Raw genomic sequence first — 144,179 nt, 5'->3', positions numbered from 1 at the left:
TATGCTGTCTAGGTTGGTCATAGTCACAGCCAAAATGATCTGAAGTAGTTCACTATCTTCAAACCCTTTTTAAAACTAACAGGAAAACGAGGGATAGTACCACCTATTGTAATGTGCTATTTTACTCAATATCAGAATGTATCTGTGCTGTTTCTGGATGTGAAGAGGAAAAAACTCCAAAAGAAAAAAAAAAAAGTAAAAATCAAAGAATTTAGATGGGAAGGGAGAAGGGGTTTTCCAACAGATTTTATGGAAAACATTAAATTTTGAAAAAAAATTTAGTATTTTGTAATTCTATTGCTTCATGTAAAAAAAAAAAAAAAGCTGCCTCTTGAGCCCATCTGTATGGCTGGAGCACTGAGGACATCACACAGACAAACGCAGGACCTGCAGGTATTCCCAGTGATTCAGTCTAGAAGGACAAGAAACAGCTCGCAGCGTGCATCCACCTCTCTTCACTGGTTGTTGTTATTGTTGTTCAGTCACTCAGTTGTATCCGACTCTTTGGGATCCCATGGACTGCAGTAAGCCAGGCTTCTCTGTCCCTAACCATCTCCTGGAGTTTGCCCAAAGAGAAGCTAAAATTTGGGAGAAGGAGCTCCACACAAGAAAGGTATTAAAGAGACCATCAAAACACGATTTCCAAAAACTGAACATGCTCTAGATTATAAAGCGATGTATTTCATTCCTAGAACCTATTGATGTCTCTATTGTGGGTAGGTAGTGGTGGTTTAGTCACTAACTTATGCCCGACTCTTGCGACCTCATGGACTGTAGCCTACTAGGCTTGTCTGTCCATGGAATTCTCCAGGCAAGAATACTGGAGTGGGTTGCCACTTCCTTCTCCAGGGGATTTTACTGACCCAGGGATAGATCCCAAGTCTCCTCCATTGCAGGCGGATTCTTTACTGACTGAGCCACCAGGAAAGCCTGTTGTGGGTAGACAGGATGCTTTTGTAAAAATTATTAAATGATTGTGCTTCTGAAGTTGCAGGGTCACATTCCACCCTCTAGAAAGCAGAGCAATTTTCACAAGGCTTGGAATCCTCTTGGATACATCCTAGAGACCAGAACAAATTCCACGGCACATTCCTGTCCCTCTTCTTAAGTAAAGTAACTCAGCCACTCTCAGCTTACCCAATATTCCTCTCCAAAACCAGCTGAGCAAGAAAGGATACATCCTCTTGGTGTGGATGGGAGTAAATATGAGAATTTCAGAGAAATTCTCTTATGATCTGTCTCCTAGAATAACTTTTAATGCATCTTTTATTTTTATTAACTTTTATTGGTATATAGTTACTTTACAATGTTGTGTTAGTTCTGCTGTACAGTAAAGTGAATTAGCTATTTATATGGCAACCCACTCCAGTATTCTTGCCTGGAATATTCTATGGACAGAGGAGCCTGGTGGGCTATAGTCCATGGGGTTGCAAAGAGATGGACACGACTGAAGCAGCTTAGTATACACATATACATATATCCCCTCTTTTTTGGATTTCCTTCCCATTTAGGTCACTATAGAGCACTAAGTAGAGTTCCCTTATACAGTAAATTCTCTGTTAATTACCTATTTTATACATAGTATCAATAGTGTGTTTATATGTAAATCTCAATCTCTCAATTCATCCTGCCCACCTCTCCTTCCCCCTTGGCATCCTAACATTTGTTCTCTATAGCTGTGTCTCTATTTCTAACGCATCTTTTAAATTTTCCTTAGAGCTGGCCAGACACAATACTGGGCACATATAGGTAATCAATAAATATGTGTTTGTTGATTTCTTAAGTGCACATTTCAAAAATTTTAATTATAGGCCTCTCAGAAGCATTGTCGGAGAAGGCAATGGCACCCCACTCCAGTACTCTTGCCTGGAAAATCCTATGAACAAAGGAGCCTGGTGGGCTGCAGTCCAGGGGGTCGCTAAGAGTCGGATATGACCAAGTGACTTCCCTCTCATTTTTCACTTTCATGCATTGGAGAAGGAAATGGCAACCCACTCCAGTGTTCTTGCCTGGAGAATCCCAGAGATGGGGGAGCCTGGTGGGCTGCCGTCTATGGGGTCACACAGAGTCAGACACGACTGAAGTGACTTAGCAGTAGTAGAAGGATTGTACAGCATTGGTTTAACAGTCATTGGACACCTACTATGTGAGGCACTGTATGAATGTCCAGGGAACTGAGGATGGAGCATGCCAGAATCTCAGAAGAAATTCCTACCGCATCAGCCTGTTTGTCCCACTAACCAAATAAAACTCAGAAGCTGACCTGAAGAGGTGATCTAAAAGTCTCTTTAGACTGATCATTTTCAAGGCTCATTACACAATTTCTCATTAGAGTTTTCAGCTCTTTAGACCAAAAAGTCATATACACAGAACAAGCTAAGCACAGAAGCAATATTTGGACCCCTGCAGGAAGGCTTCTGCTCTGTCAGCTCACTGACTGAACCAGACAGCCTAATGCCCATTCCCACCCCATTGCTCTGGAAGGCATCCACTGTGCATTAGGGCAACCTGGTGGTAACCAGCATTGTCCATTAAACCTAGATCATGTTCACTAGCAAGGAAATCATTTTTAATGGAAAGAATTCCATGTTAACATTCTATAATGGGCCATTTAGTAGTATACAAGAGGGTCAGAAGGGCTAATTAGGGACTATTTGAGCAAGTGTAAGTAAAGTGGTTTTCCCAGGTTGTCAGTTGGGAACTCCAAATCCCTGAGCAGAATACTTACATGCAGATATAGTATCTGATTTTATATACCCGTGGGATTATTTCGGTATCCCATAGCTCAGTTGAAATGTCAGGTTGTGAAAATTTGCTTTAGTAAAGCAAGTTTAAGTCACATCTGTCCTTTTGATTTTTATAGGATCTGAGCAGCTAAAAGCCTGCTTCGTTTTGTTTTGTTTTGGTTTTTTTTTTAAATTAGCTCCATGAAATTTTTTTTTTCACTCTATGTACTTCATTATAAACACTGAAAAGCAGAATCTCTTCTTTTCTACACAAGCCATCATTCAGGACAGTAATTATCTGAATTGTTTAATTCTTCCTCCCTTCCTGTTTGCATATAACACACTTTACCGAAATTTCCTCAACGTGAGACCTTTCTAGTAGTTTCTTTTTTTTCAGCAGTTGTGAAGGAAGCTGTCTGAGGAGAGGGAGTAATTTTGGAATTTGATAGCAAGGCCCCTGAGGATATGAAAACTCTCTCAAAATGCATTGTACAACCGCCTGAGGCAAGGAAGGTATACTAGTTCTGAACATCTGGCTCGAAACTATTATTTACATAATGAACTCATTCTTTCCCACCCTCAATATTTACCTCTGGATCCTCTGCTGTCTCCCTCAGGGAATGCTCCAGAAAGCAGCTGAGCCATCCTAAGCCAGCCTGGGCCAGCTGGTAGCGAGCCTGGCCTCCACTTCCCCTGCTTCATTCTTCAAGTTCAGGTACAAGGTTTGTTCTCATGCTTAGACTTTATGACTTTCATTTTCATTGTTTCCATCTAAGGTATATTTTTTTTTCTGAATGTATGTACTTTTCCTTTGAGCCACAACAAAAACTCTTTCTTTTTTAAACAATTGTTTACCGAGGACCTCTTTTCTTTCCTTGTTTAATTTTGAACCAGAAGGGCAACTCTAGATAGAAAACAAGAAAGCTTAAAAGTTAAGCTTATGGGAGACTTACATAAAAAAGATGCTTAAGTCAACTGAAAAACAAATAAAGAACTAAAGCCAAAATTCTCTCCTAGATTAATTGATAAAAAGAGAATGCACAAACACAATGGAAAAACATGACATTTTTCTGAAGTTAAGATCTATCAACCAAAAAAATAGGACTCCCCAAGATAATCTTGGATAAAAAGAGCAAGGAGGAGTGCAATACTTGTCTAACATTTTTATTAAAGTTCTAATAAGACAATGTGGCATGTGAATTGGACTAGGTAAGCAATATAATGAAAAAGAGCAAACAGCCCTAAAATAGTCCCATACAAATAATACTGAGCAGAAATTTGAGGTCAGTAAGCTGAGTAATGCAGGTCAGGAAGCAACAGTTAGAACTGGACATGGAACAACAGACTGGTTCCAAATAGGAAAAGGAGAACCTCAAGGCTATATATTGTCACCCTGCTTATTTAACTTCTATGCAGAGTACATCATGAGAAACGCTGGGCTGGAGGAAGCACAAGCTGGAATCAAGATTGCTGGAAGAAATATTAATAACCTCAGATATGCAGATGACATCACCCTTTTGGCAGAAAGTGAAGAGGAACTAAAAAGCCTCTTGATGAAAGTGAAAGTGGAGAGTGAAAAAGTTGGCTTAAAGCTCAACATTCAGAAAATGAAGATCATGGCAACCAGTCCCATCACTTCATGGGAAATAGATGGGGAAACAGTGGAAACAGTGTCAGACTTTATTTTGGGGGGCTCCAAAATCACTGCAGATGGTGACTGCATCCATGAAATTAAAAGACACTTACTCCTTAGAAGGAAAGTTATGACCAACCTAGATAGCATATTGAAAAGCAGAGACATTACTTTGCCAACCAAGCTCCGTCTAGTCAAGGCTATGGTTTTTCCAGTGGTCATGTATGGCTGTGAGAGTTTGACTGTGAAGAAAGCTGAGAGCTAAAGAATTGATGCTTTTGAACTGTGGTGTTGGAGAAGACTGTTGAGAGTCCCTTGGACTGCAAGGAGATCCAACCAGTCCATCCTACAGGAGATCAGTCCTGGGCGTTCATTGAAAGGACTGATGTTGAAGCTGAAACTCCAATACTTTGGCCACCTCATGCGAAGAGTTGACTCATTGGAAAAGACCCTGATGCTAGGAGGGATTGGGGGCAGAAGGAGAAGGGGATGACAGAGGGTGAGATGGCTGGATGGCATCACTGACTTGATGGATATGAGTTTGAGAAGACTCCAGGAGTTGGTGATGGACAGGGAGGCCTGGCATGCTATGATTCATGGGGTCGCAAAGAACCGGACACGACTGAGCGACTGAACTGAACTGAAGCTGAGTAATAATTATTCAATCAATGGGTCTAGAAAAATTGGTTATCTACAAGAAAATTGAATGTTTGCTTTTTAACCTAGATCATATCCAGAAATCAGTTACTAGTTGTAGAATTTTTAAATATGAAAAGTGAAAACTATAGATATTATGGAATAATGTATATAATATCTTTACAGTCTGAGAGCAGAGAATTTCTTAAACTAGAATAAAACTGGCACACCGTACAATTAAAAATAGGTACATCACTACATTGAAACTAAAAACTTCTATTCATTGAAAGGCCACAAAGTGGGAGACTTTTGCTATATTCTTAACAAAGGATTTGTATGTAGAATCAGTAAGAAAAAGATAACACAACAGAGAAATGAGCAAAAATGTAAATGGGCATTTTTCAGGCAAGGCAACACAAATAGCCCTAAGCATATGAGAAGAAGCCTGTTTTTATTGGTAATCAAGAAAATACAAATTAAAGTCACAGTGAGAAATGATTAATTAATATTGCAAAAATTAGAACAATGATATTTTGATTTTTTAATTAAAATTCAGTCAAAATAAGGTGAAACTCTAACATATTGCAGGTTTAACTTGTTACAGCCATTTGGAAAGAAGTTTATCCAGATTGTACTAAGGAAAATAGAACATAGAGATATCCTCTGATTCACCAATTTCATTCCTATGCTGTGGACTGAATGTTTTTGTCCCCCCTCTCAAAATGTATGTGATGAAAGCCCAATCTCTAAGATTAGGAGTTGGGGGTCTTTGAGAGGTGATTGGTCATGAGGGTGGAGCCCTCTGGGATTCAGTTCAGTTCAGTTCAGTCGCTCAGTCATGTTTGACTCTTTGTGACCCCATGGACTGTAGCACACCATGCTTCCCTGTCCATCACCAACTCCCAAAGCTTGTTCAAACTCATGTCCATCGAGTCCGTGATGCCATCCAACCTTCTCATCCTCTGTTGGCCCCTTCTCCTCCTACCTTCAATCTTTCCCAGCATCAGGGTCTTTTCAAATGAGTCAGTTCTTTGCATCAGGTAGCCAAAGTATTGGAGTTTCAGCTTCCGCATCAGTCCTTCCAATGAATATTCAGGACTGATTTCCTTTAGGATGGACTGGTTGGATCTCCTTGCAGTCCAAGGGACTCTTGAGAGTCTTCTCCAACACCACAGTTCAAAAGCATCAATTCTTAGGCACTCAGCTCTCTTTATAGTCCAACTCTCACATCCATACATGACTACTGGAAAAACCATAGCTTTGACTAGACGGACCGTTGTTGGTAAAGTAATGTCTCTGCTTTTTAATATGCTGTCTAGGTTTGTCATAGCTTTTCTTCCAAGGAGCAAGTGTCTTTTAATTTCATGGCTGCAGTCACCATCTACAGTGATTTTGAAGTCCCCCAAAATAAAATCGCTCACTGTTTCCATTGTTTACCCATCTATTTGCCTTGAAGTGATGGGACTAGATGCTATGATCTTAGTTTTCTGAATGTCGAGTTTTAAACCAGCTTTTTCACTCTCTTCTTTCACTTTCATCAAGAGGCTCTTTCGTTCTTCGCTTTCTGCCATAAAGGTGGTGTCATCTGCACATTTGAGGGTATTGATATTTCTCCCAACAATCTTGATTCCAGCTTGTGCTTCATCCAGCCCAGCATTTTGCATTATGTACTCTTCATATAAGTTAAATAAGCAGGGTGACAATATACAGCCTTGGCATACTTCTTTTCCTTATCCCGTCTGCCATGTAAGAACATAGAGAAAGCATGGCCATCTAGGAGTGGGTCTTCATATGCCACTTCATTAGTCATCTGTTGCTGCCTTGATCTTGGGCCTCAGAACAGTGAGAAATAAATGTTTATTTACAAGCCAGTCGGTTTATTGTACTTTTGTCATTGTTGTTATTGTGGCCCAAACAGACTAAGACAGAAAATACCATAGAGAAACTGTAACCTGTAAGGTAAGAAAAATTGTATAATAATATTCTTTCAGTTCAGTTCAGTTCAATTCAGTTGCTCGGTCATGTCCGACTCTGTTACAGCCCCCCAAAAGAAGTGATCTTAATGTCCATCAGTAAGGCCATGAATGAACCACTGGGTGTTTGCACGGTAAGACATAGGAGTGAAATTTATGAATTACTATTATATACATCACACGAGGCCCTTGGCCCAAGGCCCATGACATCTGCCCCCAGAGTACCATACATGTCCTCCAGTTTAGACCGGATTAGCCAGACACAACTGAAGCGACTTAGCAGCAGCAGCAGCAGCAGCAGCAAGTATTGCACCATATTCCAGCATGCCGAAAAGGAGAAGAGGAAAAAACAAGCAGTTTGCTTTAAGAAAGTGGCAAAATAACACACATCAATTCTAGTCACACTACCTTGGTAAGAATTTAGTCACATGACTATACAACTGCTACAAGACTGGAAAACATAATCTCTAGCTAGACAACCATGTGCCCTTTTAAACTCAGGTGAAAGTTCTATTCCGACAGTAAAGAAAGGGAGTAATGTAATATTGTAGATAGAGGTGTAGCCCCCCATATCAACCTAATTCCATTCTCTTCACTCTCTCCCTAGAGATAACCTCTGTTGTGAATTCACTCTTTATCATCCCCATTCCTATGTGTGTATCCACAGCAATTACTAATTTTTTAGTTTTTAACCCTTAGAGGCATGCTGTCATCCTGGATGTACGGTTTTGAATGTTTTCTCATGCATCTGTATATTTCTGAGATTTTCCTTTGTTAATAAGTGTAGCCCTGGTTCACTCAGTTTACCTACCCTTCAGTGGTCATATGTGAACGTAATACAAGCTATTTATTTATTCTCCTGTTGGTGAAAATTAGGTGGCTTTCGATTTTTCTTTAAAGTCCAAAGCTCAAAGACTTCTTCAAAGTCCAAAGGTGTTAATGTTAGTCCAAGATGGAGTTACCCATGCCTAAGCTATGTGCTGTGTCTATACTATAAAAATTAAGAAGACAGAGAAGATTTAGATTTTTTATCTCCTCTAAGCATGAATCTGCACTGATTGGTTTAAATATATGTTGTGTGTTTCAGTTACTTCCTGCTTTGAATTTGCTCTTGAATATGGTTGGTAAAGGTAACACTAATGAATTAATGTTATTTGATTTTGCATACCTGGAGTAAGGTCTCTGATATTAATGTAGATTTGTGTAAAAATAACTGGTGCTCAGTTGTAAAGAATCCACATGCAATGCAGGAGAGGCAGGAGACATCAGTTTGATCAAATGGCAGCCTGCCCCACTATTCTTGTCTGGGACATTCCATGGATAGCAGAGCCTGGCAGGTTATAGTTCATGGGATTGCAAAGAATCGGACACAGCTGAGCAACTGAACACACACACAACCAAATCAACACTGCTCTGGCACTTCTTTTAATGGGACCAGAGCCTAGCTTTGGATACAAATAAGTTAAACATCTGCCTTTCAGAACTATTTTTTTCAACTAGGTTTGATTTTGATCTGTCTCATAAAGAGTTGTTTTTAAAAGTTAGAAAATCTCTCAAAATATAATATACAACTTAAATGCTAAGATGACAAAGAATTTTTTAAAAAATCAGAGAGCAAAAAATAGATTACTTTTACTGAATTATATCATAGCTTGAAACACAATCTAGAAACACTTTTCAATGCCAACCTTTTTACAGCTAATCTGCTCAAGACTGCAAGTCATGCAGCACCCAGTCTTCCCCCATGTTTCCTACAGGTTTAACCAGGACTAGCAGGAAATGACAACCCACTCCAGTGTTTTTGCCTAGAGAATCCTTGGGACGGGGGAGCCTGGTGGGCTGCCATCTATGGGGTCGCACAGAGTTGGACACGACTGAAGCGACTTAGCAGCAGCAGCAGCAGCAAGAAATCCACCTGGTGGTGTGAGGCAGGCACTCTCCTTCTCAACCCTCATATCACATCTACATCCAAAGACTCTACGGCCTTTGTTATTGATACATAGGCAACAAAGGAGGATGTGCAGTAATACAAGACAAATGATAAAGGTTTGGGACCTCAAAAGTTATCCTGGAAGAAGATGGAAGCTTGGGAGCCTGAATCTACTCAAATGACATAAAGCTTCTTCCCGTTTTTGCTCAACACTCCTGCCCATCCCCAACATACACACATCATACTTTGCTTGCTCTAAGAAGTTCATTAATATTATTAATCAATTGATAGCTAACAAGAGGGAGAAAAAAGTTTCCAGAATATGAATAAATTTGGGGATTTACCTAGTGGTCCCAGTGGTTAAGAATCCATCTGCCAATGGAGGGGACCCGGGTTTGATCCCTGGTCTGGAAATATCCCACATACTGTGGAACAAATAAGCCCACATATCACAACTACTGAGCCTGCCTGCCTAGAACCTGTGCCTTAGCAGAAGAAGAAACCACAATGAGAAGCCCACACATCACAACTAGAGAGTAGTCCCCACTTGTCGCAACTAGAGAAAGCCTATATAGAGCAATGAAAACCCAGCACAGCCCAAAGGAAAGAAATAAATGTCTAAAAAAAAGAAAGAACTGCTTAGTATGATACATTTACTTAATATTGACACAAATAGGCAAGACTGAGGTGTCCCAATAATATTTGAGGATATAGAAAGATGCTTTGGAGAAAAAAAGTTTAAAATGTTTTATAGGTCAAGAAAGAGCTATTAAGGGATGTGACCTATCGCTAAGTGGATAAAAATATTAGCAGTGGCAGTAGTATCTTGAACTTATTTTATTCAAAGTCTTTGTGGCACTTTATTAATAACTAAACATAAAGTACATCTTGATTTCCTATCTCCACAAAAGGCACATGAAAGTCATACCAGATATTTACCTACATTTTCCAACACACCCTCATTGATTTATGTAGTAGAATAGTCTTCTTAAAAAAAAAGAAGGGGAATTTCACTGAGTGTCTACCATATGCCAACATATATTACATACATTATTTCATTTCATCCCCACAGCAATTATATGAGTATCATATTCTTACTCTTAATTTATAAATGAGAATTCAGAGATTTAGAAAGGCAAACAACTTTTTAAACATTTCACAGCTAGAAGGTAGAAGAATCAGCATTTGAATGGAAGTCCATCTGGCTGCAGATCCCAGCAAGCTCTCTTCCCCTATTAAAATCCTTCCTAATGAATCCAGTATGTATTTGTGAAGAGGTAGAATGAGAGAAATTTCCCCTATGTCCACTCACTGTAGGGGAGCAAAATTTGCCACCCCAAATTGCCTAGCTCTGGCATCAGGAATAATTTTAATTTGATTATTTTTAAGACCCAAAAGACTCAAGAAGAACTGTTGACCTTCCCCTTAAGTGCCTAAAAGAATGCAGAGGACACGTTCCGGGAAGGGAGTATCTGCTTAGATCACTAAAATATGAACTCGGTGTGGAGACAGGGAGGAACCTAGCAAAGTCTGTTAAAATTCCTCTCTGTGTCCCACAGTCTCTGAGTGGCCCATGGAACATTTGTTTATCAAATGCTTACTTTTCCATATCTATGTCAATTGCCTTCCTCCCCTTTGAAATCCCACTACTTCCAACATCTTCTTTTGTCTTTAACTGAAGATAGTATTTAAGTTTGCCCCAAAACTGAAGTTTGGGGGTAAAGAATCTGCTTGCTGTGCAAGAGACATGGGTTTGATTCCTGGGTCAGGAAGACCCCCTGGAAGAGGAAAATGGCCACCTACTCCAGCATTCTTTTCTGAAAAATCCCAATGACAGAGAGGAACCTACAGGCTGCAGGCCAAAGGGTCACAAAGAGTTGGATAGGACTGAGTGACTAAGCACTTCTGCCTCTTTGGTGAGTTACTCAGTTTTCTTGAGTCTTTCTCAGGTATTGTTGCTGTTTGTAGCTGTCTAGTCGCTAAGACGTGTCCGTTAGCAACACTTTCGACTGCCAGGCTCCTCTATCCATGGGATTTTTCAGACAAGAATACTGGAGTGGTTTGCCATTTCCTTCTCCAGGGGATCTTCCCAACCCACAGATCAAACCTGCATCTCCAGTTTGACAGAAAGATTGTTTACCACTGAGCCACCTGGGAAGTTCCTCTTAGGTATAAATGTTATTAAACTTTTGTCAGATTTTCTCCTGTCAATCTGTCTCACGTCAGTTTAATTCTTAGACCAATTAGAAGAACAGAGAAGGGTGGAGGAAATTTTCTTCCTCTCTCATACCATAATCTAATAAAAAGGATGCATTTAATGGAGAAACTGACATCACATCTCATAGTAAAGCCTATCAGTAGTGGAAGCCTTTGGGAAATCTTGTTGGAATACCAGTCCCTAGGGTAGTTAGACAACGTGGCTTTGCCTCCTCCTACTAAGTCATTCACAGTCTAAGCTTTTCACTAAAATGCTACTGATTGCAAGTGACTTCCAAATCCAAACAAGCATTTTAGGTCTATTTAATAGATCAATACAGTAATTCGCTCCTGGGCCCCTGACATCATTTGTTTAGACCTGAAGTCTATGTAGTCAGATTGAGATGTATACATTAGCATGGGCAGGAAATTACACAAATAACTTGCACTGAAAGATGTTAAACCAATTTAGATTGTGTGAAGGAGGTAGTATTTAACTCATTTCCAAGTGACTGGGATTAAATGGGTCATTATAAAGGCAATGCCTTCAACTAGCATCACAGAAGAAAATAAACCTTTCAGCCAAAAGGATACACTCCATCAGGTATAGATGCTTCGGAATTCCACTGAGCAAAGGCTAGAAAGAAAACAGTCAAGAAAACCTAATATAAGTTGAAGAGGTTTTTTCCTTCTTTTTTCCCCTTCTTTTTTTTTTAATCACTTCTATTTGACAGTGAAAGAATCTCCCAAGGGAAATAGCAGAAAACCTGTTGCTTGATTCACTTAAACTCAGTGGACAAAACACCAGAGGGGAGCAATTTTGCCTTAACTCCCCAGAGGATCAGAGTCTATGTGGAACTAATAATAATTTTCCATCTCTAATTTCGGCAACACGAAAACCAGAGTTATGTGCTTATTTGATCCAGTGTTGGGTTGAATTCCAGCAGCAACATTTCATACCAACTGAAGTCTGTTAATTATAAGTGCTGGGACACCAGCCAAAAGACCATTACAATAGTCTGAAGGGAATAAAATAAAAAGTTTTAACATGGATCCTTCCATCAGGAACAGTGAACTGGCAGTGGAAGGAAAATTTCATTACAGTTGAGGTGTGACTCATTTGTTAGGTGTCGAAGGAAGAGAAGATTCTCCATGAGAGAAACAAAAGAGATACCTTGAAAAAAGAGTTTAAAGGAAATCCTTCGCCGACCAATAAATGCCTTGAGTATGAACATCAATTCAGTGCTGGTAACAGTGAAGCCATATAAGCATTCATTCATTTATTTATTCACCCTTTCAACAAGCAGTTGTTTCATCACCAAGTACTTTGCTGATGCTGTCAATCTGAAAAGGAATAAGACTTCATCCATATCTGTGAGATGGAAGGACAAAATGGGGAAAAGAGATAAAAATAGATAATGGTAATGTGATATCTTGAAGCACAGTGTTGGAACAGCACAGAGACAGGACATGTCACCTTCCATGAGCTGAAACGTGTGTACAACTTCTGACGGGACAGGAAATTTGACATAAATCTTGAAATACGAATAAAACTTAGCCAACTTGAGAGGATGGTATTCATGAAAGAGGAGACAGCATGGGCCAAAAGAAACTAAGGCCAGAGTTGTGGTGGGAAATATTGATGGGTTTCCCAGGTGGTACTAGTGGTAAAGAACCTGCCTGCCTATGCAAGAGACTTGAGAGAGGGTTCGAGGGTTTGATTCCCAAATTGGGAAGATTCCCCTGGAGGAGGGCATGGCAACCCACTCCAATATTCTTGCCTGGAGATCCCATGGACAGAGGAGCCAGGTGGGCTACAGTCCACGGGGCTGCAGAGTCAGACATGACTGAAGCAACTGAGCATACACACATAGGTAGTTTGATGTTGACAAAGCAGAAAGAGTTGCTGAAGAATGAAAAGCAGAGGTCAGAGGATGGTGAGCACCGCGTCTTCCCAAGGAGCGAGTGCTTTATTGGGGAGAGTGACACAGTACAAAGAGGATCATGGAAGCTGGATAGCGAAGGAATTGTAATATCACTAAAGTGGAGAGAGTCTTTTATAATAATTAATGCAAGGGATCAGGAGGGAACACCAAATAAGGGACACTAAGGGTAGAAAAGAGGAGACAAGCTGAAAAGTATCTGAAAATAAAACAAGTGCAGTCATTTGATTGGATGTAAAGTCTAGGAAAGAGGAGAAAAATCTCCAAAAACTCAGAAGCTTAAATGAGAAAGGAGAAGAAGGGATAATGGAAGGTAACAAGATTTAGCCATCAGTCAGGGCATAGGCTGAAAGAAACCATTATAAAGACTTGTAGGGACTCATCCTGAGTACCTGAATGATTCTGGTGAACAGTGCCATTTTCCTGGGCTAATATCCTCATTTCTACTTGAGATATTGGTTTAATGTCATTTAATAATACATACAGGTCTATTATGGGCTTCCCTAGTGGCTCAGCTGGTAAAGAATCCACCTGCAATGCAGGAGACCCCAGTTCCATTCCTGAGTGGGGAAAATCCCCTGGAGAAGGGATAGGCTACCCATTCCAGGATTCTTGGGCTTCCCTGGTGGCTCAAATGGTAAAGAATCTGCCTGCAGTGTGGGAGTCTTAAGTTCGATCCCTGGGTTGGGAAGATACCTTGGAGAAGGAAATGGCAACACACTCCAGTATTCTTGCCTGGAGAATCCCATGGACGGAGGAGCCTGGTGGGTCACAATCCATGGGGGCACAAAGAGTTGGACATGACTGAGTGACTAAGCACAGCACCAGGTCTGTTATATTTGGCTTTTGGTTTGGGATTTTTTTTTCCATTAGATACATATATCTATATACAACATGTTAAAGCATCCACGCACATTTTGGTAGACTGAATTTGAATCTAAATATGCTTGTACCCTTGCCTTCTTTCAAAAAAAGATGCCAAGTTAGTTCTAGAATGCTCTTTCAGGCCCACCATTGCCTCCTCTTTATTTTCTACCAATGTCTCTAACAGACTGAAGCACGGCTGAAAGTTACTATCCAATCTTATCATCCAGCAGCACAATTCTGATATGAATAAACATTTTCATTACTTAAATCTCTATTTCCCATTCAAATGACCAGTATAGAAGGCATTATCTTTCCTGCCATTTGCAATCTCTGAGTCATACAGCATTTACTTGTATGAGCGAGAAAGGAGAAGGAAATGGCAACCCACTCCAGTATTCTTGCCTGGAGAATCCCAGGGACAGAAGAGCCTGGTGGGCTGCCATCTATGGGGTCACACAGAGTCAGACATGATTGAAGTGAGTTAGCAGCAGCAGCAGCAGCAGTGAGAAAAATGAAAAAAATCAAAACACCAATTTGATAGGTGTGACATCAGCATGGCCTTTCTATTCTAATTTTTACTAATCTGCCTTGACATATAAGTTTTTTTCATTCATTTAATGAGTATTTAGTGAGCACTGCTTTGAGGCCTTTGGATGTTTCTTTGGATGTTTGGGGATGGGGAGCGGACAGTGAAAAGTCCTGCTGTTGTAAAACAATTCTTCTGTAGGGAAACATTCAACTAAGTGTGTGTATGTACATGTGTGTGTGTGGTGTATATGAAGATGGATGGATATATACATACATACGTACATACATACATACATACATATACACATAAATTAACAACTTGGACAGAGTAAGGGGTACTAGAGGAGGTTTGGGGGATGTGGGACTTGCAGTGTTAAAACAAGGAAAGTTCCAGGCAAAGCAGGACAAGCTGGTTCCCGGAGTGTAGAGTGTATGCTAGTCATGTCCAGCTCTTTGAGACCCCATGGACTGTAGTCTGCCAGGCTCCTCTGTCCATGGAATTCTCCAGGCAAGAATACTGGAGTGCGTTGCCATGTCCTCCTCCAGGGCATCTTCCCAACCCAGGGATCCAACCTGCTGCATCTTCGGCATTAGCAGGCAGACTCTTTGCCCCTGAGCCACCAGGGAAGCCAGTCCAGCGGGGAGTCAGTGAGCAACTGTAAAGAGGAAGCTCAGTGTAGCCCTAATTGAGAAAATGGTAACTGAGCAAAATCTTGATAGAGGTGAGGAAAACGGATATGTGGTTATCTGGGAGAAAAGCCTTCTATTTAGACAGAGGAAAAGGCTGAGGAAAAGGCCCTTCCATGAGGATATGTTTGGTGTACATGGACATAGTAAAAATATGTATTGCAGACAGCAAAATTTTTAAAGTGAAGTTTAATTCCAACAAACAGTACTCAAATGCAGTACCTTCTACTTCTTAACACTCTGATAGTGGACCTCTCCAAACTCTCTAGGAAAATATTTCACATTATTAGAAATATAAACAAAGTAATTTTAAATAGTTACTGAATAAATTAAACTATATTTGTACTGAATCAACAAGCCAGAAGAACTTGAACCTCCAATTCATTATAGCTGTTCTTTAATATCCTTACAGTCATTTAGTGTTTGTCAATATAAATAAACCCAACATGAAAATAATCAACATAATAATTTTTCTTCTGCATATTTCAGCTTTGCCTTAGTAGTGAAATGTGGTTGTGGGAATCCTCAAACATTCAATAAATGTCTGGTTGTCGTCATTGTTTAGTTGCAAAGTTGTGTCTGACTCTTTGTGACCCCATGGACTGCAGTGCGTCAGGCTTCCCCGTCCTCCACTATCTCCTGAAGTTTGCTCAACTTCATATCCATTGAGTTGGTGATGCTATCTAACTATCTCATCCTCTGCCGCTCCCTTCTCCTTTTGGTATAACCATAATAATCCCAGATTTAATCCATACCAAGACTAAATCTGCATTTCACAAGAAAAATAGGAATTTGCATGTTCTCCTTATTTTCATTCTTATTGACAGTGTATCTGAATAATCACACTGAAGAACATTTTTGCTCAGAAGGACTTTATATGGATTCATTAAAACTACTGTTTCAGTAAACCATGCAATTGCATCCAATATCATGTTCATTTTGCATGCTGTGGGCAGAATTTACTTGTTCAGGCAAAGTGAACCCTTCAAATAAAACTGAATTTACAGAGAGAGCCCAAATCCTTCCCCCTAGGTCATTTTCTACTCAAGGATACATTTTGGTCTAACACCACATCACAACAAATTCCCTTTTTTTTCCTTTTTTTTTTTTTTTTTTTTGACCACATCCTAAGCAATTTCTCCAAGGACTTCCTCAGAGTTATCTGCAGATGGGAAAGGCAATTCACAATGCAATAAAATTTATAGCTCATAAAATTATGAATAAGCCAAACGTTAAAAAAGAAAAAGTTAAACTAGGTTTAAAATGATTTTTATAATATCAACCACATGAATTGACACAGAGTATGAATTGCAAATGTAAGGGAAGGCAACAGCTAAATGTTCTGTGCTCTCTGGGTGTTAAATGAAGACCATCAGCACCGCACAAAGAGATTCAGGAAATAGTTGCTGATTTCTCCCAGTAGAGGTGGACAGAGTAAGGCACAAAGTAGACTTAAAAAAAAAAAAAAAAAGGCAGATTAACTGGGTATGGCTATAAGTAAAATCTCAAAAAGAAGGAATCTGAAAATTAAAAGATAAAATGAAATGAGTCAACCAAAATCACCAGTGTGTGGTTTTTTTTTTTTTATGGTGTTATTAAAAAGAGTAAAAATGCAGGCAAATAAAGACTGAAACAACCCAGACTCTTTATTCCTTTGAGTGGTAGATGTTCTTTTGAAAAGAAATATTGAAATACTTACCAATATTTAGAATAAACTCAATTTTCCATTTTACTTACCTACTTACCATAGATACCTTTGGAGAAAATCACATCAGAATCTAGGAGGATGAGTGAAAAAAAAAACAAATATTATCAAATCTAATCCAGAGTTGTCAAGTCATCACAGGACTGAGTCCTTGGTGGTCTTCTCATCTTGCTCTACACCCCTTATGCACTCATCTGTTTTATTGGCTCCAATGATTATCTATACATTGATGATTCCCAGGTCAGCTTCATTATGGCTCACGTTCTGGTGTCCCAGCTCCAAATTTCTATATCTGAATATCCTTACGTTTCTTGGGAACTTCAACCATACACCTAGATTCAAGCTAAGTGAGCTTTTTCTTCTGTATCTTCCACTCCAGTTAAATGTCATTCATTCACACAAATGTGTATGGGGACCCGGGTGGGGCGGGGATGCAGTCGACTTCCATAATCTCTCTGGGACCAGTATCCCTGACCCATTCCATACAATGAGTACAGTTAGGCATCAGTGTATGCTCATTTGTGTCTGACTCTGCAACCCCATGGACTGTAGCCCTCTGGGCTTCTCTCTCCACAGGATTTTTCAGGCAAGAATACTGGAGAGGGTTGCCATTCCTCCTCCAGGGTGTCTTCCCGCCCCAGGGACTGAACATGTGTCTCCTGCATTGCAAGGCAGATTCTTTACCTGCTGAGTCACTGGGGAAGCACATAGGCACATAAATACCTAAGACTTCTTTATTCCCTTTACCTCTTCCTGTCCATTTCCAGTATTATTTTTTCTCAGGTTCATTCTGGGCCTTTTGCTTAGTTTATTCTATATCACTGGAGATTAACCTCTGAAAACTGTTTCTGAAGCTCTCTTACCAATTGGATTCTATGTCAGTTTGATCAATAGATGGGGGGTGTGCACAAGTGGAAACTTGGAGGCCTGGAGAAGGGGGACCGTCAGGAACACCCAGTCACATAGGGACTCAAATATTCTATGTTTACCAGGCTGCAGAATTTTGTTCATACTGTTGCCCTAAATAGAATTCACTTTTTCACCTTTTCCATAAGGCAGATTCCCATTTTCTTCATGGTCATTTCAAATATTATCTGATGGTCTCCTCAACTCAGGGGAATTAATCCCACCTTTTACACAGGCATTTTACATAAAAATCCAGGAACATGCTCTGAGCGCTTTGAAAACATGTTCATTACAGCATTTAGCGTGGCAATGAAATTGGCCCCTCATCAAAGATATCAATGTGCATCTGTGTGCTCAGATGCTTAGTCATGTCTGACTCTTTGAGACCACATGGACTATAGCCCTCCAGACTCCTCTGTCCATGGAATTTTCCAGGCTAGAACACTGGGGTGGGTTGCCATTTCCTCTTTCAAGGGATCTTACTGATCAAGGGATTGAAACTGCTTCTCCTGCATTGGCAGGTGGATTCTTTACCACTGAGCCACCTGGGAAGCCTAAAGATATCAATACTTTATTTATTATTAAATTATTTAGATACATTTTATTTGACTATTCAGTTCTTCTAAAATCTCCCAGGCAATCCTGCCTCGGCCACCACTCCCTTTTCCATCCTGCATTCCCACATACACACCTCTTTTTCTGACTTAAATATTGAAATCCCCCACCAGGCCTTGTTTGCCTTTGTTTTACTCTCCCCACCCTCTTTGAATGGCTTCAGCCACTCTTACGGTTCTATTGAGCATCAGTAAGCAGGTGACTCAATTTGTATTTCTGGTCCAGGTTGTCTCCTCAGCTTCAGATACGGATATTCTGGACATCTATTTCAGTATGTTCCTCAGGCTTCTCAAAAGCAATATATCAACACTGAGTCCATGATGTTCCTCATCCCCACATACACTCCTACTTCAAAACCCTTCCACGCATCTGTGTCTCAGCAAATAGTGCTATGAAATCTCTACAGTCAGAAACCTGGGAGTCAGGATTGATTTCCCCTTCCCTATCATCTATATTTAAATCAGTCAGAAATTTTTGTCATGTTTTCCTCCTTCATGACTCACTAATTCCTGCCTTCCATGCTCATTGCTGCTGCTACTAAGTTGCTTCAGTTGTGTCCGACTCTGTGCTACCCCAGAGACAGCAGCCCACCAGGCTCCCCCGTCCCTGGGATTCTCCAGGCAAGAACACTGGAGTGGGTTGCCATTTCCTTCTCCAATGCATGAAAGTGAAAAGTCAAAGTGAAGTCGCTCAGCTGTGTCCGACTCCTAGCAAACCCATGGACTGCAGCCTACCAAGCTCCACCGTCCATAGGATTTTCCAGGCAAGAGTACTGGAATGGAGTACCGTTGCCTTCTCCATTAAAACACCCACAAATAGGCTGTGATCACTTATCTCCCAGGTTATGTCTTTGCTAGCCAGTTTCTATGGCCTCCTACCATTCTTCCCATTGATGCTGGAAGGATACTCCTTCTGGCTCTTTAGATTATAGTTCTGACTCCATCAACCCACAATTAGAAAACTTCATGGCTTTCTCATGAGTTCAGCATAAAACCTAAGCTCTGTATCATGAAACAAGACCCTCCACAATCTTGCCCCATCTTGCTTGTCTCTCATCACTCCTTCTTTTCATACTGTGCTCTAGAATTATCAAAATGAGGTTTCCCAAGTGGCACTAGCGGCAAAGAACCCGCCTGCCAATGCAGGAGACTTAAGAGAAGTGGGTTCGATTCCAGATCTGGAAGATCCACTGGATGAGGGCATGGCAACTCACTCCAGTATTCTTGTCTGGAGAATGCCATGGACAGAGGAGCCTGGGAGGCTACAGTCCATGGGGTTGCAAAGAGTCAGACACAACTGAGCACGCACACACACACACACACACACACACACACACACAGCACACACTTTGGGCAGAGCACTGTGAAAACTTAAAAGGTTTGATTTTTGTTCTCTTGGAATTTTTACAATCTAAACATATAGGTAGATACATATATAAGTTTAATATCAGAGTCTATCACGTGAACAAGATAGGCAGGATCTTACCAGCCTTATAAAACAGCTCACCACTGCCCCTGGATTCCATGGGTTCAGAAATAACATTGTTCTCATTTGTTTATGTAGCTTCACAATACAACTTTCTAAAATCCACGTCAAGAGCTAGGAAATGAGTCAGAAAAAGACATCTCACTCTATGAGATAACTCGCTCTAATTTCCTCATTAGTGAAAACGACATCATCATAAAGAATATCTGCCAACAATCTGATATAAAAATGTACATGCATCATGAAAAATAATTGCTGTTCAATTACTACTGAATTATAAAGCTGTCGTACAGGTGCAATAACGCAAGAGCTTTGAAAGTATGAAAAACTGCTTAGCTTAGGTAATTACATGTGTTTGAATAAAGGCCCGAGAATAAAATTTGCAGAGTTTGAAGAAACAATGAAATCAGTATCAAAGTGCTATTTATAACTATATATTTTTAAATTTTCTGTTTTTTCTCCTGTATAAATTTTGAAAGGACAGGGACGCTTTTCTAACTCTGGGGTCCAGGAAGTGAGAGAGAGATGAGGAGCTCTTCCTTTGCTTTTTACCTTCTCACCTCTCAAATTGGATCCACAGGGACAGTACTACAAAGATAGAAATCTAGCTATAACCATGGTAATTGCATCTTTTAAAATAGTTAAATCTTACTTATGCCTTGTTCAGAGTTTACATATATGAAAAGTAAGATTTATAGGAAGACAGCTCTATTACTACTGTGAAAGGATATATTTCTTGTAAATTTCCAGGATCTTTAGCTAGGGAAATTAGAATCTAAAACTAGAAAGGGCTTTAAATATCAATAATCCAAGGGCATTAGTCACCATGAAAGGAAACCGAGGTCCTGAGAAGTTAAGTTTATTGTTCAAATGTGTGTAGATAACAAGAGAACTGGGTCTAAAAGCATTTCTACAATGTTATGAACTTGATTAACTATAAACTTTATTGGTCTGGGTCAATTTCTAGTTTTCAAGATACTCAACCTTCAGAGCTCTAAGACAGATTATTTTACCCAACTACAATGCTATAGAAATAAAATTAGATTGGCAACAAAGTGGCATGAATTTTATCACAGGACAAGCTATCAATTAGTTAAGTAAGCTTAGACAAATCACTTCACCTCTCAGCCCTTCAGTTGTAAAACATTGTAAAACAAGGTGAGGGTGGTGGTTTAGCCACTAAGTCGTGTCTGACGCTTGCTTCCCCATGGACTGTAACCCACCAGGCACAAACACCCTCTTGCAGATTTAAGACTGTATAATTTTGATGTTAGGTGCCAGTCTATCTAAAATTATAAATTTTAAAAACCAGATGCCACCGGTCCTACTCCTGTATCTATATTTCCAATCCTTCCTCCCTCTATGGTAAGATGCTTTCCTTAAGCAAGGCATCATCCTTTCAAAACGTGTCTATTAACGACCAAACCCATATTCTAAGCAAATGATTAGATTAAAACTGGGGGCTGGGACTTCCCTGGCAGTTCAATGGTTAAGACTCTGCACTTTCAATGTAGGAGGCATAAATTCGATCTCAGGTTGGGAAACTAAGATTCCACATGACTTGCGGCATGGCCAAAGAAAATTTGTTTTAATGTTTTTAAAGTGGAGGCCTTAACATTCATCAGCATTTTAAGTTTGCAAGGTCCGTACCATAGAGAGTAATAATTTCCTCCTACAGATCTTCTCTAAAATTGGCAAAACCCAAATCTGAGGTGAATGACAAGAAGTTAGTTTTTTACCTTCACACTGATTAACATAATACATGATTCAACTGCTTCCTTTTTTCTTTTAGTGAAGATATAATTTACTATTAAAAATAACAAATTGTTTGGTAGACTTGGCAAAATTTTAAAAATAGTGACTCAAAAAATTAAAATTTTAAAATAGATTACATCTTGTGATGAATTTTGAAACAACTAAAATCCATTTTGTTTCTTGAATAAAAATCTTAACTTTTTCTTAAGGTTATCATCCTGGCATATGTTTAGCAGAGGCTATAGTCTCCTATAATCTTCTCTAGATGCTTTACAAAGGTATGACATGGTGGTCCATAAATTCCCATGAAATACACATATTATTCAGTAGAGGTGATTAAACAGCAATGTTCTGAAATACTTTTGCTTTGGAATATTTAATATCATTACAGAAAATGTCATTGGGGTTATGTTTCACTTCCACTCAAGTAAAAAGTAAAGTAAAAACTCGTTCAGTTGTGTCTGACTCTTTGCGACCCTGTGGACTGTAGCCTACCAGGCTCCTCCGTCCATGGGATTCTCCAGGCAAAGATACTGGAGTGGGTTGCCATTTCCTTCTTCTACTCAAAGCAGGAAGTAACTCTTCCCACATATACAGAAAGGGAACTCCATTTCCCTGTTTCATCATTGATTGGATATTCTGCAGGTGCCCCAATATGTCAAATGGTAGAGATAGTTTGACTCCAGCTCTGTTCCTTAGTGGGCTTCCCTGATAGCTCAGTTGGTAAAGAATTTGTCTGCAGTGCAGGAGACCCTGGTTCGATTCCTGGCTCAGGAAGATCCACTGAAGAAGGAAGGGTTAGGATACCGTCTCCAGCATTCTTGAGCTTCCCTTGTGGTTCAGCTAGTAAAGAATCTGCCTGCAATGCGGGAGACCTAGGTCCCATCCTTGGATTGAGAAGATCCCCTGAAGAAGGGAAATGCTACCCACACCAGTATTCTGGCCTGGAGTGCAAAGAGTTGGACACGACTGGGCCACTTTCTATTTCACTTCACTTTTTTCTGTTCCTTAGTGTTGAATAGTACCACTATCCACAGCAATGTCTGCTATGTAACATACTCATCATCCTTGACACTCTTACTTCATCATGACACATATCCAATTAGTACTAAAGACTCTACCTTCAATTTTCTAGCAAATCCTTGCATTTCTTTTTTTCATTCATTTTCCCCTAGATTACTATGCTAGTGTTCTAGGTAGTGGTGGTCGTAAAAGAAGTAGTTAGGAATTACTGAGTTTTGTCAATAACTCTTAACTGGGGTCCATACTTCTGATCATGAGTGGAAAAAAAAATGATTTGGTATGAAAGATTTTAGTCTTTTGTATCCTGCTTTATTCTGGAAATGTGTTCTATTCAATGGGTGCAACATATAAAAGAGGGATAACTTCAGGACTCAGTCCAAATTCAATATCATAAAGCCATTTATGATCTAGTTTTTTTTCTTATCTCTTAGCTTCCTGACTCTTTTATCCCCGACCTTGTAGCTCCCCAATCTAAGCCTTTTGAATCCTTAAAAAACTAAAAACAGAGCTATCCTATGATCCAGCAATCCTACTCCTGGGCATATACCTTGAGAAAACCATAATTCAAAAAGATACATGCACCCCAATGTTCACTGCAGCACTATTTACAATAGCCAAGACATGGAAGCAATCTAAATGTCCATCAATGGATGAATGGATAAAGAAGATGTGGTATATATATATACAATGGAATATTCCTCAGTCATAAAATAAGAATGAAACAATGCCATTTGCAGTGACAAAGACGGACCTAGAGATTGTCATACTGCGTGAGGTAAGTCAGACAGGGAAAGATAAATATCGTGGAAAAGAATGGAAAAAAGTCCCTTCTCCCTTTTTCCCCTTGGTAACAATAAGTTTGCTTTCTACATCTGTGACTCTATTTTTTTGTTGTTTTTTAAATAAGTTTATTTGTACTATTTTGTTAGATTCCACATAGGTGATATATGATATTACTAACTAGGACCTATTGTATAGCACAAGAAACTCTATTCAATACTTTGTAATGACCTGTATGGGAAAAGAATCTAAAGAAGAGTGGAGATATATATGTGTATATATATATATACAAATGATTCACTTTGCTGAACAGCAAAAAGTAACACAACCTTGTAAATCAACTATACTGCAGTAAAAATTAATTTAAAAAAAGTAAAGTGATCTGTATTATGGAAAGTATGCCCTCTGTTAGGAACAAGCCTCATCTTATACATTTCCCAAGGGTGGATTGTATCCTTCTAAGGGATTCAAGGACTTCCCAGATAGTGCTAGTGGTAAGAGTCCACCTGCAATGCAGGAGACACGGGTTGGATCCCTGAATCGGGACGATCCCCTGGAGGAGGAAATGGCAATCCACTCCAGTATTCTTGCCTGGAGAATCCCATGGACAGAGGAGCCTGGCAGGCTACAGTACAAAGAGTCATAAAGAATTGGACCCAACTCAAGTGACTGAGCATGCACACAGGGGATTCAAGCATAGGTATCACGTGATTCCATGAAAATTTTTCTGTGGACTTTATTTTTATTGGAGTATAATTGCTTTACAATGTTGTTAGTTTCTGCTCTACAGAAAAGTGAATCAACCATATGCATACATATACTGTCCCCCTGCTCCCTGACAGCTAGTGCTGCTATAAGCTTTGCTGCACTCTCTTCTTCCTCGACGACAGCACATAACTCTCTGGAGTGTAGTTCTTGCTTAATTGTTGATATTCCTCACTGTATGGTTACCCCTATCCAGCCAAGTTTGCTGTTTTGTCATCATGGGCTCCCCAGGGCCTGGTAGCTACCCGGTGCTCAGTAAATATTGCTAGTGGTCAGATAGGGTTCATTAGGTGCATAACAATGCCTTTGTTTCCTTCAGAACGTCCTAAGAATATCTCATCTTAAACTGTTTTTTCATTTATTCACTCAGGAAGTCAACTAGTCATGTATTCATATGTAGACATCAGGTGGATTAAAAACAAATAAGCAGCACTTCTTGTAGAACTCTGCATGAGTAAATGTTATTTCTGTCTGGTATGTCACACTCACTTTTAGCCACTAGACACAGAGTGAAATAACATTCCATGCACTGTTCTAGGCAGTGAGGTATAAAGATAAACACGAAATTGCCCCTATTCTCAACACATGGTCAGTGAAGAAAATGCAAACTAGTTAAAAACTATTTTTTAAGAAAGATGTACACAGTGTCTTAAGAACACAGAGAAAACTATCTTTCAGAATCAAAGGAGTATTTTTTATTGAAGCATAGTTGATTCCTAATGATTTATCCGTTTCTGATGTACAGCAAAGTGATGCAGTTATACCTTTATATATATACTCTTTTCCATATTCTTTTCTATTATGCTTTATTATAGGATATTAAATATAGTTCCTTGTGCTATGCAGTAGGACTTTGTTGTTTATCTATTTTATATATAGTAATCTGTAAATTCTGAAAGAGATGTGAATACCAGACTACCTGACCTGCCTCTTGAGAAACCTAGAACTGGACATGGAACAACAGACTAGTTTCAAATAGGAAAAGGAGTACATCAAGGCTATATATTGTCACCCTGCTTATTTAACTTATATGCAGAGTACATCATGAGAAACACTGGACTGGAAGAAACACAAGCTGGAATCAAGATTGCCAGGAGAAATATCAATAAGCTCAGATATGCAGATGACACCACCCTTATGCAGAAAGTGAAGAGGAACTAAAAAGCCTCTTGATGAAGGTGAAAGTGGAGAGTGAAAAAGTTGGCTTAAAGCTTACCATTCAGAAAACGAAGATCATGGCATCCGGTCCCATCACTTCATGGGAAATAGATGGGGAAACAGTGGAAACAGTGTCAGACTTTATTTTGGGGGGCTCCCAAATCACTGCAGATGGTGATTTCAGCCATGAAATTAAAAGATGCTTACTCCTTGGAAGAAAAGTTATGATCAACCTAGATAACATATTCAAAAGCAGAGACATTACTTTGCTGACTAAGGTCCATCTAGTCAAGGCTATGGTTTTTCCTGTGGTCACGTATGGATGTGAGAGTTGGACTGTGAAGAAGGCAGAATGCCAAAGAATTGATGCTTTTGAACTGTGGTATTAGAGAAGACTCTTGAGAGTCCCTTGGACTGCAAGGAGATCCAACCAGTTCATTCTCAAGGAGATCAGCCCTGGGATTTCTTTGGAAGGAATGATGCTAAAGCTGAAACTCCAGTACTTTGACCACCTCATGCGAAGAGTTGACTCATTAGAAAAGACTCTGATGCTGGGAGGTATTGAGGGCAGGAGGAGAAGGGGACGACCAAGGATGAGATGCTGGATGGCATCACGGACTCGATGGACGTGAGTCTGAGTGAACTCTGGGAGTTGGTGATGGACAGGGAGGCCTGGCATGCTGCAATTCATGGGGTCGCAAAGAGTCAGACACGACTGAGTGACTGAACTGAACCATAAATTGTTTTTTATGTCTATGAATCTGTTTCTGTCTTGTAAATAAGTTCATTTGTATCATATTTTAGATTCTGCATATGAGAGATATCATATGGTATTTGTCTTTCTCTTTCTGACTTACTTCACTTAGTATGATAATCTCTGGTTGCATTCATGTTGCTGCAAATAGCATTATTTTTGTTTTTTATGTCCAAGTAGTATTTCACTGTGTGTGTGTGCATATATATATATAAAATAGATACATATGTGGCTTCCCAGGTGGCACTGTTGATTAACAACTGGCTTGCCAATGGAGGAGATACAAGAGATTGGGTCCCATTCCTGGGTCAGGAAGATCCCTTGGAGGAGGGCAGGGCAACCCGTTCCAGTATTCTTGCCTGGAGATTCCCCTAGACAGAGGAGCCTGGTGGGCTATAATCCATAGAGTCTCAAAGAGTCAGACATGACAGAAGAAACTTAACATCCACACATGCATATATATATCACAGCTTTATTTATTCGTCTGTCAATGAACATTTAATTTGCTTCCATGTCTTGGTTACTGTAAATAGTACTTCTGTGAACATTGGGGGTACATGTGCCTTTTTGAATTATGGTTTTCCCAGGGTATATACCCAGTAGTAGGATCAGTGAGTCAATGAAAGGTTTATTCTTAGTTTTTTAAAGGCAACTTTGTACTGTCCTCCATAGTGGTTGTACCAATTTACATTCCCACCATTCCCTTAAAAATGCTTATTCTAACACACATTGTAAAGTAATTATCCTTCAATTAAAAAAAATTTTAAATGCTTAGAGAGGACTTATGAAAAATTATTCCATAATTACATATCAAATTTGAAATTATTATACCAACACACTGTAAAATCATTTTGAAAGACAATACAGTATTCTCAGAATTTATAATCAACTTGGGGATATTTCATAGAAATGCTTTTTAAATTATTAAAAATTTAAAACTGTTAAAAATATTCTCCTTAAAAGTGGGGCTTACATTTCTGGTACATTTCCAATGAAACCCTTGTGGAATCTGATACATTCAGGCTCTGGGTGCTTAGTAAAAATCATGGGTGGTCATTAGGCTATCAAATAGGCCTTTGACTAATTTCCTCCATTAAATAAGATACATTAAATATGTATTATATGTATATTATAAATATATAACATAAACAATATCTATAATATGTATTAGAATATATTTCCTCTACTAAATATAAGTAAAATTTTGCATTCCAAAAATGATACAGGCTCTTTAATTTTAAAACATGCCTGATTTGTATTATAATTTGACATTAAATATCAAGATGCCTAAAATCTTTCCCACACTTTAACCCAATGATGTTATTTCTGAGAAACTAGCCTAAGGTTGTAATCAGGGAATGAGAACTTTTATGCACAAATATTCATTAAATTTTTGCTAATAAGGTGCCTTCTCTTTTAAATGTGGGCTCAAGGTCCAAAGTTAAAGAAAGATTGACATAACTGATCTGAGACAAATGTAACTAACCCCAAATGGAGGAATAGTTAAGTAAGCCATGTATCTGTCTATTAATGCAACCATAAAAATTCATGTTTACAAGGAGTTCACAATGGCATGTTAAACTGTTATGGCATGTTAACATTACCTACAAAAGGGGTAGAAAACATATTATACAGTAATTGTATACAATTATACAACTGAAATATTTAAAGCATGCTAATAAAAACTAGCCATGAGGGGACAACATCAAAGGAAATGCTTCGAAAAGATTCACTGCTTTTTTCTTCTGTTTTTAGACATTTCCCAAGTGGTATCTAATGTGTGTACCTATTTCTATAATGGGGGGAAAATGTCACTTTATTAAGGGTGGCATGGAGGGGGAAGGACAGAAAACAAGCCTGACGGTGTTGGCGTTAGGATAGGGTTGTATAAAGCTATAAAGTATGCCTAAATTCCCACTTAAGGACTCAAGTGTATTCATAATGACAGTATTCAATATTTCCAGCCAAGTGTTATTCTCAAGTGGAGTTGGGACTTGTCCTTTAAGTCCATTCTGAGCTCAGTATTGAGAAATGCTTTCCTACTGTTTCAACTCTACTCAGCAAATACTGTTGCTTTGGGGAAGCCCAGGTGGTTCAGTGGTAAATAATCCACCTGCCAATGCAGGAGACAAGGATTCAATCCCTGGGTTAGGAAGATCCTCTGGAGAAGGAATGGCAACCTGCTCCAGGGTTCTTCCCTGGAGAATCCCATGGACTGAGAAGTCTGGTGGGCTACCGTCCACGGGGTCGCCAAGAGTCAGACACGACTTAGGGACAGAGCAGACTGCACACTCCCTGGTAACCATCCCCTGATGACAGGTTCCCACCACCGGAGTCATGTCCTTGGGCAAGAATGCACAGAAGAGCCAAAGAATTCAAGCAATCATCACCAGGCCCCGGTAAGAGGCGGTGCTGCCCTGCTCGTGAGATCACACTGCAGGAGTTCTTTGTCAGGTACTGGCTAAATATTAATATATCAACCAGTGGCTGGGGACCGCTTTCCCTTCCATCTGGAATGGGAAAAAAAAAAAAAAGCTATCACTAAGGGTTCTTTGTAAGCTACAGAAATCAAAGGGGGCTAATTTAAACCAAAATTGATTGTAAATTGAGTCCTGGGACTTCCCTGGTGGTCCAATGGTTAAGACTTTGCCTTCAACGCAGAGGGTGTGGATTCAAGTCCTGGTCAGGGAGCTAAGCCCCACATGGCACGCCAAAGAACCAAGGCATAAAACAGAAACAGAATCGAAACAAATTCAATAAAGATTTTTCTTAAGAAAAGAAATTGAATCCTTTACAGAAGGAAAAACTAACCCTGTTCCCCTGAAGAATATGAACCAGAACAGGCCTAAGCACTCCATCAGAGACACATGGACAATCCATATTGGGTAGTACCATCAGTCTCGGCTTCCACCAGGTCTAATCTTATCAGCCCACTTATGACTAAAATTCCTTGTGGAGAAACAGCGAAACAACCATCTTAGACCTGTGCTGATCTCCTTTGGCCAGAAGAAAGCCCCACCAGGATGTTGTGGAATAGAAGGAAGTCATTCCTCAGAGGTAGGAGGACCACACATGGGGGTTTGCCCTACACAATCCCAGTATGTACCTGTTTTTCAGGAATAACTATAAATAGCATCACTTTTGCTCACAAATATGTGTAAGTTTGGATAAGAAATTGTATGATCACTCCACACAAAGAAAAAACAGGGCATTGTTAACCAAAGAGGGAGAAACAGTGCTGAGCTGGTGAAGATAGCCACCATTCCAATGAGACCCTTAGAGGAGGTCAACACAAAGTGTTTTGCACCCAATCTCTTAGGTCAAAGAATCACAGTCAAAAGTCTTTATCAGTCTTCTGCTTTCGACTCCAATATGAAAATACCATTCCTATACTCACCACTTATGTTTTGAAATATTATGACTTTGACCCAATAATTCTACCCCCTTGTCTTCCTATGTCCTTCTGCTAAACTCCTAACTGTTAAAATGTTCTCTTTTTACTGCCACTTTTTTAGCTTAATTTGTGCTTTTCTGCTTTCCAAAATAGAATGTTAACATCCATTCACCCAGCTGGAGGGTCAGGGTGATATCAGAGTCGATATTCCCCAAAGCATGTGTAGGATAGCTGCTGTACCCCTCTTGCTGACTAATAATAAATCAAATAGCACCTTTTCATTCTGATTTCCTCTGAGAGGCTGTTCTACAAGCATGGGGTCAACTTAAAGGAACAGGGTTTTTGTTTAAAAATTTCTCCTTTCATTAGTGCACTTAAATTACTTTCTTGCAAACTCTGCTTGTTACCTAAATGTACTAGCACTTTTGTTACCTAATTAGCTTTCTTATCAGAATTCCAACCAAAAATAACAAGAAATGTAATAATGATAAGGTATCCTGCCCCCTCCAAACAGATTTCCTTTCGCGCTTTATCTCTAGGTACTGTTCTGGCTTGTTTTAATTAAAGTATCAGAAATTATTAGGCTCAAATTATTTCTTGATCTAGTGCTCAAATTCGCCTGAAAAACTGCTTCTTCTGCCTCCGTATTTAAACCTTTATCAGTGTGAGGCAGATGAGTTTCCACATGTATGAAACTGGATTCATGCAATTCAATATAAATTTTGGAGGAAAAGCCTAATTTACCCTCTAAGTAATTAGACAAACAAATCAGATTTGGCCACACTGAGCTACCATGGTTTAAATACTCGTGTCTCTTCTCATGTTCTCTTGGGTCATCAAAATGAACATAAACGTGCAAAAAAAGCCTTATGACACTTTACCATGGAGCTGTGAAATTCAAAGCAAAGATCTTATTTATTTTTTCATTAGAGGGATGGGGGTAAAAATCACCAAGTTCAAACCACTAACTTAAGTAGTACTTGAGGAGGGTAGTCATGCCTGTTACAGCCTTTAAAAACACCGATGAGAGTTCAGTTCAGTTCAGTCGCTCAGTCATGTCCGACTCTTTGCGACCCCATGAATTGCAGCACGCCAGGCCTCCCTGTCCATCACCAACTCCCAGAGTTCACTCAGACTCACGTCCATCGAGTCCGTGATGCTATCCAGCCATCTCATCCTTGGTCGTCCCCTTCTCCTCCTGCCCCCAATCCCTCCCAGCATCAGAGTCTTTTCCAATGAGTCAACTCTTCTCATGAGGTGGCCAAAGTACTGGGGTTTCAGCTTTAGCATCATTCCTTCCAAAGAAATCCCAGGGCTGATCTCCTTGAGAATGAACTGGTTGGATCTCCTTGCAGTCCAAGGGACTCTCAAGAGTCTTCTCCCATACCACAGTTCAAAAGCATCAATTCTTCAACACTCAGCCTTCTTCACAGTCCAACTCTCACATCCATACGTGACCACAGAAAAAACCATAGCCTTGACTAGACAGACCTTAGTCGGCATAGTAATGTCTCTGCTTTTGAATATGCTATCTAGGTTGGTCATAACTTTTCTTCCAAGGAGTATGCGTCTTTTAATTTCATGGCTGCAGTCACCATCTGCAGTGATATTGAAGCCCCCCAAAAATAAAGTCTGACACTGTTTCCCCATCTATTTCCCATGAAGTGATGGGACCGGATGCCATGATCTTCGTTTTCTGAATGTTGAGCTTTAAGCCACAGCATAGAGAAGGAGAAAAGCATAAGACATATTGGTTATTTGTTTTCCTCATACTCAGTGAAAAAAATTCAGGTTGGAATCTGTTTGTTTCTAGTAGAGCTGTGTAAGAAGTTCACTTTCTTCAAAGTCGTCTGCAATATGATTCCCTTCTGTACTGTCAAGCTTGGTTATCGCAATTACCAGGCTGCCATTTTGAACTTGTGTTTTATTGGAGTGTCAATCCTTACCCAGGTGTTTGCAGGTTGGCTTGCTGATGTCTGCCTAGGAAGAAACAAACTGGTCCATATTTGCTTATTTCTGCATTTTTTAGGTGAGTGTCCACTTCTGTCTGGATTGTTTTACAACTTATTTTAGTGGATTTTTATTAAAATGTTTGATTTTTGTTATTCCACCTTGTTTTTAGCATAAAGTGTAATGAATGATCCTAGAATGTTGTTTCAGTTTATTTTATTCTCTGTATAATTTGAGTGATACTAGTAAGTGTGTATGTATGTGTGTCTCTGTGTGTTAGAAGTTGCTTTGATACCTTTATCATCGCACTGATTATATTTTATATTAATTATCTCTTCAAATGTCTGTCTTCTGTAGAATGCCCTCCTTTTCCCCTTTCCTATCACAAGCCCAAATTTGTGACAAATTCTATGTGAAATGTGATGTTTATTTGCTCCACAATTAAAATGAAATGTGCTGAAAAGGTGTTTTGAAGTTCATGTAGAATAACTGAGAAACATTTTCATGAAAAAATGATCCTTTAATTAGTCATATAGTAATTAAGACTGCATTTGAATACATGATTTCCATGTTACGAGCTATGGTTACCTGCTTAAAAAAAATTGAGTGAATTTAACACTATCCTGTGCTACTTTACATAACAAAAAAAGAAATATATCTTTAAAATTTAGGGAGTGAACTGATTGCAAGCAATGTTGGTAAAAATATCATTTGTTTGATAAGGTATAGAGACCAAGTTGATGAAAAGTCTAGAAATTTAGACTGTGAAGTTCAAGGTGGTCTTCTAGACACAATGGAGTTACTTAAGATGAGATGAATACGTTTGGGAAATCTTCCAGTAAACAATCACAGTGAGAGGTTAGAGAGAGAAGAGAAAATCTCTGGATGCTGGTCTAGGTGATGGAGAAGTATCAATCCAGGAAAGAACATAAAACCACAAAAAGACTCATCAACTAAATAAGGGCACAAATATGATGGAAAGACAGAAATTAACTCCAAGTTCTGAGTTAAGGAACTTAGGAAGGTAGTTCATCAAAACCAACCATTGCAGCAGAAATGCAGTTTTGGGTGACAGGGAAGATGATGAGGAAGTGATGGGTAGCAGATACTCAGCCTGTGTACATTTCTATCTGATGACCAAGTACCATTCACGGAATCGATCAGAGTGTGATTCAAACTTGTAAACTGCTTCAGTTCTGTGAAACATAAACTAAGTCACTGCATGGCAAATATTCATTCACCATTCCACAAATGTTTCTTGTTGACTATTAGGCATTGTTCCAGGTTCTGGAATGTAACAGAGAAGAAGGCGGTCTCTTTTCTTATGAAGCTCTTTCTCAAATGGGACACGAGAAAATCAAGAAATAGCTATTTTGTTGGGTGGTAATGCACAATGATGAGAAATAAAGCTGGGGAAGTGGACAGGACAGATAGTGACAAAACTGCTTTTCTGTATCAGGGAATATTTTCTGATGAGGAGGCATTTAAGCATGATTTACACCTTTTTACTTGGTCAGACTACATAGTAGTGTACATGTACAACACCAATCACCTTTGCAGATAAGATCATCTATATCGGTTTTCTAGATTCCACATATATGTGTTGATATATGGTATTTGTTTCTCTCTTTCTGACTTACTTCACCCTGTATGATAGTCTCTAGGTTCATACGTGCCTCTACAAATGACCCAATTTCATTCCTTTTTATGGCCAAGTAATACTCCATTGTGTATTATGTACCACATGTTCTTTATCCGTTCCTCTGTTGATGGACATCTGGAAATACAAAAAACAGGGGATATATGTATATGTATATGTAGACATAGAGCTGATTCACTTTGCTATACAGTGGAAACTAACACAATATTGTAAAGTAACTATACTCCAACAAAAAATTTTAAAAAGAAAAATATAAGCAATTCATGCTAAAAAAAAAAAAAACTAAAAGTTTTCTTTAACAGGCTTCTGAGTTGCCTAAGATCATAGCGTTTTCTGTCTCTATTGATAAGAACAAATAACCATTGTGAAAGATGGTTTTCTCTGAGGGGTGGGAGTGCAGACATCTTTAGTATCTCACATCAGGTGTTTCTGAATTGTTTTAATTTTGTTAAAATGGACTTGATTTGTTCTCCCCTAAACCCTTCTCCCATGTAGGCTGCCACATAACACTGAGCAGAGTTCTATGTGCTGTACAGTAAGTCCTTGTTGATTATCTGTTTTAAACATAGCAGTGTGTATATGTATGGCTGAGTCCCTTTGCTATTCACATAAAACTATCAGAACATTGTTAATCGGTTATACTCCAATACAAAATAAAAAGTTCCTCCAAAATGGACATGATTTGTTTATACATTCTGAGAGGTGGTTTGAGTTTGAAGGAAAAATAAACTAGAACTCTGGATTCATTAAAAACACATATTGAGGGAAATATTTACTTTTAGGAAAATTATATTGCCTCCAGAATTGCCATGATTAATATTTTAATAAGACTATCACAAGACGAGGCTACATTCAGAAGAAAAACTTTATTTCTGGTGTGCTTTGGTGAGTCAGTGGTCTATGCATATTTATTTCTCTTTTTCTCCATCTACAGGCACTGCTTTATTATCTGTGGCTGCCTTTCCCTTGGAGGATTTCTACATAGGCACTCACCATCTGATTAACAACGTACCCAAAAAAGAGCAGACAAGGCTGTTTCACGTAGCACTGTTGGCCGTCTGCCTCAGCACAGGAGGAATCAGAGCTGTAGTCTGTCCATTGGGTGCTTACAGACTTCAAGAGTGTGGATCCCAGAAACGAACATCCCCTTTTAACTGGTAAGTAGAGCTAGCTAGGAGAGAAAACAGGCTTATAACATCCTTTTCCCTTTGTACATTTCTCATTGTTTGCTCTCTGGGTCCATTTTGATGGCAGTCATTCAGCCTTTGCCATTGATTGGCCTGGGTGACAGTGAGATAATACCTGTGACAGTGATTAAGCCAGTAGCCCCGGGAGCCTATGAGTCAGGTATAGACCAATACAGCTTACCGGCACCTTCTTGAAACACATTGATGAATTTGTCCTCCACGTAAACAAGTGTGAGATGGTATGTCGTATTGAACAGAAGATGGTTTTGGAGCCAAACAGGCCTTGGTGGAAATCTCAGCTCTACACAATCGCCTGATCTTAGTAATGTCATTTATTCTTTATGAGTTTAACCATTTCTGAAGGGTTAATATAATACCTCTTCTTGGATTTTCTTAGAGGTAATAATATGTATATTGTGGGCACAGAACATAGCACATAGCAGTAATCAATAAGTTGTTTTTCTTAGTTATGTCTACATTGTAATAGACTAATTCGGCAGGGATTATAAATTCAGCAAGAAGATGAGAAGGATGGAAGAAGAATTTTACTTCTTAAATATCCATTAAAGCATCAACCACATCTCTGTTTCATATTCACTCCACCCCCAGCACCTGATAGAATTTCTAGTTCATAGAAATCAAACCACATTTCTATGAGTCTTTCTCTCCCAGTGAGTTCTTTTACAGTGTTATGTGTTTCTAAAGAACCAATTTTAATTATCAAATGCAAATTCAAGAAAAAAATTGAAATTTTGATCTTAAGAAAATGTAGTTCAACACTTAGTAGGGAACTTTGTTGTTATTGTCATTCATTGGTGGATATCAGATATATCTGAGATATGTTGTCTTTCTTCCTCTTCTCTGTGAAATGAGTTAGCAACATTTTTCTAAAATATTGCATTTTCCACCAGTGTTAGCAACAGATAAAAGCAAAGCAGAAATAGCATCAGACAAAATGTCTAAAAAGAACTCATATTTAAAGCATTAAATGAAAAAAATATAATAAATATTATTTAGGTATTATTACATGTAGCTATCTGAGACAGTTCCCTTTTTCTTTCTGTCTTTCTTTCTTCCTTCTTTTTCTTCTCCCCACCCTGCTGCCATATTATATTAATATTACAAAGCACTCAGGCCTATTTTGGATTAAGTCCAGACGAAAGAGAATAATGCTATTTTACCAAAGGTGGAAGGAACTCTTTACTTCCTTACAGCAAATTCTGCCTCCTTGACCTGCCCAAAGGAGAAAGAAAAATCTTTCTTTTTTATTCTATTCGGAGTTTTAATCCTTAATTAGCAACATCATTTTGATTAAATAAGACTCTGGAGGATTAAGACTAGAGAGCAATCAGTTGTTCTGAAAGATAGCTCTGGAGAATTTATTGTACTGTGGTCTTAGTCATTCAGAATTGTGTTTAATCAAAGTGACATTTCTCAGCGTTGATTACAAAGGAGACATTATATGAATGAAATATTTCCTCGGGGAAACAGAGGGGACACCCAATGGGTTTGTGCTTTAGGACATTGGAAAGGGGGATGAGGAATGAGGTGAAAATGAATTTCTGGAGCCAGGCCACATTTAAGATGAACACCTTTAGATTGGGTTACTTATTATTTTCTGATTTCATTAAAATCTCCGATAAAGGGATCATGCAACATTTTTTAAAATTAAGGGCACTGAGAAAGGGATATAAAGAATCAGAGTGTTATTCTTTAACATGATGAAAGACTGTGGAAATAATAAGCTCCTCGAAGGCTGAAGATGGTTGTTTTTTCTTTCTCAGATCAAATAGTAAACTATGGAAAAACTTTTATGAACAGCTGCTTGTTGCAGTTTATAGAAATGAATGTTCATTCTATTCTTGTATGTACTGCAGGGGTTGGTGGCAAGATGGATGGAACCCCTGCTGGGCAGCCAGACAGCAGGCAGGAACTCGGCTGTGTCACTTAGGTGTCTTACGGTTTTCGGCAAGTTTCTTCACCTCTCAAAGCCTTGGGTCCCTCAATCACAGAATGTGGCTGCCTTGGAGGGCTGTTGTGGAGTTTTTATGCAAAGTACCATGGCACATTATAGGTTTTCAAATCATGGTAGCTATGACCAGTGTTATTCAATGACGAATAAGTCATCAGCTAAAGTCATTGTCCAACTTCTGGGAGAGAAGAAGGCCATTTAGGAGAAGGTAATCTTTAAAATGAGCAGCCCATTGACTTATCATCTATTTCTTCAAGTCAAAAATGCCCCTAGAAATTACAAGCCTGGTTAATATAATGAATTTCAGTAGTGGTTTTTGAAAAAGCAACATACTACTTGAATCCATAACCACTTGAAGGTTGCATCCAGTTCCGGTTTCAGCACAGATGTCAGATGTTCATAGTTACGGGACCCTTAATGAGATGTGTCATTGCATCTCTACCACCTAACGCTTCCGAATGATTATGTGAAATAGTGTAGACTGGAAGTATCAGGCATTGAAAGCACCACTTCCGAGTGGAGCTGCCAAATGTAGGTGAGAAAACCTCTCCCAGCCAACATCACCATCTGGTACTGGATCATCCTCAAATATGTACCTCATTGAAAGAATAAAGCTAAGCTCCCTGAAATCAAAAGGCATAATAATCTGCCAACTTCTCCTTGTGCCATCACCCAGAACTGAACCTGGCTCTTTCAGTGTTTTCCAAACTCTGAGGTGTACAATTAAGAGTTACCATACTGGAGATCATATAAGTAAATACACCTGTGCAGAATCTTTTCTGGAAGCAAACTGAATGGTGAATAATTAAGTCTGTTCATGACCATAATTTTAAATCCTACCATAGTTAAACTTAAGTCTTGCTCCCTCACCTCTCTACTTTGGGTTTCCCTGGTGGCTCAGATGGTAAAGAATCTGTCCACAAGGCAAGAGACCCAGGTTCTGTCTCTGGGTTGGGAAGATCCCCTGGAGAAGGGAATAGCAACCCACTCCAGTATTCTTGCCTGGAGAAGTCCATGGGCAGAGAAGCCTGGTGGGCTACAGTTTATGAGATCGCAGAGTCGGACATGACTGAGCGACTAACACTCACTCATATCTTTACTTACTTCACCTGATAATTTGCATCCCGTCTGCATATCATAGTCTGTTGTGAACCAGTTACCAGAGTGAATTCTACATGCTGTAAAGGCTCAGATAGTATACTTGTAAATTTCTTGTAAAAGTCTAGAGACTGAATTATTCCAGCCCTGAAATTTTGATTATCTGGTACTCAGTTTGACTCTACATAATATATGTCTCCTACTAAAGTGTTCTGATTTAAAATACTTGCTCAAATTGAATATTTTTTATCTTAGGAAAATACTAGAAGTAAAAAATTATTATCCCACAGCCTTTTTTTCAAACCTGTTGTAATATTTTACTAAAGTTTTGTCTGAGAGAAAGTGAAAGTTAGTCACTTAGTTGTGTCTGACTCTTTATAACCCCATGGACTGTAGCCCACTAGACTCTGCTGTCCATGGGATTCTCCAGGCAAGAATACTGGAGTGTGTTGCCATTCCCTTATCCAGGGCATCTTCCCAACCCAGGGATCAAACCTGGGTCTCCTGCATTTCAGGTGGATTCTTTACCAGCCAAGCCCCCAGGGAGTATTGGAGTATTGTCTGAGAGAAGTGATTCTCAAGCCTAGATGTCAAGGAAAGCTTAAAAATGCTGATGCCTGGACCCTGCCACCAGAAATTCTGATCATGTTAATTTGAGGTGGGAACCAGAGGCTTTTTTTTTTTTAAGCTGCCTAAGTATTCAGGTTTGAGAACCACTGCTCTCAAGAAGTGTTGCCTGCTTTTAAGAATCATTTGAGGATTTTGTTTAAAAATGTTCCCCATAATTCTACTTAATGCATGTGATGACTTGAATGGGAAAGAAATTCAAAAGGGAGAGGGTATATGTATGTGTATGGTTGATTCATTTTGCCATACAGTAGTAATTAACACAATGTAAAGTAACTATACACCAATAAAAATTAATTAAAAAAAAAACAAAACAAACAAACAAAAAACATTGCCCATGTCCCTACCTCCAACTTCTCAGATCAGAATTTCCTGGGAGCATAGCTGGGGAATGTCCATTTTTACCAAGTGCTTCAGAAGTTTGAAAACAGTTCAAGACTTAAGAAAAGAGAATTTCACATGTGGTCTGGATTTTTGAAAAGAAATGGAGCTAAACACTGATGGAAGCACTTATTTTGTACCAAGATGCTTCAGAAAATTCTGATGATTCATAACAGTTTTTCTTTACCACTCCAGAAATCTACCTGATTGAGAAATCCTATCCTTGAGGAGAAAAACAAAATATGAAATTACACAATTCTACAATGGTAAAATCATAATTTACAAGATACATTTTCAGCTAACAAAATCAAAACAGTTCTCGGCATAGTCTTATTAGAACACATTTCTTATTAGTACTCATTAACATGGACATAACTCTTTTTATTGCTTTGCTTTATTGTGCTTCACAGGGGAGAGAATTTTTAAGTTCATAAATTTATAAATTTTTATGAATTTTAAATTTTGTAAAATTTACAGATTGCAAGTTAATGACAGCCTTGTGTGTAGCGAGTCTGTTGGTGCCATTTTTTCCAATAGCCTTCGATGACTTTGTGTCTCTGAAGCATCTGATAATTCTCACAGTATGTAAACTTCACTATTATTATTTTATTTATTTTGGTGCTCTGTGATCAGTGAACCTTGATGTGACTACCACCATGCACTCAAGGCTCAGATGATGGTTAATATTATTTAGCAATAAAATATTTTTAAATTAAGGTAAGCACATTATTTTTTTAGGCATAATGCTATAGCATGTTTAATGCATTATAGCATAGTATAAACATAACTTTTATATACACTGGGAAACCAAAAAGTTTTTGCACCAAAAACTTCATGCCCCCTGTTATATCTTGGTGGTCTGAAACCAGAGCCATAGTATTGATATCTTCAAGGTATGCTTGCACTCAGAATATCTTCTAAGTTGAATACTGAGGAATAGCTTGTAAACAGTTTTTTTGAAAAACCACTAGACCTTCCAAAATTCTATTTGCCTGGGCTCCAGCCAAGTTTAACAAATGTGCCCACTCAACATAGTAACAATAGGCACCTCCTCTGTTATCTTTGCCAAAATTGTTAGCATTCAGAAAATACTCAGAATTCCTCTCTGACATACAATGATAAACTAAAAAATATTGAGAAAAAGAAAAAAAAGAAATTTATTACATTTCTTACTGATCCTGCAGCCTCCCGCTTTTTCTTAAGGCCTGTGTGGTGGCTTTTAAGCTGTAGGTGCATCAATAGTGACTTACTGTCATCAATAAACATGCAGTGGTTCAAAGATCTTAAACTCAGAAAATGAGAAAATGATACACCTTTTTTAAAAAAAGCAACAGAGTAAATTTGAAGACCTAGTGGGCTTTATCAGGTCATTCATGAATTGGGGAGCATCTCTTCTAACAACCAGAAGGGTGCTTTGAGGGGTTGTACGAAATGGAAGGCTTTTGTAGGAAGACGGGTAAGGCAAGGGAGCTATTAGCAAAAGAAAAGAAAGCATTATTTTGGGGTCAGGATATCTTCTTTTGGGGGTGGGTGTTGGGAAGGGAATGGCAAGGGTTGCACCACATAGATTGCTGCTTTTTCTCCTGAGGGATGGAGAGGTTCACAAGACAGATGACTTCATTGATGCTGACCTGAAAATTCCAGACTGGTTGATTACATTTCTGGGGAGGCTCAAAACTTCAAGTAAGTCCTGTATCTAAGTCTAGGTTTGATATCATGGACTTTAGCCCAAGTGACATCATTTTGGGCCTGGTTTTCTCTTCAACAACACTAGCAACTGTTAAAATTGGGATGTTGACAGAAGAAAGGGAAATAAAGACAGAAAGGGAATGAGAGCAAGTTAGAAGAGTGAGAGACAGGGAGAGCAAAGAAAGAGAATAAAGCGGTCCCCCGAATTTCTTAATTAAAAATAAATCTTTTACTTTAATCGTGCTGCCTGTTCACCAAAATCAATGATCTTCTTTTATTAAGCTGTCTTTTCTTTAATAGCATTGTTGAAAAATACTTTTAGATGAAAAGTAGGAAAAAAAATTATATAAATGAATTTACTTACAAAACAAAAATAAACTCACTAATTTTGGAAACAAACTTATCGTTAAAGATGAGAAACTTAGCAGGGAGGGATAAATTAGGAGCTTGGGGTGAACACACAGATACTACTACATTACTATTGTTTAATTGTTCAATCATGTCCTATTCTTCTGCAACCCCATGGACTGTAGCCCTCCAGGCTCCTCTGTTCATGGGGTTTCCCAAGCAAGAATACTGGAGTGTGTTGCCATTTCCTTCTCCAGGGGATCTTCCTGACCCCAGGCTCAAATCTGGATCTTGCATTGGCAGGTGGGTTCTTTAACACTGAGCCACCTGGGAAGCCCACACCACTATATTTATATAATAGATAATCAACAAGGACCTATTGTATAGCACAGGTAACTCTACTCAATATTCTGTAATAACCCAATGAGGGAAAAGAACCTGAAAAAAAAAGTATATATGTACTATTTAACTGATTCACTATGCTGTATACTTGAAACCAACACAAACATTGTAAATCAACTGTACTCCAATAATTTTAAGTAGAAACTGCAAAACTTCCTCTGGTCTCTCTTTCTTCAAGTTCATGTCAGCTAGATTATTTGAAAAACGTCAATGGGCCAGTGGTCATGCTAAAAGAAGCAGTGACTGACAACAGCATCCACCATGAAATCAGCGCCCCAGTGTTACACTGACTCTTCTACTAAACAGTTCAATTTTAACCCATTGAAGAGCCACAAATCCAGGTGAAGAGCCACCATAATCCTGGTGAACTATCTCAGTATCATTCTATGAAGAATAACATATTCTCTCTGAACTCTTAAAATTGTCCACTAAGGCATGGGAGACCCAGAAGTTTTCCTCCCCTCTTTCATTATGTTCTCAAGTAGGATGGAAAGCCCATTTCAAACTGTTTATCCTATAATCACTTAAAATAAGTCTGAACCATGTCAAAATTGGTCAGTCTAAAAAAATGACAAAACATCTCAGTGACTTTAAAAATTATTCAGTTCAGTTCAGTCACTCAGTCATGTCCGACTCTTTGTGACCCCAGGAATCGCAGCACGCCAGGCTTCCCCATCTGTCACCAACTCCTAGAGTTCACTCAGACTCACGTGCATCGAGTCCGTGATGCCATCCAGCCATCTCATCCTTGGTCATCCCCTTCTCCTCCTGCCCCCAATCCCTCCCAGCATCAGAGTCTTTTCCAACGAGTCAACTCTTCTCATGAGGTGGCCAAAGTACTGGAGTTTCAGCTTTAGCATCATTCCCTCCAAAGAAATCCCAGGGCTGATCTCCTTCAGAATGGATTGGTTGGATCTCCTTGCAGTCCAAGGGACTAAGAGTCTTCTCCAACACCACAGTTCAAAAGCATCAATTCTTCAGCACTCAGTCTTTTTCACAGTCCAACTCTCACATCCATACATGATCACAGGAAAAACCATAGCCTTGACTAGACGGACCTTAGTCGGCAAAGTAATGTCTCTGCTTTTGAATATGCTATCTAGGTTGGTCATAACTTTTCTTCCAAGGAGTAAGCGTCTTTTAATTTCTTGGCTGCAGGCACCATCTGCAGTGATTTTGGAGCCCAAGAAAACAAAGTCTGCCACTGTTTCCACTGTTTCTCCATCTATTTCCCATGAAGTGATGGGACCAGATGCCATGATCTTCGTTTTCTGAATGTTGAGCTTTAAGCCAACTTTTTCGCTCTCCTCTTTCACTTTCATCAAGAGGCTTTTTAGTTTACCTTTACACTCTACCGTAAGGGTGGTGTCATCTGCATATCTGAGCTTATTGATATTTCTCCCAGCAATCTTGATTCCAGCCTGTGCTTCTTCCAGTCCAGCGTTTCTCATGATGTACTCTGCATATAAGTTAAATAAGCAGGGTGACAATATACAGCCTTGACGTACTCCTTTTCCTATTTGGAACCAGTCGGTTGTTCCATGTCCAGTTCTAACTGTTGCTTCCTGACCTGCACACAGGTTTCTCAAGAGGCAGGTCAGGTGATCTGGTATTCCCATCTCTTTCAGAATTTTCCACAGTTTATTGAGATCCACACAGTCAAAGGCTTTGGCATAGTCAATAAAGCAAAAATAGATGTTTTTCTGGAACGCTCTTGCTTTTGCCATGATCCAGAGGATGTGGCAATTTGATCTCTGGTTCCTCTGCCTTTTCTAAAACCAGCTTGAACAGCAGGAAGTTCATGGTTCACGTATTGCTGAAGCATGGCTTGGAGAATTTTGAAAATTTCTTTACTAGCATGTGAGATGAGTGCAATTGTGTGGTAGTTTGAGCATTCTTTGGCATTGCCTTTCTTTGGGATTGGAATGAAACCTGACCATTTACAGTCCTGTGGCCACTGCTGAGTTTTCCAAATTTGCTGGCATATTGAGTGGAGCACTTTCACAGCGTCATCTCTCAGGATTTGAAACAGTTCAACTGGAATTCCATCACCTCCACTAGCTTTGTTCATAGTGATGCTTTCTAAGGCCCACTTGACTTCACATTCCAGGATGTCTGGCTCTAGATGAGTGATCACACCATCGTGATTATCTGGGTCATGAAGATCTTTTTTTGTACAGTTCTTCTGTCTATTCTTACCACCTCTTCTTAATATCTTCTGCTTCTCTTAGGTCCATACCATTTCTGTCCTTCATCGAGCCCATCTTTGCATGAAATGTTCCCTTGGTATCCCTAATTTTCTTGAAGAGATCTCTAGTCTTTCCCATTCTGTTCTTTTCCTCTATTTCTTTGCATTGATTGCTGAAGAAGGCTTTCTTATCTCTCCTTGCTATTCTTTGGAACTCTGCATTCAAATGCTTATATCTTTCCTTTGCTCCTTTGCTTTTCGCCTCTCTTCTTTTCACAGCTATTTGTAAGGCCTCCCCAGACAGCCATTGTGCTTTTTTGCATTTCTTTTCCATGGGGATAGTCTTGATCCCTGTCTCCTGTACAATGTCACGAACCTCATTCCATAGTTCATCAGGCACTCTATCTATCAGATCTAGGCCCTTAAATCTATTTCTCACTTCCACTGTATAATCATAAGGGATTTGATTTAGGTCATACCTGAATGGTCTAGCAGTTTTCCCTGCTTTCTTCAATTTAAGTCTGAATTTGGTAATAAGGAGTTCATGATCTGAGCCACAGTCAGCTCCTGGTCTTGTTTTTGTTGACTGTATAGAGCTTCTCTATCTTTGGCTGCAAAGAATATAATCAATATGATTTCAGGATTACTAAATAAATTATGGCAAATTTTAAAATTATTAATCCCAAAAGGTTTGCTAAATTTTGAAGTGATAAGGTTTTTCCCCTTTATTTGTATTCAACACTGTGGAATCATGAAGACCAAAAAAAAAAAAAATTACCATTTATATATACTCCCAATTATTTGCAGTTCCCAGTCTGTGTTTAAAAGTAGACTAAAGAAACATATTTTTACTGCTGCTTTCAATTTTCCTTAATCACTGGTATTTATTTTGCTTTAGTGCTTTGCTCTCTGACTTTCTGTGCGAGAGGTGCTTTATATATTCAATTTGCTAGTGAGCTATGAGATGAAAAGAGTCTTAATGGTGAGTTTGAAGACTGTGGATTTTTATTTCTTTTATTTTTTTTTTTTACAGTTGATACATATATAATTTCACCCTTAATTATCTATGGCTTGTCCTGTCCATGGATCAACAAAGACATATATAAAGCGTGATTGTACTAGGCAATTCTTTTAGAAAATTGCACAATCAAATAGGTCGGGTAACATCTGTTAAAATACACTTAGTACTTTATGTGAAATCTCTTCCTATACAGAGATATTCAGCACTATAATTCTTTGGTTTATAACTATATTTCACAAGATGTAAGTCTTGGAAGAATTGTAATTTTCCTTGACCCTCTTTAGAGTAATTCCATTTACATTCCCCAGTGGTGTACTGAAGAATCTCAGGGAGTCCTCTTGGATTTCTCTGCAGTACTTAGCATTTGAAACAGGGTTTCTTAAAAATTAAAAGGACTATAACATTGCTTGCAGCTCCAGCTTCTCTTTGCTACTGCCAGCCACAGTTCAAGTGTCTGGCTTGCAGAAGCATTAAAGATGACCTGAGGTAGAGCCAAGGGACTCTATCCCATTGTCCTAGAAAATTCTAACTTTGTACCTCCCCTGCATGGTGATAAATAAATCATTATTAGTAGATTATAGTCAGTCAGCTTACTCGGCATGACCATGCTTGACATTTGATTACTTTTCTAGGTCAGTTATGGAGAGTAGATGTTCAATATTTTGAATGGGGTGATCACTTCATGGGTGCATACATATTCAAAACTTAAATTGACAAGATGACCATATGGCCAATTTCAAGATGACTGTCAGACTCACTGTACTGTTTCTATATGTAGCCCCCTTCTTCTGCCGATAAAAGCTCTTGCCCATTGATTGTCAGTGGAGGGGAGTCAGCCTTTGGACAGGAGTCTGCTCTCCCCATGACCCGGTTGTCGTGTCCAAGTCATTATGACCCCATGGACTTGGCCCACCAGACTCCTCTGTCCATGGGATTTCCCAGGCAAGAATACTGGAGTGGGTTGCCATTTCCATCTCCAGGTAATCTTCCCTACCCAGGGATCAAATCCAGGTCTCCTGCACTGCAGGTGGATTCTTTACCAACTGAGCCACCAGGGAAGCCCCCTGCCCTAGTTGCTGGCACCCAAAACAAAGCAATTTTTCTTTCTTACCAACTTTGCGTCTTTATTGGCTTTTGAGCAGTGAGCAACCAGACCCCACTTAATAAGTATGTACTTAGTAAGAAAGCTAATAAACAAAGATGCAGATGGTCAACGGGCATATGAAAAGATGCTCAACATGTCTAATCATCAAGGAAATGCAAATCAAAACCACAATGAGATATTAATATTACTTCACACCCATCAGAACACCTATCATCAAACAGAACACAAATAACAAATGTTGGTGGGGATGTGGAAGAAAGGGAACCCTTGAGCACTGCGGGTGGGAATGTAAATTGGTACAGCCGCTGTGGAAAACAGCATGGAGGTTTCTCAAAAAGAAGACTGTGAACTACCATATAACCCAGCAATTCCACTTCTGAGTCTATATATCTGAAAAAAAAAAAAAAACCCAAAACACTAATTTTGAAAAGAATCATGCACCCCAATATTCATAGAAACATTATTTATAGTTTCCAAATTATGGAAACAGCCTGTGTCCCTCAAGAGATGAATGAGTAAAGGAGATGTGGTATATACAGACAATGGAATACACTTGGCATAAAAAAGAAAGACATTTTGCCATTTGCAGCAACATGGATGGAAGTGGAGGGTATTTTGTCAAGTGAAATAAGCCAGATATAGAAAGACAAATAGTGTATGGTTTCACTTATATATAGAATCAGAAAAACGCAACAAACTAGCGAACGTGACTAAGGAGAAGCAGACTCACAGATATAGAGAATGGACTAGTGGTTATGGGGTGGGGGAATATAGAAGCTAGGGGAGTGGGAGGTACAAACTGTTGTATGTAAGATAGGCTACAAGCATGTATTTGTACAACATGGGGAATGGAGCCACTGTTTTGTAACAACTGTAGATGGAGAATAACCTTGAAAATTTTTATAAAAATTTAAAAAATGGAATTTGAAAAAAGAAAGCTAATAAACAATATTTGCAAAATCTAGTTTGCCTCATATGCTACTACTTTATAGCTTATGTTTATTTAAAGAATTAGCAACTATTATATGAAGCTACTCAATGGAAATTTTATTTTTGTTTTTGATTCCCAGGTTTTATTGGATCATGAACCTGAATGCAACTGTGGTCTTTCTGAGAATATCTTCTATCCAATACTCAGGGGCCTGGGCCCTGGTTCTACTTATTCCTTTTATGTCTACACTTATGGCTCTGATAACTCTTTATATGATGCACTATAACCTGATTTATCAGCCAGAAAAATGTAAGTAAATCTCACTTTACATTTTTTTGTTTGTTTTTATGGTTTTCTTGACACATCTTCTTCCTCTTAGTTTCCCTCTAATTTCACTTTCAACTCAGAGAATTTGTAGAGTCTGTCACTTACACCACTTGAGAGCAACAGAGTCTATAAGAATATCAGTAATCTCTTATTTTCCCTTGTTAAAAGAGTTTTACCAATGGAATATTTGAAACATAAACGAAAGTAGAAAAAAATCATATATGAACCCTTCTATCTAGCTCTCAGCTTCAACAATTCTCAATTCATTTCTACTCAGTTTTGCCCCATCCCTACTGGTAGTTCTGAAGTAAGAACTAAATATTACAGTGCTTCATATGTGTGTGTATAAAAAGAAGCTATATATATGCTCAATACTTTAAAAATATAATCACAGTGTCATTAACGCACACAGAGAATTTCTTAAGATGATCAAGTATCTGTTAAAAAATCTCTTTTTCTCTTTTAAAATCTGTTTATTTTGTTTTGTTTTATAATTTATTCCAATGAAATGCAAATAAGGCCCATATATTCCAAATGGCAGCTATGTCCCTTAAACCATATATATTCCCCCTTCATCTCTATTTCTTGCCTTTCAATATTTTTTTTCCTTAAGAAATCTGAACATTTCACTTAATCTGAATTTTGCTGATTACATCTATTTAATGTCATCCAAAAGCTTTTCCCTCTTTATTTCCCCTAAAATGTCTGACAGATATAGATCCTTGATCAGATTCAGATTTTTCATTTTTGGCAAAATTCCTTCACAGATGGTGTTAGGTACTTCACACTGTCTCATTATATGCTTTTGCAGGGTCAGTACCCATTGTTAATTTTTGTCTAAATCTATGATCCCATTGGGGGTTGCAGGTTGGTGATATTCTATATTTCTTCCTCTTTTATTAGCTGAAATAATTCTATAAAGAAATTCTATAAAGAGAAATTTTATTAGCTGAAATATATTCTCAATAACTATTTCATTACACAGAAGTAGTTTGTATAAGGAAAAGAAGACAAATGTCTAATTCTTTCCCTCTGTTTTTAGATTTTCAAATTAATGAGATGAACTTCAGTGTCTTCCAAAGATGATCTATTAGTTGTTTTTAACCCATTAATTAAAACAACTAACAGGTCATCTATTAGTGATCCTGTGGACTGGACTGTAGCCCACCAGTCTTCTCTGTCCGCAGGATTCACCCAGCAAGAATGTTGGGGAGGACTGCCATGCCCTCCTCCAGGGGATCCTCCCAACCCAGGACCTGAACCCGCATCCCTTATGTCTCCTGCATTGGCAGGTGTGTTCTTTACCACTAGTGTCACCTGGGAAGCCCATAGATTCCATATATATGCATTAATATACAGTATTTCTGTCTTACTTCACTCTTTATAATAGGCTTTAGGTTCATCCACTGCATTAGAACTGACTCAAATTCATTCCTTCTTGTAGCTGAGTAATAGTCCATTTTATATATGTACTACAGTTTCTTCATTCATCTGTCGATGGACATCTAGGTTGCTTCCACGGTCTACTACTGTAAATAGTGCTGTGATGAACAGCCTACAAGGTTGCTGTTGTTGAGTTGCTAAGTCATGTCTGACTCTTTGTGACCCTGTGGACTGTAGCCCACCAGGCTCCTCTGACCATGGGATTTCCCAGGCAAGAATACTAGAGTGAGTTGCCATTTCCTTCTCCAGGAGATCTTCCCAACCCAGGGGTTGAACTCACACTTCCTGCATTGCAGGTGGATTCTTTGCCCTTGAGCCACTGGTAGAGCCCTTCCATGCACAAGACTTTTGTCTATTTGTTTTGTCTTTTGCATAGTTTATGTTTGAAATAAAATTGACCTATCTTTTTTATGTTTCTAGATTTTGACGTTGGTGCATAAGTTTTCCTCACTCCCAGATTATAAAAGAATTCATTCATATTTCTTTTGGCATATATATATATTTACCTTTATATCTGTGACCCATTTGGAAATTGTATTAGAATAAGTTTTAAGAGTGAACTCAATTTTATCTTTTTCCATATGACTGTCATATTATCCAGCCTTTTATTAAAAAGTGTATTTTTTCCCACTGCTTTGAGATGCCACCTTCCTGTATACCACCACTTGCATTTCTGGAATTTCTGTTTTCTTCCTTTGATCAGTCACTCTGTTCATATTATCTCTCTTGTTTAAAAAAAACTCTGATCTTGATTTCTAACATATTTTACTTTCAGTAGTACCTTCACTGTTACCCCTATTTCTACCCCTTATCTATACAGCTACCACTAATAGCAATGCAAGAAGTTATATTTTTTTTAAATTAAGCACATTAACCACTGGTACTTCATTTCACCCATATCAGTGAAGTGGGCAAGGAGGGCACAGGGTTTCCTTTTACAGACTATACTCCATGGACTTTGTTTCTGCTCTTGTACCATCCCGAGCTTTACTTTTCCACCTATCGTGTTGTGTTGAAATGATCTATTTCTGATCAGTTAAAAATTCATGTGTCAGTTTGGCAGAAACAAACACAATACTGTAAAGCAATTGTCCTTCAATTAAAAATCAGTGAAAGTCGCTCAGTCATGTCCGACTCTGCGACCTCATGGACTATACAGTCTATGGAACTCTCCAGGTCAGAATACTGGAGTGGGTAGCCTTTTCCTTCCCCAGGGGATCTTCCCAACCCAGGGATCAAACCCAGGTCTCCGACACTTCAGACAGATTCTTTACAAGGTGAGCCACAAGGGAAGCCCTCAATGAAAAGTAAATAAATTTAGTTATAAAAGAAAATTCCTGAGTCGTATACATACTTGGAATATAGTAAATGTTCAGTGTTTGTTATTGTTAAACTGAGTGCAGAAGATGAGACATAATTGAATTTAAAGAGTTGCCCAAGACATCTCAGGCAGTGGCTGATGTGGAACCAGAACCCAGATCTTACTTTTCTCAGGCTAGAGCTTGCTTTTTTTACACCACATACTGAGGCAGTGAGACAGGGGAAACATTACGCTGGAAGCCTCTGCCTTGTTTCTCAGAGCTCTGTGTTCTGTCAGTCACAGCAGGGCAGTACACAGCCTCCTGGCAGTCTGTGGAATGGGTTCATTACGCAAAAAAGATGTCTGAGAGAGCCTCTCTGTCAGCTCCAAAAGGCAAAAAAGAGGAAAATGTAAAAGAAGTATAAACTTTTGTCAAAAGACCACTTTGGCATATTCTGGAGTATGTAATTGTCAAGTAATTCTGCTTTTGTGAATGTGTTAGTCACTCAGTCGTGTCTGACTATTTGCAACCCTTGGACTGCAGCCTACCAGGCTCTTATGTCCATGGAATTTTCCAGGCAAGAATACTGGAGCAGGTTGCCATTTCCTACTCCAGGGCTTCTTCCCAAGCCAGGGATCAAACCTGGGTCTCCTGCATTGCAGGCAGATTCTTTACTTACTAAGCCAACAGGAAAGCTTACACATAACTTTTACATTCAAATTTTCTATATAACTATTCAGCATCCAACCATTTGCTTCCTAATCTCCTATCTGAAAGTATATATTCATCTGAATTCATCTGAATAAAGAACTACAATTCTTCATGTAATACAAATCTATTTGATCAGCTCTGTTTACTGCCAGACTACTGTAGTTCATATGTTACCTATTTTAACATGTGATAAGGTAACCTTACAAGAAAAAATTGTATTAGCTGCGGGTAAAATTACAAAATGTTCACCAGCGGTTTACTTTACACAATACTCTATAAAATAAATATTTTGGAGTTGTTTTGCTTTGTTTTGTTTTCTTTTTCAAAGTTACACAGTCACCCAACTATGGTGAAGTAAAACTCTGTCTTCCCTCTAGAAAAGTATATCATCCTTATTTTGGCTTCTTCCTCTCTGATGACTAAATTGGAACTTCCTCAAAGCTGTAATTCAAAGCCATAGGTGACCTTAAAGAAATGATTTTTTATATGCTACCTTTTATTTTAAGGTAACTTTTCAAATGTGGACTATGCATTACATTATGTTTAGCTGTCAAGCACAGTCTTCATTTGCATTTCTTCCCACTGCTGTAATTTTGAGAACTGGCAGGTGACCAAAGAAGAAGGGGAAAAAGTGCATCTACCATCTAGAGTGAAATGTAGGATTTTTTATTATAATTAAGTAGCATAGATATTCATGATTAGATCAAGGTCAGAGGAGCAGACCATCAGAGCCAAGAACTTAAATGTACAAAGAATTTAAAAATTGCTTTCTAAAGTTTTTTTAATAAAAAAATAAAAAATAAATACAAAATAAAATATAGTAATGGTTATGATCTTTTAAGTTTGGCAATAAACATTTAAAGTAGATCATCTGTTTTATTTTAAAATGTGCACACCTGGTGTGTTTGCCATGCACGTTTAAACTGGAACTTGAAGTCTCGGTTGCATTTTCATTTCAGGTTTTTTTTTCAGCTTCCCAGTTTCTGCTCCTGGTGTAGAAAAGCAATTTGAGGATTATAATGACAATGGATTTTTTAAAAGGCTGAGTCTACACGACACACAATATTATTTGTACAGAAGGCTTGAGTTTCCTATTAAGCCTAATAGATTAATCCAGGAATGTGGTATGATGTTTAGATACAGATGTTTTCAATGGGACTTCCCTCCTGACGCTCGGGGATAGTTACAGTTTGAATGGATAATGGATGCTCCCTCTGCATAGGCAGATACAGCAAAGCTCCTTTTCCTGCCTCCTTACTGGCTCCCTCTCAGTCCACCTTATCAATTAGTTTTATTGTTTCCTCTTTCCTCTGACTAACATTCCATCTATTTCATTGTCCACTCTTTCTCCTTGGCCACCTTTTCTCATTCTTATAGTCTCCTAATGGAGTTGTTCAGTTGTGTCCAACTCTTTGCAACCCCATGGATTGCAGCATTCCAGGTTTCCCTGTCCTTTATTATCTCTCAAAGTTTGCTCAAACTTATGTCCATTGATGCCATCCAACCTTCTCATTCTCTGTTGTCCTCTTCTCCTCCTGCCCTCAGTCTTTCCCAGCATCAGGGTCTTGAGTCAGCTCTTCACATCAGATGGCGAAAGCATTGGAACAGAGCCCTGGAATTTATTCCAGGACCCATTCTTCTCTCTTTACCTCTTTCCTTAAGTGACCCACACCAAGCACTCCATCTCATTTAACTCTCCTCATCTTGAAACTCACATTCCTGACTTCCTATTCACCATTTTCATTTGGTTATCTAGGAGTCATCTCAAATTTAAGCTGACCAAACCTCAACTCTTAATTCATCCCACTGCAAATGTGCTTGTCTTTTCCATCTTCATGTAAGGGGAACAGAAGTAGCATCCCTCAAATCTTCTCATTTCTTCACCCTTTCCCCATGTCAAAATATCCTGTTGATTCTTCAACAACACTTCTCATTCTTTTTTTAACTTTTTATTTTATATTGAAGTATAGGTGATTAGGTGATAGGTGATTAACAATATTGTGTTACAGATGTACAGTGAAGTGATTTAGTTGTACATCTATCTATTCTTTTTCAAATTCTTTTCCCATTTAGGTAGTTATACAATATTGAGTAGAGTTCCCTGTGCTATACAGTAGGTCTCTGTTGGTTATCCACTTTAAATATAGCAGTGTGTCCATTATATGTGATGAAAACTCAGCCATTAAGAAGAATGAAATAATGCCATTTATGGCAGCACGGATGGACTTAGTGATTGTCAGTATATACTGAGTGAAATAAATCAGAAGAGAAAGACAAATATTAAAAATAAATAAATAAATTAAAAAAAAATATGCATTGCTAAAAATCCCCATCTATGTTTTAAATAAAATTAATTTGCATAATGTAAAAAAAAAGACAAATATCATAATGATATCACTTATATGAATCTAATAAAAGATACAAATGAACTTATTTATAAAACTGAAACAGACTAACAAACTTAGAGAGTGGATTTATGGTTACCAGGGAGGAAGGGTTTGGGAGGGGGGTAGTTAGGGGTTTGGCATCGACATGTAAACACATCCCATTCAGTTCACTTCTCTCCTTCCTGGTCTGTGGTCGAGTCATCACTACCTGTTAACTGTCTTCCATCTTTGTCTCTTGTTTTGTAAAATCCATTATGCACGCAACTACCAGAGTTCCAGAGTAACTTTTTTTAAAACGGACATCATATCTTATGTCTACTCTGTGTAAAATTTCTTAATAGTTTCTTATTACATGAAAAATAAACTCCAGATTCCTTACCTTGGCCTGTAAAGTCTGACCCTGACCAACTCTTAGACCTTATTTCCTTCCAGCATTCTGAACTACAGCTTCACTGACCTTTACTGTTTCTGAGCCTCTCCCAGCTAATTTCTACTTCATGACATGCTTGGTATATGCTTCCTCTGGGTCATTTTGCCTATTTCCAATCTACACAACTCTCAATTCAAATTTCAACTCTTTAGGTGTTGTCTACACCCTGCCCCAGGCTTCCCAGCTACAGCAGTGGTATAGAATCCGCCCGTCAATGGAAGAGACACTGGAGATGAAGGTTGGACTCTTGGGTTGAGAATATCTCCTGGAGAAGGAAATGGCAAATCACTCCAGTATCCTTGCCTAGGAAATGCCATGAATGGAAGAGCCTGGTGGGCTACAGTCCATGGGATCACCAAGAGTCTGACATGACTGAGCACGGACATGCACACCTTACTTCTACGGTCTCTATCTTATCACTTCACTTTGTTTCATCATTGAACTCACCTAGTATTTCCCAGCTTGTTTAGTGTCTTCTCAGGGACCTACAGATCTTCTTCACTACTATATTCTTAAGGACCAGGAAAGTTACTGAAACATAGTAGGTATGTAATAAAATATGTTAAATGAATGAATGAATGTTGGCATTCACATTTGTTTGGCATCACTTATGCACAATCACTGCAGATGGTGATTGTAGCCATGAAATTGAAAGACACTTACTCCTTGGAAGGAAAGTTATGACCAACCTAGATAGCATATTAAAAAGCAGAGACATTACTTTGCCAACAAAGCTCCATCTAGTCAAGACTATGGTTTTTCCAGTGGTCATGTATGGATGTGAGAGTTGGACTGTGAAGAAAGCTGAGCACTGAAGAATTGATGCTTTTGAACTGTGGTGTTGGAGAAGACTCTTGAGAGTCCCTTGGACTGCAAGGAGATCCAACCAGTCCATTCTAAAGAAGATCAGCCCTGGGGTTTCTTTGGACAGAATGATGCTAAAGCTGAAACTCCAGTACTTTGGCCACCTCATGCGAAGAGCTGACTCATTGGAAAAGACTCTGATGCTGGGAGGGATTGGGGGCAGGAGGAGAAGGGGATGACAGAGGATGAGATGGCTGGATGGCATCACGACTCGATGGACGTGAGTTTGAGTGAACTCTGGGAGTTGGTGATGGACAGGGAGGCCTGGCGTGCTGCGATTCATGGGGTCGCAAAGAGTCGGACACGACTGAGCGACTGAACTGAACTGATGCATACTTGAAGGGCTAGCTAAAATTTTAGACCTTCTTCATACTTAATCATTTCTTGTTCTTAATCATTTTGTTTTCATTGTTACATATCACCATATCAGATACAATTTTACTTGTTTAAATAAATCCATTTTTCAAAGTGTGTATTTAAGGTAGGCTACTGAAAATTTGGTCCATCAAGCAATGCTTATCATAAATTGTTACTAGTGTGTAACAAAGAAGATAAAGTCACTGGGAGAAAACACAGTACAAGTATTATGGAAAGTTACATCATATATCTGTTGTATTTAATAATCAGATGATCAGGTTTTATATTTTGTATCTTTGTTTTTATGTTATTTCTTAGGTATTTCATTTTATCATACTTCACAACTGTATTGACTATTATAGTTGAGAAATTTAAAAAAAAACTTTCATCTTTTAACACAGCTAATTTCAGAAGCACTAATTCAAACTCCCTTTCTTTAGAAATAATAAGATAGCAATATTAATTATTTAATAAGATTGGAGATATCCATTTATCACACATAAAAGCAGATCCCAATTTTCCTTGAGACATAGTGATTTGCTTATGTGAAGAAGAAATAGTGAGTTTAAAACATTATATTCAATAAAGTCCTGAATTTAAAACATACGAAGGAAATTAGGGAAAATACCTCTGGAAATAATCTTTTATCCTTCAAATAGTTATCATTTAATAATAAAGCCTATTTGAAAGCACAGAGTAACTTGGATCAATGCCAGTAATGACCCTTCTGACTACTTGGTACTGTTTCACAAGAGTTGAGCAGAGAACAGGTTGATGAGCAACTGAAACAGGATCAGAAGGAAGCGTCAGGAAGTTAAGCCTCCAAGCCCAAACCTGTTCAAATTCAGTCTCTAGACTGTTCATCAAGACATTTTTAGTTCTCATCTTACCAAAACCTTAAGTAAACTAATTGAAATAGCTGAGAAAGTTTCCTAATAGAGCAGTTCTTCCTCTAATAGTAAAGAGATGTCCCAATTATTTCATTGTTAAGGGACACAAACCTTGGCCACTCACAGGGATGTCTTTCTCCTCTGGACTTCTCAGTTCTGAGGGCCTTTCATCCAAGTCTGGCCACAGTGACTACAAGGCAAGAGTGACAATAGATATGAGCCTGTATCCTGTCAGCAATTATCCCGACATACTTCCACTTGACCTCAACACACTTCACAGAGGCAGCCAAAGAGCCTCTGCTGTAATCATTCTTGGTCACTACCAATTTGGGCTGGATTTGATTCAGTGACTTAGAGGTGAAAGGCTCCATATTCAATTACCAGGTCCCCAGCTTCCTCAATTAATCAAAGACTGACATAATAGGTCTATTACAACTCTTAAAGAAAAGACCAGATCCAATCTATATCATCACTCTATAACCATAAAAAGAAATGAATATTCTTTATTTAAATCTGAAAAACAACACTGTGGCATTTAAATGAACTTGGTTACAATGCATTTCATCTAGAATCTTACTATGGGAAACTTGAACGTATTTAAAATGATGATCAAACTATATACTCTGAGTTTCTAAAGCAGCCTTCTTTGGAGAAACTCAAGCATGTTCCTGTTTATTTCACTATTTATCCTACAGCCATGGTTTGGTGTCTTTGTAATTTAAGGCAAGGTTTATCTGGTCTAAGGGAGTGCTATGAAACATTGTAACAATCATGATGGCACCTCTGAACTGCTAACTAAACCAGGATCTCTTATCTGTCATTGGATTAGGAAGTCCTAATGGAGTCAATGAAAAGGTGAAATTTGAAAGATCATAAAAGAAGCAACAATGAGGTTGCAAATCACTAGCAGTTAAGTGATTGCAAATATCTAAAGCAATAAAATGCTTCTGATGCTAAGCGACAGCCATATAAACCCAGAGGAAACTACTGGAAAAGTCAAAAGCCAGCTAATCTAATCTGAACTTTTGGTGACACTATCAACATATATAAAGTCATTTGAAGAGTTCAAAGTTTAACCTTATGTCTGAAATTCAAGGATAAAGTCAAAGCAGAGAATATATTTCCTTTCATCTACATGTCAAAATAAGAAACCACCTTCTACCTGACAAGGAAAGTGAGGATTATTTATATGGCAATTTATATTAAAAAAAAAAAACAAACAGTACCAGTTCTTTGTGTTAAGGCTGTAAAAGAAAGTTCAGGTTGTCTCATTCATTAATGTGTTAAAGTTAGAGGCTTCTGAGAGATTCTGAAATCTTTTACTTTGGTGCTATATTTTGTCACCTTTCTTCCCTTTTTAATATGCTCCCGTTGATCTTACCTTTTTCATTTTTTACATCGGCTGTCAGGCACCACCTTGGGCTGGTCACCAGGATGCCAGAACCCTCTTCAGAAGCTTGTTCCTTTGAATTCAGCCCCTTGGGTGCTAAAATCTTCTCAATTTACTGCCCTTTATCCTTTCCATTGTTATCTTTCTGATAGATATTTTGGAAAACTGAAAAATATTCCTTTACTAAATACATAATATTTCCAATTATTTGCAGGTTGCTCCCTCCTGACAACATTCAAGGTGTTTGTTAATGCACTGAAAATATGTTGTCTGCAGTATTGCCACCTTGGTGGAGGTGTGACAAGCTGGTTGGACCATGCCAAGGAAAAAAATGGCAGGCGCTACAGTGAGCTCCTTGTGGAAGACCCAAAATTTTTCTTCAGCCTTCTGCCACTCTTTATTTTTCAGCTCCTCTACAAAATGTGCATTATGCAGGTGAAGAAAGATAACTAATACTACCCACAGAAACAGTATAATGATTGCATGATAACATTACAAGTAGACATTTCTTTTCACCCCAACAAGTGTTTCCCATATACTTTGCTAGGATGTTAACCTATAAATGTTTCTAATCATTACAGGCTCTAGCTTTTAAGGACTAAGTGGAGTCAGGTATAAGCATTCCAGAGGAGGATCTGAGTGTGGCATTTTTCCTGTAGAACTGCAAGTGTCTGCCAGTAGGTGCGGACATGGCAAACAATACTTTACAGAATTTCCAAGGCTTGTGAGTAACTTGGAAAAATACGAGCTCTATGGGCAATGATGGGCTTCCAGGTAGTGCTGCTGCCGCTAAGTCGCTTCAGTCTTGTCTGACTCTTAGTGACCCCATTGTCTGTAGCCTACCAGGTACCTCCACCCATGGGGTTTTCCAGGCAAGAGTACTGGAGTGGGGTGCCATTGCCTTCTCCACAGGTGGTACTAGTGGTAAAGAATTCACCTGCCAATGTGGGAGATGTAAGAGATAGAGAGTTCAATCCCTGGGTCAGGAAGTTCCCCTGGAGAAGGACATGGCCTCCCAGCCCAGTATTCTTGCCTGGAGAATCCCATGGACAGAGGAGCCTGGTGGGCTATAGTCCATGGCGTCACAAAGAGTCAGACATGACTGAGCGTCTGAGAAACAGAAATGGAGATAAATTAACTTTGCTTTCCTTCTTGACCAAGCTTTTAAAAACTGGTATTAACAAGTAGCTAAATTGGCTGATTCAGTTATGAAGAAATGATTATAAAAATCTTTGAAGAAATTTGAAACTCTTCATTACTAACATCTAACTTGGAATTAGATGGCTAATGAGTGAGTTAAATCATAGAATAGTAGATTCTATGATCTATAGATCTAGAAGAAAATCTTAGCGATTAACTTACTCAATTCCTTCATTTGTTGAAGAGGAAACTGAGGCTTGAAAAAAATTAAGTGATTTGGGGTTAGTAGGTCAAACAGTGAATAGCAGTGAAAGAAATGACAGAATCTTATCTTCTGACTCTTAGTAAAACTCTTGCTCCTCTAAACCAGGGGTCAGCAAATTACTACCTGCAAACCAAATCCAGCCCATTGCCCTTTTCATATATCCTGTAAGGTAAGAAGGTTTTTGCATTTTCATATGATTTTTAAAAATAAAAACAAATAATATGTTGCAGCACATTATAATTATAATTGTGTGCACAATTATAATTATAAATTGTATGAAATTCAAAATGAGGTGTCCATAGAAAACAAACAACAAATTTATGATTACCAAAGGGAAAGGGCAGTAAGGATAAATTAGGAGCTTGGGATTAACATATACACTCTACTGGGTGGTGCTAGTGGTAAAGAACCTGCCTGCCAGTGCAGGAGATGTAAGAGACATGGGTTCAATCCCTGGCTCTGGAAGATCCCCCACAGGACAGCATGGCAACCCACTCAAGTATTCTTACCTGTGAAATCCCATGGACAGAGGAGCCTAGCAGGGTACAGTCCATAGGGTCGCACAGAGTCAGACACTGCTGAAGCGACTTAGCATGCATGCAGTGCTATAGATAACCAACAAGGCCTTATCTAACACAAGGAACTACATTCAGTAGTGATTACCCCAATAACCTATAAGGGAAAAGAATCTGAACAAGTGTCGGGTTGGCCAAAAGGTTCATTTGGGTTTTTTATAACATCTTATGGGAAAACCTGAATGAACTTTGGCCAATCCTATATATATATATATATATATATAGAGAGAGAGAGAGAGAGAGAGAGAGAGAGAGAGAGAAACAGAGACACACAGAGAGAGAGAGAGCACAGAGAAAGTAATGGCACCCCACTCCAGTACTCTTGCCTGGAAAATCCCATGGACAGAGGAGCCTGGAAGGCTGCAGTCCATGGGGTTGCTGAGGGTCAGACATGACTGAGTGACTTCACTTTCACTTTTCACTTTCATGCATTGGAGAAGGAAATGGCAACCCACTCCAGTGTTCTTGCCTGGAGAATCCCAGGGACAGGGGAGCCTGGTGGGCTGCTGTCTATGGGGTTGCACAAAGTCAGACATGACTGAAGTGACTTAGCAGCAGCCTATATATATACATACATATATATATATATAGAGAGAGAGAGAGAGAGAGTATGAAGTGAAGTGAAAGTCTCTCAGTCATGTCTGACTCTTTGCAACCCCATGGACTATACAGTCCATGGAATTCTCCACGCCGGAATACTGGAGTGGATAGCCTTTCGCTTCTCCACAGGATCTTTCCAACCCAGGGATAGAACCCAGATCCCTCACATTACAGGCAGATTCTTTACCTGCTGAGCCACAGCAGAAGCCCAAGAATACTGGAGTGGGTAGCCTATCCCTTCTCCAGCGTATCTTCCTGACCCAGGACTCAAACTGAGGTCTCCTGCATTGCAGGCAAATTCTTTACAACGGAGCTATCAGAGCACCCCCATATATTGAGTGTATATATATTGAATCACTTTGCTGTACACTTGAAAGTAGTACAACGTTATAAATCAACTCTACTTTGATTAAAAAAAAAAAAAGAAAATACAGTTGTTAGAAAAGAATAAGTATAGGATTTCTCTTTGTTTAGAAGGATCCTGCCAGCAACTAGAATAAAAGCCTCTTCTTCAAAAGAAAAAAAAATTCAGCGTTCATAAATACAGCTTATTGGAACACAGTCTTATGTTCGTTTGTAATAGTATGTCTGTTTATGCATGCAAACAGTAGAGTTGAGTAGTTGCCACAGAATCCACACATGGCAATATTGTCTATCTGGCCTTTTACAGAAAAGCTTGCTGACCCTTGTTCTAAACAATACATGAAAACTAGGCTGATTTAGTAGATTCAACCTCTCTCTTGACTCCACAATAATAGATGGTGCAAAAATACAAAAATACCACCTCTATATATGAACATTAATATTATAAAAAATCTTAAGATGAAGACATTGATCATGAGTACAAAATTGCTAACTGGCCCATGGGCAGCCTTGAACCTTCTGTGCAAATAGCACGAATTCTTGATTCTTACCCCATAATTTAGTGACCCCTTCTGTTTCTTTTGACTAAATCTAACCCTTCTCTGAAAACTGTCATATATTTTAAAATTTGACATAAATTATAATAAACTTTGATAAACTAATTTTAAGCATATCACCACATCTAGATGCCTACTCTGTTGCAAAGAACAAACACTAATGTCATTGACCACCTATAGAGCCTCTAAAGGATGACTTCACAGTGTCTTAAGTCAACCCCCACAGCATGCCTCAGAACTGATTTTGTTATCCTAGATCTGAGTCTCAGAGACATTAAGTGACTTGCAATTTGCTCTTGGTTGCCCTACTAGCAATATGGCAACATGGCTGTCCCAACCCAGGGCGGGTATCAGTGCCCACACTTTGCTGTTACCAACTATGCCTCTCTTGCATTTGGGTTAAAAACCCTTATACAGGGCTTCCCTGATGGTTCAGTGGTGAAGAATCTGCCTGCCAATGCAGGAGACATGGATTCGACCTCTGATCAGGGAAGATCCCACATGCCTCAGGGCAACTAAGCCCATGCACTACAACTATGGAGCCTGTTCTCTAGAGCCTGGGAGCCGCGGCTACTGAGCCCACATGCCTCAGCTGCTGCAGCCTGGGTGCCTTAGAGCCCATGCTCCACCAGAGAAGAAGCCGCTGCCATGAGAAGCCCGAGCACCGCAACGAGAGTAGCCCCTGCACGTGGCCACCAGAGAAAAGCAACAAAGCCACGAAGACCCAGAGCAGCCAAAACTATGATAAATAAATAGATAAAATTATACTTTAAAAAAATCCCTGTACAATGAACTCCCTGGGCAGTCCAGTGGTTAAGACTCTGTGCAGGAGTCATGGGTTTGATCCCTGGTCAAGGAAATAAGATCCTGTATGCCAGGCGGTGCAGCCAAAAGTTAATTAAAAAAATCCCTGTACAGACTATACAGGTTCCAAAATCATATACAGTAATGTTATGCCAGAAACTCCAGAGAAAATGGTTAGAATATACTTCTCAAGGGAGGCCGATGAAACTTCCGCTGGGATAGGCTGGTGTTAGATTTTTGCCTCCAGATGAAATAATCACCAGTATAAAGGAGATCAAAGCACCAAGAATAAAACATCATAGCATGCCATATTTTAAATTTAGTAGCAATTATTGACCTTCAGTTCCAAGACATACATTTAAAATATGTTGATATTAAGGCCGCTGATGTTGCCATTTGACATTACTGGCCATTCAGAGGTGAAAATGAATCTCTATTGACAGCAATTATTCCTGAATACTCAGAGGCTTGTATGAAATAAGAGTATTTAAAATTTTAAAAGGAGATGATTTCAGAACTTGAGGCAGAAGCAGAAACGATTTCAAGCTTTCAAGACATTGGAGCCTTTTCTTAGATTAGGCAATATATGAATATTGCTTCACTAAAGATTAATCATACATTTGCCACATTATTAAGTTAACAGGTTTCTGTGTCTGTGATTCATGCTGATAATAACTTTATTCCTATTAACAATAATTCTCGTTTGAAATCAGTAACAGAAACTTCCAAGTTATGCTGAGAGCCTCTCAGTCTTAGAGGAGCTCTGCTGCCAGCACTTTTTCTTTAAAAAATCATTCATTTTCCTCTGATTAAGGAAGAAACTTAATATTTTGATGGAACTAAGGCAGAACTAGCTAATGTTCCCTTTTCTCTTGCTGTCTTTACCCAACTATAACAATCCTGTTTACTATCCCAAGGGTCAAATTCAAGATGGGAAGATAAATTATCACAAGGACATATTTTATATAGATCAAAAAAAAAAAAAAAATCTCAGTGAAAATGTAGTTCATCCCTGGATGGAGGCAGTTAATAGAGCAAAAGGCTCATTTTATAATCGGTGGAATTGTTAGCAACGGTACTGACTTATGACTCTGCTTCTCCTTATGCTTCTCAAGTTGCACAACCTGATAATTAGAGAAGGAGATAGTGAAGGTTTCAAACAAGAAGTTATCACCTGGATGTTTGAGCCAGGTTGCTCTCCCAGGATGGGGGTAAAGCAGCAGTCCTAATGAAGTTAACACACTGTAAGAAAAAAAAAAAAAATGGAGACTCCATCCCTTAAGGACAAAACTTGGGTTGACTTTCTCACCAAGCCAATTAGTAGCTTTGTGTGCCACTGGGAATTAAAGAAATACTCTGTGCTGCTAATGATAATGACAAAGATGTGATTATTGCAACAAAGCTCATGAAGTGAGAAGATACACCTTTCCTGTGACACTGTGCTTTATTTCTGACCTAACAGTTGTAACCTAACAAAGGGTTTGGAGCACATGAAGAGACTCCAAGTTAATGTCAGAGTTTTAGTTAGTATTGGGATTTATTTTAAAAATGAAATTCTGACACTACGTTGAGGGTTTGCAGTGGGGCAGAAGTATTGTTAATTGTTGTAGGTTCTTTTGCATGTTTGTTTTTAATTTCTTCTACTTTATTGTGCAACTTTTTTCATGGAATTACCTTTTTGGTCCTCTAGTGCTTCACAATTAGTTTAAAAGGAAGGGAATGGCATCCTACTCCAGTACTCTTGCCTGGAAAATCCCATGAATGGAGGAGCCTGGTGGGCTGCAGTCCATGGGGTCACTGAGAGTTGGACACGACTCAGTGACTTCACTTTCACTTTTCACTTTCATGCATTGGAGAAGGAAATGGCAACCCACTCCAGTGTTCTTGCCTGGAGAATCCCAGGGATGGGGGAGCCTGGTGGGCTGCCATCTATGGGGTCACACAGAGTCGCAAGACTGAAGCAACTTAGCAGCAGCAGCAGCAGTGCTTCACAATTAGTTTAAAAGGAGAGTATAGACGCAAGTCTGTTTTCTCTCCTTTTTTCTCATTTTACTTGCCATATTAAAAACAAGACCAATCCAGGGAGCCTATAAATATAGCCTACAACAAGTAATGGTTTTTTATACTGGGCCTATCTTCTTAGGGAAAAATCATTCTTACTTATTCTGCTACCAGACTCAATGCTAAAGGATATACTAGCCACAATCTATTGTTTATGAGTGAAAAGAAAGTCTTAATACTTTCTGCTGGCTTTCACTTTATTGTTGGGTAAAACAAAAACTTTACTTGCTGATATGCAATATTTGTTACCTGATTTCTTATGTGTCATCTGAGGCACAAAATTAGGGTCTTTGCTACTTTTCCAAGGAAAATTAAGAAGAAAGACTAGATGACAAAAGATTCATCATAAAGAATCAGTAGCATTGTCAATAGACTAAACAGAACTCCTACTGACCTTTGTCAGCTCATAATCATGACCTTAAAGACATGGGGAATGTCCAGCTTATCTGTCACAGAGTACAGGCAAGGGACAAGGCATCTGGCACAGGACTCTTCCTCTAAAGTTAAACCACTCTCTTTTTCTCTTTTTTGAAATCATTTTATTTATTTATTTATTCATTTATTTTGGCCTCACCATGGGGCATCTGGGATCCTAGCTCCCCAACCAGAGACCAAACCCACACACACCCCCTGCATTGGAAGCTCAGAGTGTTAACCACTGGACCACCGGGGAAGTCTTAAACCACTGTCTTAAGGCATGGCTCTTTCCCTGTTGAAAAGCAGATTCCTTCAGGATATTATCTGCAGATCGTGAATTCCAATCTTAATCTGCATGGATCACTTCTGCCAGTTTCAGTCATAAATGTCACCAGTATCCTACCACTACTCATTCTGGCTCCTTTTATGGAATATTTCAGCACCTGCCTGCTTCCCTTTAAGAGAGATGGCTCTTTTCTGTCAGCATGCATTCGTAAGTACAACTTACCATTTCTAGTAAGTGGTTTGTAACTTTTTTTTAATTAGAGGGTAATTACTTTTCAATATTGTGCTGATTTCTGCCCTGCATCATCATGAATCAGCTACAGGTCTACATATGCCCCCTCCCTCTTAATCCTCCCTGCCACCTTCCATACCACTGTAGGTGGTTACAGAGCCTGGGTTGAACTCCTTGTGTTACACAGCAAATTCCCGCTGGCTGTCTGTTTTACGTATGGTACACTGTATGTTTCCATGCTACTCTCAATTCATCCCACCCTCTCCATCCCACACTAAAATAAGAAACACTGTACAAGGCTCTAAGTTAGCTATGTGCTCTGGAGTAGAGTCTGATTTTGACAAATTAGGAAGAAGGTACATTCAAGAGTATTGATGTCCATTTTCTCAAGTCTCTACATGGACATCAGTGTTCTATTTTCTTCCTATCCTTTTATGCTTCTCGGAAGACACACCTGATATAAAGACTCGGCGAAATTTTCAGTGCCACCAAATGACCTCTCCCTCTTCATGTAAAACAGTCTCTACTCCTAAGTTGATGCTGAGAATGCTTTTAAAAATTCACACAGGTAAGCAATAATACTTGGGAGGAATTAACTTCTGAACCAGCAAAAAAAAAATTATTATAAGTTAGTACTGTGATTCAGTTTCAGTACAGTATTTCTTCCAATAGTAAGGTGTGCAACAATAATTTTCAAACAATTTTTCCACCTTGAGATATAATTGATGTTGTTCAGTTGCTAAGTCATGTCCAACTCTTTGGGATTTCATGGACTGCAGCACGCCAAGCTTCCCTGTCTTTCATTTAAAATTTTAATTTTTTAAAAATCATAAATAGTTTCATAGATATAAAATTTCACATACAAATAAGAAAGAAAGTGAAGTCGCTCAGTCGTGTCTGACTATTTGCTGCCCCGTGGACTGTAGCCTACCAGGCTCCTCAGTCCATGGGATTTTCCGGGCAAGAATACTGGAGTGGGTTGCCATTTCCTTCTCCAGGGGATCTTCCCCACCCAGGGATAGAACCTGGGTCTCCCACATTGTAGGCAGATGCTTTACCATCTGAGCTACCAGGGAAGCCCATGTACAAATAAAGTCTACTTATATTCGTATATTCTCTCTATTCCTTTGGGTGTCTATTTATTTACATGTTCTTAAAGAATTATCCTTCCATTTTAAAAATAAAGATTCAGTCTCTCAGTCGTGCCCAACTCTTTGCAAGCCCATAGACTGGAGCACACCAGGCTTCCCTGTCCTTCACTATATTCCAGAGTTTTCTCAAACTCACATCCATTGAATCGGCCATGCTACCCAACCATCTCATTTTCTGTCATCCCTTCTCCTCCTGCTCTCAGTCTCTCCCAGCATCAGGGTCTTTTCCAATCAGTCAGCTCTTCGCATTGGGAGGCCAAAGTATTGAGCTTCGGCTTCAGCATCAGTCTCTCCAGTGAGTATTGAGGGTTGATTTCCTTTAGGATTGACTGGTTTGATCTCCTTGCTGTGCAAGGGACTCTCAAGAGTCTTCTCCAACACCATAATTCAAAAGCATCAAATGTGTGAGTTTAAGGTACACAATGTTATAAATTGATACCATTCTATATTGCAAAATATTTATGACAATAAGGGTAGTTAACACATCCTTGACCTCATATAATTGCTACCTTATTGTTGTTATGGTCTTCTCTCAATTTTTTAAAGTGAAAAAAATGTAGGACATCTTACACAGATTCCATCCCTGGATCAGGCAGATCCTCTGAAGAAGGAAATGGCAACCCACCCAAGCATTCTTCCTGGAAAATTCCATGGACAAAGGAGCCTGGTGGGCTACAGTTCATAGGGCGGCAAAGAGTTGGACACGACTGAACACTGACCTCATTATTATCATGTTGTTGTTGTTGATATGGTCTACTCTCAATTTTTTAAAGTGAAAAAAATGTAGGACTTCTTACTCAGAACACAATCTATAGAGGGTAAAGTAAAATTTCTGCCAATGAAATGGGAGAGGAGGAGCATTCTGGTGACATTCTCCTCTGCCTCGCTGTGGTCCCCCAGGCACTGCCAGGGAACAAGAAGATAAGAAACAGGAAACCCAAGCTCATCTGATGACCAGAGATTGGGGTCTCAGCCCCTGCTCTGCTGCTGAGCTGTTCCTGGGTGACTTGGGAAAGCCACTTAATTTTGTCTTCTAGTTCATTTTTTTTTTAATTGAGGGCCATACCTGAGATAAATGTTGGAACCCTTTGTTCTGTAAAACGTTTGAAATCATTCAAGGTGATAATAGCTCCTAGAACACAGTTAGGGCACAGAATGGAAGCTCTATAAATATTAGCTAATACTAAGTCATCGTTTGCATGGGCAGGTCTAATTGTTTGGTGAGGATAAACAGAAAGCAGAGGAAGTTTGAAACTCTTAAGAAATAGCATGCAATGGCAACATTATGTCTTATCATCTACTTGAGAAATAATTTCATTGAGAGTCAAGGCCAGGCATCTGGAAGTTTCTTTTCTTTTGGTTCAGTTCAGTTCAGTTGCTCTGACTTTGCAACCCTGTGAACTGCAGCACGCCAGGCCTCCCTGTCTATCACCAACTCCTGGAGTTCACCCAAACCCATGTCCATTGAGTCAGTGATGCCATCCAACCATCTCACCCTCTGTTGTCCCCTTCTCCTCCTGTCTTCAATCTTTCCCAGCATCAGGGTCTTTTCAAATGAGTCATCTCTTCATGTCAGTTGGCCAGAGTATTGGAGTTTCAGCTTCAACATCAATCCTTCCAATGAACACCCAGGACTGATCTCCTTTAGGATGGATTGGTTGGATCTCCTTGCAGTTCAAGGGACTCTCAAGAGTCTTCTCCAACACCACAGTTCAAAAGCATCAATTCTTTGGTGCTCTGGTTGTTATTCTTAAAACCTTTGTAGAGATCTGTGAAGACAATGCAGTCTTCTGGCAACCCATTATTATATATATATTTTTTGCTGTTTCTCTGTTTATAGAAGTTACATTTTAGCATATGTGCCTCCTGTTATTTACCAGAGCCATCAACAAGATCACTCCAGACCACATCACAGAGTAGATTTGTTTTTAGAAAGAACTCAAAGTGACTAAACTCAGTTTATCTTTAATTGTAGAGGTCTTCAGTACAAAATATTTTTTGATTTATTCTGTAAGCCAGTAACCCTGACATTATTTATTGTTATAGGTTTAGACAAACTATAAAACTTAATAGGTTTTAACAATCCTTAAATCTTACAAACTGCTTTTTTTTTTTTTTTTGGTCTGCTAGTATAGAAATCCAAACCAGTATTTAGTGAATGTCCAGCGCTCTTTGAGGATACAAAAGAAAAGTAAGATTTTGTACATACCCTCAGCAAGTGTACTATTAAAATATAATGAATGCAGAACAACGTGGGGGTAAATTTGTATTGCAAAATGCCAGAATTCTTGGCAGTCCTGTACAAAATCATGAAAATTCAGTCTAAGCTTCTGAATTATGCTTTCTTACTAAAAAAATTTTAAATTGGGTTACTTTAGAGAAATATGGTATACAATATGGATGAAAGAACTACTTTTTAAAATCCTTCCTGTGAATTCCCTGGCAGTCCAATGGTTAGCTTTCACTAACGAGGGCCCGGGTGAGGACTCAGGTATATTCTCTGGTCGGGGAACTAAGATCTTGCAAGCCACGTGGCATGGCCAAAATAAAATAAAATAAAATAAAATCCTTCCTGAGTAAAAGCAATCTTAAATTCACTTGAAATATGAGCACTTTCTCTTGGACAATTCTCCAGTCTCACATATTTGAAAGCATGCCTATTCTTAAAGAAGTGTATGTGGTTTTTCTGGAGGAAGGAAGGTTAGGTAGAGTTATCTGATATATTATTTGATGTTAACGAACTAAATATTCCCTGGGAAGGTTGGTAACAGACTTAGTGGGCAGGAAGAAAAGGAAAAAAACTAGATTCATCTAAAAAATCTGAGCTATATCCTTCTGAGTACAAATTACTGAATTCAATTGTTTCTAAGCCAGACTCCATTCATTTGTTCATTTACATAGTTGCTCACTTATTTGCATAATATTTTGCTCTGGGGAAATAAAGAGGTGTGCTGATATGTATCTTTTTAACTAGATGTTTGCTTAAGTTTTCCATATCCTGCTTGTGATTATGGAAGATTAATAAGTTTTATCAGGACATAGAAGCATAAACCTAGGGTACTTTTTGATAGTGATTTACATAACTGAATTAATCTAACATTAAAATTTACTTTCGCTTTGAACCTAAGTGCCTTGAAAATGTGAGTGAAGTATGTAAGTATATAAATTATGAACAAACAGATATTTATGAATTCCTCATTCGAACCTAGGCACCTTCCTATGCATATCCCACTTAATCTCATGATAAATCATCATTTACTAGGTCAAGGATCTCAAAGATAATGTCTTATTTGAATTCAGACTTTCTAATTCTAAGGCCGTTGTTTCATTATTTGTTATTATTATTCCACTTACTAGCTATCTATAGTTCCTTTTTACTGGAGTATAATTGTTTTACAATATTGTGTTAGTTTCAGCTGTACAATAACGTGAATCAGTCATATGTGTACATATATACTCTCTCTCGAGTCTCCCTCCCATACCCCGATTCCTACCCCAATTCCACCCCTCTACGTCATCACAGAGCACCAAGCTGAGCTCCCTGTGCTATACAGCAGCTTCCCACTAGTTATCTGTTTCACACATGGTAGTGTATATATGGGAGAAAGAAATGGCAACCCACTCCAGTGTTCTTGCCTGGAGAATCCCAAGGACGGGGGAGCCTGGTGGGCTGCCGTCTCTGGGGTTGCACAGAGTCGGACACGACTGAAGGGACTTAGCAGCAGCAGCAGCCGTGTGTGTAAGTCGATGCCACTCTCTCACTTCACCACCCCCATTCCTTCCCCCACCTTGTCCACAAGTCTGTTTCCTACTTTTGTACCTCTATTCCTGCCCTGCAAATAGGTTAATCAGAACCATTTTTCTAGATTCCATATATATACATTAATACACAATATTCATTTTTCTCTTTCGCACTTACTTTACTCTGTAGGACAGGCTCTAGGTTCATTCACATCACTACAACTGACTCAATTTCGTTCGTTTTTATGGTTGAGTAGTATTCCATTGTTGGAGAAGGCAATGGCACCCCACTCCAGTACTCTTGCCTGGAAAATCGCATGGATGGAGGAGCCTGGTGGGCTGCAGTCCATGGGGTTGCTAGGAGTAGGACACGACTGAGCGACTTCACTTTCACTTTTCACTTTCATGCATTGGAGAAGGAAATGGCAACCCACTCCAGTGTTCTTGCCTGGAGAATCCCAGGGACGGGGGAGCCTGGTGGGCTGCCGTCTATGGGGTCACACAGAGTCGGACACGACTGAAGCAACTTAGTAGCAGCAGCAGCAGCAATATTCCATTGTATATATGTACCATATGTTCTTTATCCATTCATCTGTCAATGGCCATCTAGGGTGCTTCCCTGTCCTGGCTATTGTAAATAGTGCTGTTTTGAACATTTAAATTATAAACATCATTAGTGTTAATTTGGAATCCTTACTGCTATTTCTAATCAAGGCTATGAAGTAAACGAAAAATCCTTCTGCCATCACAATGAGTTGATTTTCAAGGTTCCCCCAGTCCCTTTCACAGTCAGTCACTCCCTGTCCAAGGACTGTTTAAGGAGGCAGATGGTGCCAACACTGATATGCCTAGGGTTTGACAAGGATAATGACAGCCCAGGCCAAGAGTGAGAGAGGTAGAGAAATCTCATTTGGTTGGTCAAAGTAGAAATTTAACAAAGGAAAAAAAAAATGAGCTTGCTTTTCTTTATCTAGCTCATAACAATGCAAGGAAAGAGGGGTTTCTGATTGAAGATAGGACATTCTTGAGTTTATCAGCTAAAGAAATTAACAAGTAATCTTTTAGAACTTGGATGACAAATGTTTGATACACACAGAGTGTTTCATCAAGACTGTATTTTCCTAACATTACACGAGACAGATGTGTCTATTTAAAAGTCAGCCTTAATACACCAAAAATCTAGAATCAGTGATATTATGATGTATCCTCTGTCCTAGTTGGGTATACTTTGTTTTAGCTTTTTTCAGTTCAAAAATGTTTGCACTGTGAGTATTTCCTCTCCTACCATTAGTTAAAATCCAGTATGTGGCATTTAGTAGCTAGTGCTGACACACACCAGTATTAATCTGACTAAAATTAGCCTAATTAAGATTGTCATTAAGCCTTATACAAAGCAGAAGTGCACAGCCCAGTAGGTAGCTGTTATCTTGGCTTTTAAGTAACATTGATATTGAAATGCAGATGAAGTATATCCAAATATCTTCCAGGCCTTCCTCTTTAAAATAAAACTTGAAAATTCAAATCCTAATTCAAAGTTCTTTATGAATCAGGTACAGCCAAGGTGCTGGTCCCTTTATATATATATACCTTCTACTAGTTTATATATAGTATATAGTATATATATAGTACCTTCTACTAGTTTTAATAATTGACAGAGTTTCTTTTTGGTTGGAATCAAAGTGCTTGATAAATTAAAAAACCAAGCCAGAAATCCAGTTACCTTCATTGAAAGTAGGATTATTTCATTAAAACTACTTTTTCCCTAGTATAGTTTTCAGAACTGTGACACCAAGAAACATCATGGTGTATACCTTCTGCAAAATACCTGACAGGAAGTTTTGTAAACACTAAAAAAAGTAACATGCAAATATCTAGCCTGAATAACTCATTCATTCAGTTGTTCATTTGTTTAATAAAAGCACATTGATGTTCTTAGGTTCTTACTTTTAAAGTTGACATCAACACTGGAATTAAATTTGAGGTAAAGTAGACCAGAAGGAAAATAGTTTTTTTCCAGGGAAAATAATTTTTCCATGGGTTGAAGGGGGGGATGGTTTCCAAATGATTCAAGAGTGTTACATTGATTGTGCACTTTATTTCTATTATTGTTATATCAATTCCATCTCAGATCATCAGACATTAGATCTAGGAGGTTGGGGACCCCTAAATTAGACCATCTAGTAAGTCAACTGAAGCAATATTTTATGCCTTACAGACATGTTTGTGTAACTGATCTCCATGCAAATGAATGACCTGTTCCAGATTCAGAAGTTAAAACACAAACTGAAGCTGAACCTCCTGAAATGAGTTCCCAGTGGTCTAAACAAAAATGAAAGACAGAATATGGATAGCTCAATTCAAACACAGGAACATACCACTAACAGGAGAAACAAAGCAAAAAACATATGCCAAGTAGCAAGTGGGAAAGATCTTCCACAAAGGCAGAAATATATACGACGATAAAATCATAGCTATCTTTATAAGAGTGTTTTGTGGACACCAGTGTGTTCTTACATTAGCCAGTTTCCTGTTTTTGGAATTTGCCAGAATCATGGATCTGAGGACAATTTCTCAAGGGCTCAGTACAGTTTCATCCTTTCAATTGTGTTACATATCAGAGACTCATACCTCAAATGACACATTAAAAAAAAAATTTCATAGTTTTCTCAGTGAGGCAAATTTATCCAATGTTGGAATCATTTTTACATATTTATATTGTAGTGTTAGATTTTGCTTCAACAGGAAGCAGCAAGTACAACCAAAATGTTTGAATAAATTCTGACTTTAAAAATTCATTGTGGTCTGATTTGAAAAATTATTACATGGTGGGATAATAGAATAAACTCTAAGCGATTTTAGAGAGTTGTCTACAACCATGTGTGTGTTCAGCCTCTTCAGTCATGTCCAAATCTGTGCGATCCTATGGACTATAGCCCACCAGGCTCCTTTGTCCATGGGATTCTCCAGGCAAGAATACTGGGGTGGGTTGCCATTCCCTCCTCCAGGGGATCTTCCCGACTCAGGGTCAAACCCAGGTTTCCCACATTGCAGGCAGATTCTTTACCATTTGAGCCAGCAGTGAAGCCCCTATAATGACATAGCCAATATTAAAGCATACATTATTTATCTGAATATAAGATCTCCTTTGGAACCAGGTGCTTCATCTTGAAAATACAGATCTGCTAGAGGTTTAAAATGTGTACTTTCTGATAAACTACACTCTGCTTTGGACAAGTTATGATCTCATAGGTGTTAACGATAAAATTGGAGCAGATTTAATTTAGGTTGGAATGCAGCTTTGTTTTGAATTTTTAAAAAAGCCATTTTTCATCTGTGCCAGAGTGCAGTAGCAAATAAAAAGCAAATGCAGTTAGTTTGATGTTTCAGGTAAAATATACTTTGCCCTAAAATATCTAGGTAGATAAACTAAATACTTGTGCTTTGCTTGAAATTGTTTGGAGAACTGTCTTTCATTGGATTTTCCTAGAACAGGTCTCAGAGCTTCTTGGATCTGGTTGAATGTAGGTCTGATCAAACCTTCTAGAATGGAGCTTGAAATTCTGTCTAGCAAGCTGCCAGGTGATTCCTATGCTGTTGATCAAAGACTAGACTTTAAGTTTCAAGGACAGAGCAAAAAGCCAAGAAACTGCTCTCTCACATGTCATGCTTGTACACTGCCAGCAGAGGCTTAGGTAAAAAAAATGCTACAATTTCTCATCAGGTCAGAGCTAAAATTCAGCAGTAGGCAATAAAAGCTGACAAGTCAACCAAAATTTGGCCAACCACTACACTCATGGGCCAAATCTAGCCTGCCATTTGCTTTTACATTATCTGCAAGCTAAAAGTTGTTTTCACTGATGAACATTTGCAATTGATTTGATAAGAAATGATAACTTTGAATACCAATTAAGTGAAATTACATTACACCCTCAAAAAAGCATTATTAGTTTGAACCTTATCAATAAAAAAAATTGTATAAAATATATTCTATTTCTTGTTATATAATACTCACATAGCTTCAAAATGTTGCCTTTTGTCACATAAAACCAAAAATACTACTGGTTTTTTACAAAAAAATATTTGCTCATCTCTTGTCTAATCTATTGCCTCTAAAGCTGTAAACTTCTCTGGATAAAATACAATATAAGCCTTTTTATATACAACAGGTGAAAACAACAACAAAAAAGGTGGTGGGGGGGAGTAGACATGATATCTTTATCTAAATTATACTAAATTAGAATGAGACATACTATAGAAGATACACAGAGAATTCAAATTCTAAAATAAGAAAGCCAAGAAAATTTAAAAATCTATTCTGTCTACCTCGATCCTTTCTTTGAGGTTCATGGGAATATCTTACAATTTAATTGCACAATATTTGAACAACTTAATTTTTTGCATGAAGGGATGCAAGGGATTGAACCCATGGCCCCTGCATTGGGGAGCTCAGAGTCTTAACCACTGGACTGCCAGGGAAATTCTTGAACAATTTAATTGTCACGTAATACCTGAACATACCTGTAATCAGTTGGCTAGTGCTACCAGAACAAGACATCATACACTAGGTTGCTTTCACAACAAGTTTATTTCTTACAGTTCTGGAGGCTAGAAATCCAAGATCAAGCTGTTGGCAGGTTTAATTTCCCCTAAGACCTCTGTCCTTGGATTGTAGATGGCCAACTTCTTGCTGTCTTCACCTTTCCTTTCCTCTGTGTCTGTATAGACATAGTATCTTTTCTTGTTTTTACAAAGATAACAGCCATACAGGGCTTCCCTGGTGGCTCAGGCAGTAAAGAATTTGCCAGCCAATGTAGGAGACCCAGGTTTGATTGCTTGGTTGGGAAGATTCCCTGGAGAAGGAAATGACAACCCACTCCGATATTCTTGCCTGGGAAATCCCATGGACAGGGGAGCCTGGCAGGCTAAGGTCCACGGTATTGCAAGTGTTGAACATGACTGAAGCAACTGAGCACCATATTAGATTAGTGTCCCACTCTTACGACCTCATTTAACCTTAATCGCCTCTTTAAAGGCTCTGTCTTCAAGTAATGACTTTGGAGGTTATGGCTTCAAATGTACGAATTTTGAAGGAACACAATTCAGTCCATTGTATGTGTCTATGAAATTGGGTTGCATATTATGCTAGATTGGCAGCATTTTTTTTCTTTTCTCAGTGGTATGAAAGAATGTTTCCTCATATAGCTAAATTAATCTTAGATTCAGGGAAGCATGGTAGGTGAGAAAATCAATAGTTCTGAAAGTTTTTTAACAGTAAGTAACAGTCTCCAACCGTTGCTTTCTTTATATCCAGTCAGTCATAATTCCCAGAGGCAAATCATTTTTTTAAATCTTTAGGTGTCATTTGTCTAATATTGTTGAATAATATGATTATAAAAACATTTTTAAACAGTAATAATATGTATGTCATTGCAAAACCAAAGAAATAATTTATTTTTCTGTACTTAATAAATAGGTTGGTTTCTGCACAGTTGCTCAGTCGTGTCCAACTCTTTGTGACCTCATGGACTATAGCCCACCAGGCTCCTCTGTCCATGGAATTTTCCAGACAAGAATACTGGAGTGGGGTGCCATTTCCTTCTCCAGTGGATCCTCCCCACCCAGAGATCAAACCCACAACTGTCTCTTGCCTTAGAAGATGAATTCTTTACCTCTAGCGCCACCTGGAAAGCCCATACTTTAGCCTTTAACTTCCTATCTTCCTACCTTCAGTATCACTCCCATTCTATCAACCAGCACCTGGCTCTTAGAGTTATCATCCTAAATGTCAATTCTAATCTTTTCACTTGTGTTTAATATCTTCAATGATTCCATTTTCTTCAGAGTAATTTGAAAATTCCTTAAAAATTTATTAAATGCCTCTTGTGATCTGACCTCAATCTGTCTTCTCCCCTGATACCTAAATAACTTGAGTTTCTCACCATTCTGAAAATTTGTCTGATACTCTCATGACTTTGTGCTTTTGCTCAGGCCATTCATGCTGCCCTCACCTCTTCCTACTGAAACCCTTCTTCCTTTATTTTTTAGTATTTATTTATTTATTCACTGCACTGGGTCTTAATTGCTGCATGAAGGCTTTTTCTAGTTGCAGCAAGCAGGGGCTACTCTGGTTGTACTTCGAGGGCTTCTCATTTTGGTGGCTTCTCTTGTTGCAGAGTGCAGGCTCTATGACGTGAGCTCAGTAGTTGTGGCACATGGGCTTAGATGCTCCAAGGCACATGAGATTTTCCCTAACCAGGGATTGAACCATGTCTCCTGAATTGGCAGGAGGATTCTTCACCATTGGAAGGAAGTTCACTCCTTCTTTCTTTAAATCATAGGATTTCTCTCACTTTTCCAGCTGGAAGTAAATTCTTCTCCTTTTAGAATAGCATTGAAAGTGAAAAGTGAAAGTGAAGTCGCTCAGTCGTGTCTGACTCTGCGACCCGTGGACTGTAGCTCACCAAGCTCCTCCGTCCATGGGATTCTCCAGGCAAGAATACTGGAGTGGGTTGCCATTTCCTTCTCCAGGGGATCTTCTCGACCCAGGGATCGAACACAGGTCTCCCACATTGCAGGCAGTCCACAAAAACAGAACACTTTTTTTTTAATCTTATCTCCCCAACTGCCCTAACAGACAACTTTATGTATAGCAGTAATAGAGTAAATATTAAATCAAATTGACATTTTAGGTCTCTTTCTAGTGAGGTTTGGTGTGCTAAGTATAGATAAATTCTGTGATGAATTTTATCTTCAAGGTGTGTGCGTGTTAGTCACTCAGTTGTGTCCAACTCTGCAATCCCATGGACTGTAGCCCTTCAGGCTCCTCTGTCCATGGGATTTTCCAGGCAAAAATACTGGAGTGTGTTGCCATTCCCTTCTCCAGGGGATCTTCTTGACCTAGGGATCGAACCCAGGTCTCCTGCATCAAAAGCGGATTCTTTACCCTCTGAGCCACGAGGGAAGTCATATCTTCAAGATAGGTAATATTAAAATTCTTTTTTTCAATCTGAGCTGTTAACAGAACCAAAATCTCTACTTCATTATCAATGGGCCTTCGTGGAATCTAATTTAAAGTAATATTTCTTTAAATATATAAAATAATACATTTTAAAATTCCTTAAATTTTCTGTTATTCATATTTCCTCCTTTTTTATACCTTCTGTTTCTTGCAGTATTAGGAAGAACAGACTTTATGGATACATTTAAATGTTGAGATACAATCAAAAAATTTACCTACCAGTTTCTCTATCAACTAAAACAAACACTAAGCTATTTAAACATTAGATTGATTTTTCTAAATTGAAAGTTTGCTTATCTGAAATTTTATGCAAGTTAGCAAAAGGTGACTATCTCTAAATTTCAAATAAATTCCATCAAGCTAAAGTTTGCCTCTGATCTAACAATGGGATTAAGTCCAGCAATATGAATGATAACTTGAGAAATGAAATGGTTGCAATAGATATCAGTTCAGTTCAGTTCAGTCGCTCAGTCATGTCTGACTCTGCGACCCCATGAATCGGAGCACGCCAGGCCTCCCTGTTCATCACCAACTCCCAGAGTTCACCCAAAATCATGTCCATCGAGTCAGTGATGCCATCCAGCCATATCATCCTCTGTCATCCCCTTCTCCTCCTGCCCTTAATCCCTCCCAGCAGCAGAGTCTTTTCCAATGAGTCAACTCTTCGCATGAGGTGGCCAAAGTACTGGAGTTTCAGCTTCAGCATTAGTCCTACCAAAGAACACCCGGGACTGATCTCCTTCAGAATGGACTGGTTGGATCTCCTTGCAGTCCAAGGGACTCTCAAGAGTCTTCTCCAACACCACAGTTCAAAAGCATCAACTCTTTAGTGCTCAGCTTTCTTCACAGTCCAACTCTCACATCCATACATGACCACTGGAGAAACCATAGCCTTGACTAGACAGACCTTTGTTGGCAAAGTAATGTCTCTGCTTTTGAATATGCTGTCTAGGTTGGTCATACCTTTCCTTCCAAAGAGTAAGCGTCTTTTAATTTCATGGATGCAATCACCATCTGCAGTGATTTTGGAGCCCAAAACAATAAAGTCTGACACTGTTTCCACTGTTTCCCCATCTATTTGCCATGAAGTGGTGGGACCAGATGCCATGATCTTAGTTTTATGAACAGTGAGCTTTAACCCAACTTTTTCACTCTCCTTTTTCACTTTCATCAAGAGGTTTTTTAGTTCCTCTTCACTTTCTGCCATAAGGGTGGTGTCATCTGCATATCTGAGGTTATTGATATTTCTCCCAGCAATCTTGATTCCAGCTTGTGCTTCTTCCAACCCAGTGTTTCTCATGATGTACTCTGCATATAAATTAAATAAGCAGGGTGACAATATACAGCCTTGACGTACTCCTTTTCCTATTTGGAACCAGTCTGTTGTTCCATGTCCAGTTCTAACTGTTGCTTCCTGACCTGCATACAGGTTTCTCAAGAGGCAGGTCAGGTGGTCTGGTATTGCCATCTCTCTCAGAATTTTCCACAGTTTATTATGATCCACACAGTCAAAGGCTTTGGCATAGTCAATAAAGCAGAAATAGATGTTTTTCTGGAACTCTCTTGTTTTTTTGATGATCCTGCAGATGTTGGCAATTTGATCTGTGGTTCCTCTGCCTTTTCTAAAACCAGCTTGAACATCTGGAAGTTCACAGTTCACGTATTGCTGAAGCCTGGCTTGGAGAATATTGAGCATTACTTCACTGGCATGTGAGATGAGTGCAATTGTGCAGTAATTTGAGCATTCTTTGGCATTGCCTTCCTTTGGGATTGGAATGAAAACTAACCTTTTCCAGTCCTGTGGCCACTGCTGAGTTTTCCAAATCTGCTGGCATATTGAGTGCAGCACTTTCACAGTAGATATAAACTGTAACAAAATCTCTTCTCATTTTCAACCAAAATTTCTTAGGTAATTCCTTAAAAATAAGAGTAGAGTTGAACTGCTATCAGAATAATTCCTTCCATTTATATTCTCTATCCACTTAATTACATTTAATATTTTTTTCCTAAGCAAAAGTTCCTAATCTTTAATTCTGTAATAGCTACTTTACTTTTTCTGCAAGGATTAGAGAAATGTCAGAAAACCAAGGATTGATAATGTTTACAGTTTATTTCATAACCTTTTTTAAAATAGTAATTACAATATTTTGAAAAGATCATTTATTTTAAATTTTCCCAAATCATTTTTTATTCAGACATAGATTTTAAATTTTTTCAGAATAGTATATTTTATCTGAGGATAAATGTTCAAAATCATTGCTTTAGCTTCAACAGTAATTGCTACTAATTGCTACCAGGAACTGTTACAATAATACCTGGGCCTGCTCAGTCACCTCAGTCATGTCTGACTTTTTCCACCCCATGGACTGCAGCCCACCAGGCTCCTCTGTCCATGGGATTCTCCAGGCAAGGATACTGGAGCTGATTCCCATGCCCTTCTCCAGGGGATCTTCCAGACCCAAGGACTGAACCCACGTCTCCTGCATCTTCTGCATTGCAGGTAGATTCTTTTCCTCTGAGCCTACAAAGTAACCACCTTTTAGAGCCAAGGAAGGGCTTCCCTGGTGGCTCAGATGGTAAAGAATCTGCCTGCAATGCGGGAGACCTGGGTTCAATCCTGGGTTGGGAGGATTCCCCTGGAGCAGGGCATGGCAACCAACTGTCGTCCTCTGTCGTCCCCTTCTCCTCCTGCCCTTAGTCCCTCCCAGCTGCAGAGTCTTTTCCATTGAGTCAACTCTTCGCATGAGGTGGCCAAAGTACTGGAGTTTCAGCTTTAGCATCAGTCCTTCCAAAGAACACCCAGGACTGATCTCTTTTAGAATGTACTGATTGGATCTCCTTGCAGTGCAAGGGACTCTCAAGAGTCTTCTCCAACAACACAGTTCAAAAGCATCAATTCTTCGGTGCTCAGATTTCTTCACAGTCCAACTCTCACATCCATACATGACCACTGGAAAAGCCATAGCCTTGACTAGACGGACGTTTGTTGGCAAAGTAATGTCTTTGCTTTTGAATATGCTGTCTAGGTTGGTCATAACTTTTCTTCCAAGGAGTAAGTGTCTTTTAATTTCATGGATGCAATCACCATCTGCAGTAATTTTGGAACCCCCAAAAATAAAGTCTGACATGGTTTCCACTGTTTCCTCATCTATTTCCCATGAAGTGATGGGACCAGATGCCATGATCTTAGTTTTCTGAATGTTGAGCTTTAAGCCAACTTTTTCACTCTCCTCTTTCACTTTCATCAAGAGGCTTTTTAGCTCCTCTTCACTTTCTGCCATAAGGGTGGTGTCATCTGCATATCTGAGGTTATTGATATTTCTCCTGGCAATCTTGATTCCAGCCTGTGCTTCTTCCAGTCCAGCGTTTCTCATGATGTACTCTGCATATAAATTAAATAAGCAGGGTGACAATATACAGCCCTGATGTACTCGTTTTCCTATGTGGAGCCAGTCTGTTGTTCCATGTCCAGTTCTAACTGTTGCTTCCTGACCTGCATACAGGTTTCTCAAGAGGCAGGTCAGGTGGTCTGGTATTGCCATCTCTCAGAATTTTCTACAGCTTATTGTGATCCACACAGTCAGAGGCTTTGGCATAGTCAATAAAGCAGAAATAGATGTTTTTCTGGAACTCTCTTGCTTTTTCCATGATCCTGCAGATATTGGCAATTTGATCTCTGGTTCCTCTGCCTTTTCTAAAACCAGCTTGAACAGTAAACAGGGAACTAAAGCAGCCATTTCTGAGAGACCAAAGCCTAAGCGTAGGAAAATCACACAACACAGTCAGCTGACATCTAGACATCCCCAGAATAGCAATAACAAAATGTTGAGGATACATCCTCTAGTGTCAGTGTGTAAGAAACACGGTGGCCTATTACATTGATTGGGGGTGTTGACTAAAAAATTATAGTTACAACCTAAAAGTAGAGAGCTGTTCCATTCCATGTGAATTTTTAGGACTTCAAGCCAGGGAGGCAGCATCTAAATAGCCCTGAGAAACTGCTCTGAGACGGTGGGGGATGGAGTCAGATTATATAGAAGTTTGCAACAAAAGGAGCAGATAGTCTGAACATCGAAGATTACTGGTAGTTAAGGAAAACCAGATATCTCACGGTAAGGAATTTAGCACTCTTCTATGTATGGGAGAAGAGGGCATGGCAGCCCACTCCAGTATTCTTGCCTGGAGAATCCCATGGACAAAGGAGCCTTGGCAGGCTACAGTCCATGGAGTTGCAAAGAGTCGGACACGACTGACGTGACTTAGCAGGCACACGTGCATGTCTGGGAAGATGCAGGCGCCTGGACTCACTGAATTCATTCCTTTCACATGCACTCAGCTATCTGGGGCCAGTAAGCCTGCATTTTCACATCCCCAGCTGCCCACCGCCTCACGCCTGTCTGTAGGGAGTGTCGTGTTGGCAGCTATATCACAGGGATTGTTCTTCCTTTTGGGGGCCCTCCGGGTTGAGAAATTCCCATTTGGAGGGCCAGAACCATAGATGGCTGTGAAATCCTTGTTTATAGATATGACAGGAGATACTGCATTTCAGTGACCTTTTAAAATGTGTTTTTTCCCTTTGCGTTCTTTTTCTTCAGTCGCTGGCAATCTTTCTGCTGCCTTGTCTGTGTTGGTAGCTGGCTTCTCTGAAATGCACAGAAGCACTTCCCTCCAGTGAGGCAACCTCTTTCAGGCCGAGTTGTCACCGTCTCCTCCAGGCCCTGGTCCCACCTGGTTCTTCAATACGTTTTACTCGGAGTGGCTGAAACCCTGGTCAACCCAGCCTGTGAGTAATAATTTTTTTCACCTCCTGTTGGAACATAGTGAGTCTTCACTTGGAGTACATTGCCTCAAGTGGTTGGAAATCTGATCCTGCCCCAGAAATTTCCTACAGTGCTTCAGAACAAGCTTATGCATCATCCTCATTTAAAAAGAAATTACAACTTCTCTTCATTCTTTTACCACATACAGACAATGATTAATTCAACCTGAATATTGATAGGATGGAATGGAAGATTTACTAATCTGGTTAAAGGTAGCAATCATTTGGTCAGATACACAACAGGAGAAAATTCTGCTAAAACCTAGAAGACAAGACTGATATGTAACCTTTCCTCTGATCTTCTCCCTTCCTTCTTCCCACCCTCTCCCTCTAATTCATAGATAAACTCACTTATATACTCCCTCCAAAAATGACATTGGTAGTGTATGTTGAGAGTATATAAACATGCAAATGAACTGAAAGTTTAAGCCAATTTTCCAGACAACTCAGTGTCTTTAAATTAAATGACACTAAATTAAGTGTGATCACTAATGTTTCATGAGACAGGTTCAAAATAACTTTATTAAGTATCAAGGGTTTTCTGTATCATCTAGATGCTGATATTAATTAAACTAGCCACTTCAAAATTCATCAGAGTATTTCAGTGACTTCTTACAAAACTGCAATACGTATGTGTGAGTGTGTGTGTGTGTGTATGCTTATCAGTGTGATCGACTGCATCTTATATTTCTGTCTTCCTTATAAGTTCCCCACACAGAGAATCTTGATTGTAACTCAAGCCAATTATACTTTACCAAAATTATTTTTATAACTTCCTGACTCTCTTCCTGCCTCTAATGTCTCTCCCATTCTATCTGCTCAACTCAACCTTTTAAGCAATTTTCATAGATGACAATTCTAACTAATTCTCTTATCTAAAATTTTCAATTATTCTTAAATTCCTCAAAGCAATATACACATATATATATATGTATTTAATATATATGCACACATACATATATATGACATCAAGGTAATTCTTTTAAAAAATCAAAATAAAATTAAATGTGTAATTACAGCCATATATGTATGTTAAACTTCTGTTTTATAATTTTAAGTCATTTCATTCACATGAAATAAATAATTCTATGAGATTCTAAGATGTGGCTATCACTGTTTGATACTAGAGGAAATACAAAAAAAGTATAAAAGAATGTCACCACACAAATGTTTGTGACTTCCCTGATGTTTCCAGAAGATTGTTGGAAGTAATCAGCTGACATTTTATAGGTAATGAATGAAGATGATGAGTGAATGCTCATGTCCTCAGTTGTTAAGTCATGTCCGGCTCTTTTGCGACCCAATGGACTATAGCTTGCCAGGTTCCTCTGTCCATGGGGTTTTCCAAGCAAGAATACTTCCTGACCCAGGGATCGAACCCAGGTCTCCCGCATTGGAGGCAGACGCTTTAACCTCTGAGCCACCAGGGAAGCATAGTTGTTAATATCCATAAAGTCGGGCAGAATTGAATTCAAACCCAGTTCAGCCACCGACTAGTTGTGTGAACTTGGCAAAATTATTCTGCATTTTTGAGCCTTTCTCATCATCTGTAAAATGAGGAAGGGATGTTGTAAGGACTAAGTGAAATACTTCATGTAAAGGAAAAAGCAGCGTGTACATAGACAATATATAGGATAGACCGCACTTACCATTAACAATTGTACAGCTTCCCTGGTGGCTCAGACGGTAAGAATCTGCCTGCAATGGGAGAGATCTGGATTTGATCCTTGGATTGGGAAGACCCCCTGGTGGAGGGCATGGCAACCCACTCCAGTATTCTTGCCTGGAGAATCCCCAAGGACAGAGGAGCCTGGTGGGCTACAGTCCATGAAGTTGCAAAGAGTTGGACACGATTGAGTGACTAAGCACAGCACAGCACAAGTGTGCTGTTATTATTGTTACTATGCTTCGGGGAAATTAATAGTCCAAGACTCAGGGCTCAAGCACAGATGTCCAGCTCACAGGTCATAGTAGAAAACCACACCTCCCACAACTTGAACACCAGGAGATCTGAGAGTGGGAGCAGTATTGTGTCTTTGTCACCAGTCATCCAAAGTTCCTTTTTTCTTCTTACTTCTCACCTCCAATCCAACAGCAAGTCTTAGTCTTCACTCTGAAATAGAATTTAAATCTGGTCCTGTCTCATCATCTCCTTTTCTATTCACCTGGTTTCTAATCCCAGTTCTTTTTTTCCCCATGTACACTTCTTATTTAAAAAAAATATAAAATAAAAGATTTAATATTCCAGGGATATAGTGGACTTAGGTGTGAGTTGTTTAAAATATTTTTAATAAACATCACTGCTGGAAAAGTGGTATGTAAATACACAGGTGGGAGTGTGTCTGGCAAGAAAATGCAAGGAGTCTCATGCAGTTGGAGGCATGAGGAAGAGATAAACTGGTCAAACTGTCAAACTTAAATTTGCTCCAGCAGAGGGGCCCAGGGTCAATCATTTGTTTGGGAAACTAGATCCCTCATGCCACAACTAAGAATTCACATGCCACAACTAAAAATTCCTGCATGCCACAGCTGGAGAAGGAAATGGAAGCCCACTCCAGTGTTCTTGCCTGGGAAATCCCATGGACAGATGAGTCTGGCAGGCTATAGCCCATGAGGTTGCGAGAGCTGGACACAACTTAAAGACTGAACCACCACCACCACCACGCTGCAGCTGAGACCTGGCACAGCCAAATAAATAAATAAAAATTGTCAAAAAAAAAAAAAAGAAGAAGAATTGGTCAACAGGGTTATGTGGTTTTCTCTAGCTACGTCAGACTGCATGGATCTAGGAGCAGATAGTGAATTGTCTTGCCAGTCAATTTCCAGAAGGCAAGAGACAGACAAAGAAATGAGGGAATGTGGAAGAATATGATTCTAATAGTTGACCGTGGAACTTAGTTTGGATAAAAAGAGTAGTGAGAACATGTAGGGCATGAAAGAGGTGAAAATAATGAAGAGTAATGGAGTGGAAGCCCTGAAGGAGGACAGGCATTTTGATGGTTGGGTCATCGAGAGTAAGCTGGGAAGATGGAAGGTGGTAGTCAGAGGCCAGTGCACAAAGTTGAGATTATGGATCAGTGACAATCACTACTGTGGGGCATGCATTGGCAAACTTTTTCTTAAAACTTTCAGATAGTAAGTGGTACGGTTTTGCACTCGTTTCTGGTGCAAATACTGAACTCCGTCATTGTGGTGTATAGGCAGTCAGACATGATATACAATGAATGGGTGTGGCTGTATCCCAATAAAACTTTATTTATAAATAGGTGGCAGCTGGACCTTACCTGACCGTAGTTCACCAACCCCTGGTCTGAGGTACAAGTTTCAGCATGTGTCCATAAGTGTGAGTGGCTAAGGTCAAGTAGGGGACAAGGACATTAGAAAGGGGGCCATGGAACTGTCATATCTTGGGCCATTCCAAGATATGACAGAATGGAAGGTGGGAAAGATGACCAATATGTATGTGTGTGCTAAAACTGCCAGGGGATTTCTCTGGAGGTCCAGTGGTTAAGACTTCACTTTCCAACTCAGGAGGGTTGAGTTCACTGGAGGACTAAAATCCCACATGTGTTGAAGCCAAAAAATAAAAATAAAACAGAAGCAATATTGTATAACAAATTCAATAAAGACAGAAATAGTACACATCAAAATATATATTTTTTTTAAAACTGCCAAGAATTAAGACAGAAGTGGAACCAGAGAGTGTAACCATGAGAGGGGAGCTGATGACTTTGAAAAATATAAGAAAATAACACAGAGATTGGCAGCTGACAGCAAAGAAAAGAAATATTAGGTGATAACCGGGTAACATGAGATTCAAAGTTGAAGATTTTGTAGAGATGAGGGAGGAATAATGATCTGAAAATGATAATAGCATAAAGTTCCATTTTCTAGTTCTGCCATACTTCACATGTTCAAAACAAACCCCTCACCAAATGCAATGAACACATTTTAACTGTTTAAGAACAAGTGAAGTAAAAGAAATTTCCAGGAATGAGTCTCTAGTACCAGCTGCCTGAGGAAGCAGTTATGGCTCAATAGTTTATAGATTCCACATAAACTGTGATGGGGCATCTCTGCAAACACTACAGTCTCCACCTGGAGACAAATTTCAACTCGCTCTTTGGCAACAAGACCAGCTTTCCCATACACTGTATATTTTTTACTGTGTCTTCACAGTAAAATCATCTTCCCTGGTGGCTCAAGCAGTAAAAAATCTGCCTGCAATGCCAGTGACTCAGGTTTGATCCCTGGATCTGGAAGATCCCTTGGAGAAGGGAATAAATGGCTACCTTTCCAAGTATTCTTGCCTGGAGAATTCCATGGATAGAGGAGCCCGTTGGGGTATAAAGTCCATGAGGTAGCAAAGAGTCAGACACGACTGAGCGACTAACATTTTTCACAGTAAAATTAGGATTTTAGAATAGTGGCAGAGTTGTTGATTACATCTATACTACAGTATGCTAAAGGAAATATCATGGAACCTAAAAAAATCAAGTCGGTGATCACCAAAGTCAAAAAAGATCAGAACACACAAGTAGATGCCTGAAATTGGAGTTCAGAGGACTTGAAAAGTGAAGTCCTATAAAAGAGAACCAGAAGTTTTCAAAATGAGGAAAATGACACCAAAGAGAGATTAACCAGCAGGCAGAGAGCTGGCAAAGTGTGCTCATGAATTATATACTGTACCAGAAGTTCTAGCAAAAGAAAAGCACGGGATTAATAATTAACTAGCAAAGTAATAATGGGCCCGAATTTTCCGCTTTTTCTCACTGAAAGAAATCGTCCTACTTCATCTTCCTGCCCATTGTTTGTCTCCTTGTATTTAGAAAGAGGAAAGTTCATCAGCCAAATCCTTTTTGTAACTGAGTCATTCCTGCCCAAAGCCTCTGTTGCACGTTCCTTTGGCTCTTCCTGAGAAAACTTGCAAGCTTGGCCTCAAACTCCTGCAAGTAATTTGCAGGGCACAAGACAGCTCTGGAACCCACATCTCCTGCTGCCAATATTTGAAGCCTTTCTTCGCAGTATTTTACTTCTCATCATCATTACCTTAATCTCCAATAACAATATTTGTGATATTAAGCACCTGGTTAGTGCTGCTCTTAGTATTATGCATATCTCTGCTCTCTGCCCTCCCAGAGTTCAAAATCCAGGGAAGATGTACTGATACTTTCTCCCACCCTCAGCCTTAGTACTTCAGCACATCTGAAGCACAGAGATTCCTTTAAATGTTTACTGAATTATAAATAAAAACACATGGAGAACACAGAGAAAGCAAAATGAAAACGTTAAATAAATACAGGAAGGAATAGTAATACCTTTACATTAAGTATTAGTAAGTTCATTTAAAAGTGCTAGACAAGGGACTTCCCTGGTGGTCCAGCAGATAAGAATTTGTCTTCCAATGCAGGGATGTGAGTTCAATCCCTGGTCTGGGAACTAAGATCCTACATGCCTCAGGATGACTAAGTCCACTCGCCACCATGAAGACCCAGGAAGCCAACAATAAAAGTAAATTAACTTTTTTAGAAAGTACTGGACAAATGCAGAGTTTTACTGGAGTAAAATATGGGGAAACTAGGGGTGAAGTCTTCCTGAAAGGGACGAGGGAAGATAATTAAATTTCATTCTTTGTAGAGAGAGTGAAACTAAAAGTTTAGTGTTCGTGGCATATCCGTTTTCTATCACCACCTTTCTTTTGAAAAAGAGCTTCAATATTTATTTACAATCTCTCATTGCAGAAAAATTTACTAAGTACAGAAGAGTAGGAAAAAAAATTAAAAATCCAATCATTCAGCCACTCAGAGCTAAAACCATTCATATTATTTGATGTGTTTCTTTATAATTTTTTGCCACTTATATACAGGAGAGATGAGTACAATAAACTCCCATGTATTCACATCCCAGCTCTAATAATTTTCTACACATGGCCCAAACTGTCTCTTCTCTACCTTCATTCACATAATGTTTTCCTCTTCATGGTATAATTATGAAGCAAACTACAGGTATCAAATTATAATAAATACTGTAAAGATTTTAGTTTGTATCCCTAAGATGGCTATTCATAGTTATGTTGATATGGAATGTATACAATTATATATGCTTACTTCATTTATTTCTGATATTAAAAAATTATGTTTAATTGAAATTTAAAATAAAAACTTTCCTCCATAATTTTCTTTTCACCCCTTACCACCATCATTACTACTATTCAAACAATGACTTAGGAGGGAAAAGATAACCATTCTGGAGACCCCATGCTTAAGCTACTGTCTCTCCTTAATTGGGATATTTAAATGCATATAAAAATAAATAAAAGGGAATTCCCTGGCAGTCCAGTGGTTTAGAATCCACACTTTCACTGATGAGGATCTGGGTTCAATCCCTGGTTGGGGAACTAGGATCCCGCAAACCATGAGGTGCAGCCAAAAAACAAATTTTGTAATGCATATAAAAGGATTTGCATGGTGCCTTGTACAAATAGGGGATATTTGATTTGGTAAAATTAATATTGTTACAAATGGCTAACCTTATTCAGTTCTTGTATACATCATAGCAAGTAACAGTCATACACCTCAAAAAAGTGCAAAATGAATGATCTTACTACTATTTCATAGAGAAGAAGGCTGAGGCTTGAGAAGTTTAAGTATAGAATCTGCCTACCTAGGAGACATGGGTTCAATCCCTGGGTTGAAAAGATCCCCTGGAGAAGGAAATGGCAACCCACTCCAGTATTCTTACCTGGAGAATCCCGTGGACAGAGGAGCCTGGCGGGCTACAGTCCATAGGGTTGCAAAGAGTTGGACATGACTTAGTGACTAAACAACAACCTAAAATCACAGAGGTAATAAACATCTGACCCAGGACTTTATCATAAGCTTATCTAAGTTAGAGCTCACACTGTTCATTGCCATGCTAGTTTTCTATGATAGACTGAGTTTTCCATGGGGGATCTAATGATGTATATAGACAACAGAATCTTAGAACTTACTGATATAATCATGATACTATCTCTTACAAGTCTTCCCAGGTGGTGCTAGTGGTAAAGAATCCACCTGCCAATGCAGGAGATTGAAGAGGCACAGGATGGATCAATCCCTGGGTCAGGAAGATCCTCTAGAGGCAGGCACAGGAACCCACTCCAGTATTCTTATTTGGAGAATCCCGTGGACAGAGGAGCCTGGCGGAATTCAGTCCATGAGGTCACAAAGGGTCGAATACAACTGAAGCAACTTAGCATGCATACATGATACTCTCCAATACAAGCCTTAGCTCAATCCAAAATCCATAAGAAATATTCAAATTGACATATAACTTGGGTGAATATTTTGGGACTCTCAACCACCTAGCAGTTAAATTTTCCTTAGGGCTATATAGGAGTGTATTTTGCCACATTTTATTCCTTGTAGATATCTGTAAACTGTAACATCGTATCAGCTCAGTTCAGTCGCTCAGTCCTGTCTGACTCTGTGACACCATGGACTGCAGCACTCCAGGCTTCCCTGTCCATCACCAACTCCTGGAGTTTGCTCAAACTCCTATCCACCGAGTCGGTGATGCCATCCAACCATCTCGTCCTCTGTCGTCCCCTTCTCCTCCTGCCCTCAGTCTTTCCCAGCATCAGGGTTAGTCAGTTCTTCGCATCAGGTGGCCAAAGTTTGGGAGTTTCAGCTTCAGCATCAGTCCTTCCAGTGAATATTCAGGACTGTTTTCCTTTAGGATTGACTGATTGGATCTCCTTGCAGTCCAGGGGACTTTCAAGAGTCTCTCCAACACCACAATTCAAAAGCATCAGTTCTTTGGCACTCAGCTTTCTTTATGGTCCAACTCTCACATCCATACATGACTACCGGAAAAACCATAGCTTTGACTCTACAGACCTTTGTCAGCAAAGTAATGTCTCTGCTTTTTAATTCACTGTCTAGGTTTGTCATAACTTTTCTTCCAAGGAGCAAGCATTTTTTAACATCATAATATATCTTACTTATGTTAACAAAAGTGAAGTGAAAGTCTCTCAGTCATGTCTGACTCTTTGCAATCCATGGACTATACAGTCCATGCAATTCTCCAGGCCAGAATACTAGAGTGGGTAGCCTTTCCCTTCTCCAAGGGATCTTCCCAACCCAGGGATCAAACCCAGGTCTCCTGCATTGCAGGTGGATTCTTTACCAGCTGAGCCACAAGGGAAGCCCAATGTTAACAAGGCCCAACAGAAATTTTACCTGCATCAGTAAACTCTTGGAGGTATGATCAATACCGATTTGAAGAGTATCTATACTTTTACTTTAGAGAGAATTTTCTATGAACTTATGGTTGCTGGGAGGAAGAATGGAGGGAAGAGTTAGTTAGGGAGTTTGGGATCAATATATACACACTCCTGTATTTAAAATAGATAAACAACAAGGACCTGATTAGCATAGGGAACTTGGCCCAAGGTTATGTGGCAGTCTGGGTGGGAGGGGAATTTAGGGGAGAATGGATGCATGTATATGTATGGCTGAGTCCCTTTGCTATTCATCTAAAGCTATCATAACACTGCTAATTGGCTATACTCTAATATAAAATAAAAAGTTTAAAAAAGGAACAATTCTGAACTTTTGTCTTCTCAGTCTCTGTAATATACAGATTTGTTCCAAGTACCATCAGAGGAACCTTTATGAATTGCTTGACATTGATCAATGGATTTGCTTGTTTCATGGGGGCACTGCTGTTGGAGTTGGTCTACCTCATCTCAGAAGGTAAAAAATGGTTTGCTTATATATATATATTGATTTGATGACTAGAGAATTGAGAGACAAAACCTTAAGAGAGACTTTGCCAGCGTAGTCTTTTTTTTTAATTGATCCACTTTTGCAATTAAGATAGAATTAAGATAGGAAATAGACTCTTGCTGTATTCATTAATTTCTGGGAATTGTTTTTCTTTTGATAGGAGGAGGTAATTACAGAATGTCACTTCTCATGAGACTCTCTCTGCTGTCTTTCTTTATTGTACTTTAACGCAAACTGGTCATTATATTCTTATTAGGTTTTTCAACAGGGCTGTATTCAATAATGGGTCATACATAACCCTCAGAAAAGGTAAGTCCTGTGTAAATATAGGAGGATGGGGGTATCTGGATGATCCTTTATCCAGAAATATAGTCTGCAACCAAAGAGAAATTGTGAGTTGAATTGGAAAAATTTCCCAATAGATATTTTGGTCAGAAGAAACAACCAATCTGAAAAAGTCACATGTTACATAAAAAGTACTACTCTTACATGGACTGGTAGAAAAATCAAACAGAATAACATTAAAAATTAGCTGTCATGACAAAATGTCTTTGGCTGTATTTTAAATCTACAGACTTTCTCCTTTATTTGTTCTGAGATGTTAATACAGCTTAAAATTTATTAAATTTGCTTGTGCTTATTTTATGGAAAATACTGAAGGCTTATTGTTCTCTCCTTTCAAAAATACAATACATTTAAAAATTGTAAACAAATATTCATATTCTTTACAAATAAATTTAATTTACCTACCTTCCAACTATGGAAAAAATGAATTCTATGAAAGAGAAACTCCTTTTAACACTAGGTATCCATTCAAAAAATATTTATGAGGATCCACTCTGTTCCAGATACCATATTAGGTACTAGAGATACCATGCCAAGAAAAATTAACTTCCAGATTCTCACAAAATTTCCAGGGCTGTAGGGAAGCAATAAAATTGAGTAATAAATTAAATGATAGGTATAGTAGAGTTCAAGGAACATATCTACAGTCTTTGATTGTTAAGATCAAACCCTGTTCTTAGTTAACTGAGAAAGTTAAGCCAAAGTATGTAATGAGTAATTACCATGTGCCAGGCTCTACGTTATTAATACATGGAATTATGTGAGACATGGTTCCAGTTCTTAAGAGCTCACATTCAAACTGTCATAACTAAGCATGAACAACAGAATTTGTTGACATCTCTGATGATCGGAGTCTTTAAATGTAAACAAAGCCTAGAACACTGGTATTAAGATTTTATAAGATAGCTTGGAAAAATCTTACCAATACCTCTACCTAAACATCTCTTGACAAGCTGGCTCTAAATGTGGAGATTCCCCACAGACTCCCCCTCAGAACTGATAATTTGCTAGGAAGCACAATACTTGTGATTACAGCTTTATTATAGCAAAAAAGTACAAACCGGAATGAGATAAAGGCAGAGATGCATGAAACAAGGTCTAGGAGGGTTCCAGAAACAAAGCTTGTTTCATCCTCAGAGATGTGGTACCCAAATGGCACATCAGTGTGACAATACACAGAGCACTGTCACCCAGGAGAGCTTGCCTGAGCTTCAGTACGCAGAGTTTTTATTGAGGTACGGGCTTCCCGGGTGTCTCAGACTGTAAAGAATCTGCCTGCAATGCAGGAAGACCCAGGTTGGATCCCTGGGTCCAGAAGACGCCCTGGAGAAGAGAATGGCTACCACTCCAGTACTCTTGCCTAGAGAGTCCCATGGACAGAGGAGCTTGGCGGGCTACAGTCCTTGGGTTCACAAAGAGCTGGACACGACTGAGCGACCAACACTTCCATCTCATGTGGGCAGGATTGACTGAACCATTGGCCATGTAGTTGAACTCAGTCTCCAGCCTATCTTCTCTCCCCAGAGACTGGGCTGATACCCACTCTGTGGCTCAAACTGCCAACCCTCTAACCCTATGGTTGGTCTTCCAGGCTTGCCAGCTCCCATTCTGAGTCATGCCATTAGGAAAAACCATCAGGTGGGGCTTAATGAGCCAACCATGAATAACAAAGACACTTCAGTCACTTGGGAAATTCAGACATTTTAGAGTTTACTTCCCAGGAACCAGGAAGAAAGGCTAGACAATTTCCTTATTACACACAACTGTTCTTGCAAATATATTTTACTGAAAATCTATTTTTACTGAGAATCTGCACAGTATGGTAGGATCTGCTGTATAACATCACTGGGTCTATTACAACAATTTTATAAAGTTGACACAGCATCTACTGTCTAGTTGCAGTGGGCAAGCTTCTCACTGCGGTGGCTTCGCTCCTTGCAGAGCATGGGCTCTAGGGTAGCTGCAGTACATGGGCTCAGTAGTTGTGGCCTCCTGGCTCTAGAGCTCAGACTCAATAGTTGTGGCACATGGGCTTAGGTGCGCTACAGCATGTGACATCTTCCCGGATCATGGGTGGAACCACGTTTCCTGCAGTGGCAGGCTGATTCTCTACCACTGAGTCACCATGAAAGCCCAAAAGTTTATATAGTTTTGGCAGAGCTTGGTGCCCATTAAAGGAGGTCTACCAAGAACACACAGTGAGTACATCTTAGCATCATGCAATGTGAGGCAGAGGGGAGGAGCAGTCTCTAAACTTATATTGAAAAGAACATCATTTAAATTACTGCTAATTGATTTAATTTACTTCTTTAAAATGTTTTTCTGCTCATATTAATACTGTGTTACATCAAGTCATATCCTAATCAGTTCAGTTCAGTTCAGTTCAGTCGCTCAGTCGTGTCCAACTCTTTGCGACCCCATGGATCGTAGCATGCCAGGCCTCCCTGTCCATCACCATCTCCCGGAGTTCACTCAGACTCACATCCATCGAGTCCGTGATGCCATCCAGCCATCTCGTCCTGTGTTGTCCCCTTCTCCTCCTGCCCCCAATCCCTCCCAGCATCAGAGTCTTTTCCAATAAGTCAACTCTTCGCATGAGATTGCCAAAGGACTGGAGTTTCAGCTTTAGCATCATTCCTTCCAAAGAAATCCCAGGGTTGATCTTCAGAATGGACTGTTTGGATCTCCTTTCAGTCCAAGGGACTCTCAAGAGCCTTCTCCAATACCAGAGTTCAAAAGCATCTAGAATCTTGCAATTGGGTGTCACTGTTGAGGTCATCTAATCTAACACTGTACCAAAAACTAGAAGATGCACAATCTTTTTCTAGTACTCAGGAAATGTTCTCTACTTTGAGAAGTAACCCAACTGTTGGTAAATATATTTCCCAGAATAAACCTACTTTTTCTGTCCACATAGCAACTCTTCAAAACATTCAATAAATATTTGGGGCAATAATGTACAATGTTAAAAGAGTAGGTTCTATAGTCAAACTCTACAGATTCCAATCCAGGTAGTCTAGCTGTGTGTCTTCAGTTTTCATGTCAATAGCAACAATAAATAATTCATTATGTTGCTTAGAGGATTAAGTAGTTAATATGCACAATAAGTATTCAATAAAGATAGCTATTTTGACGCCCTTCTAATGTATAGACAAACCACTCCAATTTTTTTCATAGTACATGATTCCCTGATTTTTCATTATCAAAACCCCTCTATCTTGATGGATAGATAAGAATTTGCCAGTATTGTTCTTAAAATATGGCTTCCAGACTCAATCACAAGGCCCAAAACGGGTACATCCAAGATAAATATGTTACTTTTATCCACCTTCTCAATCTCTCTTTCTCGGCATTTTTTATAGAATGCCAGCAGAGATTGTAGTTACTTTTTCAGTAGTTACATCACACCTATGTTCAGTTAAAACTTGAGGCTTCTTTTTTTATTTTTAGCAGTTTCTCTCAGTTCAGTTCCAATAATCTTATCACAATTTCGTTGTCTAATTAAATGCAGGACTTTATCTCTTATCCTTAATAAATGTCAGCCCATCATTCTAAATAACAGACTGTTTAAAAACTTGATTCTGTCATCTGGTAAATTACTGGTCTTTACTTCTTTACCAGCTTTGTCTCACTGGCAAATTTAGTAAGCAAGTTTCTAGACTTCTTTCAGGCAATTGATAAAATTGTTGAATTGGACAGGACCAAAAGCAGAGCCTTGTGGAAAATTCCTAGAGACCTCATTGTAAGTTAATGGTAACCAACTAATCCTCTCTTTTTGGATATAATCAGCCGCCTCTTCACCTAGTTACTATCATTGAGCCCACACGACTCTCCATCATTCCCAAAATGACATCACAGGAGACTTTTGTCAAATAGTTTTTCCTGGGAGTAGATATATCTGAGTTTGTGACAGTCACTTTAGCCATCAGATTAGCATTCAGCAAGAAAGGCAATGAAGTTCATTTAGATGATTTGATTTTAGTGACCCTAAACTGGCTTATGGTGACTAATTAGGGCCTCTAAAAGAGAGTGATCCTTAGACTATCTGCATGATTTCAGGTAGGACACCATCTCGTTAAGAATGCTTAAAAAAAGGAAACGCTGCAGTTCACTGTTCTCAGAGATGAGAAGATACAGTTAAATAATATATTTGAGCATTTTAATGTTAGAGATTATTTTAAATATAGAATAAAGCTACAGTGGTCCATTCAGTTAGAAAGAAGATCAGTCTGTTTAATCAAACAGCCAGACCAATTTCTTTGACAGAACTGAGCATCATGAAAAAGAACTCTATAGCTCTATGTTTAAGCATCCCACAAGCCTCCACATTCCATTTAGCATATAGGATATTTTAAATCTTTAAGGATTCATGTCAGCAGAGCATGTGTGTATGTGAGTGTGTGTGTGTGAGTGTTAGCGTATGATTGGAAAAGATGATCAGTTATCACAGTCTCCAAGCTGCATTAGTCATTTTTAGCACCATGATGGAGAATGGTGTGAATGCGGTAAATTCAAAAGATTTCTCAAAACTTGACGGTGCAGACAGATAGCTGTTAGAGTGACATTTTCAGTACAAGTGAGAAAACTGATGCTTCTGGGATCTCTAACTCTAAGTGCCTTAAAGGAGAAGATACAAGACTAAACCCATCCTCCTACACTAATCATTTCAGGAATAGTTTATCTAAAAGTAGCAATGCTAATAAAAAGGGAGTGAAGAAGTCAGTCAAACTGCTTATTTCGACTCTGTGCCATTAGCAACCAGATCAATTTTCTCACATGCGTGAGCACAAGCTTACTTTCTGACAAAAATAACAAAATGGGAATTCAGTGAAAAGTGACATCTTAGTTACGGACGTGGAGGTGATTGAAAGATCCAAAGCAGAATGTCTCAGAGAAAAAAAGGATAATTGGGCAGAATCAAGAGGTCAAGGTATACATCTTCCTGTCCCTGTTAGTCCTTCCTCTTCAGGGTTCAGCAAAGGGACAGAGAAGATAGCAGTTTAACGCCCATCAAGAGCCATTTTAAAATAAAACTGTGATCTTTTAAAATTCTCATTTAAATATCTCTGATGATTGAGACCACTGACAGCCTTGTCGGCATGAATCACTGGGTTGTTCTTGAAATGGGAATTTGCGGTTGCAGTAAACTTGAAAGAAGAAAATATTTATGCTTCTGGAAAGCTATTCAGCTGGATTTCACAGGTCCACGCCTATTTTCTTGGAGATGGGTTTCTTCAAACTCAGGTCAGTGCCTAAGGTCCAACTTCGTATGGGTTTTGAAATGACAGACCCAGAGGGGGAAAGTGGCTCGCTACCCAGGAATTCACCTATGTTGTTGTTATTCAGTCGCAAAGTCGTGTCCAACTGTTGCCTGCCAGGCTCCTCTGTGCCTCAGATTTTCTAGGGAAGAATGCTGGAGTGGGCTGTCATTTCCTTCTCAGGGGATCTTCCTGACCCAGGGATCGAACCTGTGCCCCTTGCATCTCCTGCATTGGCAGGCGGATTCTTTACCACTAGCGCCACCTGGGAAGCCGGGCCATATTCTACATTTGATTGTCAAGTAGTTTAGGGCCCTCATTCCCATGGATGATATGGTAGCCCCCCAGTGCTCCATGAGCAACCCTGCTCTTCTTCCTCAGTCAGAATCAGGTGCAGAGACCCCCTCATCCAATGGGATTATATGTCCCAGAAACAATTTATTCTATATCCTCAATGTTTGGCTCCACAGAGACCCTTGGCGTTGCCCTGAGACCTTACGTTTTCACAACAGTATCAGGTCAAAACTCAAAATACCTTTCCAACATGGACAGCAAGTATCCAGTGCTGCTGGCTCATGAGAGGTAGAAAGGGCAGAATTTGGAGTCAGAGCACTTGAGTTCAAACTCAACTCTGCCCTTAATAAGCTGTGAAGTTTTTAGCTCTAGGGGTTCAGAACAGGTCTTCCCAAGATGAGTTCCTTTGGCATGTGGATTATTTTGAGTGAAAGGCAGTGGGGACTCTACTGCCTCTCCCTTAGCTTCCTTGAAAAGATTTAAATTGGAAAGTTTTCCCCAGGAAAAAAGTTTTCATCAGAGATACACTTTATCTAAGATGGCAGGGCAAACATCTAATTACCAAAGGTCTATATTTATCTAGGCCTATGTGCTCAGTCGGTCAGTTGTGTCAACTTTTTGCAACCCTCTAGACTCCAGTGTTCTTGCCTGGAGAATGCCAGGGACGGCGGAGCCTGGTGGGCTGCCGTCTATGGGATTGCACAGAGTCAGACACGACTGACGTGACTTAGCAGCAGCAGACTTCAGCCCACCAGATTTCTCTGTCCATGGGATTCTCTAGGCAAAAATACTGGCATGGGTAACCATTCCCTTCTCCAGGGGATCTTTCTGACCCAGGGATCAAACCCACATCTCCCACAATGGCAGGCAGGTTCTTTACCACTGAGCCACCTAGGAAGCCACAAGGTTCTTACACTATTATGTTATTATATTTCTCTATATGGCAGGGCAGACATCTAGTTATCAAACATCTGCTGTCTTTCTTATCATCCTATGAATGACCCTCCTTTCTTGGAAGCTCCAGGTCCCTACCCCATTTCTTACATCATAATGGCATATATACCTCATTGTATCTTTCTCTCTTTGAACCTGTCATGTGTTGGGGGGTCCTTGTAAGTACAAGATTCAATTTTATTTTCTCCTGTCAATCTGTCTCAGGTCGGTTTCATTCTTAGACCAGCCAGAAGAACCTAAAGGGACAGAGGAAAGGATTTTGCAACCCTGACTGCACATTACTTAATTTTTCTGAGTCTCAATTTCTCCTTCTCTAAATGGTGTCACTAACAACTTCCAAGATATCTTGGACGACCAGAGGAAATAGATATAAAGCACCAAATCAGTAAAAGCACACACAAAAATAATGATTTGTGTTGTTGGGGTGGTTTTTATTGTAATTTGAATGGGATCTCAACATCTTCCAAGTAGGCTAGGATTATCATGGATATGATGTTCCAGTTTGACGCTTTTATAATTCTTCAGGAATATGTTCCATAAATGCAGAGCACAGGTGTCCTAGTCAGCTTCAATTCTAGGACTGGATTGGGATGAGATGAAATAAAGCTATGTTCTGAGATTTTTCTTGGCCCTCTTGGACCCATGTCATTAGTGGTACACCCTTTGCAAGGCAAACTTACACATCTAGATAGAGTTAGACACACATCTGTGTTCCTGCCTGCAGTGTTGAAGTTGACTCTAGAAAGATGAATGGTATTTGCCCTGGTAAGCATAAGGGTGAAGAATTTCTGGTAGAGGGAATATATAACAAGTAAAAGTGTTAGTTGCTCAGTCATGTCCAACTCCTTTTGACCCCATGGACAATAGCCTGCCAAGCTCCTCTGTCCATGGAATTCTCCAAGCAAAAGTACTGGAGTGGGTAGCCACATCTTTCTCCAAGGGATCTCAGCCACATCTCTTGCACTGGTGTATACTTTACCACTGAGCCACCAGGGAGGCAGGCATATATCAAAGCCTAGAAGTAAGGAGTCACCTGGTGCATCAGAGGAACTCAGAGAAGATCAGTAGCCTGAAAATATTCAGGGAGAATCACGTGAAGTCAGGTCAAGAAAGTAGGAGTAAAATCATGCAGGAACTTTGGCTTACAGATATTTTTTAAAAAGCTGTATGGAATATATATGGAATCTAGGAAAATGGTATTGATGAACCTATTTATAGGGCAGGAATAGAGACACATAGAAACAGATAGAGACATAGAAAATGGTCTTGTGAACACAGTGGGGGAAGGATAGGGTGGGACCAATTGAGAGTATAGCATTGACATATATACACTACCATGTGTAAAACAGATAGTGGGAAGCTGATGTACAGCACAGGGAGCTCAGCTCAGTGCTCTGTGATGACCTACAGGGATGGGATGGGGTGGGTGGGAGGGAGGCTTAAGAGGGAGGGGCTCTATGTATACTTATCACTGATTCACGTTGTTGTACAGCAGAAACCAACACAACATTGTAAAACAGTTTCCCTCTGATTTTAAAAAATCTATATGCAATAAGAATGTATAAAGGCACTAAGAAAGTCACATCTCTTTGTGTTTTAAGATCACTGTGGATGCAGTGTAATTTGAAAAGGAAAGAAGAATGGCTTGGGAGAAGCAGGATGAGTTCAACTGAAGTAAAACTCAGGCAAGTCTATAATGATGAACTAGTGACAAAGTAGGCAGATGGAGAGAAATGGATGAATGTGAGCTTGATTTTAGAGGTAAGGTAGTGATGGTTTTGAGTTAGGAGGTGGTAGCATGTAGAAGTGGGGTCAAGGAAGTAGTCCAGATTCTGCCAAAAGATAACTGGGTGGGCAAAGATTCTATTTACCAAATGGAGAACATTAGAAGACAGATAGGTTGAAAAACTTATCACCTTTAACACATTAAGTTTGACCTATCTACGAGACATCCAAAGGGAAATACCGGGAGCTCAGAAAAAGGATCTGGGTTAGATACATAAATATGACAATCTGTGGCACAAAAATAGCATTTGAATCCAAGGAAGTGAACAAAATTATCTAGTGTGAGTATTAAGAATGAGAAGAAAAGGAGAGAAGGACCTAGATATTCGAGGTGGGGTGGAGGAGAAATGGCCGCCTAGAGAAGGAAGAGGACAGCCAGACAGGTAGGGGGAATATATGCTTTCATGCATGGATGTGTATGTGCAGGCACGTGTGTTTGCGTGCTGTGTGTTCACTGAAAATAGGAAATGGTGAATTGTGTTAAATGCTACTGTGAGATCTGAAACTATCACCACATTGATAATCGGCTATACTACAATACAAAATAAAATGTCTAACAAAAAACAAGGATCAGTAAGAAATGAAAAAGAAAATTCTAAAGATGCTCAGAGGGTGAAATAGCTCAAACAAGTGATGTAAGGAATGGTCAAAAAAAGAAGAAATAGAAAGTATAAAACTCAGAAAATTCATCAGTCTTTTAGTTTCAGAAATGCTGCTCAGTGATGAAGTAAATGAAGTCAGATATTAAATATGATGATTAAATATGATGAAGTAAATGAAGCCAGATATTAAATATCTGTATAGAACACATTTCTATTTAACAGCAACAAAATAGTCATTAACATCATTTGATAATGAGCAGTCCTTTCCCATATATGTATTTTATATAAACAATATATGTTTATGTATAAAAAAATGCTACTGTGAGATCAAGTAATAGAATGAAGAATGGAAAGTATCCTTAGATTTGCAACATTATGATCCTTAATAACTGTAACAAGAGTCATTTCAGCAGTGAAAAGGGAAAGAAAACCAGATTGGAACAGGATCAAAGATAGCTACTAAGTGAGGAAATAGAGGCATCACATTTAAAACAACTCTTTTTTTTCTTTTTTTACTTTACAATATTTATTGGTTCTGCCATACATCAACATGAATCCACCACGGGTGTACACATGTTCCCCATCCTGAACCCCCCTCCCACCTCCCTCCCCGTACACCCCTCCAGGTCATCCCAGGGCACCAGCCCCAAGGATCCTGTATTGAACCTGGACTGGTGATTTGTTTCTTATATGATATTATACGTTTCCACGCCATTCCCCCAAATCATCCCACCCTCTCCCTCTCCCACAGAGTCCAAAAGACTGTTCTATACATCTGTGTCTCTTTTGAAGAACTTTCTCTGAATATTTAAAAAATAAAGTGGTGGCTGGAGGAAGCTGTGGGTAGATTTGCACATGTGTAACTTTAGCAGATAAAAATACAAGACACCCAGTTACAACTGAATTTCAAGTAAACTAAATTTTTTTTTAGAATAAATATATCCCGTGCAATAATATGGATGTACTTTGCATAAATTATACTTTATAAAGTTACCAGTGCAATATTCAGGACATGCTCCTTCTAAAAAAATATTTCAAGGTTGTTCTCAAAATCAGATTTAACTATGGGTCCTGTGTTTTATCTGGAAAACTGAGAGGTGAGTTCAAGATTTTTTTTTTTTATTTTAAAAGATACTTGAGCATGTTTAACTGATGAAACTATCTGGTACAAGTGGAGAAATTAAAAATGCAAGAGAATGGGGGAGAATGGATACACATATGCGTACGGCTGAGTCACTTTGTTGTGCACCTGAAATTATCAGAACGTTATCAATGGGCTATACTCCAATAAAAAATAAAAAGTTTTTTAAAAAGAAAGAAATATATGTGAGCAAAAGAAAAAAAAAGATACACGAAAGAAAGGGAGATTGACTTCTTATCAGAGGGTGGATATTTCTTTCCTCTACTGAAACAGAAGAAAGAAGAGTGGGTGTGTAGGTGCAAGCAGATGATAGAAATATACTGGAGTCTTCCTTTCAAGGGTCCCAACTTTCTTCATAAAGTAGGCAGCAAACCATTCATGAGAGCAAAAAGGAAACAGGATAAGAATGAAGAATAAGAAGAATGGGAGATAGGAGAATGTTATTTTGAGAGCTAAAAAGATGATTTAGAAGAGAAGTGTTGGACTTCCCTGGTGGTCCAATGGTTAAGAAGCTGCCCACCAATGCAGGGGACACAGGTTCAGTCCCTGGTCCGGACAGATTCCACATGCCGCAGGGCATCTAAGTCCATGCACCACAATCACTGAGCCCATGTGCCTAGAACCTGTGCTCTGCAACAAGAGACACCACCACAATGAGAAGCCCATGCACTACAACTAGAGAAAGCCTGTGTGCGTCAAAGAAGACCCAGCACAGCCAAAAATAAATAAATAAAAAGAAGAAAAGTGTTAAGACGGGCGGTAGTGTTGAAGGCGTAGTTGACACTGGTGATCATGAAGGGCGATTTCAAACCACCTAAAGCATGATTCTACCCAGTAATATTCAGGTGCTCAAGGCAATCATGAGACTGTCCAGTAGATTTTAAAATGGTCTAAAGATCACAAGACACAGGGAGAAAGGCACAAACTCTATTCATGACTTTAAGGACTCTGGGGGTAAATCTTATAGGCTATTTTCTTATAAATATGCAAAAAAGTGAGACAGCTTTCTTCTCAAATTCTGAAATTAATGTCTGCACCATTAGCTAATTGAAGCTGCAAATGAGTGAACAGACTGTACAAGCAGGCAGATTTGGGACAAAAATCAGTTCCTGCTATAGCCATGATGTTATTTAAATTCAATATTTCACTCTTTGAAATAGCTCCACTTAGAGATGGATTTATTAAATCAGTCCACAAAAACATATTAGGTTCCTACTATGTGCAAGTACTGGCTAGATACTGAATTAATAATACCAAGGCTGATGTTTAATTAACAAGAAGAATCTTATAGAAATATTTGACACTCAAATTAATATCAGATATATTCATTTGACTAATGCTATTACAATTACAGTTCATTGCTAATGGCATTATCGGGCTATTATCACAAAGCATTACCTCTCTTCTAAAACTCATTTCCATGATAATTCATTGAAATCATCATGAGAACACACTATCTTGATGGGTTTTTACCTCCCAATGCTCTTCAAAAGAATGAACTCACCCTTCTAAGAAAGCTTGTTATCCCAGATAGTACCCAGGTCCGTTCTCCTGCAGTTCAAGTGAACAATGCATAGAGATTTCTCTACAGTTTTGAAAGACACTGTATCCCTTCCTGGAAACAGCAAGCTGATTTCATTTTTATCCACAATTCCCAAGAAGTAGAAATGCAAATTTAAGTCTCCATGCAGACATTGTTATGAGAAAGAAGTATTGAGCATGTGTAGATTCAGGACCAAACTCCAACCACCCCTTCATTCAACAAATACTTATTCTATCTCCTTTACATGACTTTAGGCAAACAGTTCAGACTCTTTGTGCCTCTGTTTCCTTGTCTGTAAATTGAGGGTAATAATAACTTGAGTAGTTATTAGATAAATATGAAAAAAGTGGTAGAAAAGCTAAAGTTAGAATATAGTTGTTAGATATTATTTCCTTCAGGTATCATGAAAATTAATGTGTTTTAAAAATTAACTCAGGTAGGAGAGCTATGAATCTCAAATGAAGCATTTAAATCAGGTTACTGAAAGGAGGAAGGAAAGAAATTAACATTTATTAAGTGTCAGTTATATGCAGACCTTGCTACATGCATTTCACAAGGATATTATTTCATTAAATCTTCACAACAATTCTTTGGGGGTAGGTATTTGTAGCTCCATCACGGATAAGAAGGAAATGAGCTCAGAAAGCTATACAAGTTGCCCAAATCCTATAGTGGTGGATTCCTGATTGGAAAGCTCTTTTTACTGCATAGGGTTTATTTCTCGAGATGCAGAAGCACATACACCCTGGAGAATGATGGTTACATCTTTTTAATTGCCTACTTCTTGGCTCCAAAGCCAGAAGCAGACAGTGAAGTGATAGATGTGCCTAAAATAAAGTAAGGTGTAAAACCCATTTCAGTTTTGCCTCAACCATTTTGGATGTTTGTTAAACCATTCCCATTATAAAATAACTTTAAAAAATCTAACAAAGTTTGAAGGCAATAATTGCTCCCTGTGCCAAACTGAAGTCCTTGAAAAATTTCAAAAGGCACATTTTAAGGTTTTTGACTTTTCAGTTCAGTTCAGTTCAGTTGCTCAGTTGTGTCCAACTCTTTGCGCTCCCATGAATCACAGCACACCAGGCCTCCCTGTCTATCACCAACTCCCAGAATCTACCCAAACCCATGTCCATCAAGTTGGTGATGCCATTCAGCCATCTCATCCTCTGTCGTCCCCTTCTCCTCCTGCCCTCAATCTTTCCCAGCAACAGGGTCTTTTCAAATGAGTCAGCTCTTCGCAATCAGGTGGCCAAAGTATTGGAGCTTCAGCTTCAACATCAGTCCTTCCAATGAACACCCAGGACTGAGCTTCTGATCTTTTGACTTTTAAATAAAGATAAAAATAAACAAATAGGACCTAATCAAACTTACAAGCTTTTGCACACCCAGAGGAAACCCTAAACAAAATGAAAATACAACCTACAGAATGGGAGAAGATATTTGCAAATGATATGATGGACAAGGGCTTAATTTCCAAAATATACAAACAGCTCATACAACTCAACAACAACAAAATAAACAACCCTATCCAAAACTGGGCAGGAGATCTAAACAGACATTTCTCCAAAGAAGATATACAGATGGCCAATAGTTACTTGAAAAGATGCTCAGCACTGCTAATTATTAGAGAGATGCAAATCAAAACTACCATGAAGTACCACCTCACACCAGTCAGAATGGCCATCATTAAAAGGTCCACAAATAATAAATGCTGGAGGCAGGGTAGAGAAAAGGGAACCCTCCTGCACTGTTGATGGGAACGTTGGTTGGTGCAGCCACTATGGAAAACAGTGTGGAGGTTTCTCAGAAAACTAAAAATAAAATTGCCACATGATCCAGCGATCCCACTCCTGGATACATACCCAGACAAAACTGTAATTCAAAAAGATAGATGCGCCCCTATGTCCATAGCAGCACTGTTCACAATAGCCAAGACATGGAAACAACCTAAATGTTCATTGACAGATGAATGGATAAAGAAGATGTGGTATATATATACACACACAATGAAATATTGTGTGTGTGAGTCACTCAGTCATGTCTGACTCTTTGTGACCACATGGACTGTAGCCCACCAGGTTCCTCTGTCCATGGAATTCTCCAGGCAAGAATATTGGAGTGGGTTCCCATGCCGTTCCCTTCTCGAGGGGATCTTCCTGACCCAAGTATTGAACCCAGGTCTCCTGCATTGCAGGTGGATTCTTACCATCTGAGGCACCAGGGAAGCTGGCAATAATTACTGAACATCTGTGTGTGATAGAATGAAATATTACTTAGTCATAAAAAAGAATGAAATAATGCCATTTGGAACATTGGAACATAGTATGATGATAGAGATTATCATACTAAGTGAAGTAAGTCAGAAAGAAAGATAAATGCCATATAATATAGGAGATCCAACCGGTCTGTTTTGAAGGAGATCAGCCCTTTGATTTCTTTGGAAGGAATGATGCTAAAGCTGAAACTCCAGTACTTTGGCCACCTCATGAGAAGAGTTGACTCATTGGAAAAGACTCTGATGCTGGGAGGGATTCAGGGCAGGAGGAGAAAGGGATGACCGAGGATGAGATGGCTGGATGGCATCACTGACTCGATGGATGTGAGTCTGAGTGAACTCCGGGAGTTGGTGATGGACAGGGAGGCCTGGCGTGCTGCGATTCCTGGGGTCGCAAAGAGTCGGACACGACTGAGCGACTGAACTGAACTGAACTGAATATCACTTATGTGGAATCTGAAATATGACACAAATGAATCTGTGAAACAGAAACAGAATCACAGACATAGAGAACAGACTTCAGTTGCCAAGGAGGAGAAGGCTTAGGAGAGGGATAGAGTGGGAGATTGGGGTTAGCAGATGTAGGCTTTTATATGTGGAATGGGTAAGTAGCAAGTCCTGTTGTATGGCACAGAGAACTATGTTCAATATCCTATAATAAATCATAATGACAAAGAATATTTTAAAAACAGTGAATATATATATGTACAATTGAATCACTTTGCTGTACATAGGTAATAAACACAATATTGTAAATCAACTATACTTCAATAAAAAATTTTAAATATTTTCACAGCTCCATAACATTCAGAATGAAATGTTAGTAAAAAGAGAAAATACTACCTCTTCCTCCAAAAGGAGATAGTTGAAATCTGCCTTAAATAAAAAACAATATGCTTGTCATAATTGAAATATGCCTGGAATCAAAAACAATATGCTTGTCATTTTATATATATATATATATATATATATATTATATATAGTGTGTGTTGTACTGCAGAAACCAACACAAAATTGTAAAGCTATTTTCCACCAATTAAAAAATAAATAAAATTTAAGAAAACACCCAGTATATTTTAGCACTTAAAATAATGTCATGTATACCTGAGGCATTGGGTAAATCTAGGATTTCAATACAGAATATAGTGAAATGTCACTGAAGGGTTCAGACTCGACTGGTTATTGTCACTTGGGGTATTATAATTTCCAAAATAAAATCTTAGGATAGGTTCATAAATAGCACATAACTTGCAACTTACAATATCGAGGCTGTCATCCAGACTTTGACTGCTGAAAAAGAGTTGATTGTAGTGGAAAACCAGCCATTTTTGGTCTTTTATAATAAATCAGAAATAATTTTTAGAAGTCAAATATCCTCAAAAGTATGTTTGATGAAGTGGTTTAAAAATATTTGTCTCCCATAAAGGTGTCCATATATGTTTTAAAATATTATTATTCTGCCATATATGATGAAATAAATTCAAAGTATAAAGGAATGGAGAAAAAGCTGTGGCCCATGGGCTCAGTAGTTGTGGTTCCCATGCTCTAGAGCACAGGCTCAATAGTTGAGGCACACAGGCTTAATTACTCCGCAGCATGTGGGATCTTCCTGGATTAGGGATCAAACCCATTTCTCTTGAATTGGCAGGCAAATTCTTTACCACTGAGCCACCAGGGAAGCCCTATGGGTATTTATTTTAAACAAAATTAATACCTGAATTAATCCTGCTGAAAGCTCAATACACAAATTTGTATCAAGTACCTACCTTTTGTTCTTTCCTTAAAAATATTGAGAGATAGTCCCATGTCATTTGAAATTCTTCTCTGAAAGAAAAAAGGAAAGCTTACTTGTAACAATTACTTGATACATTTTATTGCGTGGATGGGGATATATATTGATTTAATTTTAATATATATCATATACATGTATAATATATATTAATTTGCCTTTTCCTTCTTAAGGAATGTTTAGATTTTTCCCATTTTCTAATGCTAATAAATATTACTAACGTGTGCATATTTTATATAATCTTAAAGTACATCAGATAAGGATTGTCCCCTTAGAATAGAATCTTGGAAATGTGATTGCTCTTTCAATGAAGTTAAATATTTTAAAGACTCTTGAGAAGTAAAGCCAAATTGTTTTCTAAAAGGCTAATCAATTATGCCACCAGTATGGTAGGATAATACTTGTCTCAATGTATTAATTTCAGCCCTGAGCATATTACTATTTTAATCTTCATCAATCTGATTAGCAAAAAATTATATTCCATTGTTACTTTAATTTGTATTTTTAAGAACAGGAAATTGAAAATTTTAATGTGATGAACATTGCTTTTTCTGTCATAAAATGACATATCATATTCTTTGCCCATTTTTCTTTTAGTTTATCTGTTTTTTTTTTTTTTTTTTTTGCTTTCCATGTTCTTTAAACTTTAGGGATATTATTATATCATTGCCATTTATTGCTAATATTTTCCCAGTTTTAACTAAACATTTAATTTTATAGATGAGTGTTTTACATGTATTTTGTTGATATATATTAATAATCAAATCTATCAACTTTTTCATTGTGATTAACTTCATCACATTTATCTATGGTTATGGAATTTTGCATGCTCAGTCACTCCAGTCGTGTCCAACTCTTTGCAACCCCATGGACTGTAGCCCGCCAGGCTCCTCTGTCCATGGGATTTTCCAGGCAAGAATAGTGGAGCTGGTTCCCATTTCTTACTCCAGGGGACGTGAACCCAACCTGGGTTTCCTGCATTGCAGGCAGATTCTTTACCACTGAGCTACCAGGGAAGCCCTACGGAATTCTAGTAGAACAGACTTATTCATGTGGACTTAATTTTTGTATTAAGTGAAGATAACACTTCTTTGATTCAAATAAACAAGTTTCACAACATAATTTGATATATTTTGAGAAAATTTAGTTAAACCAAAAATATTCCGCAGCTATAGGATAAGTGAAATGAAACCAGTTAGTGATGTGTACTTTAATATAGACTTAGTTCTCAGGTGGTCTTAGCATTGTTTCAAAGATGTCTTTCTGTCTTGTTCCTTTCTGATGCCTCTTGAGTTTAGCTTAGTATCATTCTATTTTTAATTATACAGTTTTATGATATATAATGCATCCAGTGACTCAATGGGTAAAGAATCTGCCTGCAAATTCAGGAGACATAGGAGATGCAGGTTCGATCCCTGGGTCAGGAAGATCCCCTAAAGGAGGAAATGGCAACCCACTCCAATATTCTTGCCTGAAAAATCCCATGAACAGAGGAGCCTGACAGGCTACAGTCCATGGGATTGCAAAGATTTGGACACAACTGAGCAACTTAAGCATGCATGAATGCAGTGCATATCAGGTATTACTAATCATACTTCTTGTGGTGATTCATTTATAAAAATATAATAAATGTAAAAATTATATTCCCTATGGTTTATACCTCCATATGAATTTTGAAGGCATTTTATTAGTTTTACCCAAATCCTGTTATTTAAAAAAATAAGTAGAAGTCAATAGCAAATTTTAGTGGGGAAAGTTTTTACAATAGTTAGTGTTCCATCTAAGTGTGTAACATTTTTAATTTATTAGTGTTCAAAAATTCAGTTTAGTACGATTTTTTCTTTGCATATATCCTGAACATTTCTTAGAGTTATTGTTGGCATTTTATGCTCTTTTTCTTTTTGCTGTTATGAACTGATTCATTACAACTCACTGAGATAATCACTATTATATAGGAAGATTATTAATGTTAATGTCTTCATCTTGCATCTAACTTCTTAAACTTTCTTAGTAAATTTATGAGGGCATTTTAGTTGATCCTTTTAAGTTTACAGCTAAGTTCTCTAATCTTAAGATAAATATAATTTTCATCCTTATTTTCAATATTAACTCCTCTGCTTTGCATCCTCATCAGGACGCAGAATTTCAGTGCAATGTTAATACCAGAATACAGTCATATTTTATCTTTCTCATGACCTTAATAGGAATTCGTCTTAATTTTCTATTAAGCATATTTATAGGTTTATAAAGAGAATCTTAAAGGATGTTATCATAAGAACATTTCTGATTCTTGTTCTCTAAGATTTAAATGAAGCAGGCTAAATTTTATTGAATGCTTCTTAAGCAGTTCTTGAGATCACCTTTTGATTTTTCTTACTGCTCCTGACATTACAGTATATTTAATTAATAGACTTTTCAATATTAAATCATTTTAACTACATGGGATAAACAATCCTCAGTAGCATCAATACTTGATGATCTTTTGCTCTTTAAGATCTGGAGGAAAGACTCACTTCTTCCATGAAAATGAAAAGGTGCTTTCAGACCTCATGTGTCTTTGAGGATCATTCTTTGCAATGTTTCTTTCCCTGCTATTTCTTGCCATTAAGATTTTTCATTTCTTCTAGGTTCTATTTTAGCAAATAACGTTTTCCTAGATAATCATCCTGTTTCCAGAACATTTTTTGACATTAACTTAGCATACTCATAACTTAACATTGTTATATCGTCTGATTCTTTTGTTGTATATTTTGATTGGATTTGTCAAGTTTTTTGTTGTTGTTGTTACATTTTCCTGCAATGAATCAGCTCTTAGAACTGTTTAATATACTTTAAGATATTGACTTTTTATTCTATTTCCTTCCTCCTACTTTCCTTAGATTTGTTTTATTTATTTTCTGATTTTCATGTTCAGTGTTTAATTCATGTATGCTTATTCTTACTCTAAAAGTGAAAACAGTGTGCCTTTAAATGTCTCTTAATAGGATTTAAATCTGTATGCCTTACTTTGTAAATGCAATTTTCTCATTTTTTTTTATTTTCTAAATACATTGTGATTGTAAATTTCATTTCCTCTTTGACCAGCTAGTTATTTAGGAGCAGAATCTTCAATTTACAGGAATTTGGTTTGTCATTAATGTTATCTAAACTTCTATAAGTCCTCTAACATTTTTCTTTGTACTCAACAATATTGTAATCTTAATTAAACTCTTACCAATCATATTATTCCTTTTTATTGCAGTATAGTTGATTTACAGTATTGCATTAGTTTCAGGTGTACAGCAAAGTGCCAATTACATTATTCTAATTCTCTACATTATTTTCTTTTTTGCCTATTCTATCAAAAAAAAAATGTATCAAACTATGATGTAATCATTCAGCAGAATTATTTATCTATCTGTTTTTTATCTTTGCATTTCCAACAGATTTTATGTTTCATTACCTAAGAGATATTCATTGACATATCTGCAATTTGAATTGAGCTTTTTATCAATATAAAAAGATCCTCGATATCCTTTTGACATGGTTTTTCCTTTGAATTCAGTTTTTCCTGAAATTAGTTTTTTCTGCTATTTTATTTTTACATTTGCTGTATGCTGCTGCTGCTGCTAAGTTGCTTTAGTCGTGTCCGACTCTGTGCGACCCCATAGACGGCAGCCCACCAGGCTCCCCCGTCCCTGGAATTCTCCAGGCAAGAACACTGGAGTGCTTGCCATTTCCTTCTCCTTTGCTTTATGAGTTTCTCATTTCATCCTTATTATTTTAACCTTTGTCATTTTGTGTTGGGGTATTTTGTAAACAACAGTAATAATATGTATGATCATCACATTTCCTCCCTCATATAGATTTTTTTCTGTTTACTCATCTCAGTGAAAGTGAAAGTGTGTTAGTCACTCAGTTGTGTCCAGCTCTTTGTGAACCCATGGACTGTAGCGCACCAGGCTCCTGTGTCCACAGCATTCTCTAGGCAAGAGTACTGGAGTGGGTTTCCATTTCCTTCTCCAGGCAATCTTCCCCACCCAGGGGTAGAAACTGGGTCTCCTGCATTGCAGGCAGAGTCTTTACCATCTGATTTACTGAGGAACAGATTTACTGAGGAAAGCTCAAGGAACAGATTAACTGAGAGGCAGTATCTAATAACTGAGAATGTATATGGATTTCCTTACCTCCAGTCACATTCCCAGGTGGTGCTAGTGATAATGAACCTGCCTGTCAGTGCAGGAGACGTGAGAGACACGAGCTCAATCCCTGGGTCAGGAAGATCTTCTGGAGGAGGGCATGGCAACCCCACTCCAGTATTCCTGCCTGGAGAATGCCATGAACAGAGGAGCCTGGCTGGCTATAGTCCATGGTGTTTCAGAGTTGGACACGACTGAAACAACTGAGCACAGTACAGTCACATTCCATGTTTTTGCCAAAGTCTTTTGTTAAAAATATCCTCAATAAAATCCAAGTTACAACAATAAGCAGACCGACAGAACGTTATCTACCCCCATTTTCTAGTTCTTCGACACTCTGATCATATAGTGTGATTATAACCTTCAGTCTCAAGCGTACTTGACTTTCAGGTGCTCCCAGAACTCATGTTCACCTATAATACTTCTAAAGACTACACTTCTGGGATGCAATATCCCCTGACTGTGCTATGCCCCTGTTACTTCTTGTCTAATGGTTTATAGAAGTTCCACTCCCTGATATAATAGTTTAGAAGCAGAGGTACTTGGTGCTGGGTGCTGGCTAGAGAGGTATAAGGAAGGGCTTCTCCCACCATCACACACACACACACAAAAACAGTAACTGTGCATTAGCTCAACAACAAATACCATCTTTCTGTCTAGGACTGACCTTGATTTCTGGGGTGGGGGCATATCCCAGTCACCTCCTATTCACCATGTTGGCGAGAGAGGGATCCGCCTACCTAAATAGCATAAGCTGCACATGTGGGAAGATGAGACTGACAGCAGTTTATCCATCACCTGTGCTCATGTTAGGGTACAAGAGCATGCTGTGCCTGGCCCTATGGGGCTGCACCCAGGAAAAGAGTATACAATCAGGGTCTGTGAGGGACAGACTTATAGCAACAAACAGTGATGTGATCTCTGCTTCCAATAGGAGAATGACTTCTGGGCTGAATAACGGTGAAGGACTGGTAAGAAGTGAAATCTGTTGAGGACCAGTTGGAGTGTAGCTGGTCTGGCTGATAGTGAACTAGCTGGAGGGGACAATATCCCCCTGGGTGGAGAACATATCTGATGAAGCAGGGAAATGTGTGGTCAGGCCTTTAGGGCTCTGTGACACTCAAGACACAAAGGCATTACATGAAATGTTAGGCTTCACATCATAGGGCATAAGATGCAATAGGATTTTCTTTTAATAGATGCAAAAGTATTTTCTTTCACATCAGCAGTTTTGTGCTGTTTACAGCATCATGGCATGTGTGGGTCACTATATGTATTTCTCAAGCCCATTCCTAAAACCTTAAATTTAGTGTAAATTATTCTGAGTCTCATAATAAGTCGAATGTCAATCCCAGGATTTAGGTGGAGATACCATCTTAGATATTTTGGATGTTATTTGGAGCAAACTATTTCAAAGACTGCTATCCAGATGTTTTTAGACTATTGACAAGATGCTAAGGAAAATCATACTTAATCGTTATATTAGCACCAATAGGGAGCTGTAGTTGTGCAGTTTTAAGAGTAAGAAATGAAGGTTCTGGAAATTCCCTCATAGTCCAGTGGTTAAGAATCTTCCTTGCAATGCAGGGCGCACAGATTTGATCCCTAGTTGGAGAAGTAAGATCCCACAGGCTGCAGGGCAACTAAACCCACAGGCTGCAACTAAGACCAATGCAGTCAAACAAATAAATATTTTTAAAAAAGAGAAATAAAAAGCTCAAAATAAAAAAGAAAATGAGGGTCTACTGAGTGAAGCTTCCCTTTATCTCTCTGTGCCTTCATCTTTTCATTAATAAAATACAAGAACTAGTTTAGATAAGTCTATGGTCCTTTTATCTCTAAAATAACCATGATAATTTAAGATAAACAGAAACATTTTATTTAGTGCCTATAAAGTCTAATGTTCAAGAATAATTACTGGCATACCTCAGAGACACCATAGGTTTGTAAAGTAAATATAGCAATAAAGCAAGTCACGTGGATTTTTTTCATTTCCCAATGTATATAAAAGTGCTGTTTACACTGTACAGTCTATTAAGACAGTATGTGTAAAAGACATTGTATATTAAGACACTATATTGTCTATTAAGATGGTATAGCATAAAACATGTTTACACTGTAAGTCTACTAAATGCCCAGTAACATATGTCTAAAAAAAACAATGTACATACCATAATTAAAAAAGGATTCTGTTTGGGGGAAGTTTCCTGGTAGTCCACTGGTTAGGACGCTGTACTTGCACTGCTGGGGGCCCATAGTTCCCGTGGTTGGGGAACTAAGATCCCACACGCCACATAGTGTGGCCAAAAAAAAAAATCTGTTGGAAAATGGCACCAGTAGTCTTGCTTGACAAGAGTTGCCACAAACCTTCAGTTTGTAAAAAATTAAGATCTGTGAAGTGCAATAAAACAAGGTATGTGGTATATTTGCTTAAGAGATGGAATGCCCATTTCCTGGTACATAAAAATTTCTTAAATGATTTTCAAATGAACAAATAAATCTAGCTGAGTGAGAGATGATTTGAGGGGATGGTGAATAATGGCAAATATTTTATGAGTGTTCTTCTAGTCAGTAGTCTAACACTCATTACTAACAAGCTGGTTACAATATCAAAATACGTCTCCAAGGCTTAACTGTTAGCATTAACAAACAGCACTTTGTCATCCCCCAGACTCTTCATGTGGCTATATTTTCTCTCGTTGTTAACCTTCCTGTCCACCCCAGCTAAGACCTAGAGAAGTCTCGTTAGTCCCATTCGAGACCTAAAGCCTTCCCTTTGTCTCCTTTTGCAAGGATGCTCCTGATTTCAATCAGCTACTAGAAATGTCAGATGAAAAATGGCTCAAAAGTGAATTATGACAATAAAAGTTTATAAGCTACTAAAATAAAGTTATAGTACCTAAGAGCTGAGTCAACTGACAATGTTAAATGGAACATTTTACAACCAGTCCTGGGATAATGATTAAAAAAAAAAAAAAAGGCACGCAGAACATGAAATATCTGACAGGAGACGGGCTCAAGATCAAGCTCAGGCTCCATGAGTTTGTATGAGCACCTCTCGAGGCGCAAGAAGGGATAGCCTAATGCTTATGGGGGGTACCCTCTCTGTGCCCAACTCTCAACATCTATTATCTCTTTTTCTTTTCATACCAGCTCAGTGAGAAGGGGTACTGCTATCATGTTAGAGAGGAGAAACCAAGGCTGAAGCCATCCATTTGGGCAAATCCTCAATAATCAAATTATTAAATAATAGACTTCAAAAGTCTCTCTGATTCCAGCAATGCTGTTTGTAGGCAATGGTAGCTCTAAAGAGCATACATAGACATGTAATATATAGACATATAATACATAGACATATAATCTCATATATAAAGCAAATTTAAGCTTCACAAAGAATCTCCCTCTCCAACTTGATGCTAGTGTTTGTTCCATGTAATCAATTCAGGTGATGGTTTTCTTGACCACCAAGCGCACCATGTAAATTAGCTACACAATCAAAGGCTTCCCTGGGGGCTCAGATGGTAAAGAATCTGCCTGCAATGCAGGAGACCTGGGTTCCATCCCTGAGTTGGGAAGATCCCCTAGAGAAGGAAAGGCAAAACTATGGCACTAGAATGAGATCAGCATTAGGAAGAAAGATGAACATTAAAAATCATATTTTAGAAAGAATACTCCTATATATAAAATAGAAAACTAATAAGAACCTACCATATAGCACAGGGAACTCTACTCAATACTCTGTAATGGCCTGTATGGGAAGAGAATCTAAAAAAAAAGTAGATATATGCATATGTATAATTGATTCACTTTCCTGTTCAGCAGAAGCTAAGAAACATTGTAAATCAACTCTACCCCATAAAAATTTTAAAAGAAAGAATAAAGGACTTCCCTGGTGGCTCAGACGGTAAAGCGTCTGCCTACAGTGTGGGAGACTTGGGTTCAATCCCTGGGTCAGGAAGATCCTCTGGAGAAGGAAATGGCAACCCACTCCAGTACTCTTGCCTGGAAAATCCCATGGATGGAGGAGCGTAGTATGCTACAGTCCATGGGGTCGCAAAGAGTCGGACACAACTGAGCGACTTCACTTCACTTCACTTCAAAGGAGTATTATCAGGAGTTTGACTAGGTGGTATGGTTCTCTTTTATTTTCAAAATAATTCCAGTCACCAAATATCTTGTGTTATTCATAAATTTCCACTGCCTTTCTCTAACTTTTCAAGTACTACATCCTCCTGTCAGCCCCATGCACATGATACCAGGTGACACTGTTTCTCTTGTGTGCCCACCCCAGCACCCCCAATGAGAGAGATGCACGCACACTAACCCCACACCAGGCACGTGTGTGCATGCTCAGTCTCTCAGTTGTGTCGAACTCTTTGTGACCTTATGAACTATAGCCCGCCAGGCTCCTCTGTCCATGGGATTCTCCAGACAGAATACTGGAGTAGGTTCCCATGCCCTTCCTCCTCCAGGGGATCTTCCTGACCCAGGGATCAAACCTCTGTCTCTTATGTCTCCTGTATTGGCAGGCAGATTCTTCACCATGAGCGCCACCTAGGAAGCCCTGATAGTCTAGTATTTGCTGTAACTGCACAATTTCTTAGAAATATTATGTTTTACCTTTAAAGATCTTATAAAATTTATGTTCTTCTCCCTCATCTGACTTTGTTATGCAATAAAGATAGTCTTTCCAATTACTTATTATGGAGTAAAATTCATGCTCCAAGAAGAATTAATGTCATGTTAATTCTAAGGCTTTGCCTACTCTGTGCAAACTCCTCTTACTCTAGCCAGAGAAACACGGTGATAAAATGGTATAATCGCATGACATGCAAAGTGCTGATGTGAAATGAAAAGGACAGAAATATGATTGGGATATTAATTCAGGAGAAATAAGGAAATGGGACTGTTTGAATAGGCTTAGCAGGATGGTTTAGTTCTTCCTGAAAATAAGTGTGATGCCATCTCAACTTACCTTGACCTCTACCCTGACTCCCACATTCAGGTACAATCAAATGTTTAGTTTCTAAACACACACACACACACACATGCATTAAAAAGATTACAAAATACCCAATAGACAGACACAGACATTCAGTGAAACTTCTCCTAAATATCAGATAAAGGCAGCATGCCAATATAGCAATAAAACCATAAATTTATATTGTAATGGAACACAAATTAATAAAATGGGGAAGTAGAACTTACAAAATAGCTTTAAACTCAATACCAGATTTCATTATAGGTCCTAGACTATAATGGACACAAGATAATTTTCATGGTTGATCCATAATAATAGTCATTGGGAAGTTAAATGACAGAAGAGCAGCAGCTTTAAGTGGGAAATGGCACAATTCTTCACAGCTGTCATGCTTGTGCACTTGCTGACTATCAACCTTGAACAAAGCATTTAATTCAAACCCCATTTAAAAGTATACACTGTCAAAAGAGAGGCCAAAAACCATATACTAGTTAAGGAAGCAACCTATAACCCATGTGCCAGAGATGACACTGAAGATCAAGTCAGTTGGAACATAGACGGATTGCTCACAACCCATTGTAGGAGCTGACTATTCAGAGATGATCTCTTCCTGGTCTCATAATGCATAACATTTTGCTGGGTGGCCACCTGATGGGAAGAACTGACTCATTGGAAAAGACTCTGATGCTGGGAAAGATTGAAGACAGGAAGAGAAGGGGACAAAAGAGGATGAGATGGTTGGATGGCATCACTGACTGGATGGACATGAGTTTGAGCAAGCTCTGGGAGTTGGTTATGGACAGGGAAGCCTGGCATGCTGCTGTCCATGGAGTCGCAAATAGTCGAACATGACTGAGTGACTGAATCGAACTGACTATTTTGCCCATTCAGAACTGCAATTGAATTTAAATTCTCTCTCTGAAGACAGATTTTGCCTTTTAAGTAATCTTTTAAACTTCCACAATGCTATATATCTACGATATATTATTACTACTAAGATCCTACTGCTGTTTTTAAAAGTAGTGCATAAAAATAAGTGCTACATGTATAATGTATATCATAGAATACATCATATTTCATAGAATATATTCAATATTAAATTTCAACACCCACTGAAGAAGAACTGAGTGTGTAAGTCATAGTGATAATATGGATATAGATATATAGATTTAGGTATGAAAAGAGAGTTCTAGCAAAGATCCAAAGCAAAAGTCACAACTTAGAAGCGTAGTAAAAGCAAAGACCTTGAACTCTAATTAATTTCCTATATACTCAGTTTGGGGCTTCCCAGATGATGCTAGTGGTAAAGAACCCGCCTGCCAGTGCAGGAGATATAAGAGATGTGGGTTCATTCCCTGCATTGGGAAGATCCCCTGGAGGAGGAAATGGCAACCCACTCCAGTACTCTTGCCTGCAGAATTCCATGGACAGAGGAGTCTGGTGGACTACAGTCTGACTCTGTGATCCCATGGACTGTAGTCCACCAAGCTCCTCTGTCTATGGGGTTACAGAGTCAAACATGACTGAAGCAACTTAACACACCATAGCACATACTCAGTGTGACATCAAAAGGAGGTGAAGATTCCTTACTTAAGGGTATTAAACTGAGGAATTCTCATCAGGTTCAAAGAAAATCTTCACACGAACCACAGACTGCAATACGACCAATAGGGTCTGTGGTATTAAAGTAACACTGGATTTATCCTATCTCAATTATCAAAATAAAGTAACATCTGGCATCTACATGTATTATCTCACTAACCTTACAATTGGGCTTCCCTGGTAGCTTAGCTGGTAAAGAATCCTCCCGCAATGCAGGAGATCCCAGTTCAATCCCTGGGTCGGGAAGATCACCTGGAGAAGGGATCGTCTACCCACTCCAGTATTCTTGGGCTTCCCTACTGGCTCAGACAGTAAAGAATCCACCTACAATGCAGGAGACCTGGGTTCGATCCCCAGGTTGGGAAGATGCCCAGGAAAAGGGAATGGCTACCCACTCCAGTATTCTTGGCTGAAGAAGTCCGTGGACAGAGGAGCTTGGCAGGCTACAGTCCATGGGGTCACAGAGTCAGACACAACTGAGTGACTTTCACATTCACAACCTTACAATTAGCACTATCTGGTGATGACAAATATTTTTCATACATTCAATGTATTTTACCAAACAATCCCTATGGGGGTGCCAAGCACTGTTCTATATATTAAACATATAAGAATAAATTAAAAATGTGATTCTTGCAAATTAGAAGCATAATCAGGTTCTTCTGATACCTATATTGTGCTATCAAAATCAAGTTTTTTGACCTTCAAAACATTTGGCGTGCTTTGCTTATTATTTTACCGTTAATTACAGAATTAAATGAATTTTAACTCTGAGTTTCAGATGTGCTTTTTTGCTCTGTAGATATTATTCAAGCGAATAAAACTCTATGAATTGTGGAATGATAAAATATTCACAGAAACTTACAACTCTGCAGTTGAATAACAATTACATTTGTTCCAAACAGGCAATTGGTTTCCAAACACATTAAACAAAGGCAATTTAGAAAACTTCTTCTTCTTCTTGGCATCATTAACATTGTTGAACGTCCTGGGATTCTGGAGTGTTTCACAAAGGTAAGTGTGTGGTAAGATGAACAATTTCTGAGTCCATGAAATATTGATCTGGGAGCCATCACTGAGCCAATGGGAATCTTGTATTCCATGACTGGACAAATTAGCATATTAGAGAAATTTAACAGACATTCAGAGCAAGAAATTTCCATTTAGACTTCACTTTCTCCATCAGTCCTTTTAATAAAAAGTTCTTTGCTCAAGTCTAAAAAAAGATATTTTTCCTCCAACATACAGTGCCATTTTAGAATTAGAAATAACCATATCGATAATAAGAATGAATGAGTCATTATCATTAAAAGCAAATATCATTAAACAAATAGCTAGAAATCTAATGAGCCTTAAGATTTGGATTCCATTCAGGCCTTTAATCAGCAGTGACCATTTCAAGGTCAATAACAAACTGTGCAAAATCATTTAGCCAGTCACCTGAGACCATTCAAGTGGCTTAATATGTATCATCTACCATCCATCCATTGCCAGGCCCTCTCTCTCAGTGATGTCTTCTTGGATGGCTGTGTGCTTTTGAGCAAAGTGCCTCACCTCTCTGAGCCTCTGTCTTCACACATGTAAAATAAGGACAATAATTCCAACCTTTTGTGGGCTTTTTGCGGAGATGAATTTTGTTAAAAGACCAAGCATGTCTGCCATGTTGCAGGAACTAAATATGTCTTTATTTTCCTCACTTCTTTCCATTCATTTATCTATTTAGTCACTTAGTCTCTCGTCTAGTGCCACTTATTCCTTGCCTGAATCATTCTTTTATTCCTCTAATAACTCTCTTTTGGAACATCAGTCATGGCATGTGGTAAATCAGAAGGACATGCAGTCGGTATCAGTCAATGGGGCCTATGGTCCAGCATAAGAGAAGCACTGAGACCTCAGGCGAGACAGAATTAATGACAAAAAAAAAAAAATTAAAAGTCTTAAGGGCTTCCTGAATTTTAAAATTTCTTACCTTCCAAAGTGCATGTTATCAAAGTGACCCTCTGTACTGTAAAATCTCCTTAAAAATGCCTGCCTGGTTCTTAGATTGACCACCACATTAGAAAGTCAGATTCTTGCAGAAGGATTCAACAGCAATGTCCCCGTCTTTGCAGCAAAACAGAGTCGGCAATAAAAACTGAAACTGAAGGCAAGGCTTCTTTCCCCTCTGGCCACTGCCTCCAAATACATGAGTGTCACCCATCAGCTAATTCTCACAAACCTGTGTTGTTTCTCAATTTCACGTACTCTCCCACTGTAAGATTTGACCCTGTGTTTCAAAAAATAGTTTGGGTCATTTGTCGAGACGTGCACAGACCTCAAGTTTGTCTACAGAGTGAAGAAAGAGAAACAAAATTGTATCTTAACACATAAATGTGGAATCTAGAAAAATGGTAGAGATGATCCTATTTGCAGGGCAAGAATAGAGACAGACACAGAGAATGGGCACGCAGACACACAGTGAGGAAAGCAAGGGCAGGCTGAATCGGGAGAATGGAATTTACATATATACACCACCATGTGTAGAATAGATAGCTAGTGGGAACCTGTTGTATAGCACAGGGAGCACAGCGCGGTGCTCTGTGATGACCTAGAGGGGTGGAACGGGTGGGGGTGGGAGGGGATATATATATATATATATACATATAGCTGATTCACTTTTTTGTACCGCAGAAACTAACACAACATTGCAAAGCAACTATATCTTAATTAAAAATACATATATGTTAATAAAGTTGAAAAAAAAAGCAATCTTTAGAGGTAGCCCAGTTGAATCCAGTCCCACAGCTTAGCTGCACAAACCTCAGCAAGTTGCTTAACCTTGCTCAGCCTCAGTTTCTTCTTTGTCTAAAGGAAACCATAAGAATGGTAACTGTGCCATAAGGTTATTGTGAGGATAAGAAAATACTCAAAAATGTTAGCAATAATAATAATAATGGCTTCATGTGTTGCTTTATGCTCTCTTCTTCCTCCTGTTTATTTTTCACCTAGACTCATGCTGAGATATGGCCAAGATGACCATGACTGTGGGCTAAATTCAGGTATCGCTAGCACGGGAACCAAAACTCTATTACTCTGGGACTGACTCACACATTTATTCATATATCCATTCATTCAACCAATGTGTTAAGCATCGTTCCAAGCACTTGAAAAATAAAATTAAAGAAAGCAAAGTACTGGTCTACACGGAGCAAGCATCTAGCACTCAAAATATTTAAGTGTGATTATTCTTCTGTGATTGTTGAGCAAGTGAGTTACTATAAAGCGAGAGATGCTAGAGCAGGGTTCAGAGAAGGAGGCAGGAATAAAAATACACAAAGCACCAGAGATTGGAGGAACCAGAGATGAAAAGGACCAAGAGATAATGTAGGCAGGGCTTGTGTGTGTGTGCTAAGTCACTTCAGTCATGCCCTACTCTTTGCGACACTATGGACTATAGCCTGCTAAGCTCCTCTGTTCGTGGGATTCTCCAGGCAAGAATACTGGAGTGAGTTGCCATGCCCTCCTCCAGGGGATCTTCCCAACCCCAGGTATGTCTCCTGTGGCTCCTGCATTGCAGGTAGAGTCCTTACCACTGAGCCATTGAGGAAGCCCCAGTGTAGGGCTTATTTAGAAAGAAATCGGATTCTTACCAAATCTTCTCCATCTCCTGTATGCTTTCTTTTATCTTGCATCCTTTATGGGGGAAGGAAACAAAGAGAGGATGAAACAAAGCAGGATGAGAAGAAATTAATTTTCTATATGTTGAGCATTTCTGTCTTAAGCAGCATGATTGTCCACCTCTCTGATCTTATCACTCTATACATGAGAACTGTGGTGTTGGAGAAGACTCTTGAGAGTCCCTGGACTGCAAGGAGATCAAACCAGTCCATCCTAAAAGAAATCAGTCCTGAATATTCATTGGAAGGAAGGATGCTGAAGCTGAAACTCCAATACTTTGGCCACCTAATGTGAAGAACTGACTCACTGGAAAAGATCCTGATGCTGGGAAAGATTAAAGGCAGGAGGAGAAGGGGACAACAGAGGATGAGATGGTTGGATGGCATCACCAACTCGATGGACCTAAGTTTGAGCAAGCTCCGGGAGTTGGTGATGGACAGGGAAGCCTGGTGTGCTGTAGTCCCTGGGGTCACAAAGAGCAACTGAGTGTCAGTCCATGGACATGACTGAATGACTGAACTGAACTGAATACATGAGAACACTGAAGTGAAAACCTAATTGAGTAAATCGTGCTGCTTCTAAGTGCCACGGAGAAGCCCTCTTCCTGCTCTGATGACTCCTTAACTCTATGGGGATGGAGACTGTCCCTTCAGCTCAAGTAACTGTATTCACCACCACCTGTTGATCAGCCTCCACAAGAAAAGAATGCTTGTCCCATTTCAGAAGAAAGGAGAGTCTAAAAAGTTTGCCCATAGAGATTAAATAGCTAGAACCAACTACATTAGTTCAAAGGAACACATTGCCTTGGGTATCTATTCCCAGTTGGGACTGGAGAGGTCAAACCAAAAGCATTAAGTGAGAAACGGTATGGAATATAAGTGATTAGATCAGTGTTTGCAGTGAAAGTGCAGGATTCCAGCTTATTTCTATACTGATTGCTTTTGTCAAACACTGGCAAAAAATAAGGGGCTTCCCTGGTGGCTCGGTGGTAAAGAACCTGCCTGCCTAGAAGGAGACAAGGGTTCGAACCCTGGGTCAGGAAGATCCCCTGGAGTAGGAAATGGCAACCTACTCTAGTATTCTTGCCTGGACAGTCCTATGGACAGAAGAGTCTGGTGGGCTACGGTTCATTGGGTTGCAAAAGGATCAGACATGACTTAGCAAATAAACAACAACAAACAATAAGGATGGAAACAGGAGAAAACACAGATGTCTGGGGGATAATATTATTGAAACATCATTTATGAGAGAGATGATGTTTTATCTCAATACACTTCCAAACACAATCTAGTTCTTACCAAACCCAAAGGTATATCTGGTCAGAGCCAGATATTGGTGATAAATCTATCAGTGTCAGTCCCAAGTATCAAGGAGAGTCCCAAGCTATTCTTGTCCCAAAGATCCTGAGGCCAGTGGATTAATGATGAAACAGCACCCTCACTAACATACAAGTGGAATTAGGTCTGTGCTAGCATACAAGGGCACCCCACCATCAAGTTTATATTACTGTGCTACAATCCTGGTGTAAGTCCTAGAACCAAACTAATCTTGTTGAGGTCAGTGGAAAATCACTTAACTGGGTATGCTACTGTTTAGTCTCTAAGTCATGTCCAACTCTTTTGCAATTCCATGGACTATAGCCCACCAGGCTCCTCCATCTATGGGATTTCCCAGGCAAGAATACTGGAGTGGGTTGCCAACCCAAGGAGATCTTCCCAACCCAAGGAGATCGAACCCGTATCTTCTGCATTGGCAGGGGAATTCTTTACCTCTGAGACACCAGGGAAGCCCTAGCTAAGTATAGTTAGGAATATTCCAGAGAGCCAGACCAGGTGTACCTTCCATTTCTAAGAAGAAACAAAAGCAAACAGTCCCCTGCCTCTGTCTGTATTAGAGTCCTCTTCAATCACATCTGAAATAGTGACATGAATACCTGAGGCTCTCGAGGTTGGGGCTGAAGGAAGTAGGTAGATGAAATGTTTTCCCTTGCTGGAAAGTATTATATGAATATCGCTATAGACCTTAATATAAATATGCATCCTACATCAGATGCTAAGATAATAATAAAGAATATTATAGATGTTTATTGGGCTTCCCAGGTGGCACTAGTGGTAAAGGACTCCCCTGCCAATGCAGGATATATAGAAGACACGGGTTCAATCCCTGGGTTGGGAAGATCCCCTGGAGGAGGGCATGGTAACCCACTCCAGTATTCTTGCCTGGAGAATCCCATGGACAGAGGAGCCTGGCGGGCTACAGTCCATGGAGTCGCAGAGTTGGACATGACTGAACTGACTTAGAGTGCACACACAGATGTTTATAGAGGGGAAAATAGAAGGGTATTTATTATTACAACTTGACATCATCATCCCTCTAATATTGTAAAACACATAAAGTTAATATCATTGTGCTTAATTTGTTAATGATACCAGTAATCTTTTGTACATAACCTGTAACAATTAGTGAAAGAGACCTAAATCAGAGACAAAGGACTAGTTATTCAAAGCATATCCTTTTCTTACAGGTATTTTTAGCAATGTTGAGAAGGGAAAGAAGGCAAAGTTAGCATCAGAAACCTTCGCAAATTAAAAAAAAGCCTAACCTCAGAGACTTACGTGTCTTTGATAAAACTGAACTTATGGTTCTTATTCATTTGTTCATTCAACCAACATTTACTGGACATCTGATATGTACTCTGGAGAAGGCCCACTCCAATATTCTTGCCTGGGAAATCCCATAGACAGGAGCCTGGCTGGCTACAGTCCACGGGTTCGCAAATGGATCAAGCATGACTTAGCGACTAAACAACAACATGTACCAGGTACTGGTCAAAGCAGTAGGCATACAGCAGTGAATAAAACAGCCTGAAATTCCTCTCCTCCTAGAGCTTCTTCAGAATGTTTAAGAAACAATGGTCTTCAGAGGCAGCATGCTATAGAAGAAAACTCAGAGAGTTCTGGTTTCAAACCTAAGCTCTGTCAACTCTTACTCATGTGAACCTAAGCAACTTATGTAACCTCTTAAAACATCAGTCTTTTTTGCCTGTGAAATGCGAATGGTTCCATTCTTCCCAGGCTGTAGTGAGAATTTGGTTAGTTAGGGTGAGTACTGGGCCCTGGCTTACTGGCTGGCATTTAGAAGATGGGGAATCCAGATTTTGGATATGTCATGGATAAGAGGATACAGTTTAGAAACAGATTTGTAGACTTCTTCTTCAACAGTGGTATTTTCCACACAGTCTCAGCGCTGAATTTACAAACCCCTAGACTGAGCGACTTCCTTTCACTTTTCACTTTCATGCATTGGAGAAGGAAATGGCAACCCACTCCAGTATTCTTGCCTGGAGAGTCCCAGGGACAGAGGAGCCTGGTGGGCTGCCATCTGTGGGGTCGCACAGAGTCAGACACGACTGCCGCGGCGTAGCAGCCGTGCATCTGACCACTGTAAAGTGGCGCTGGTGGTAAAGAGCCCACCTGCCAATGCAGGAGACCTAAGAGACAGGAGTTCGATCCCTGGGTCGGGAAGATCCCCTGGAGAAGGAAATGGCAACCCACTCCAGGACTCTTGCCTGAGGAATCTCATGGACAGATGAGCCTAGTGGACCACAGACCATAAGGCTGCAGAGAGTCAGACGCGGCTGAAGTGACTTCACACACACAGCACATCTGATAAATCTTTCCAGTCCTGCCGCCATTAAGTCTACAAAGTCGATAGTTCCAGACTTTCACGTTTCTCACCATCGGACTCATGGCAGACTGTAAAACAGCACCACCTAAAGGTCCTTGTGAGACACCTCCACGCGTCCTAAAACTCCCTTTGTCGTTTTATCCAGACTCTTCTGGGGAGCAGGGCTCTTAAATAATCATCACCGTTGTGCCAGTATCTATGGGACTGTAATAAAAGGGAGACAAGCACGGGGAGAAAGCAAATGATTTATCAAGTCATCTACATCTGGCCTTAAAAAAAAACCTTTCTTTCTTTCTTTTTTAGGTATTGTAATCTAAATCATTTTAATGCCCAGAACACCAGTGGAAGTAATCTCGAAGAAACCCTTCCCCTCCAGGAAAAGTCTTTGAAATTTTACGGCAGTACACAGGAATTTTCTTCAAGTATTGATCTTTGGGAAACAGCCCTGTGAAACTATTCGACTCAGCCCATCATATGAGCAGAGTGTTCACTGGTTTCTTCAGCTGGCTGCTATGCCTTTTAGATTAAGAGCTAATATGTATTGGTATGAGAGTGGCCTTATGAACGTTATCTGTGTACTTTAATGGTTCAGCCGTTTAAAGCAATGTACGTGACACTTCTTAGTTGTCATAGTTTTAAGTCTTTAGAATTGAAATAATAGTACGTCAATATTCTCCTCTTCAGTACATTTATTGAGCCCTTATTACATGCCAGGCATAATAATCAGACACAGTTTACGTCAGAGTAAATAATAACCCTAAACACAAGTAACCTATACCTTATACATAAATAATAAGCCTATACAGTTTTACTGTACTTCATCTTGCTATTACACTATCAAGAGTGAAGGAAACTTTCTCTGAATTAAACAGCAGCATTACTGGGTCCAGTGATTAAGACTTTGCCTTCCATTGCAGGCGGTGCAGGTTTGATCCCTGGTTGAGGAGCTAAGTAAAATCCCCAAAACCCAAAACACAAGCAAAATTGTAACAAATTTATTAAAGACTTTTAAAAAATGGTCCTCTTTAAAAAAAATTTTTTTTAAAAAAAACAGCATTACTAAAATAGAGATCCTTAACCCAAAAGTGAATATTCACATACTGAAGAAATTGTAAAATAAATATAAGTGGTGGAATTATTGAGATTAAAGGAAAGAAGAAAATTAAGGAGGCTAAATGAGTGTTGGGGGAAGGGCAGGTGATCAAATCAAAGAGATGCTGAAAGAGATTCCCTAACCTGGTCTCCACTGGTACCAGTTCAGATGCATTCAGAAAATTGTTTTCCAAAAGAGATTTTACCAGTATAAGCAAATAAATGTGAAAAAATTCATTTAAAAAATCAAATACAACTAGGGTCCCAAATCTTTGTAGCAGTGTTTATCAAGGTTTTGCTGAGGACCCCCAGTTTCAGGCAGATCTTTCTGGCCCCAACCACAGACTGCTTTAAGGCAAAACTTTTCCCAGGAATTGGCAGTTCTAACAAACCCACCCAAATCATTCTTAACGCTCTCTAAAATCTGAGCACCACTCTTTTCTGGGACAGTGCAAGCTGGATAGAAGAGGTGGGTTTATCAGTTGATTGGAAATGATTCTGCAGTTAAAGCACCTCCCTTGTGTATATCTAAAATACTTTAGATCTGCAGAATAAAAGATTTATACATCTTGATGAGGTATGATATGCATTTCTAATTGCAAAAGAGCAGCCGTAAAGCACCAGGTGTTTCTCTTACTCAAACTATTTTTCATTTGTTTGTTCTGAGGACAGTGAAAAGACAAACCCTTACAGACAAAAATTCTTGCCCTGTAACATTTTCCGAATCCTTCTCTTTTTGGGGGGTGGGGGTGGCATTTGTTCTCTGATGAAACAGTGAGGCTGATTCCTGATCTGCCTTAGAATCTTTCTTTGTTCTAAAAGGTTAAATGCTGAGTTTGTGATTTGGGTTTAATCAATGCTCCAAAGATCAAAAAACCTTTAAATACACCTCATCTCAGAACAAGTCAGAAGCTCCAACAGTCCCTCTCAATGTTAGAAATAGGGTCTGCTTTATTTTGTTGTCCACCCCTCCCAAATTTGCCTTTGTCTTCTTAATTTCTACATCATGATAGGAAAAAGTGCTCATTATGCTTTCACTCGTCATTAGAGGTGAAAAAAGATCTACAGAATTATAAAGATGACCCCAAGCAAACTTACCAAAAGAGCTTAGAATTCTCACACTGGGGATAACACTCGTGATTAGCTAAATTGCAGGGACTACATACACTTGCATTGGAAGCAGGAGGCATTCACACACTAGTTTCTTGTCTAGTGCTTAGCAACATTATCACTGAGCACCTGGAATAGTTTAGGCATTAAGTGTAATTGGTTTTGCTTTACATAAATCTGTAGCTTTGTAAATAAGCAGAGCATTTCAGCTTCTCTATAACACCAATTAACTTAAAGGGATGTGTTGTTTGCAGAAGCCTGCTGGGTTCTGTACAGTATTTCTCCAGTAATATGCTCAGTGGCAGGCAAAGTTCTGTGTCCCCGCAGTGTTGCATTGACTCCCAGTCACTTGTTGCCAAGGGTCTGAACCCAGACACTCGTTTGCTCCATTTTTCAGTTGTAAAAGATGGGGAAGATGAAGTCTTTCCTAAGAATCACCTTCTGTGCTCTATTTCTGTCCATGACCGAGACCTGAAAGGTGAGGTACTGGAAAATGTTTTCTGTGACATGCAGAACATACATCTGACACCAGCTGACTCTGTCCACAGCTGACAGCTACATCTCTTTCCTTTCTTTTCTTCTTGTAACACTTCAATGCAATGCAGCCAAAAGTCCCTGCATTGAACTGTATACAAAATTAAGAAAACCACTTTCTTATGATGTGAATCTGCCAGTGAAAATGTTCCCATCAGAGTGACTTTTTAAATAACAGTTAGAAAGCTGCTCCTGGAAGTTGGTAAATTTTTTCAAGCTTCTTGGATATTTACCCTCATTGCCCCTCATTGCCCCTCTCTTTTTTTATTAATTAGTTGTTAATTAATTAATAGATCAGGCATTAGTTGCTTCACCCATGATGTTTTTAGTTGCATCATGCCAGATTTTTAGTTGCGGTATGTGGAGTCTAGTTGCCCTGCCAGGGATTGAACCTGGGCCCCTTAAGTCTTAGCCACTGGACTACCAGGGAAGTCCCTCCCCTCATTATCTCTTGGATTCAGCTTAATCCTGTCTCATATCCCTTTCAGGTAATCTTGATTTATAGCATTCATTCCACTCTGGCCAAAATCTAATTCTCCTGGTTTCTGAAAGCTTTTTATCGACTATCAGAGTAACAGTATCACCAAAAAACAGCTCATGATTCCAAAACGCTTCCTATTAATATTACATGATTTACAAATTGAAGGAGGGAGACTCCTAAAAACCATAGGATCCCTTTGCTGGATGTCAAAAGAGCTTCAGCCTTAGCACCTTGAACCAGTACGGCGGTGGGCATAGCCCATCACCACTGCTAGAAAAGCCGACATACAATCACCAGCCACAGACTTATAAATAAGGTCCTTAAATGAAATCAACAGCTGAGTGATGACAGCACGCAGGTGCTGCTAACATTCAGGTCTGCTTGTAGAGAACAGGGAAATTAGAGGAACCACTCATAATAACAACTCATATCTGTGTCACCCTTTATAGTTTACAAGCTGCTGTCACTTGTATCATCACATTTGGTTGGCACCACCCTGGGAAGTAGACACATTTTGGCAAGCCCGTTTCATACAGGAGACGTTGCAGCTCTGAGACAGAGTGAATAATCGAGAGTCACAGAGACAGTGGATGTCTCAAGATGTTCACTTGGTCTGTCTGTTTTTAAAGTGCCAGCCCCTTCGACAAAAGACACACAATAGTCACCAACACCAGATGATTCCCAGCCACTTGGGTGAAACACTCTCCACATCATCCCAAAGGGAACAAGAATGAAAGGAAAGACCACATGGGGGTTTGCTGTTGTTTAGTCACTAAGTTGTGTCCAACTCTTCAATGACCCAGTAGACTGTAGCCTGCCAGGCTCCTCTATCTATGGGATTTTCCAGGCCGGAATACTGGATTGTGTTGCCATTTCCTTCTCCAGGGGATCTTCCTGACCCAAGGATTGAACTCATGTCTCCTGCATTGGCAGACATATTCTTTACCATGGAGCCACCTGGGAAGCCCCACTGGGGTTAGGGACCCTGACAGAATGGTTACCCAGAACAGCATTGTTCTAACATCTCTTCCCCAGCCCTTAGCTCCCTCTATGGAGCCAGCCATTGTCCTTGTGTGGATCTTAGGCTTTCAGGAGCACTGCGTTGAAAAGACGCCCCCAGACTGACCACCCTGGGGCTGGGAAAGAGGGTCTTGGGCACAAAAGCATCCTTTCCTTCCCCTTGCAACAAAATGCCCTCAGATGTGCTATAGTCAATTCCAAACTGCCTTAGGAAAGAACAGGTTAAGGAAAACAAATTTACCCTCCAAAATATTATTAATAGTGGTGAAGACTCCTATAGTACTGCTAAAGACAAGGCTCTGTTGTTGTTTTTCTAAAATATTAACTCATTTAATCATCAGCTTCCCAGGTAGTGTTAGTGGTAAAGAACCTACCTGCCAATGCAGGAGATATAAGAGAGGTGGGTTCGATCCCTAGGTTGGGATGATCCCCTGGAGGAGGGCATGGGTTCGATCCCTAGGTTGGGATGATCCCCTGGAGGAGGGCATGGCAACCCATTCAAGTATTCCTGCCTGGAGAATCTCATGGACAGAGAAGCCTGGGAGGCTTCCATCCAAAGGATCACAAAGAATCAGACAGGACTGAAGTGACTGAGAATGTGCGCAAGCATTTGGTCATCACAATAAATACTCTATAAGTACAATTACCTCTATAAGTACAATGGTAAATCCCGTTTTACAGATACAAAGCATGAAACACAGAGGAGTTATTAACTTTACAAAGGTTGTACAAGCAGCACGGCCAGAGTGAAAATTTGGACCTAGGGAGCCTGATCACAAATTCCGGGGGCAAGCCCTTTAATGGAACTGCCCTTCAGTAGAGCTGTTGCCTACAATAGATTTTTATATATTCTCAGGGCAATTCCAGGGAAGACAGTGCCTTGGCCCAATGCATTTCAGTATCTTCTGTCCCAGTACAAAAGAACAGGACTTCTTCCATCAGTAATTGTTGGATGCAAACAATATCAACTCTTAACAAGCCCAGGGACTGCCCCTCCCTCTCTTTTGTGAATAATTATTGCTCTTCTGCTTAAACCCAAAGGCATGACTCTAAGGGCAGAATTTCAGGCTCTGTGGCAATTGTTGTAGGGGTCCATTTGGAGTTTTCCTTAATCTATAATTTAAGCTGTCTGTTCCTCAATTGACAGTCATTGTTAGGTCAAGATGGAACCCTAGGCCAACTAGTCTCCACTTCCTTAGCCTCTACATGGACATTCCTGGGATTCCTCCAGTAAATTTAATAAAAGTGTCTAAGATAATGGAGCACTGTGATGATAAGACCCAGTCTCTCTGTCTCACTCTGCCTATCTCTGTCTCATACATTGCTGCTAACTCGCTTCAGTCGTGTCCAACTCTATGCGACCCCTCTCATACATACACATATTCATTCTCTCTCTCCGTATCTATCTTCTCCCTCTCTCTGGCTTTGTGATCAACTGAGGTGAACTATGCACTATGCTCTAGCATCCATTGTCTATGGTCTAATCGATGCTATTTGAGAGCCAAGATCTTTTCCCCAAGTGATACATTGTCACAAGTCTACTCAGAGACCTTACTAACTATTAAACAATAAAACAGTACCCAAACTTTAATCTATCATCCACCTTTAGTTCAGTCAGTTCAGTTCAGTCGCTCAGTCATGTCCAACTCTTTGTGACCCATGAATCACAGCACGCCAGGCGTCCCTGTTCATCACCAACTCCCAGAGTTCACTCAAACTCACGTCCATCAAGTTGGTGATGCCATCCAGCCATCTCATCCTCTGTCGTCCCCTTCTCCTCCTGCCCCTAATCCCTCCCAGCATCAGGGTCTTTTCCAATGAGTCAACTCTTCACATGAGGTGGACAAAGTATTGGAGTTTCAGCTTTAGCATCATTCCTTCAGAAGAACACCCAGGGCTGATCTTCAGAATGGACTGGTTGGATCTCCTTGCAATCCAAGGGACTCTCAAGAGTCTTCTCCAACACCACAGTTCAAAAGCATCAATTCTTCAGTGCTCAGCTTTCTTCACAGTCCAACTTTCACATCCATACATGACCACTGGAAAAACCATAGCCTTGACTAGACAGACCTTTGTTGGCAAAGTAATGTCTCTGCTTTTCAATATACTATCTAGGTTGGTCATAACCTTTCTTCCAAGAGGTAAGCATTTTTTAATTTCATGGCTGCGGTCACCATCTTCAGTGATTTGGGAGTCCCAAAATAAAGTCTGACTCTGTTTCCACTGTTTCCCCATCTATTTCCCATGAAGTAATGGGACCAGATGCCGTGATCTTCGTTTTCTGAATGTTGAGCTTTAAGCCAACTTTTTCACTCTTCTCTTTCACTTTCATCAAGAGGCTTTTTAGTTCCTCTTCACTTTCTGCCATAAGGGTGGTGTCATCTGCATATCTGAGGTTATTGATATTTCTCCTGGCAATCTTGATTCCAGCTTGTGCTTCCTCCAGCCAAGCGTTTCTCATGATGTACTCTGCATAGAAGTTAAATAAGCAGGGTGACAATATACAGCTTTGACATACTCCTTTCCCTATTTGGAACCAGTCTGTTGTTCTATGTCCAGTTCTAACTGTTGCTTCAAGAGGCAGGTCAGGTGGTCTGGTATTGCCATCTCTTTCAGAATTTTCCACAGTTTATTGTGATCCACACAGTCAAAGGCTTTGGCATAGTCAATAAAGTAGAAATAGATGTTTTTCTGGAACTCTCTTGCTTTTTCCATGATCCAGTGGATGTTGGCAATTTGATATCTGGTTCCTCGGCCTTTTCTAAAACCAGCTTTAACAACTGGAAGTTCACGGTTCACGTATTGCTGAAGCACGGCTTGGAGAATTTTGAGCATTACTTTACTAGCATGTGAGATGAGTGCAATTGTGCGGTAGTTTGAGCATTCTTTGGCATTGCCTTTCTTTGGGATTGGAATGAAAACTGACCTTTTCCATTTCTGTGGCCACTGCTGAGTTTTCCAAATTTGCTGGCATATTGAATGGAGCACTTTCACAGCATCATCTTTCAGGATTTGAAACAGCTCAACGGGAATTCCATCACCTCCACTAGATTTGTTCGTAGTAATGCTTCCTAGGGCCCACTTGACTTCACATTCCAGGATGTCTGACTCTAGGTGAGTGATCACACCATCATGATTATCTTGGTTGTGAAGATCTTTTTTGTACAGTTCTTCTGTGTATTCTTGACACCTCTTCTTAATATCTTCTGCTTCTGTTAGATCTATACCATTTCTGTCCTTTATCAAGCCCATCTTTGCATGAAATGTTCCCTTGGTATCTCTGATTTTCTTGGAGAGATCTCTAGTCTTTTCCATTCTGTTGTTTTCCTCTATTTCTTTGCATTGATCGCTGAGGAAGGCTTTCTTATTTCTTCTTGCTATTCTTTGGAACTCTGCATTCAGATGCTTATATCTTTCCTTTACTCCTTTGCTTTTCACTTCTCTTCTTTTCACAGCTATTTGTAAGGCCTCCCCAGACAGCCATTTTGCTTTTTTGCATTTCTTTTCCATGGGGATGGTCTTGATCCCTGTCTCCTGTACAATGTCACGAACCTCAGTCCATAGTTCATCAGGCACTCTATCTGTCAGATCTAGTCTCTTAAATCTATTTCTCACTTCCACTGTATACTCATAAGGGATTTGATTTAGGTCATACCTGAATGGTCTAGTGGTTTTCCCTGCTGCTGCTGCTGCTGCTGCTGCTAAGTCGCTTCAGTCATGTCTGACTCTGTGCGACCCCATAGACGGCAGCCCACCAGGCTCCCCCATCCCTGGGATTCTCTAGGCAAGAATACTGGAGTAGGTTGCCATTTCCTTCTCCAATGCATGAAAGTGAAAAGTCAAAGTGAAGTCGCTCAGTCGTGTCTGACTCTTCGTGACCCCATGGACTGCAGCCTACCAGGCTCCTCCATCCATGGGATTTTCCAGGCAAGAGTACTGGAGTGGGGTGCCATTGCCTTCTCCAGTGGCTTTCCCTACTTTCTTCCATTTGAGTCTGAATTTGGCAATAAGGAGTCCATGATCTGAGTCACAGTCAGCTCCTGGTCTTGTATTTGTTGACTGTATAGAGTTTCTCCATCTTTGGCTGCAAAGAATATAATCAATCTGATTTCAATGTTGACCATCTGGTGATGTCCACGTATAGAGCCTTCTCTTGTGTTGTTGGAAGAGGGTGTTTGCTATGACCATTACATTCTGTTGGCAAAACTCTATTAGCCTTTGCCCTGCTTCATTCCATATTCCAAGGCCAAATTTGCCTGTTACTCCAGGTGTTTCTTGACTTCCTACTTTGGCATTCCAGTCCCCTATAATGAAAAGGACATCTTTTTTGGGTGTTAGTTCTAAAAGGTCTTGTAGTTCTTCATAGAACCGTTCAACTTCAGCTTCTTCAGCATTACTGGTTGGGCCATAGACTTGGATTACTGAGATATTGAATGGTTTGCCTTGGAAACGAACAGAGATCATTCTGTTGATCATCCACCTTAGACAGGTTTGAATCCATGTCCTGGCTGGGAATCAGGTTGTTATAATACTTAAGCCTGCTAAACCACAAGTGACCAAACCTTGTCTAAACAGAGTAACAAGTCAATGGTTGATAACAAGTGTCTATTATCATGGTAGCAGCAAGTCAGAAGCACATTTCAAGACACTGATGCCAAGAGCAAAGCAACAACTTTAACAGGGATAAAAGAAGCCATAAAATGGAATCAGCGGGAGGCAGAAATTTGGCAAGAAGCACAGGGAAGTCATCAGAACATCGAAGAAACTATCAAGAAAGCACATGCACCATCATCATGGACAGTGTTCATTTTCCCAAAGCCATCTCTGGAAACAAAATGAGAGTCAAGAGACCATGCTGGATTTTTAAGGAAGAGAAAGAGCTCTCTGTCAGAAATGCTGGAGAGGAAGAGTGAGCTTTAGAAGCCAGAGCAGTAAGACATCATCTGAAGACACTGATTTCCCATGTAATAAAATAGGTGTCTTCAATGAGGCAAATACCCTTTTAGCTAGACTGACTCGTTAACGTGAAAAATCATTTACGATATAGCATGGATTAGCAGAGAAAGCTGGAAGGAGAGAAGCCCTTGGATTTTTTGCACCTGCTTATCTAGCCAGAGAACTTCATGGACAGTTACACATGTAAGCTTCTTGGTAATTTAAGCCTTCTCTTGTGTGCTGCATACGGTGATCTGGGCCAGCCGTCTGGGATGTGACTCCTGCTTTGAGAGTAATGATAAAGTTTCTAGCAGTCACTGTTGTTGTGGGAGGCAGACTGTCGTGGAAGTGTTATTATTAATGAGCATTACCACTAGACAGTTTGAACTCCCATTTTAGGGTGGGATGCATTGCAGAGTAAGTGCCTTAATTTCCCTGAATTGATGAGGGCCCCCTTGAGCATAACCGAATGCTTCCTAATGCATTCCCATGCCTCACTCATATGGGTTAAACCTTCCTGACTGGTTTCTACAGTATCTCCAGAAATGCAGACTTCTGTCTTCATGCAGCTTGTACAGTTCTGCCTTATTTCTTTGCAGCCAACCATGCCTGAAAGACGGGAACAAACAAGATGGACAAGTGTGGCAGTGAATGAACCATTTTTCTGCAATTAGAAGTTCACAGAGAATAAATTATCCCCTCATTCAAGCTGTCCAGTAGTAATGCTCATTAATAATAACACTTCCACGACAGTCTGCCTCCCACAACAACAGTGACTGCTAGAAACTTTATCATTACTCTCAAAGCAGGAGTCACATCCCAGACGGCCGGCCCAGATCACCGTATGCAGCACACAAGAGAAGGCTTAAATTACCAAGAAGCTTACATGCGTAACTGTCCATGAAGTTCACTGGCTAGATGAGCAGGTGCAAAAAAATCCAAGGGCTTCTCTCCTTCCAGCTTTCTCTGCTAATCCATGCTACATCGTAAATAATTTTTCACGTTAATGAGTCAGTCTAGCTAAAAGGGTATTTGCCTCATTGAAGATAGCTATTTTATTACAGGATCTTTATTTTCTAGATGTGGCCATAAGATTATAGAGAATATGTGGTCCCTGAAAACAGAAGTGTTTGTGGAGAACTGCATCTCCACCTATACATGTATGTATACATATTCATATGGGCTTCCCTGGTGGCTCAGTGATAAAGAATCTGCCTGCAGTGCAGGAGCCACAGGAGATGCACATTCGATCCTTGAGTCAGGAAGATCCCCTAGAGGAAGGCATGGCAACCCAGTCCAGTATTCTTGCCTGGACAGTCCCAAGGACAGAGGAGCCTGGTGGGCTATGGTCCATAGGGTCATAAAGAGTCAGACACAACTGAAGAGACTGAGTACACATTATACATATACATATATATACATATACATATACATATACATATGCATATGCATATGCATAGACATAGACATATACTTGCTTCCCAGGTGGCTCAGTGGTAAAGAATCTGCCTGCCAAGCAGGAGACAAGGGTTTAGTCCCTAGGTTGGGAAGATCCTCTGGAGAAGGAAATGGCAACCCACCCCAGTATTCTTGCCTGGGAACTCCCATGAACAGAGGAGCCTGGCAGGCTATAGTCCATGGAGTCGCAAAGAGGAGGACACAACTGAGCAATTATACACAAATACATATAATTACATCCATGTACAGAAGGAGCATTCCAGTTAGTAGCTGATGCTACTATGCCCCTCCATTGGGCTTCTCCATGTCTTTCTACATAGGCTCCTTTGGGCTTCTTTGAAACCTGATGGCTGGTGGCCTATGGCAAGTATCCCCAGAAAGAAATAAAGCCAGGCAGAAACAATATCATCTTTTGTGACCTAGCCAGGGGCTACACAGCATCACTTCTATTGCTTTCTGTTTGTTGAAGTAATCAGAGAACCTTGTCTAGATGTGAAGAGGGGAAACTGGATCCAACTCTTCATAAGAAGTAGCAAGACTCTAGAAATGCACGTGGGACCCCAAATGTCAGTATGGACATTTTTTGTCTAAAGAGGAACAGATATCTGTTAGATAAAGGGCAGAAGCAGGAGCATTTCAGGTAACGTTGGGAAGTAGCATAAGCAACATGGAAAAGTACAAAACAGCACAGCTTATTCTGAAAACTGCAAATCATTTGGACTTTTGACAAGAGCAGTTGTTTGGAGCACAAGATTCAAGGGCAGAATAACATGACAGATTTGTGCTTCAAAAAGAACACTCAGTCCAAAAATGTAGAAGATCAATTGGTAGGGGCTAGACAAAAGTTAAGTCAGGATAGTCACTATGTGTGAGTGAATATTGGTAAGAGATAATGAGATCCAGACTTCACTGGTGGTCCAGTGGTTAAGACTCCATCTGCTAATGTAGAGGACACAGGTTCGATCCCTGGTCCAGGAAGATCCAGCATGCTGCAGAGCAATTAAACCTGTCTGCCACAGCTACTGAGTCCACGAACCTAGAGCCTGGGAGCCACAACAAGAAAAGCCACCACAATGAGAAACCAGTGAACTGCAACAAAACGCAGCCCCAGCTCGCCGCAACTAGAGAAAACTCATGCCTAGAAATGAAGACTCAGAGCAATGAAAGATAAATAAATTAATTTTTTATAAAAGATAAGGAGATCTGAGGTTAGGGTAGCAAGATGTGGATGGGAGATGGGAAAACATCAGAGATTTAAAGGCAGAATAATAGGAAGAAACTATTGGATTTCCACTGGGACTGAGTAATCTCATGTAATTCTCACAACCTCTCTATGATCTAGGAATTATTCTTGTCTTCATTTTGTACATAAGGAAACTGAAACAGAGAGAAGCCAAGCTGCTTGCCCATTTTCCCCACAATTAGAACTTGGATTCATAGAGTCCAACATGGAAGCCCATACATTTAATCACTAAGCTATAGTAATTGGATGCGGTGGCGACAAGGGAAAAAGAGTTCAAGATCATCACCAGGTTTCTGATTCAAGCAACAAACTGACTGTTAATGCCACTCATCTAAAGAAAGAAATACAGGAGGATGGGGGACTAGGATAGTGGAAAGGATGCAAACATGTTTGTATAAAATGAGTTTGAGGCATCTGTAGGGAACTGACCAACCTAGACGGCATATTAAAAAGCAGAGAGGTTACTTTGCCAACAAAGGTCCATCTAGTCAATGGATGTCAATGTCAATGTCTGATCAATGTCTAGTCAGTGGATGTGGGAGTTGGACCATAAAGAAGGCTCAAAGAATTGATGTTTTTGAACTGTGGTGTTGGAGAAGACTCATGAGAGTCCCTTGGACTGCAAGGAGATCAAACCAGTCAATCCTAAAGGAAATTAATCCTAAATATTCATCAGAAGGAGTGATGCTGAAGCTGATGCTACAATACTTTGACCACCTGATGCAAAGAACTGACTCACTGGAAAAGACCCTGATGCTGTGCAAGACTGAAGGCAGGAGGAGAAGGGGGCAACAGAGGATGAAATGCTTGGATGGCATCACCACTTGGGTGGACATGAGTTTGAGCAAGCTCCAGGAATGGTGATGGACAGAGAAGCTGGTGTGCTGTAGTCTATGGGGTCACAAAGAGTTGGACGTGACTGAGTGACTGAACTGACTGACTGTAGGGAATTGAGTGGAGATTTCTAAAACTTTGTTGGTGATCTATACAAGCCATAATGGATTTTGTTCACATAGAAATGAATCTGAATCATCAAGCAGTTATACTTAAAAAGGACCTTAAGGAACATCTAATCAAGTTTTTTACTTTATAAATTAAGAAATCTAGGTCCAGAGAGGTGATGCAATTTGCCCATATAGAAACCCCTATTTCATTGAGAAAGCTTCCAAGAGTTCTGACACTCAGTCTGACTCCACAGAGTATAAATTCTCAAAAGGATTATTAGGGAAGAAGTGTCCATCATCAAATGCTGGATTTAACAAGCAATTTAGTTTGATGTCTTCAGGACTTCTCAGAAGCTTTATTATATATACTGGGAATTTCTGAGAAATGGAGTTGCTATTCAGTGTTTTCTAAATTCATGTGACCACTCAATCCTTTACTCAGAGAATACTTCTCAGCACTGGTATTCTTTGCTATACATCAGAGATGCTGGTAGGTTCTTTGTAGGCCAGACCTTACAGTGGGAATGGCAGTCACTGAATTGGGAAACGTAAATGCAATGGGAGTGGTTGGACCCCAGAGTGGCAGAGGCCAATGGCAGCACTCAACCACCAAAGGCAAAGTGAGCCTTCTTACTATACTGGACAGCAGAGTCAAAGCAGAATAGCCTGACTCATGCAGACCTATGGCACTGACTAGTTGACCATGGTGTTCCTGGAAGTAAGATGCTAAATTCTTATTTAATATGTACTGGCAGAAAAAGTTCTAGATCAAATGAAGGCAAGTTTAACCTGATCATAAAAACAGAGTTGCAGCCACTTAATCAATTTTCAGACTTGAGCCTCTCTCCAGAACAATTTGGATGAAAGGGAACCAGGTCCCCTTGAGAAAAGACCCCAGTACACTGCAAAAATATACTGTCAATTTTTCTCCCAGGCCTCCCCAAAAGGGATCTGCTGTCTTTTACTAGAGTACTTGTACACTGTGCATAAGGAAATGATCAGAGCATTTGGGAATTACTGGATTCAGGCTCTGAACTGACACTGATTCCATGAGATCCAAAACATCACTATGGCACACAGGTTAGAGTAGAGACTTATAAAGACGAGATGACCAGTGGAGTTTTAGCTTAAGTCTAATTCACAGTGGGCCCAGTATGCTCCCAAACCCACCCTGTGGTTATTTCTCTAGTTCCAGAATGTGTAATTGGAACAGACATACTTAGTAGCTGGCACAATTTCCACACTGACTCCCTCTCCTTGTAGATTGAGGGTAACAGTAAGACCCCTACATATGAACCTTCAAGTTGTAAACTTTCAAAAATGTGATTGTGTGTTCACATGTCCAGTCACATAAATTAGTTCAGCTATCTGACATACATTGTCACATGTGTGTATCCTCTACAATTGGTTGTGCTTTTGTGCACTTTATGGTACAGTACTCTATAGTACTGTATGAGTACAGTAGTATAGTATCTTTATTTCAGCCCAGGATGTCTAGAAGCAAGCTTAAAAGCAGTGGTGATGTAATTGGTACTGTACTGTATAGCCAATGGTGTTGAGTAGTTAGGTTAACATTGTTGGATTTATGAATGCACTCTCAGAATGGAACTTGTTCATATGTAGGGAACTTACTGTATTACAGTTGGAAAGGCCATTGGAACACATTAGAATAACCTATACATAGGAAAACAGTAAACCAAAAGCAATATTATATTTCTGAAGAGATTACAGATGTTAGTACCAACCATTAAGGGCTTGAAAGATGTGGGTCTGGTGATTTCCACCAAACCCCATTTAAGTCTTCTATTTGAGCTGTGAAAAGGACAGGTATAAATTTAAAAAAAATTTTAAAAAAACCAACAAAATACAAAAGAAGACAGCAAGTCAAGAAAGGAGGGACCAAGTAACTATAATACTAACAGGAAACAAAAAAAGTGGCAATAATAAATCCTTCTCAATCAATAATTATTTTAGGTAAATGGTTTAAATTCCCCAGTCAAAACACATAGAGTGGCTGAATGGACTAAAAAAAGAAAAATCAAACTATATTCTATCTATAAGAAACTCACTGTAGTTTTGACATATACACTGAAACCCAACAGCACATTAGAAGGATTACCATAACCAAATGGGATTTATTCCTAGGATGTAAAGATTATTCAACAATGAAAATGAGTTAATTTGATACAACACATTATAGAATAAATGATGGAAAAAGTCATGTGATTATCTCAGTAGATGCAGAAAAAGTATTTGACAGAATTCAACACCATATCATGATAAAAATTTTCAATAAAGTAGGAATAGAAAGAAATCATCCCAACACAATTAAGACTATATATGAAATTTTTTTAAATATAATTAAGACTATATTTGAAAATTCCATAGACTTTCCAGTCCATGGAATTCTCCAAGCCAGCATACTGATGTGGGTGGCCCTTCCCTCCTCCAAGGGATAATCCTAACCCAGGGATCAAACCCAGGTCTCCCGCATTGCAGACTGTTTACCAACTGAGCTATCAGTGAAGCCCTAGACTATATATGAAAAGCCCACAGATAACATCAACTCAATGGTGAAAAACTGAAAGCTTTTCCTCTAAGATCAGAACAAAGCAAGGATGTCCAGTCTCACCACTTCTATTCAACATGATATTGGACTTCCTCACCAGAACAAACTGATAAGAAAAAACAAAAGGCATCCCAATCAGAAAGAAGTGAAACTGTCCTTCTTTGCAAACGGTATGATCTTGTATATGGAAAACCCCAAAGACTCCATTTTTTCTGATGTTAGAACTAATAAGCAAATTCACTAAATTTCAGGATATACAATCAACATATAAAAATCAGCTGCATTTCTATACAAAAAGAATGGACTCTCCAAAATTAAGACAATCTATTTACTGTCTGCCATGGAAAAGAATAAAATACTTGGGAATAACCAAAGAGGTGAAAAATTTGCACACTTAAAACTACAAATCATTGATGGAAGAAATTTTTTTAAAGAGACAAATACATTTATTTATTAGAAAAAAGTCAAATAAAAGACATCCCATGTTCATGAATAGAAAGATTGAATATTTTAAAAATACCCACATTGCCCTCCTGAAGTGATCTGCAGATTCAATGTCATCCATATCAAAATCCCAACAGCAATTTTTACAGAAATTTTTAAAAACCTAAAATTCATTGAAACCACAAAATACCATGAATAGCCAAATCAATCTTGAGAAAGAACAAAGCTGAAGGAATCAGATCTCCTGGTTTCAAAATAGACTATAAATCTATAGTATCCAAAACAGTATGGTTTTGGCATAAAGACAAAGAGACCAATGAAGTGGAGTAGAGAGGCCAGAAATAAACTCACATATTGGGTTAACTGATCCTCAATAAAGATGCCAAGAACACACAATGGATAAAAGATAGTCTGCTCAGAAAACAGTGTTGGAAAAACTGGATCTCCACATAGAAAAGAATGAAGCAGGACCCTTGTCTTACCCTATCCACAAATATCAACTCAAAATGGATTAAACATTTTAAACATAAGACCTGAATCTGTAAAATTCCTAGCATAAAACAAAAAATGCTTCATGACATTGCTCTTGGCAATAATTGTATGGATACAACATCAAAAGCACAAGCAACAAACACATAAATATACAAGTAAGACTACATAAAACTAAAAAGTATCTGCACACCAAAGGAACTAACAACAAAATGAAAAGGTAATCTGTCTAAAATTTCAAATTTCAAAGCTATGGTTAAACAGTTTGCACTAAATCTAAGAAAAGGACTAACATCTTGTAATTCCCACCTTCCCATTGGCTGTGCCACTCCTTGTGATGAACCCAAGTTAATCAAGGTCAAATATCACAGACATGCTAAATTTTTGTCTTGACTTTGAGGGTATATAATAACTCTCTGTCTTTGGTATCTGATATAAGAAGGCATATGTCCAAAGAAAATCCCAAACAACTAGCATCTTCCTTGGACTTTATTATTCATCCCTAGAAACAATTTAGCTCCTATGTACAGCTGAATTGGATATGAATAAGAAAAAAACAAGTGGAAAGGAGCACTCTTCTCACCCTCACATGTGCCAATCACAAATAAAGTTACTTCCGCACAGAACTAGTTAACTAAAGACATGGTAGCTATAAATGTAATGGGAAAAATGAAAATAAGGAAGGAGGGAAGAGACGGAGGGAGGGAAGAAAGGATGAAATGAAATAAGGAGAAAAGGGAAGGGGAGGAAGAGAGAGGAAGGAAGGAAGGAAAAAGGAAGGAAGGAAGGAAGAGAGAAGTTGACCTTTCTCCACAGAGTGCAGAACATTTCAATTTAGTAAGTTTGGTGCAGCTGTTCTCATAAACCCATGAAAAGTGGAGCCAATTGTCCATTAAAGATTTACCAGCCATTCCTAATCTTTGCTATGCAAAGTGTCCTTGGAAGATTTCCCTGTACTAGTTGGTGAGAATTATTCTTCCTTTCAAAGTCATTTATGTTCACTGAGAAGTCTGAATGGTATGAAATGGACTGTTCATCATACAACCAAAATTTTACATGAGATTACTGACTTTGTCAGATCTCAAGTTGTCCCAAAGCACTCTAATTGTGTGCTTTGGGACACTAAATCACACTTTAGTGTGCTTAAAGAATGTGTTAAAAAAAAAAAAATTTAACCAACTATCCGAAAAGTTAGATAAATGACATTTTAAAAGCCAACTATTTCCTTAAATTTGGGGCTGTGTAAGGGATGTTTACTTGAGAATAGTAACCTTTCCCTCTTAACCCACTATGTCCAGATTTGCAAAAGTGCAGCCAGGGTTAAAAGAATACTTCTAATTCTTCTAAGATAACAACTAGCAAAATCTAGAAAACACCAGCAACCCTCTGAAATGTCAAAATAGCCTGGTTCAAATTGTTCAACTCTTCATGCTCACATTAATTATTTCAAAGATATGTATTGACTGCTGCCTTGCCCATATAGTACCTACTAATACAAAGGTGAGGAAGACAGAAGATTCCTCATGGGACATACAGTCTAAGGAAGAATCAAGAGGTAGGTTTCATCTAAATGCTGAAAGACATGCAGTGAAATGAAAGTCGCTCAGTTGTGTCTGACTCTTTGCGACCCCATGGACTATACAGTCCATGGAATTCTCCAGGCCAGAATACTGGAGTGGGTAGCCTTTCCCCTCCTCCAGGGGATCTTCCCAACTCAGGGATTCAAACCAGGTCTCCCACACTGCAGGAGGATTCTTTACCAGCTCAGCCACAAGGGAAGCCCAAGAATACTAGAGTGGGGTAGCCTATCCCTTCTCCAGGGGATCTTCCTGACCCAGGAATTGAACCAGCATCTCCACCATTGCAGATGGATTCTTTACCAACTGAGCTATCAGGGAAGCTGAAAGATGAATATAACTTAATTAAACAAGGGGGACACTTGGCAGCCCTCAAGTGATTGTGTTCATACAGGAAGTCCTTGGAGACCTAGAATTATTTTTATAAAGTCTCTTAGAAGGGGCCTCATGTTCTCTCCACTCTCATTCTAGGATTAGTTTCAAGAAAGTGAAGAAGGGAATAGAATCCTGGGATGATCTGGGGGATCCAAAAGAACTCCGAGTTCTTCTGGAAGTCAGGAAGACAGCATCCGTATTCACTCCAGTCACTCAATCAACATTCATAGTGATCCTTGTTCTGTGCCAGACATATCTTCACAGGGCTTTTGTTGTTGCTTATATCACTAAAGCAAGGCAGTAGTAGAGCTGAATGGCTTCATGGGATGCCTGGGGCAGAGAGCCCAAGGCATGTCCAAGTCTCCTGCACTCCCACTTGCCCTCTTCAGGATACAAAAGTTATAGCTCTGAAAGAGAGGAGAGAAAGACAGGAAACAAACAAGTGCCCCCCCCCAAACAACAAGTGTTTTGAGGTCATGATGAGGGGTCACAGGAGCACAAAACACCATGGTGGACCAAATGGGAGAATTACCTGTCTCAAGATAAACCAGTGCAGGACAGGTAAAGACCAGGGAGTAGGTACTGTCTCATCAGTATTGCTATGAGATGGTGTTATGAGATCCTATTAGCACCCAGAAAAAGCAGAAACTATGACTTAAGGGCTTCCCTGATGACTCAGACAGTAAAAAAAAATCTGCCTGCAACACTGAAGACCCAGGTTCAATCTCTGGGTTAGGAAGATCCCCTGGAGAAGGAAATAGCAATCCACTCCATTATTCTTGCTTGGAGAATTTCATGGACAGAGAAGCCTGACAGGCTACTGGCCATGGGATTGCAAAGAGTTGGACATGACCAAGTGACTAACACTTTCATTTTCATCTTTCATGATTTGATGGAATTTAAACCAGAAACAGGGAAAACTCAGAACTGACTTAGAGCATGTGGTTTATAGCCAGAGAGTGATAGTGTCTTTGAATGTGTACTTAGCTGAATTATATAAAGTTTTATTTTCTACACACCCAAGACACTTGGAAATATGGCAACATGTACACAAGCTGTGTGTGTGTGTGTGTGTGTGCACATGTGTGTTTACACACAAACCAAATGCACTTGAACATTGGACCTTTCAGAATAGCCATCTTGGGAGGTTCTATTTATGGTATTGTCATTGTTCCACCCTTTCGTAAGCCTTCAGGATCATTTTATAAACCATACAAGAAAATCAATTCCATTACTTCATATTGACTTTCCTTGTTTGATTACCAATTGTAAAAGAAAGAAAGAAAAAAAAAGATCCAGTTAAATCAAGGTTTTATTTCCCAATCTTGGCACTTGCAGGCTTCTGGCAGTTTTCAAAATTCAACAGATATATGTTTATTGGCTCTGAATATTCACAAATATAAGCAATGGCAAAGATACTTTGAGCAATGGCTACTGTGCTGTAATACATGTTCTATCAAGGTGACTCTTTCCAATGAAAACATTCATTTGAATGTATTAGTGTATTTGTGGAAGACAAGATCCAACACCTAGAAAACAGCTACGCTTCATTATAGTCCTGGGTATTAACAGCAGTGATGAAAAACTCAACTTTGACTGAATGGTCTTTCCCCTTGTAATACCACATTCTCTGTCACTGTCTCAAGCTCCACATGCCTCAAATTTCTCGACACTTTAGAAAGAGCTTTCTCAAGGGGGCCACAACATCAATGCTGCCACACAAGAAGAGAAGAGAGTTTGTGAGAGTCTGAGTCACGCTTCCTCTGCTGTCTCTCACATAGGTATCTTTGCATTCTTACAAGCATTACTCTTAATCTCATTTTTCATTCCCATCTTGCAACTTTATGCCTTCCTATTGATCTTAGTTCTGCTGCTTAGAGACACCAATGAGAAATGCTGAGAACATTCAATAAATAAAAAATATCCATCCATCCTGAACGTGATTCCTCTTTAGAAAACTGTGCAAGTATCAATAAAATAGCATTTTTCTGCTCCCTGTTCGTTCCTGAGACCAAAGCCTATGCCCTAAATGTGGAACTGACTCTAGGAATAGGTGGAGGGTGTTCTAAATTTCAAATCTCAGTCCTGGTTCTGAAGCCCAATATTTCCTTAGAGAAGTTTCCTTCTATAATTATTGATTACCTCTCACATACTGGAATGGAAGTCACATCTACAAAGATCTCAGTTTAGATTGTAGCATTTGTGAGTCTTTCCTGAATGAGAAGTACATTTATTTGCATTATTTCTATAAAAGAATTTGTTTGCAAGTGAGAAAACGGTCTTCTATCACATATGTTTTGCCAGTTTGAATTTAGTCAGGGACCTTGGTGTAATGGTACATATTTCATATAAATAATACTTTGTTTTAAATTTTTTGCAGTCACAGATCACCTAGGAGGTGAATCTTTTTATTACACAGTTGAGTCAATTCAGGAATCAAACTTAGGCTCTTTATCTCTGAACTATGGACAACTGGAGTAAATACCAAGGAGAGGGATAGAAAGAACTCTGATCTAGGCATAGGTGACAGGCCTATGTATTTACTCCCAAACTGTGTGAGTTTAAGACTTCCCCAAGCTCCTTTTATGTGTGAACGTGAAGGGGCTGACACCTGATCTTCAATATCACTAATATTTTCAGGCTTCATGGGCAAGGTATGAGGATATATTTTCATAAGCATCTGATTGCACTTCATGGCAAGCTTATCTGTCTCTCTTCCCTCATTTCCAAGTTTCTTAAGAGCACTAAAAATATTTTGTCTATGGAGAGAAAGACTATTGAGGAGCAAGAGCTGAGACGTTGCATTGGGAAGCTATCTTGTTTAAATGTTTAAGTTCTAAGTGACAAACAAAGTCAATCTAAATTACACAAAAGAAAGTGAAAGTCGCTCAGTTGTGTCT

The 144,179-nt window shown here is 39.2% G+C and overlaps 1 protein-coding gene across 1 annotated transcript; it reads left to right on the top strand.

The window, feature by feature from the left end:
- The first annotated feature begins 28,402 nt into the window (after positions 1 to 28,402).
- SLC15A5 (solute carrier family 15 member 5) lies at positions 28,403 to 123,459 on the top strand. The gene is given in 11 exon segments (XM_040233901.1): positions 28,403 to 28,464; positions 31,181 to 31,488; positions 34,004 to 34,226; positions 46,158 to 46,327; positions 56,333 to 56,553; positions 63,207 to 63,393; positions 79,923 to 79,979; positions 79,982 to 80,110; positions 88,756 to 88,884; positions 116,570 to 116,678; positions 123,312 to 123,459. Coding segments are annotated over 11 exon segments (1,743 nt in total).
- The last annotated feature ends 20,720 nt before the right edge of the window (positions 123,460 to 144,179 follow it).

The sequence above is a fragment of the Oryx dammah genome, unplaced genomic scaffold, assembly GCF_014754425.2.
Source record: "Oryx dammah isolate SB20612 unplaced genomic scaffold, SCBI_Odam_1.1 HiC_scaffold_29, whole genome shotgun sequence".
Lineage (NCBI taxonomy): Eukaryota > Metazoa > Chordata > Mammalia > Artiodactyla > Bovidae > Oryx > Oryx dammah.
The sequence above is the reverse complement of the archived record's forward strand: the minus strand, read 5'-3'. Positions and strand labels throughout refer to the sequence as shown.